The sequence below is a fragment of the Rhinolophus sinicus genome, chromosome 14 (assembly GCF_057876585.1).
Source record: "Rhinolophus sinicus isolate RSI-liver-muscle chromosome 14, RSI-T2T, whole genome shotgun sequence".
NCBI lineage: Eukaryota > Metazoa > Chordata > Mammalia > Chiroptera > Rhinolophidae > Rhinolophus > Rhinolophus sinicus.
Genome location: NC_142514.1, coordinates 160,509,458 through 160,650,103, shown reverse-complemented (window position 1 = coordinate 160,650,103; position 140,646 = coordinate 160,509,458). Strand labels below are relative to the sequence as shown.

The window sequence follows — 140,646 nt, the reverse complement described above, 5'->3', positions numbered from 1 at the left end:
AACAACAGAAATTTATTTCTTGCAGTTCTGGAGGCCTGAAAGTCCAAAATCAAGGTGCCAACAGATTTGGTGTCTAGTGAGGGCCCACTTCCTGATTTACAGACACCATTCTCTTGCTGTGTTCTCACATGGCAGAGCAGATGAGGGAGCTCTCTGGGGTCTCTTTAATAATGGGACAAATTCCACTCATGAGGGTTCCAACCTCATGACCTAATCACCTCTCAAAGGCTCCAGCCTCCAAACACCATCACACTGGAGATTGCTTCACCATATCAATTTGTGTAAAGAGCCTCCTAAGTTGGCTCCAGCTCCCTGTCACCAACAGAACCCAGTCCCATTCCAATCTGACTTCAACCAGAGATGCTCCATTTTTATGTCGAACCTGCTCTTGTTGAACTCAGCAAAGACCTTCATCTTATTAAGTGAATTCTCGGTTCTCTTCTTGACTTGATCTCTCAGCCCCCACTTCAGCTGACAATGACCATGTGTGTAGCCCCGATGGCTATTTCCCACAGTATTTTGGTGTTTATCATAATTACTATCTTCGTGTATATGGATCTTATCCATAAGTTCCCCCACCAGACTTCAAATTCCTTGTGGGCAAGAGTACCATTCACCTCTGTACGCTCAAGGCCTAGCACTTAACTGATGCTCAAATGCTCAATGAGCCGGACCTGGATTTTCATTGCCCTCTGTCACTCAACCTTAAGCAAGTCACTAGGATCTATGCCTCAGTTTCCACATCTGTCAGGTACCTGAAACAGTGTCTAATACTGTTCACCCAACATACTAATATACCTAACAAATACTTCTGAAGGAATGAATGAATGAGAATGAATGAATGAATATCCATTTCTATTTCTACCTGCTTACAGATTTTTTTGAAGATCAAGAAAGCCCACTAAAGAGTTAAGAGCTCTACAACAAGCATCAAGTGGTTTGTTTGTTTTTTTCTAAGAATATAGTAGACATGATCAAACGCATGCTACAGTGGCTATTACAATGGTCCAAAATGACCATTGGTCCCCATTGATCTTTGTTTCGGGTATTCAATTCTTGTGAATCAGGCATGAACTACATGACCAATAGTATGTTGTAGAAGTTACAGTGTGTGATATATGACATCAAAGGCTAGGTCAAAAAAATGCCTGTTTGCTTTCACTTTGGACTCTTGCGTTGCTCGTCTTGCAGGAAATAAGCAACCATGTCATGAGAATCCTCAGTTAGCCCTGTGGAGAGGCCTACACAAAGAAGAATTAAGACCTCCCACCAGCAGCCAACTTGCCAGCCACGTGGGTAAAGCATCTTAGAAGTAGCTCCTCCAGCCTCAGGCCAGCCTTTAGATGACAGCAGCCCCAGCTGACATCTTGCATGTTACCTCATGAGAGAGACTCTGTGACAGAACCAGCCACCTAAGCTGCTCCTGAATTCCTGACCCACAGAAACTATGGAAGATAATAAATGTTAATTGCTGTTTTAAGCCACTACATTCTGGTGTAATTCGTCATGCAGTAACATGATGCAACAACAAAACCCTGGAAATATCAAATGAATCGCATAGAGAGCTTAATACCCAGTAGTATATTTTACCTGTCATCACAGAGAATCTTCAGTGTAGGAGAGGTGACCCATGCCAGCAGTCAGATGCAGGAACCCCAGGAAGCCTCACAATGGGTACAACAGCAGGCAAAGGGCCCTGACTGAGCTAGGAGAATATGCTCTGAGTGCGTGCTTTCCCTCTGCCACCTCTCCCATATCTTTTCACCTCTCCACCACACCCCTATTGGGGAATAATATTTCCAAGAGAAGATAAGAGAAATAAAGGACTCAGTGCCAGCACCTGGGAACACTAAGCCAACCTTCTTGCATTGGCTACAGGGTTGAGAGAGTCTATATAGTGACTTAATGCAAATCAAGAAAAGGCACCCCTTCCTTCCTGCAGCTGCAGCCCACTCTGGGGCAGTAGAATGAAGAGCCAAGTGTGGCCTGGATGTCGCCCACTCTGACTCTCTTGGTTGTTACCCTTGTGCAGGACATAGAAAACATCTAGAGTGGTTATATTGATTGATGGATACCCGCCTCGCCCAGACGGAGCTGGGGAGTGATCTGCAGAGAGCTCCCAGACCCAGTGTCAGAACTTGGTGACGGGTAGAGGCAGGCCCTGCAAATACTAGAAGCAGAGTAAGCACAGAGCTTCAAAGCTCCTGGGCCTGTTCCAGACTTGTGAGCCGGGCTCAAAGGGACAGCCTTTATTTTTAGCGGGTAATCAGCTCTCATTTTGTTCCTCTCTGAGAAGCCCCACCCTTGTACAAATGGCCCATGTAATTAGCACCTCTCCAGCTCTAATTCCCCTCCTAACTGCCTGTAATTATCATCCAGCTGACCTTTGTTCCCTTAATTGCTGTTTGATTCCTGATCCCTATATTCCCACTTTACCTTCCCCCTTTCTCCTTCCTTCCACTTGAGGAGTTTTTGCATACAGTACAGTAGTTGATTTTTTTCATCCCAGGGAATCTTTGGAATACCCACTTCTCTGCTACTGGAAAAACCTCTTCTTGAAAACAACTCTCATTTGCAGAGTGCTGTTTTAAAGTACTTTCTCCTGCTTAGCCTTGCTGGCTTTCTAGAAATCAACTTCCAACCCTAAGAGAATGGGTTTTACTAGCCTCCTTTTACTAGGAAAGAAAGTTGCAGAAATACAGTAATGCAGGGACTTGCTTATGCAGCTAGTTAGTGGAGAGAGACCACACTCCTAGGCATTTGATATAGTGACCTTTTGTTTCCTGGCTTCTCCCAGCTGGAGAACTCAAACTTGGACTGTCTCCGTGATCGCAATTTCTGACCCATACTCTCTTAACACAAGGCATGAATCTCCAACTCATATTTTCTGAATTTGATGATTACTTTTACTTACTCCCTCCCCTGCCCCAAGATGCTGTATAGTAATAGTAATAGGTATCATTTCCTGACCACCTATCATGTATCAGATGCCATTTTAATGTCTTACAGGGAGTATCTCACTGTATCCTCCCCTCACCTTTATGAAGCATTATAATTTCCATTCCCTCTGCATACACAGTCTTTACTCCAGCTATTGTCCTTCCCATCTCCTGAAACATCACCTTTCTCATTCAAATGGCTCATGCCCATAGTAGGGATAGAGTCCCAGAGAGCAGTTTCCAGGCTCTTGACCTCACGTGGAAAGGAGCTGGCTCGGGTGGTAGATGGCCATCAGCTGTGACTGGTTGGCCATCAGCTGTAACCAGCTAGTCATTAGCCACTAATCCAACTACCGTGGCTACACTAGCAAGCATGGATTGCAGCTAGTAAGTGGGGTTAGCAAGCGCAGATGGCAGATTGCAGATCGTGTGGATCCTACTTCCTGTGTCTCACCTGGCCGCCAGTGAGACTGCGGTACAGGAAGACCCCTCTGTGGGGACTGAGCCCCAGAAAGCAGTTTCCAGGCTCTCGGCCTCACATAGACAGGTGCTGGCTCAGGTAGTAAATGGCCATCAATGTGATTGCATGGCCATCAGCTGTGGCTAGTTGGCCGTCAGCTGTAACCAGTGAGCCATTGGCCACTAATATAACTGCTGTGGCTAGGCTAGCAGAGGAGAGAAGAACGGGGGCTAGCAAGAAGGTGGTGGCTGGGCTGGCAAGCGTGGATGGCGGTTTGTGGACAGTGTGGATCCAGCCTCCAGTGAGAGTATAGTGCCGCCAGCGAGAATATAGTGGTATGACTCCCCTACCTATGGCTCCGTGGGTGTTCCTTTTTGGCCTCACCATACCCTGCGTTCTTATGTGGGGAGCAGGAGCTGAGTCCCTGCATTACACATGGCGCAGCGAGCAGGGCATGGTGCCAGCCACAGCTCTCCGAAGGGTGGTGGAGCAGTTTGTGCCTACAAACACTCGGTCTCAGGAAGCCCATGAGGAGCAGCGCTGGGAGCAGGAAGCAGGATCTGCCTGGGAGAAACATGACTCCTCGGGGAACTGGTGGTCCTCTTGAGACACTGATGGCACACCACCCTATTGGCCATAGCAGGCGTCACTGCTTTTTGGTAGTCCGCTGCTGCTGTAGGCTCCTCGAGTTGTGGACACCTTACACTGGGGCCACCACCCACTCGGACACCTGGCACAGCAAGCAAGATTCCAGCCAGGTAAGAATGATGTCGGATTCTGGGCAGGAGGACATGTGGACCCCACACAGTGTGTGGTGCCCGGTGGCACTGTTCTCAGGAGTTGGACCCTCATGGAGGGTTGGGAGGACATGGACAGTTCTCCAACCAGCATAGAAAAAGCTGTGTAGCTGCCGGAGAGCTGGACCCCCGTAGAGGGGTGGTGTGGGGACAGAGTTCCAGAGAACAGTTTCCAGACTCTTGGCCTCATGTAGAAAGGTGCTGGTTCGGTTATTAGATGGCCATCAGCTGTAATAAGATGGCCATCTGCTGTGGCTGGGTGACCATCAGCTGTTACCAGTTAGCGATTACCTGCTGATATAACAGCCATGGCTTCACTAGGGAGTTGTCGGTTGGTTGGCAGAGAAACGGATGGTGGATTGCGGATCATGTGGATCCTACTTCCTGTGTCTTGACCTGCCACCAGCGAGACTGGGGTGCAGGAAGACACCTCGTTGGGGTACTGGCAGATGTTTACTTCCTGTGTCTCCAACCCAGCCAACAGCGAAAATACAATGGTATGACTCCCCTATCTATGGCTCTGTTGTTGTTCCCTTTTGGCCTCACCATATCCTGCATTCTTATGCAGGGGGTGGGACGAGAGTCCCTGCATTACAGGTAGAAAGACCTGGACAGTTCTCTGACCAGCACATGAAAAGCCGTGTAGCTGCTAGAGATCTGGACCTCCTGTGGAGGGGTGGGAAGACATGGATGGTTCTCCAACCAGCATAGGCCGGAGAAAATGAAAGTTGTTGTGGCCATGTGTACTGGGAGGTGATTGTTGGGACAGCCCAGATGCGGGACTTGTAGTCCCAGGAGGAAACTCTTGCTGAGTCCTTGGTAGAGGATGTGGGTGAGGTCAAGGTCATCCCTCACCCCCAGGTTGGGGAGGACTTGGAGCCCTCGCCCTGCACAGAGGGCATGTGTTGTGGGAACGGTGCACATCTCTGGCAAATGACTGTGGGCTATGGGGAATTGCCTTCCATCCCTGATTTGATGGACTGCTTGACTGTTTGCTTGGGAATGTACTACCATGTAGAGGAACTGGCGGATGTTTGCTTCCTGTGTGTCGCCTGGCCACCAGTGAGACTGTAGTGCAGGAAGACCCCTTGCTGGGATACTGGAGGATGTTTACTTCCTGGGTCTCTACCGGCCACCGACGAGCATATGTAAGCAGCTTGGCTATGAGCCACCAGTGTGCCAGCATGGTACCCTGAGAAACCCTGGCTGTGCCCAGGAAATAGGTGGACATCAAGGGACACCCCCGGGACATTACCTGAACTGAACTGAAATTTTTCTCGCGAGCTGGGATCCTGGCACAGGACCCCTTGTGAAAGACGCTGGTTGCGTAGGGTGTGAGACGAGACCCTGGAGGGGTGGAGTGAAGGGATGGAGTCCCAGAGAGCAGTTTCCAGCTCTCGACCTCATGTGGAAAGGTGCTGGCTCAGGTAGTAGACGGCCATCAACTATGATTAGATGGCCATCAGCTGTAACCAGTGAACCATTAGCCACTAATATAACTACCATGGCTACGCTAGCAAGCGCGGATTGCGGCCAGTAAGTGGGGTTAGCAAGCTCAGATGGCAGATTGCGGATCGAGTGGATCCTACTTCCTGTGTTTCGCCTGGCCACCAGTGAGACTGGGGTGCAGGAAGATCCCTTGTTGGAGTACTGGCAGATGTTTGCTTTTTTGTCTCAACCAGCCGCCATCGAGAATATAGTTGTATGACTCCCCTATCTACGGCTCCGTTGTTGTGCCTTTTTGGCCTCAGCATATCCTGTGTTCTTGTGTGGGGATTGGGAGCTGAGACCCTGCATTACACCCATCAACACACAAATGTGACTTAGCATCTCTCCCCTTCAAAAAATAACCTTTTTTTGGTTCATATGCTCCTCCAGTCATCACCTATTTCTCTCCTCCCATTATAGGAGCATTTCACACACACACACACACACACACACACACGCACACACACACGCACCCACACACAAAAGTTTGTATTTTCTGTACCAATTCCTCCCCTCCATTTTCATGGAAGACATTCCAGTCAGACGTTTGTGCTTACCACAACTCTTCTCTAAGTCACCAGTGGCTTCCATGTGGCTAAAGCCAATGGCCAATTCTCATCTCTTATCTCGCTTGACTTATCAACAGAATTTAACACAGTTGATCTCTTTTTCCTTTTTGACGCACTCCCAGACTTCCAGGCTTCCAAGACACCACGCTCTCTTGCTTCTCCTCCTACTTCAGTGGTCACTCCTTCTCAATATCCTTTGCTGGGTCCTCTTCACCTCCATCACTTCTAAAGTGGCTCAGGGTTCAGTTCTCAGGCTTCTATCAACACTGACTCCCCAGGTCCCTGTGTTAAGAAGCCCAGTAGCAAGGAGCTAAGTGAGAGCAGCTCCTAAGAGTTGAGAGTGACTGCCAATCAATGGCCAGCAAGAAACCAGAGTCCTCAGTTCTATGGAAGCAAGGAAATTAATTCTACCAACAATCTGTGTGAGCTTAGAAGTGGATTAATCCCTAGTTGAGCCTCCAGATGAGAACACAGCTCAGCCAGCACCTTGATTGCAGCCTGTGAGACCCTGAGCAGAAACTCAGCTAAGCAATGCCTGAATCTGTAGATAATAAATGTGTATTTTTCTAGCCACCAGATTTGTGCTCATCTGTTTTGCAGCAGTAGATAACAAACATCTATTCTCCATCCCTTTTCATTTCTTGTTTTATTTTTCTCTATAATATCATCATCTGACATTTAATTTCTTTTACTTGTGTATTTGTTTATCATGTTTCTCCTCCACTAAAATGTATGATGAAAAAAGATCCACCACTGAATTTTCAGTCCCCGTAAAATGATTTCTCGTTCATAACAGAAATGTAATACATATTTAAAACCCAGTGAGTGCATGAATGAATGGTTTTGCATTTTAATAATAGCTACATTTTCTACATGTGCCACAGCCCAATGGTACACATACGATAAAGGACTAGATTTTTTTTTTTCTGATCTATCATAGACCAACTCTTGTAAAATGCAAATAAAATGAATTACTAGAAAAATGAAACAAAATGAAACCAATTTTTCAAATTATTATTACATTCAAAAGACATAAAATTACTCTGTCAGATTGCTATGAAAATTTCTAAATGCTTACTTTCAATTCCTGTACTTATCTCCTTGCAGACCTGTAATAGCCCTTGAACAGGCACCAGTCCAAGAAAAACATTGTGTCACTGCTGAGCTTTGCCCAGCTCTCTTCAAATCCTTTCACCTTCTCTATATGTTCTTCCTCCACACTTTGGTGTACTCTCCCTCCAATAGCCTGCACCAATAACTCCTGAGGTGGCCCTCCCTCAGGCTGCTGGAGCCCAGCTCCCCTTCATTATCCAGAATTTTGGAATGAAGCATAATCCAGAATTTTCCCATGGGATTAGACTTCAGCTATCTTCTTTGGAACTTTACCTGAAATTACATCCTTTCTTGGCTTCTTCCCCTTCCCTATCCACCTTCTTCCCATCTTTTCTTGCTTCTCCTGGAAGTACTTTATTAATAAATCACTTGTACATAGATCTCACCTCAGAGTCTGCCAGACCTATGGCAGGCACCAAATAATTGCATAATAATCAGATGAGATATATCCCTCATTGACCATTTATAGATAGTGAAACTAAGGTACCAGAGTGGAACAAATTTCAAAATTGTTTTATCATGTGTAGTTAACTTTAAAATATAACTTTAAAAGCGCAGACATAGTGAAAGATGCATAGATAATTAGCCAACTAGGAGTGGTCAGAAAAACAAATGAACTGCCCTTAAGAGAATCCATATTCTAGAATTGGTCGGGTAGCATTTGAAGGAACCAAATCAACAGTTGATATTACAAACATACACTAGAGGATTTGTTAATTAACATGAGGAAAATTAGAAATAATTTGTAACTGATGAAATGAGCGTTGATGAAGATTTGTGTTTAGGTAGGAGTATTATACAGGTTCCTCCATGCATTAATGTGATGGAAGAATTGGTAAAACTAGAACAATAATACCTTTGCAGCGGCACCATAGATCTAGAAATTTATTTACTCTTATGTAGCCGTACCTGAGGAAGTATTCTGTCACCTGAGCCAACTAGAAGATCCTGACATACAAACATCATCACATTTTCTCAGAGTGGCCCTTTCATAAGAGATGCTTGTTGGAGTCCACTAAGAGTGGCACATGTTTGCAGCTGAGTAGTTTTATGAGCCTGTGTCTTACCAGTAGAACTTTTGGAAGCCCATTCTCCTTTCATTTCATCCTGTCTCTGTCCCTTTCAGTTTGACAGTGTTTCTGCTGATATATTATTCTCAAAAACCCGTGTGTCTTCAGTATATATCACAAGGTTTCATGCTATTAGACTAGAGGGTCCTACATAGATATCTCCTGAATAATTCCATCTTTAGGGTCTGCAGCACTAGCCCAGAATAAAGACTACATTTTCCAGCCTCCTTTGTAAGTTTGTATGCCAAGGGAATAGGAACAGAATTAGTGTGTTTAACTTCTGGAAAATGTTCTTAAATGAAGGGAGACAAGTTTTTCTCCTTCCTGTTGATTGAGATGTTAGTTGTGATGGCTGGAGCAAGAGCAATTAATTTGAACTGTGAAATAAAAGTCACATGTTAAAGATGGTCGTGCAACATGATAGAATCAGTGTCCTTGATGAGTATCGAGCTGCTATACCAGTCCTGGGTTGTCTACCATTACATAAAAGAGAAATAAATTTTAATTTGTTTAGGCCATGTTTGGGGGAGGTTGTGTTCCCTAAATCAGGCCTGAGATCCCATAGCTAAGTGTGATTACAGACCTCCTGATTTCTCCACTCTCTTTTGCTACCTCCTGGGAATTCTAGGTGTTTGGTAATAATAGTTAGAAATATGGATGAGCTGGGCACTGGGAACATAGCATTTCCTTGAGATTAAGTCACGCTGGGCCTTTCCTCATGCTGGTTTAGAGGGAGAGGCAAACAACCAACCAATCAATAAGGTAATAGAATCCACATTTCCAAATCAAGTGTTCTTCCCACATTGCCAACCTACGTTGCCAACATAATATGAAGTCATCAGTCCAAAGGACTTATGAGTAAGTGACAGAACCTGATCAGAGCCTTGGTTTTCTGATTTTCAATCCCACGTTCTTTTCATCACACCAGGTGGCTGCAATGGCATCTGGGCCAAATCTGAGAATGTAGGATCCTCTTCTATCTTCTCCAAGGAGAGCGCAAAGATATAACTAACAGACTGGAAAGAAAGCAGGAAACCAAACATCACTGCCTGATACTGCCAGGGCAAAGATTGCATTCTATTGGTCTGGCTGTCCCCAAGGCCTCATACAGGACATAGCATATACCAGGAATTTGACATAGTATTATTGGGAGGGAAACAAAGAAGGGTTAAAAAGCTGAAATCAATGACCCAAACTGACTTGGGTCTATTGTCTGTCATAGCATACGGGTGGCAGCAATAGCTCTGATCAGACTCTAAGTGATACACTTTATGGGCAAGAAACCAAGGCTGAGTTTTAATAAAACATCCACATTGACATATTGACTTCCCTTGACCAGGCCCCTTGCTTTCAAGCTGTTCTCTCAAGCAAGGCAATTCATAGAGAGCACAGGTCATCTCTCCCTTCTGTCCCCTGATGACTATTTGACATGTTAGCCACAGAGACCTGGGTCATTAGGGTTAGTCTCTGCTGGGTCACACACAATATATACATACAATATGGCCGGTTGGCAGAGGGGAAAATAAACATTTTAAACATCAACAAATTTGCTGTCACCTGGCTGAGTCATTCTGCATTGATCTTGGTCAAGCTTTTTAATTCATTTGTGACTCAGTTTGCTTCATCTGCAGAAAGGGAAATTAACAGCATTTGCCTCATAGAGTTGTTGGGAAGATTTAATGAGTTAATATATGCAAACCACTTAGTACAGGGTCTGCCATGTAAGTGCTCAGTAAGTATTAGCTGCGATTGCCATCATCATCATCGTCATCATGCAGTCTGTTGAGTTTTATTTTTCAAAGGACAGATCAATTTCAAAGAGTCTTTCCCTCTGTGTGATTGTTCTCCATTACCTCTGAGCTCACCACATATTGGATGCCCAGACGCTTGACATGATGCAGGATTCTGCCCATTTAAAACTCTTACCTATCTTACTGAATTTCCAGAAATTCTAGTATTTTTATTTCAGACTACAGTTTACAAATTGCTTCTTCCAGCCAACTAACAAGTCCTTTAATTGTCAAGATGAGCTTTATTCTTCTGCCCCTCCTTTCACTGTACCTGTCCTAATTTTGTAACATCCTACCAAACTTTGCAAAATTTGTCGCCATGTTCTCTTACGCTCTTCTCCCATCGGCTTCTATGGGCTCTGTCTTCCTTCCAGCCCCTCCCTCACCACTTCCTTGGAGTTAATTTGTCCTTCAGGACTCAGCTCAAGCAGCACTTCTAGGAAAACTTTTCTCATCCTCTAAATCTGAGTTGGTGTAGCTGACACTGTAAGTTGCCCACCCAAAAGACATTCCCAACCTCTGTTCTTCCCAAAGTACCTCCCACTCTAAAGACTGAAAAGGCCAGATACTTGCTTTCCTGGCCTCTCGGTCAGCTGGAGTGGTCATATGCCTAACTCTGGCATATGAAATATACAGAGAAATGTGTTGGGGGTACTGTATGGGAAGATTTTTTTCTCTCTGCTCCAAGCAGAGAGCGAGCAAGGAGAATTGTCCTTTGCCCCTCTGGCTGCTCCATATCCTGACTTGGGAAATGATTGTGTCAGGATACCTGGATCTACAAGAACTAAAGAAGAATTGAGACTCAGACCCATGGACCCATAGGGCATGGAACTGCTGCTCAACCTTGGATCCATCCATCTACCTCCAGACCTCTTGTTAAATAAACAGCAAATGTCCTTTGATTTAAGCCACAATCAACTGGTTTTTCTATTACTTGCAGCAGAACATAACCTAACTGATACAGCCACCTACCTAATAATACATAGCAACACCTTATTTGTGGCCAGAGAAACCAGGTCAAGACATGTGATTTCCAGACCAAGTTGTATTTAACAAACCATGTTCCCTGAGATGGACTGCATCTGCTTGGAAGAGGAGGTCCTTGTTCTAATTTTCATAAAGTTGCCATATAGGCTAATGAAGACACAGTAAGCTCTCTACCTAGGTGCTCCTTTAATACCACCTTACATTTCTCATCATAGTACCTATCCCACACTATAATAGCTGATTTCTGTTCTGAATTCCCTGTAAGACTGAGTTCCCTGAAGACAAGAAACATTGATTTATCCTACACCCTTAAAGCCTAGCAAAGTCCCCGGCATGTGACAGAACTAACAATAAATATTTTGAACCTAATTTAAATTCAAGTGACAAATTAACCTTTGGTTGAACGTGGTCTTTATTTTTAATTTAGGAAATATGGTCCCCCAAAAGCATTAGAGCCCAGGGATGAACTATGGTGCGTCTGATCAGCTGAGTCTGTCCTGATGCCCAAAGAATGCGTTTTGCTGATAGCAGGAGCCTATGCTTCAAGCAAAAGCTTGACTCCAGGCCTCTCTCATAACATACCACTCTACTTTAATTTATTCAATAAAGATTTTCTGAGTACCTACTATATACTAGTTCCATGATTTCCTTCCCAAGTCCATCTGATTTTATACTTCCCACCCTACCCCTGGAGAAGGAATGATGTCTTTGACTTCGCTCAGACATCTTACAGAGAACCTACCCTGTAAACTTCTTATTTATGTGATTTTCCCCCCACCCCCACCAAGTGAATTTGAATATTCAAAGAAGCCAAAGAAAAAGAACAATATTAGCTTAAAGCAAAAGGTCAAAATTCAAACATCTATAGCGGCCAGACCTGAAATGCCAACAAATGTACTGCAGTGGGGAGTGACGGAGACTGGCTGGAGATTTCCCCATGCCCAGTCAAGTCCAGCCAATGATTGGTGGGTAGTAGAAGGCCCAGTGTGGCGAAATCTTCTAATCTTTGAAGAAAAGTCAAAACTCTAAATTTTTTGTGAACCTCTGCACCCCACCCCTCAATGTTAGGGGTTGACAATTAACTCAAACTTTTTTACAAATACCATATTGGTCAGGCAAAAGACATGTGTAGGCCAGATTCATCGGAAGGACACCATTTTGAGATTCTGACTCGATGAAATGAATGGCGGCCTTCTTTGAGATTCTATGGTTCCTACCTGGAGAAGGACTGGGGTAGAACGTGGGGAGAAACCATGGTATGGCAAAAAACAGCAAAGGTTTGCTTGAGGATATGGAAGGCAACTAGCTCTTGCTGAGCTCTGGAATCACTACGCTGGCCCCTCATATACGTAATCTAACTTTAATCTTCACATCTCCCTTAAGGTGAATGTAATCTCTCCGTTTGACAGATGTCTCAGTAAAGAAGCTAGGACTAGAACTCAGGTCTCCTGACTTCCAGTTTGGGCTCTTTCTAATGCATACCACTGACCCAGCAATTAATCTCCAGGCTAAATACTTCCCATTCCCACCTCTAGCCCTCCTTTTGTTCTCCTTCACGCTCCTCTAAACCTGTGTTAGGTGGTCCATCTCCATGAGTTTTATATTGAGATGCTACAGTCTCCTCATGCATGAAATGGGCATAATAGTAGTCCCTGCCCCATAGAGCTGTGCCTTATACATAGTAGGTACGCAATAAATATTAACTGCTTCTTTATTCCTATTATTTTATTCTCTCTCTCTCCCTCCCTCCCTCCCTCCCTCCCTCCCTCCCTCTCCCTTTCCTTCTTCCTCTCTCTCCCTCTCCCACTCCCTCTCCTTCCCTCTCAGATTAAGAGATTTTTTAAAAACATAGATAGCTCCCTGCCTCTGATTCCTTTCCTGGGAAAAGGTATACTTTCTGGGTCTTCCCCACATGGAAATTATTTATTGGTTATGGTTACCAAGATTCCCAACAGAAGGAGAAAGGGGAAGGAAGGGAGGGAGGGAGGGAGGGAGGGAGGGAGGAAGGAAGGAAGGAAGGAAGGAAGGAAGGAAGGAAGGAAGGAAGGAAGGAAGGAGAAAAGAGAAAGAAAATGTCCATTCCCAAAGCAGAATGTAGCTTCCAGGCGAGTGTCAAGCTCCTGTGCTCACACCTCTCTGTAACACCCTAGGGTGTTATGCTAGAGCCCAGAAATGACCCTGACAGCTCAATGAAAGGAAGCAGTAGCCATGTTTTAAAACTCTGGTATACCTTCCACTAAGGAAACCCGGTCTCATGCAATAAGACCCAATCTAAAAGAATAGTATCAAAAATGATACATTTTGCTTTGAGAAAGAATTCTACTACATGATTATTTTAAAATTCACCACGGGGTCCCCCTAGTGTATTTGGAATACAATTTTATTTATAAAATTTAATTAAAAATCATGGTTCTAGCACCAGGATGAATTGCTGAGATAAACTTTTTCACTTTGTGGGTAAGGGGAAATAAGGCCCAGAAAAGAGAAAGAACTAGCCCCCAGCTGTAGCAGAGTCAGAAATCGATTTTTTTGTTCTTGTCATTTGTCATTGTTGTTATACAGAAATTTAGCTAAAGCATTATATTATTAGGATAGGAGGAAATCTTACCTATCAGCTAACAATAAATGCAACAATAATAGCTTTTAGGGCTCACTCACCATCCCTAGGCATCTCGTGCTGGGAGCTGAAGAGACAGCTGTGAATAGTACAGGCACCCTGCCTTCTTTCATGGAGTGAACAGTCTGACTTCCTTTTACAGGCAAGCAAACCCAGCACGATGGATGACTTCCTCAAGGTCACTCAGCCCATTATCTGGGGACATCGGAAGTGGTACCCAGGTTTCCAACTTTCTAGTCTCAAGTTTTCTGCACTACATCATGTGTCTCTGAGGAGTCTAGGATGTATCTATTGCGTTAAGGAAGAAACAGAGGTGTCTCCTGCATACTCTCCAGTTCTATTAGGAATCAAAGAGCCCAGCATTAAAAGATCCACCTCATTGGGTTCAAACACTTTGCGATAAGGACACTGTTTAAGTAAAGGCTGTTGTCCTCATTCTGATCTCAGTTCCTAGGTCACCACCTCAGACAGAAATGACCCTTCACAATTCAATGGAAACCTTCCCTGCCCACCTCAGACAAATAGTTCCCCTTTCCCACTTCAAATCATCCATCATACGTGACTTTGCTTTATTCCTTTCTTAGTGTATCATTATGGGTATTGACATAGATATTCAGCTGTTTCTGTATTTATTTTGTTATGTACATGCCTGTGACCAGAATGCTCTCTACCTTGTTTACTCTTCTAGCTGATCACCTACACAGTGCCTGGCTCGTAACCAGTGTTCAGTAAACATTTGTAGGGTGAATGAATGAATGAATGAATGATGGTCCTTGACTTCAGCCATTGGTTTATACTGGCTGCTGTGACAGATTGTTTTTCAGTCACTGCGTTGCTTAGCAGTTGTGAGACCGTATCAAATCCAGAGTTTGGTGGAAATGTTTTCTTAGCAGAAATGTTCATTGCCTGTCAACCTTTCTGCTGAATCCCGCAATCTGTTTCCATTTCGATATGGTTGCAGTTTTTTTCTTGAGACTACATCTGTAGAATTGAGAAATGTTAGAGCAATTTTCATAACAGCAAGTTTCTTACCCCACTTTCACCAGTTTACATGATGTGACAGTGTTTATTGTGGAGGACACGTCCATTATGGCTCCAGAGTCATTTTCTTGGATGTCACCCACTCTGCTTTGTTTCTGCTTGTTACTCCAGCAGAATGATTCTCTCAGGAGAAAAACTAAGATTTTTACACTGTAAAACAGTTTTTGAAGGAAAGTCATTTTTTATGAGCTCTGCTAACTGCCAGACTGTTGAGTACATCCCATTTCTTTTTCAATACTTTGTCCCTTCCTTGGGGTAACAGCCTTGTGGGGACTATGTTGTATATCTCTTTGGATCCTGCAATCTTGGTGTAATCCCAACAGTTAGGGGATGTTTAATTCATGTCTGCAGAATACGAGGAAATAAACATATCTACCTATGTTACACCTGGTAAAAGATGGCAGCTGCCTATTCTAATCCCTGCAAGTTGGACTCAGCAAAGAAGTCTATTCATTGTGCCAGTACCAGGAAAATCAGCTGTCATATCAAAATTTCCCCCTTTTTATATTTCATGCTTTCACAAGATTGCTTAAAACTACTACTGTATGCAAAAATACATATACATATATATATATACATATATATATATATACACATATACATATATATATATATATATATATATATATATATATATATATACAACCTAAACCTTGGTTTAAACAGAAATCATGCTTTACATTAATAATTCTCAATAGGGGAAGACCTGCCCTCAGGGTTATGTTTTAGGAAATTGTGGGAACATTTTTGGTTATTACAATGATTTGAGAGAGCAATACTGGCATTTATCAGACAAGGGTCAGAGATGTTAGTTATCCTGAAATGTGTGGGACAGTCCTGACTAATGAAAAACTATTCATGCCCCACGTGACTTTCTAATGATACAAACCTTCTAGTGGTTTCTGGGAATAGGTTTCAACGATTGGAGGTGTGTGTGTGCAAATATTTAGCCCATAACAGTGAGGGAAAGAATTACATTAGCTGAAAGAATACATGTATTAGGTTAAGTAAGAGACATTTTGAAAGTATTTTAAAAATTGTATCAACCAATAACCACTAGAAGGTTTGGAAGATCAACGACCTGCTCAACTGGGCATTTTAGAAAGATCACGCTGACTATTACAGATGGACCAGAGGTGGGCAAGAGAAGATGACCAGTTACTAAACTCTTAGAATATTCCATAGGAGATATGACAGTGTCTGAAACTGGTACTAGAGTGTGATGGAAAGAAATAGCGGGTTTTGAAAAGCGTTTAGGAGGTGAATTCAATGGAACGTTGAGACTGATTAGAGGTGGGCGTGAGGCCGGCGGGAGGTAGTTGTCAAGAATGTTTTCTGGGTTTGGTCCTGAGCAACTGAATGGGGTACTGATCAATGAGATAGAGAGCAATAGAGATTGAGCCAGTTTGGCAGAGAAGGTGAATGCGTTCCTTAAGTGACCACATCTATCCTCACAGCAGTGTTTCAGATGAGAAAAATGATCCTCTGAGAAATTAAGTGATGTATTATGTATGGAGTCATGGTTAAGGAAATACAGATCACAATAGAAGTTCAGATCTCATGATTACAAAGTCCAAATTTTTTCTGTGCCCCATTTGCTGAAAAATGTTTCCTGTCTTCCAGAAAGTTATAAGCACTGGTGATTTGGGGTAGAAAAGCTGAAGCCATTTCTACAAATGGCCACCAAACTGGACTTTGAATGACAAGGATATGAGACTGGCCATTGCTCAATGCTACGAGACTTCAGAGGGTAGGGAGAACACAGCTAGCTGGAGTGATCAGGAATTGCTTCACCAAAACGCTGGCTCAAGAGATGAGTCATGAAGGAGGGGCAAAAATTTAATAAGTGATGAAATGATTGACATGGAAGGTGGTTTCATATAAAAGAAGAATATCAGTGGGAAGCAGTGGTTTTAGGCACAGACTCTGGAGCCAATTTAATCTGGATCCTAAATTGTATCTAACATTTTCTAGCCATGTGTCCTGGGACAAGTACTTCTCCAATGATTTCCTCCTCTGTAGAGTGGGAATAGCAGTAAGACTACCTAGAGGATGCTTTTGAGACGTAAATAAGATCATGCTTAGCCTTACTGTGGTCTGCCAGGCCCCATGGGCTACAAGACCAGCCGCCTGCCATCTCTTACATCTGCAATTCCTGGTCCAAGACACCAAGCACACTCTGGCTTCAACGCCTTCCACTTACCAGTCCTGCTGCATAGTTTTTCTTCAGTCCACCTTATCAAAGAGGTTTGTCTTCTCCACTCCCCTCTAAAATAGCACCCCCACTGTAACCTCCTTATCCTGTTTCACATTGCTTCAAAGCACATGTCATTTTCTGACAAATTATGCATCTGTTCATTTTTTATCTGCCTCTTTTCTCCAGAATATATGTTCCATGTAAGCTGAGATTTTCTTTTTGTTCAGTGACTAGAACAGGGACAGACACATGGTAGATACCCAATACATATTTTCTGGATGAATTCATGCTTGAAAAGCATTTTGTACAATTTCTAACGTATAGTAAATACTAAATCCATATTAATTTTCTTTCATTAGTCATAAGCCTACTCTTTTGATATTTATCTAGCCACACCAGATAATTTTTTTATATGTAGAATACATTATGTGTCCTTTGTATGAAGAACGTATTATTGTATGAAGTATATGCTACGTGACTGCAATCCTTGTCTTACAGAGTTTCTCTTCTAGCTTCAATTTGTCCTCCACATTATTGAGACAAATACAAGAAAAAGTCTAAACTTCATAATGGGGCATTACAAGGGTCCTTCATAATCTGGGCTCAAATTACCTCTGCACTTTCATTTCCTGCTATTTCTACCCATTCGTTATATACTCCAGCCCCACGAATCTACTCATCAATCCCCAGTATACCAGGTTTTTCCATGTATCTGTGTCGTATACATGCTATTGCCAGTAGTAAGAATGCTTTCCTTCTCATTTTTCTATATAGTGAACTTCTGTTTATCTTTCAAGACCCAGATCAAAGGTCCTTTACTCGGTGAAGCGTTCCTCAACTCTCCCATACAAAGTAATGCTTCCAGCTCTATATTTTTTTCATATTTTGAACATAGTCTACCAGAACATAAAGCACACTCTATTAGAATTATTTGTATGTGAATCTTGATTTTTCTAACTAAAATATGAACTCTCCAAAGGTAGGGACTATGTTCAAATCATCTTTTTACCACCAGTGACAGACAGATTAGTAGGGTTTCTTGGCTGGATGACCTGTTAAACCTTTGGTTATTCAGTGGGAATCAGCACAATATTACAATTCCTGCACTCGTGCTGTCATTTCCTGCTTCTATACCTGTGGCAGGCATCACTAGCTGATCAAGGCACTCTTTCTGGCTAAGCTCATACCAAATACCTCAGGCAGCCACTTCTAATCTCTCAGAGTTATCACTAAAGATGAAAGGTATCTGCCATTTCTTTGAGACCCTAGAACTTGGTAGATGCTCAATAAATGCTTGTTGAACAGATGCTGAGGTCAGAGCTATTTACAACAAGCAACAAACATCTTTTGTAAAAATATAGATTTGCCTTTTAGTATCACAAAAACATTTTTAATAATCAAGTATTCCCTAAATCACCCTTTTTTTTTTTTTTCCTGGTTGTATCCTTTATCTCAGATCACTACTGATTTATCCTCTCACTGGGCACTCTCACCCGCTCCCTCTTGTATCATCTTCTTGTTCCTTTTGAATGCACTTCTGAAGTAACCCAGGTCCATTTTATAGTTTCTTGTTCTTTTTTCTGCCCTAATATTTGTTCTTGCTTCTGCTTTACAATCCTAGCCATTCCCTCTCCCTAGTTTATGTTCTTGGTGACTCATTTAAAATTTTGCCTAAACGGATAAATGAACATTTATGCTTCTTAGAAAATGGTGTAGGATGGTGAGTGCATTTGCTCATTAAAGAATTTCTATCTATACAGATCCATTTTTCTAAATCTAGTGGCAATAACATCTAAAGCTGCCCATTTTTTCAGCTGTTTGTACAATTTTGACTTCTACCATTTTGTGTATAGGAGGACACAAATTACCTAAAAGGATTAGGAAAAGGAATGGAATGCCTAGTTAATTTGATAGTCTGGTAATCATAGGGAAAATTCTAAACACATTTTTGTTTTTAAAAAAATGTTTAAACTTTTAACAAAAATGCTTAACAATAACACATAGTTGCCTTAATTCAGTCTTAGAAGCTCAGATGAGTGAATACTTCCCAGGACCCTAAGTTATCATTCTGAGTATCAATGCCCCTTGACCAAGGATCCAGCAAGTTAGGAGATGAGTTAAGTGTGGACTGGCCCTAGATCCTGGCTTCTAAATGTCTTCCATCACTTAACATTATTTCTCACTAACTGATGTCACATAATTTTTGTGCCACCCAGCAGAGGAAAAAGCTCCCACAACTTGAAATTTCTAGAGTCTACTTTTTATTTTCATATCCATAATTATATTCTTGCTTTCATGAGTTTGATATTGGAGTTACTAAATATCAGTCCACGCACTCTCACCCACTCTTGTCCCCAAATCACAGTTGGTGTTCTTACCATCTACCTTCTTCCCAATCCAATCATGCTGCAGGTCCAGATTGGCACCTGTTTTTCTTGCTACAAACAGAGACGTTTATATGTGTATGCTGGCTATGCAATTAGCTTGCTACTGAAAAAGGAAGACAACCCAGAGTAATTTAAATTTAATTCTAGGGATTTTAGCACAGCTGATTATCTTGGGTGCTGTTCCTCACCTAAGATAATAGAGCAAAAAATCTAGACACATACAATCAAATCCAAGCCTTACCACAAACTAGGTGTATGACCTTGGACAAATCACCTTGATTTTCTTTGAGTCACTTCTCAAATGTGTAAAGTGAGGGGGTTGGATTAGATCACACTTAAGGCCCTTTCTTGCTAGCAGATTCTAAATCTGAACTGCTTTAGCCCTAATTTGGGGAACGATTTCTCATTGCCTCTTCCACTCCAGCACCATCTTCCAAGGCACCCTGTATAAAGACTGATCGTATTTCGTTGTTATTTTTTCCTTGCTTTAGTGTTATTAAGTGTGTGACTCACAGGGCTGGGTTCCAGCTGGGGGCTCAGAAGCTATCCATTTCTAAGGGGGGAACACTGAGACTCTAATGCAGAAAAATAAGGCGTTTCAGTTTGCCTCTCCAACTGGTTTCCTCCTCTATTGATTCCAATGGAACACACAACCAGGCAAAAAAAAATGAAAGACACTTTGAGCAAATAGGACCCTATTCTCAGACTCAGACCTCTCAGATAAATAAGGGCTTTTATCCCCTCAGGGAATCAAGTGATACAGTAGAAAACTCTTCTTTGGAAAAGTATCTAAATGGTATTTTTATGTTGTTTGCTATGGAGTGCATTTTGTAAATTCCCTCTTCTTTGTATTCTACCAATGAATTTGTGCCATTTTTGCCCTGAAGAAATCACTTTGCAATGGCTGTCTCCTAATCTTTGTTTGTAATAGGTTTATTTTCTAATTGTAATAATACATATTGTTGTGGAAAAGTTCAAAACAAATTTTAAAAGATTATCCAGTGTCACCACCAAGCATTTCAGTATATTTCATTTCAACTCTTCTCAAGATACATAATTATAACCCAGACATCAGCTGTTTCCTCTTCTTGTTTTTGAGTTTGCAATAGGTTACATAAAAGATTTTTGTGTTTGTCAGAACCATTTCAAGTAACAGAAAACTCAACTTAAACTGGTTTATGCAGAAAAATGAATTTATTGGATCAGGAAAATTTCAGGGTAAAAACATAAATGTCCCTCTGAATGAGGAAGAATAAATAACTGTGATGTAGCCATATAATGAAATACTATGCAGCAGAGAAAATGACTGAACTAAAACTGTACATTGGAACATAGACAATTTTCACAAATGTGTTGAAAAGCAAGTTGCAAAGCAATGCATGTACTACAATATCATTTGTATATATAATTGTTTAAGGATACATGCAAACATAGCTCAAGAATACATATACAAAGTAAAAGGGATTAGAATAAATGAACTCCAAGTTCAGGAGAGAGGAATAAGGCTGTGATCAGGAGGAAGTAAAAAGAATGCTTAAACCATGACGGTCGTGTTTTATTTCTGAGGTTGGATGATAAGGATCCAGGTTTTTGTTATACTAATTCTACACATTTTTGTAAATCTGAAAGATTTCATATCATTTTTAAGAAAACACACACACACACACACACACACACACACACTCTTCAAAAAAAAGGTCCAATAATAAATAAGTCCAGCATCTGGTACAGCTGTATCCCAGTGTCAGTGTGTCTCTGCTCTGTCTTCTTCTAGGTCAGCACTATGTATGGGCAGACTCTCCCCTTGAGGTGGCATAAGGAGCAGCAAAAGCTTTAGAGCTTTAGGTTGGTATCCTCACAATTCTGGCAGATAAGCTCACATTTAACTTTCAAAAACCCGGAGGAAAAGAGAGAGAGAGGGAGGGGGAGAGAGAGAGAACATTCCACTTTTCCAACAGTCCCAAGGAGAAATCCCCAATTCTATTCCATGGGATTACATGCCTGTCCCTGAATCTATGGCATTGAGAGGAAAGCATGTGAGATGCTCTCATTAGCCCAGTCTGGGTCATGTGCCCCACCCCTGAATTTGGTGTGTGTGTGGGGGTGGGGGGTGGAGGTCAATAATATCCAAAGCACATGGACTGGGAGGGAGAGACGGGTGGTTCCCCAGAGGAAAACCAAGGTGTTTTTAGCAGAAGAGCAAATAGATTCTGGGTAGACATAAACAATAGACGTCCACTCTAATTAGTAAAAGATTGTTAATTTACTGAAGATACCGTAAGGAACATGGAACAGAGGATGTACAACAAAAACCCTACAGCAAACAACCTGACAATACCACTTAAACATCTCACCAGAACCCTCTTCTCACTGTGCTGCCCCACCTCCCCTTTAGGTGCCCCATTTCTCTTTCTCCCCTCTTTTCCCACACAGCACCCTGACTTGCTGACTGCCCTCTCTCACTTATGACTACAAACTAGTATATTGCCTGTCTTCTGCTCAGCAAAGTAAAACACCTACAATCAATAGAATGCACCTCTTTAGAAAGCAGGAAAGTTTGGGGATTAAGCTTTATTGCTTAAATATACCTTTGGGGGTCTTACAATCATGCAAGCAATTTATCAAAGCAAAACTTCCAAATGTTTGCAAATGTTTAACCCAGAGAAACTTTAACACCAGCGGCTAAGATGATACGTTTTCTCGCCACTACTGCTTATAGGCTTGTTTAAAGAATGCTTGTTTTGTAGTTTTGTACTTTATGTTTGTGATTTCAATCCATTAATTATTCCACTAAAATCGTATTGTGTAATGGTTATTTAATATAACATTATATGAATGTATCATGATTTTGAAGCAGTCATCTATTGTCAGATATTTAGGATGTTTCCATTTGTTATCATATTATAAGCAATGCTGACATTAACATATGCTCATAACCGTTATGTTTTTCTCTGAGTGTTGCCTTAGGATCTATTCCTAGAATTGGAATTTCTTAGCTAATGGGGTGTGAACATTTTTATGGCTCTTGATAGAGTTTGCCAAATAGCTCTTCAGAAATACTAAAGCCACGTACCTTTCCCTAGCATTGTATGAGAATGGAATAAACTCATTCTTCTGAGCATTTCCCTCTGCGCCTTTAAATGCAGTACCTATTGAGCTCTGAGTAAACCATAGAGTCCAATTGCAAAGCAAGGATGGTGACATGGTGCTTCTCCCATTCTATTAAGTGTTATACCCTTCCAGAAAAAAGCAAAACATAGAGATAGTAATTATGCCCTCCCATGCTTTCTTTTTTCTTTCATTTCATCCACCCAGTTTCTCAACCCCAAAACTTATCAATCACTCTTGACTCCTCTCTTTTCCTCACTCCCCCCCCCCCATATTTAATCTTGAATCAACCCCAATGACTTCTACTTCCAGCCTATAACCTGAATTAATATGCTTCTCTTCATTGCCTTGGCTACCATAGTAAGTCAAACCACCATCAGCTCTAGCCTGGACTGTTAAGATCCTGACTGTTTTCTAAACTCTTGTCCAAGTAACAACCAAAGTGATCTTTTCAAGATGGAAAGTAATGAAGGCATCTCCCTGCTTAAAACCCTTGAGTAGCTTAGAATTACTGGATACCTCTCATTTCTTCAACCTTATCTGCACCACCTTCCCTTAAGGAACAAAGTCTCCGCTCCACTGTCTCCTTTCTGCTTCCAAAGCACTTTAAGTACATTAACATCATAGAGCTTTTCATTTCCCAGATCCATGTATGGCTGGTTCCTTCAGGTCGTTCCCATCTCAGCCCAGATATCCTCTCCACAGTGAGTCCTCCCTGGCCGTCCAGTCAAAAGTAGTTTCCCTCAATCCCTCTCACCTTTTCGTACCCTACTGCCAGAAGTGTTATTCTAAAGCATGCCTGAACAGGACGACTTACGGCTTGTGAAAGAAAGTACAGGTATCAAAAAAAAAAGAAAGAAAGAAAGTACAGGTATCTTAACGTGATTTTCAAGGCCCTCTATACTCTAATCCAACTTCCCAGTCTTTTTTTTTTTTCAAGGACTAATTCCCGTCTACCAACACACACATACACACGCACACACATCAGTTGCTCATCATTCCTAAATTTCTTCCATCCTCCTGGCCTCCATAACTTTGCTCAAGTGGTTCCCCTAGGATGAGTGTTCTCTACACACTAAAATACTTGTTTCTCCAGACGATTCTCAAACACAACCTTTTCCAAGACAATTTTGTTGTTTCTACAAGCCAAAATGAATCGCTTCCCTGTAACACAGAAATGACAAAGAGATTCCACTTTGATTGGTGACCTCTTCCTGAGGAAGATGAGAAGAATTCTGAGGTTTCATTCGGGCTATCAGAGAGGGCGGTCTTCTCTGATAGGTGATCAATTAGTCATACCTGTTAGGGGCTTAGGAGTAGGAGCTCCTGCTTTAGGCGTTGGCTTTGTAAAATATAATACTTCACCTTGGGCATGTTTCTTTCATGCTGTATATAACAGTTATTGATTCATATTCTTCCTTTGCCTTTGAATTGTCAGAAACTTAAATTTCATCTGTTAGGGCCTGGCGTAGTATGTGTCATGTGATACATGACCAAAATATTCTTATGAAATTTAATCTTCTCTATAATGACCTTCCAATATAGACCAAGGGAGACAATGGGGCTGGAAACCAAGTAATGACTGAAGAGCTGTAGGGAACGGGCTGAAATGAAAAACTATCCCCTGAGTTTTGGCTGATAAGATGATGCTGACCTGGAACTGTGGTTTTCTAGAAAGGGCAAAGAGTCTATCATCAGATGGATCTCAATCCAAATACCACTTCTTAGCTGCCTAATCTTTGGAAATCTGCATAATCTCTCTGGGCCTTCGTTTTCTTAATTGTGAAACGGGAACTCGAATACCTATTTCATAAGATGTTGTGAAGATTAATGAGAAAAAATATGTAAATCAACAAGCCTAGTGGGTGATGCTTCACCAGCCCCCAATAGATCTTGGGTGTCTCCCCTTCCCATTCACCAGGTGCACATTTGGTGGCTCTCTTGCCTCATGTGGAGATACCTGTGAAACTTCAGATGACTTGAAAGGAAACAAGCTGGCCAGATTCCCTGACAGAAAGAATTCCAGACACAACCCCAAATGACAATTCAGAGCCTAGACTTTCAGAGTCTAAATTTGGCAATAAAGCATTTAAGTTTTTCTTAGCTCACTTTCCATCCCATCAGGCGCCTTTTGTCTTGGCTCCTCCGCTTCTCTTTTCATAGAGTAAACAAGCTATTAAGCTACACCAGCACCTTCAATACCTCAAGGAATTTCCCCACTTGCCCCTAAGCAAGGCTCACCTGAGGCTCTGGCCAGCAAGGAAAGAAAGGAGATAGTAAAAACAGCACACATGTCAATCCATTTCCTGAAAGCTCACCTCTGGAGCTTACATGACCTGTGAAATAGTCACAATTCTGTGACACTTAACTTTCTGATCATAAGAATAAAGTCATTTTCAATCTCTATGTTAGACATCTAATTTAAAATACATACATACACACCCTTTTTCCCCCAAAATGTCTGTTCTTGAATTGAATGTTCTCACATCTCCCATGCCTCAAACACAGGCCCTCCCTCATCCCCACCATCCATGTGGTTTGCTCATGAGAGAAGCCAAGAGATTAGGAAACTCTTAGCACTGAGCAGCGTTATATAGCTAATGCTAATTCTCCAAACCTCATCCCCAATGGCTTGCTGGGTTACTGAAAAGTGAGGGCATAAAATATAAGTCACAGAAGGACCTTGGTGAGCCCTCACTTTGCAGATGGAAAACTGAGGCCTGAGAAGAAAAAGGTTTTCCTAAGGTTAGACAGCAAGGCATCAGCAAAATCGCCTCCTAATTCCACGCTTTTCTGTTTCACCATATGCAAAATCACACGGGCATAAATACACCCCTCATTTCACCATTACACCACTTCGGAAAGGCAAACAATTTGTTGATTACACATTACCAAGTAAATGTTTATTGAGCACTTGCTATGTACCTGTTGGTATATGTGCATTATATTATTTGGTTCTCACCAGAACCCCAGGTGGCTTAGTTATTATCTCCACCTTAGAAGGAAAAGCTGAAGGTTAGAAAAGGTACATAACTGGCCCAAGGTTGTACAGCTATAAGAGTGAAGTGGAATTTGAATTCCAGAAGTTTGATTTCAGAGGACTGATACTAATCTACTACTTGATCCTGTCTCATTATTAGGAGCCCTTCACTAGAGGCGTACCCTTCAGCACCTTCAGACATCTAGCAGAAACCAAAATGGTACAGTGGAAAATGCACAGTGCTGGAGGTCCAGGCCAGTGAGCAAGGGAAGCCAGTGCAGCTGGTGCATTGCCAAGAGATGCAGGGACGTGAGGGGCTCACCTAGGCTTGGTGCTGTTATCCTTGTGAGTCTTTGGAAGGACGCACCTATAGCATTGCCTTGCACCTGTTCTTTTGTCTGATCTACAAGAACAGATAGCTGAATAGCAGCAGCAGGGCCCAATCAATTCCAGGGCTTCCTTGGTCATCAAGAGTAGCTGCTGTGATTGTTCCCAGGGCAATGAAAACTGCGTGACCCAAGATGCTGAGGCATCCATTTTCTATGTTTCTCTATATTCTCCATAAGGACAGAAACATGTATCCCTCCACCCTCACGCCATCCTGCCGATGGACCCCAGCCTTGCTTCAAATCCATTTCCTCTGCTCCTCTTAAAAAAGAAAGAAGTGCTTTTGGATAATGCAGAGAGCAGGAATCCTGCTTTGGCCTTGAGAGTATAGACCAGTTTTGCTGGTTTAGCTGATTTAGTCACTGGTTGGGAGTCTGCAATCTCATTTCAGTCCTGTTATGGACTCCTCTCCCTGTCCTGTCACTTCTTCTCTTTGGGCCTCACCTTTCCCATTTGTTTAACGGTATGAACTCTACCGAAGCTGCATCTCAGGTAAACATGTCCAGCTGTCATGTTCTACATTCGTTGTGCTGGTGGGGTAGAGTTGAAATCACAAAGCAGAGGCACATATCCAGGCACTGTGCTGGTTATGAGGAAAGAAACAGTGGAGGAGCAGTGAAGAAGGCAGGGAGGGAGCAACCCTCAGGACAGGTGCTGAAGAGGAGAGGGTTCGCGGAGGGCCAAGAAGAGGGACAAGGGCTGGCTCCTCAGATCTTTGCTTTAGGGAAGGTACGCACAGGACTTCAGGGCCTGGATTTTTGCTCCACCAGTCCCCTAGTATCTTACATTCTGTTTGCTTGTTTTCCTCTGACCCGTCCTCAGAACCACCATGAACAGTTCTCTGTTGACAATGTTGGGAAGGATGAGCAGTGACTTTCAAAGCCTGCTTAACCAGAAAAGGTAGTTATGAATTCTGAAACACACACACACACACACCTTGTCATGTTTAATGGAGCTTTAATAAGAATAATATCTAAGAGCGCTGTAGTCTAAGATGACTTCTGTGAAACTCCCTAGAGAAATTGTGAGAGCAATTCCTGTCACGGGGATAAGGACGCAGGTGGACGCACAACATTAAGATTCAAAACTACCTAGACAAGCTAGAACACATGGCAAAAAAGAAAGATAGCAGAGACAAACATCAAGTCCAGCATTTGGGTCCAAAAACTAAATTTCTCCCCACCCCGAATCCTTGTACCAGGTTCTGGGAAACAGGCTGCAAGATATCCTATAGCCAGCAGTGCCACACACATGAACTTGGGCTGAGCTAATAGAGAAGAATGCTTGTATTTGGGAATCAGGCTGGCTCGAAAGTATTCTGGAGTGGAATCTTCATCTACCATCCAGGAGTCTCACACATGCAATTTCTGCAATATGCATTCATACATACTCTCCAAAGGAAGCCCAGAGTGTAGTAGAAAGGACTTCACAGGCCTAGATTCAAAGCCAGGTTCAGCTTACTATCTTTGAGAACTTGGGCAAGTTACAGCTGAGCCAGTATTTCTTGAGCTGTCCTCAAATATGCTTCTCTTGACTGGTTGTTGGAAGTACTAAAGATAATGTATGGTTACACTTCTCAGATTAGGTTGGCAAATTCCTAGGAGTATTTGGCAGTACACTTGGGAGTATGGGAGACCATGGCATAAACACTAGGCATCCTCCCAGCGTGTTTATTTTACTCAATGGCAAATTATTCACAACCAGTTTTTATACTAAGCCAGAGATCTATTATTGAGTAGAAAGAAAAATAGGTTGCCCGTTTTAAAGCTCAAAGTGATAAAGAACTTTCAAGACACAGACAGCGGCTGCATGGTCTATGCCCCTAGTTTCTTGGGAATACACATTCACTTTCTCTGTCTTCAGGGTACTTCAGCAGAAAATTTGAGAAGCTTTGGTGTACGCAAACTACCTAGCATGGATTCTAGCACATAGTAAGCGGTCAATAATTAGTAAATGTCATTATTTGGAATTTCTGGAATGTGATCGTCCCATTGGCTCCTGCACTAGTAAGACAACACATGCGTGTAGCGTCAGATCCAGTGAGGAATATCCTGTTTTAAGAGCTACACAATCACATTAGAATGTGTCTAGATGAAAGGGCGATGGCCAGGTTGATGAGAGGTCTGGAAATTCTATTATGTGAAAAACAGTTCTAGTAACTGGGGCTCTTTAACCTGGAGAAGAGACAACAAAAAAGATTCTTCCAATATCTGAGGAGCTGAGAAGTGGAAGACAGAGGAAACATTCTAAATAAGCAGACTATGACCAATCAAGGTGAAATAAACAAGGAACTGATTAAGCCTCTACAAAAGGAAACACTTTTTAACATTTGAGTACTCGGGTAGTGGGAAGCAAAGTACAGTGGTTAAGAGCGCAGTTTCTGGAACCAGACTCACGAGGTTGAAATCATGGCTACTTTAACCTGTAATAACGTTGTGAATTTGAGGCAAATTAGTTAACTCTTTGGCTGAGTTCCCTGGCCTATAAAATGGTGATAATGATACACACTTCAATCTTGTTATCAGCATTAACAAAAAAAGTATGTGAAGCACCTAGAACAATAGCTGATATATAGTAAGTGTTCAATACATTATTTCATACAGAAGTTGGCTAGAAATGTATATTTGGGAGTGCTATGGACTGAATATTTGTGGCCCCTTAGTTCCCAATGTACTGCTATGAAGAGGTGGAGTCTTTGAGTGGTAATTAGACTTAGATAAGATCCTGAGGATGGAACCCTCATGAATGAGATTAGTATCCTTATAAGAGTCACAACAGCGCTTGCATCCTGTCTTTCTTTTCCACTATGTGAGGACACAGCGAGATGACAGCCATCTGTGAACCAGAAAGTAGGCCCACACCAGACAGTGCATCTGCAAGTGTCTTGATCTAGGGTTTCTCAGCCTCCAGAACTGTGAGAAATAACTATTTGTTGTTTAAGCCACCCAATCTATGGTAATTTTGTTATAGCCGCCCAAGCATAGTGAAACGAGGAGACACCAGGATGCAGGGGATGCTCAAAGCTATGGATGTTTGTTATAAGACTGCCCAAAAAGAGAATGTGCAGGGAGAAGAGAAGAGAGTCAAAGCAAATTGAAGCCCTGCAATAGTACTTAGGAAGCATTCAGCGCAAATAGCCAAAAATCCAACTAACAGTGGCGTATCTTACTAATAAAGCCATTTAGTAATCTTGCATAATAAGAATCATGGAAGTAGATGATTCTGAAGTTAGTCCCGAGTTCAGTGATGTCAACTAAGATACAGGCTCTTTCTGTTTTCTGTTCTGCATTTTTTGCATGTTGACTATTTATCTTCATGCCTCAGGATGGCTGCCAAAGCCCAAGCCCCAGGCCCTCACTCAACCACGTTCAAGGCAGGAGTATAAAGTAGGGACAAGAGGTTTTCATCTTGTGAGATTCTGTCTTTCATATAAAAAACTTATTTTCAGAAGTCCTCCAACAGATTTGTCCTTATGTCTCGTTGGCTATATCTGGCTTCAAAGTGAGTCACTAGTGAAGGAAAATGGGACTACTTAGACCCTGCTTAGACTAACCATGATGTATGCCCCAGGTCTGAGGTAGGAGCCTACTTCCCTAAAATCAATAGATCTCTGTATAAGAGCTAAATAGAATTGGGAGGCAGTGACTGCTAAGTACTTGGTGTTACTTAGTAGTAATTACTTGGTGTTACAAGCCCTTCTGAGTGTTACTTAGGGTAACACCAATATTTAAAAGGTAAAAAGAAGGAAAAAAGACAGTGAAGGACATTGCGAAGGAAATACCATGGAAGATGAAGGAAGTGTCAAGGAAATGAAAAAAAGAAAGTTTCAAGGAGGTGAGAGAGGTTATCACAGTCAAATGTTTTAGTCTTTCGGTTGATAAGAACTGAAAGGTCCACTGAATTGGTGATTGACAAACCGAGCAAGAGCAGTTTCCATGGGGTGGTAGGAGCAGGAGCCAGAAGGACAGGTTGTAAGAAGTTGAATGAGGGAGGGACAACAGGAAAGGAGGTCAACAGGAGATGGAGATAACTCTTTCTCGTTGTCTAACTGTAAAGAAAGAGATAAATGGATAATTGCTGGAGGAGAACACAGGGTAAAGAGAGGGTTATTTTACTAAAGGAGAAACTTGCAGTGTATTTATCAGGGGAGATCAAACCAAAATAAAGAAATATATTAAAGAGTTAGGAAAGGGAGAAAGAAAAAAGATGGGGAAAAAAAAACATGTATTAAAGGATGGGGTCAAGAACACATGTAGAGGTCAACATAAAAAGAATGACCTTATTTCCACTGAGACATTATAATGAGAAGGGGTAGAAAAATTGGGGGGAGGCGGAAGGAAGTCAGGACAGGTATGGATACAGATAAAACTTACATTTTAGACTCATAAAAGGCACTCAGAAGGGCTTGTAACACCAACTGCATGGGAAAGGAAGTTGGGAGGGGAGATAGCTGAAAAGAGTTTTCTATACGCAGTTAACCTCAGAAAATCCAGCTGTTCCCAGCTCAGGACATGGAGAGAAGAAGAAAAAGGGCATATTTGCCCATCTTTCTTCGGAGAGTTGTATATCAGTCCCTTAGATTCTAAATGAAAATGGGCACCAGAGGTCCAGCCGGGCATATGGCGTAATTGTTTCTCCGGAAAAGGCCTCCATGCTCAGAAAAACATTTCCTCCCATCCAACATTAGGGGAGAGCCCAGCAGTCCTGCACTGCCCCTTAAGCCCTTGGCATTTCATCTAAGGGGAGCATTTGCAGCCTTCACCATTGACAAGTGTCCTAAGTGATGGCTTCATTATTTCTAGTAGGTCAGGTCTCATGAGTCTTCAATTAAGAGAAAGTTTTTCTTTCCATTACCAGACACATTTTAAGGAAAATGCTCAATCCATTGGAGACAGTAGTGGCTTATCTTCCTCAGAAGAGATGCCTTTGGCCCACTGTTCCTATAAAACAGCCATAACTCAGACAAAATACTTCATCAGGGACAGCATAACAAATTGTTAATGGGCTAGAATCAAAATGTAGTTGAAAACCAATTTTGTTCAGAATTATCCAATTTTTACATTTTGGCTTGTATGTCATTTAGGGTTAGTAGAGGGTACTACGCTGTAATGTTTTATTCCTTTGAAATACAGCTCTTATAGTGAATTAAAATGTGTGGGATTGTCTGAAGGACAGGGCCACAATGATAATAATCACTTTAGGATACATTTTATGACATATAAAATATTTTGCCTTACATTTCATCCTCCCAACACCCTGGGAGATAGGTGGTCACTGCTTCCCTTTCAAAGAGAAGCAAATGGAGATTCAGAGAGGTAAAAAGATTCTCCTGAAATCACAGAGCTAAGTATCAGAGAGAGGATTTGAACCCAGGTGTTCTTACTTATTTCTATTGGCTCACGTTTCCACATCTTCAAAAATGGGGGTGATCGTAATGGCTGCCTCATGAATAAAGATTATGTAAGATAAAGCCTTGAAGTCAGGCTCTTCGGTGGATTGTTGTTTGAGAAAATGTTGGAACAGGTCAAACAAAATTGTTGAGAAATTCTAGCAGGGCAACAGTAGGCTTCAGTGTAGGAAGGCACACAGGGCAAGATTCTTGACTGCAAAGGATATAAACTGACTCTGGCTAAGTGAAACAGCAAAGAAATATGTTGGCCAGGTATTGAGAGGCTCCGCGATGCAGTCAGAAGGCTGGAGATCCTGGTTCAGGGAAGGGCAGGAGCTATGGGAAGCTGAGTGGCCCCATTCACAGCCAAGGTCACATCCCAGACACACTCTGCTTAGACACTGGACACAGCCTCTGCCCCACCACCTCTGCCCTGCTGGATCCTAGACACCCTACTCAATCACCCAAGTACATTCTAAAGGAGTCAGTTGACTAGATGTACAATCTAGTGGGAGTATCTGGTTGCCCACCAGGTTTATGCACCAACTTCCAGAGGTGAAGAGAGAAAGTGTCTATTTAGCCTCTTCACCTCCACAGACTTACGTAGGACAAACTCCCCATATATGGAAAGGAGCTTCAGTTTCTGCACAGTAAACAGAATGGCAAATGCTCACTACAGGTGGTCTAACTAAATTATGTTCTTAATCTGACTGCCCTTTTCCTATGGAATTTTTCTAATACTTCCTCATCTATAACTGGTGGGCTCCTCAGACTGAGATATTTTCATGTCCTGATAGAATATTGTCATTTCCATGTCCATGCTCTCAGCAATTCTTCCTATTTCTGAGAATACCTCAAATTTGATCTGTGATTTTCTCCAACTCTCCAAATCCCAGAAATTTCCCTGATGAAAATGGTCCTCTCTAATCACCCAGGTCCCACTGTGTTCCCTTGAAAGCATGTCAGTCTAGTTCATAGAATTAATGACTTGACCACATATATTACCCGTTCATGAATCAACTGATGGACATGCTACTATGAAGAGAGGACCAGGATTCAGGCTCTGGTCTACCACCAACTTGATGTGCTTCTGTGAGCAAGTCGCTACTATTCTAAGCAGCTGCTTTGTAAATGAATGGCATAGATTAAAATCCACGGTTTACAACCTGGCTTTTCATTAGACTCACAAGGAAGAAACTCAAATATGAATTTCTAGAATCCCGCAAAAATCTTCTGAATAAAGATCTTCCAGGGTCAAGATTCCAGTCCAGAGATCTATAGGGATGTTTTGTTGTCTTTCTTTTCTTTTTTGTTTGTTTGTCTTGCTTTGTTTGGGGGGAGTTGTTTGTTTGTTTTTATTTAAGCTCACCAAGTTATTCTGATAATAAGTCAGGTTTGGGACCCCTGAACTTTAAGATTTCTTGTCTCTTTCAGCTTTAGGAAATGGTGACATAGTAGTCGTATGCAGCAGTTAGGGATTCCATCTCTGAAGTCAGAAAGAAGCAGGTTCTGGTTCTCACTCTCTAGCTCTGAAACTTGATCCAGTTACTCAACATCTCTAAGCCTCAGTTTCTCCATTTCAAAAATGAGGGTGATAAATGTACCTGCCTACTCCATGGGATTTTTGCAAGGATTGGGTGAGATAAGGCATTTGACCTCTGAGCCTAGGGTGACCCATGAACAATATTCAGTAATGGTAGCTGGATTATTATGATGACAGAGGGAGGACAGCTAAGGCATCGGCTGTGTTGGGGGAGGCTTGAGGAAAGCTGGTGGAAACATGACTTTCTTTCTTCTGTTTTTGTGCTTGATTTAACTGTGTAAAAATATAACTGATGAACTTAAAATGTTCAGGATGTTGGCGTTTTTCCCCTTTTTTTCTGGCTGCGACTTCTCAGAAGAGGCGTTCCCAAAGAGGAACATCTCGGCCACCCCAGCCAGTATCTGACTTGCTGCTGCGTCTTGGCTCAGGCCTGAATGTGGTCCATAGTAAGCTGTTTTGCCTTAGTGACTCAGCATAGTAGGCTCTTTTTCATTTCTCTCTCATTCCGCAGCCAAGAAACTCTCCCACCTATCTTTGCCGTATGCTACTGAAATTGCATTTTGTATCATCTACTGGGAGATAACATAGTTAAATTGATGCTGGGAACCTTATAAGGGTATAAACACTTTGCAGGATGGACGTCATAATAGCAAATTGAGGCTGAGTGCCAATAATAGATTTCTTGATTTTTTTTTTTTCCTTTGCACATTCTTCAGGGCTCTCCAAGGGGGACAGAAATGACATGGCAGTCCAGAAATAGTCCTGGGAATCAGACTGAGGTAGGAGTCTGAGCAGACAGAGAAACCAAATGCAGCCCACACCTTCCCAGCCCCAAATGTGTGCTGCCTGCACCCCCCCCCCCAAACTGAAGGTCCCTTTACTGTGGCCCATGGTTGGAGCAGTGGAAAGACAGCTTTGGTGTTGGACAGCTCTGGGTCTCGGTGTCCTCTGTCTTTTACCAGTCACATGACCTTGGGCAGGTTGTCTATGTTCTGAGCTCCCTCTTGCTCATCTTCATGAGTCTGCTGATGAAATGCGGTAGCATCGTAAACCTCTCTACCACACAGTAGGGTTCAGAATGTGTTTGATCATGTTGCGTTCTCTCTTTTCTCAAATATGTTGGTGGGATCAATCTATTTCAAATTGCAGCTTCCACAAAGGGGTGGTTCTAGATTGTTCCAACAGGAAAGACCCCAAGAAAGCCTTGGAATATGCTGTATAGTGTAAACAAAACACGCTCAGCTCAGAGTCCAACTCCAACTCTAGTCCTGTTTTGTGACTTACCATCTTCTTGTCCTTGAATATATTATTAAGCGTTTCTACATTTGCTGATGGCATCCTATGGGTCAGGTATTATACAGAATGCCTAATGTGCCTTATTTTACTTCATCTCATAGTAACCCTTATAGAGTAGAAATGACTGTCCTCGTGTTATAGAAAAGGGAACTAAAGGACAGAAACATTCAATAACTTGCCCAAGGTCACATCAGTAGAAGAGGTGAAGCTTGGATTTGAACCCAGTTCTTTGGCTCCCGAACCCTTCTTTCTAATCGTAATGATCCCTGACTTCTGCTTGCTCCTGACCTCATTTTCTTCTCCATCTGCAAAAGAGGGGATGATAATCCATGCCTACCCCTACCTTCCAGGGACTTCTAGAAAAAACATATAAAATCGTGGATTAAGGGAGCTTTATACACTAATAGGACAACTTAATGTAAAGAATTGAAGTCATCACAAAGGGTGTAACGGTCTCCTCGACCCTGTGAAAAAATTCCCATCTCCAAAGAAAATGAAGACTGTAAGGATGACTGTTCATGCTGTCCCCAGCAATGTGAGGCTGGGGACAAAGAGGCTTTGCAGCTACACGGTGGTATATTGAACAGGGTAGAGTACATACTGAATCTGTATTTATACTTGGGAAACCACGCTGTGCTTAAATTAGCACTTGAAGAATAAAAGCTTCTCTAAGGCTGCCCTTCTTAAGTAACAGAGGCTAACATTTCTAGAACCACAGACAACAGTATTCTGAAAGCAATAGCAAGATGTTTTGAATTCATCCTAAATCCTTACCCAGCAATCTGTAATCCATCCTAAATCAAACCTCTTTTCCAACATTTGTGGCCCAAGCAAGGTATAAATAAGAAAGACTGTCAGACATTTCTCTAGGATCTTTTGGTTTCTTTAACGGTGTGTTACTCAGAAGTCACAATATTTGTTGCAAAGTGGCCTAGAGTCATTTAATTCATCAGAGATGCCCATGGCACCATTGCGCTGGTAAAGGAATCCACTTTCCAAATTTATGAAAACCACAGAACTAACATCCAAGCTTTGTCTTGAGCTTTCCTCTAATTTATTAGGGTCACTTCTTCTGCTGTTCAATAACCCCAAAATTCCACCTGGCTGCCTCCTGGGGCTTTGCAGAGATCAGCATTTGCTCTGGGGCGTTCATCTTTATCCAGGATTTTTATCAGACACACATTCATGCATACTACACACACACACACACACACACACACACACACACACACACACAACATCCACATCACCAATTCCCATGGAAACCAAACAAGGGGGGAAAATTGAAAGGCAGTACAGAAACTACAGAAGAGCTCTCTGACCCTGCTGTCTAATTCACCTCAGATCTACAGCTCCGAGAACCCTCTTAGAATTCTGAAGGGCTATGAGCGTTCTATTACTGTCTAATTTATTGATGAAGGGTAATTTCTTTTTCTCTTCTTTTTTTTTAATTTTCACATTTTCTTTTTTATTTTTTTATTAGTTTCAAGTTTTATGATGTTATGTCTAACATAATGATTAGACATTTACACCTTCACAAAGTTATAACCGCCCCCCCAAGTCTGCTACCCCTCTGACGTCATACATAGTTATTACAATACCATTGACTATATTCCCTATGCTATACTTTACACCCCATGAATATATATATATATATATATATATATATATACACACACATATATATAATTATAATTATAGTTGACATTCAATATTTTATATTAGTTTGTATAAGGTGTACAGTGCAGTGGTTGGACATTTATATAATCTATGAAGTGATCCCTCATATGTCCAGTACCCATCTGACACCATACATAATCTTTACAACATTATTGATTATATTCCCCATACTGTGACATCCCTCTGACTATTTTGTGGCTACCAATTTGTACTTCCTAATCTCTTCATCTTTCTCAGACATCTAACAACCATCAGTTTGTTCTCTATATCTATGAGAGGTGATTTCTTTAAGTTGGCAATACAAAACCAAATTATTGAGCATCACAATGAGAAAATAATAGAGATGCTAATTTTAAAACAACCACACTGCCACTGGAGTGGACAGAAGCCATTTCTGACTTTTGATCCAAATGTCACCTTTGCCCAATAAAATGTTATGGATATGGGAAGCAAGAAGGACAGAGAATGAGAAAAATACGAACATTAAATATTTTCCTCACTCCTTGAATAGCTATAAATGGGGCTGAATAAATAAAATACATACATACAATAGAGAATTATGCAGCCTATAAAAAATAAGTTAGAGTTTTAAGTACTATTAGGGAAATGTGTCTAAGTTACATTGTTATGAAAAAGAATTGCAAAGTTACATTATTGTATTAATCCATTTAGGTAAAAATAATTATATGTAGAAAAAGTATGTCTTTACTATATTATCATTCATGTATAGAAAAAATTTTGGAAGAATGTAAACCAATAGATTTCCAGTGTTGTATCTGTCAAGTACGATTATGGAGAGTTTTTATTTTCTAAGTCATTCATTTCTGTAAAGTTTTTTTTTTTTAAGAGTGAGAAACTGCTATACTTACAGTCAGAAAATGTGACAAAGCTGAGCAAAATTATCTTTCTCTGTTTTATGGGGACTGATAACGTTGAGACTTTGGGGGACCCCTATAATGATATCTACAATAGCATGCCTTGAAGCCTTCATTTCCCTGGATGAGCAGATGTATCTGGATACCCAGACATGCCATATTCTAGCCAAGTCTCTTTTCTTCTATTTTTGAAAAACCAAAAAAACCACAGTGACTTATGTTCATCATTTCTGGTCCAATAGTAGCCAAGTGGGAGGGTGGCAGAATTCCAGGTTCTGATGGATGACAAGCCTTCAGTGGTCAAAATGTTAAAGATCTTTCTTCTTCTCCTCCTTTTGTGGGTTTTGTTCCCCTTTAGCACTGGCAAAATACATTTACAGAGTTGTTGTATTGACAGGTCATCTGTCATCAGTCTGTAACATTGCCAAGGACCAGTCTTCCTGTCTACTGTGGACTCTGGTCCGTTCTCAAAAGAGAATGGCATCTAGCATGCATGCAATATTTTGACTGAGAAGAGACATGAAAGGGGACTCTTGGTCTGAGGTTTCCCTTAACCCAATTTCTTGGCAGGATTTCTGATTAGAGAATGGGAGACCCTCTTGGACAGCCAAACAGAGATCATAGGTTTAAAATTTAACTACAAGTAGCCATAGTGAGTGTTAAATTTTTTTGTTGGGGACACATGCTTGGTAGGTATACAGAAATCACATGAACCCCCTTTCTTTAAGGACCACCTTATGTACTCTCATCCACCATGTTTGTTCTGCACGAGCCTCCTATAGCCTCCTAACCCCAGTTTCATCTGGGAGGAGCACTTGATTCACCAGGGCCAAACACACGTTTCTGGGAATTTGTGTTTGGAAATCAAATCCATCAATTTCATTTTTTGAGGCTAGAGCAGATAAGCTCCAAACCTGGGAGCTGTGGCACTGGTACAAGTCACAAGAATGTGCCAGTGGTGCAGCCACCATGGAAGACAGTTTGGTGGTTCCCCAAAGAATTGAACAGAATTATCATATGGTCCAGCAATTCTACTTCTGCTTATATACTCAAAAGAATTGAAAGCAGAGACATGAACAAGTATTTGTACACCAATGTTCATAGCAACTTTATTCACAATAGCCAAAAGGTAGAAATAACCCATATACCCACCAACAGATGAATGGATAAACAAATGTGGTATAAAAAGGAATGAAATTCTGATATAAGCTACAACATGGATGAACCTTGAAGCCATTATGCTGAGGGAAATAAAGCAGACATAAAAGGCTGAGTATGGTAGGATTCCACTAATATGAAGTATCTAGAGTAAATTTATACAGACAGAAAATAGAATCATGGTGGCCATAAAATAGAAGGGGTGAGGGAGGAATGAGGGGTTATTGTTTAATGGGCACAGACTTTCAGTTTGGGCAGATAAGAAAAGTTCTGGAGATGGATGGTGCAATGACTGCACAATAATGTGAAAGGACCCAATGCTACTGTACACCTAAAACTAGATAGTACACTCTATGTTATGTATATTTTACAATACAAAAGAAGAAGAAGGAGAAGGAGGAGAAGGGAGAAGAAGGAAAAAAAGAAGAAGAAAGAAGGAATGTGCCACAAGCTCTGGCCAATACTGAAATTCTAGAACTGTGGAGCTAGGGGGGCAGCTTTGAACAAAATTCATTCAATTTAATTCCACAGCTATTTCCTGAGTACTATGTACTATGTGTTAGGCCTGCTAGGAGGTTATTCAAAGGATTTAGGGATTAATGAGACCTATTCTAAGCCTCAAAAACTCACACTCTAGGAGGGTTTCAGAAAGTACAGAAACACAACACAAAGTGTGATAAAACCATAAATAAGGAACAAATATACCTTGGAGAACTGAGAATTCAAGGAAGACTGTTGCACACTTGACATTTGAGATAGGCTGTTGGGTATTGGTAACTGCTATAGACTAAACATTTGTGTCTCACCCCCGCCCTGGAAAGAAATGTATATGTTAAAACCTAATCTCCAAAGTGATGCTATTTCTAGGTGGGGCCTTTGGGAGATGAATATCGTAAGGGTGGGGCCCTGAGGAATCGGATTAGTGCCCTTGTAAAGAGACCTTGGAGAGCTCCCTTCCTCCTTTCCCCATGTGAGTCACAGCAAGGAGATGGCTGTCTGTTATCCAGGAAGCAGGATCTCATCAGATACTGAATCTGCTGGCCCCTTGATCTTGGACTTCCCAGCTTCCAAATCTATGAGAAATAAATTTCTGTCATTTATAAGCCAACCAGTCTATGGTATATTATTAGAGCAGCCAGAACAGAGTAAAACAGAGGCATTGGAACAGGAAGGGGGCATCCTAAACAGAAAAAATTGTAGGTTAAGCCTGGGAGCCAATTTAAGGAATAGCAAGTAGAGGATGGGATAAAAATAGGAGCAGAGAAGGTGACATTGACCATTTATTTGAGACTTACTATCTGCCAGAAACCACACAAAATATTTTCCCCATCTCATTTAATATTCACAGCACTCCTAGGTTATATTAGGTAATATTGTAGAGGATATTCCTGGTCACCTGTCCAACAGCCTTTATTCCCTCCTCCTTCTTTGCCATCAAGCCCTAATTTCATGTTGGGGTGTTCCCCCTGGACAGGCTTGTCTTGCTGGAAGGGCCTCTCCCAAGCTCTAGGAGATGAGTCTTCATTCCTCTAAGCCAGTGGTAGTAATTCCACTCCTGCTGGCACAGCTTGTTTGAGCTAAGGGCAAAATTCAATTTGACCAAAAAAAAAAAAAGAAAAAAAAGGCACAGATGTCTGCCAGAGGACTTGTGGAAAGACTTTATTCCCTGATTATAAAAAGAAAAACCTCACAAGGAAAAGCACTCCTCTTTCCGCTTTCGGGTATATCTATTTATGAATGTGAACCCCTGGGCTTGGTAGCCTTCTGGAAACCATAATCTTGTGACACTAAAGATGAAACTCACTGTCTAAAGATGATAGTAGAGAAAGATGAAGGGAAGCTGCTGACTTTAAGCCCCCGAGTTAACAAATCCTGCAACCACTTCCCTCCCTAGCTCTTATTTCAGAGAATACTTACAAAAAAAAAAAAAAATTACACCACTTAAAGTTGGGTCCTCCGTTAATAGCAGATAGGATGTTACCTGACTCTCCAAGTAGGTAAAAGATAACTTGCCGGTAAGTTAAAGGTTAAGGTGTACGACGCCAGGTTAGGAGAACACTTGGCCGTGGGGATGAGGTTAAAACAGTCCTTTGGAACCTCAAACATCTGGGTGAGGAACAGTGGGCCAATCAGAGGCGAAGGGGCAATTCTCTGGATGTGAGAGCAGCTCAGGAATGCAAAGCATCAGTCACACCTCTCTGTCTGCGGCCTGGGGGAGGGAAAGCAATGGTGTTTCTGTGATGACTCAGCCCTTCCCCTCAAAAACTCAAGGAAAGTCAAGTGTGCCCTTGCAGGCAACCTTCCCTCTGTCACGGCTGTGTTTTTATAGGGCAGTGCTTGGAAAATCTCGCTCTTCCTTTCCGCTTGACTTGTCCGGATGTCTCCCACCTCCTCGAAGCTCACAAGGTACGGGGGGCAGAATGTCATTTCTACCCCCTCCCTCTACCTCCCACACGTTTCCAGGCCTTTTTAGCAGCCTCCTCCAAATGGAGTGACCTCCCTCACCAGTATTTTTATCACGCATTGAAAGACGATTAAAAATGTCTGATGTAAAAATACAACTTGCCCTGCTGGGAGAGGTTAGAGGAAGGTTTCCACCAGAGTCGGCCAAAGGCTGCTGGGTAGAGCAGTGGACAGAGAGTCAGAGACACCTGGATTTGCATTCCAGCTTGGATACCAAGACCTGCATGACCTTGGGCAAGTCACCTAACTTCCCTGAAACTCAGTTTTATTGTTTGAAGAACGGGAGCAGTGTGACCTGCACTGCTTACCTCACCAGGCGAATGCCAGCATCCAAAAAACAAAACAACTAAACACAAACACAACCACTGTTCTCACCAGAGGATAAAGGCCTGAGGGGCTAGGACTCAAACAGGAATTTTCATTTGAAACAGAGGGAAAAAGTTCAGAGACAAGAATTTAGTACAGCCAAACTGTCTGGGTGGATCCCTAAAGGAACCTGGAAAAACAGAACTATATATATTCATTGGGGAAGAGGGAAGATTTAATTGGCTCAGTTTCTTCTCTGAGGCTTACCTATAGGCCTGGGCCTTTCCACACATTATCTTAATCCAACCTCCTGAAAGTCTTGTGAAATGGGCATTTTTCATCTTCATTTTATCAAAGAGAAAAAGCCACACCAAGAAATCAAAGGTACTGGTTGAAGGTAGATTCTGGCCTCCTCACAAGTTGGGTTGAGAGGGTTTGTTTCTGGAATCCTTAAAGGTTTCCTAAGTCCTTTGGGCTCCTTAAGAGGAATGAGCAGGAACAAACACCTTGAAAAGTAATCTTGCAGCATTGTGAGAATTTTCACGCCCTATTTTGGGCAGAGAGTCCTAGAAAGTACAACAGAAATCATACTGAAAGCGACTGAAATGTAGTGGTTGTTCCATAAATTGTGTTGACTAATGAATAAAAGAAACCTATATTACAATCCAAGCAACTTTCTAACTATCTAGATGGACAAGTTATTGAATCCGGCCTCATTTTTAACTAGAATGAGAGTTGACTTACGTCTCTCTCATACCATTAGGGGCCCACCCAGACAGTTTGGCTATACTAAATTCTTGTTTCTGAACTTTTCCCTCTGTCCAAAAAGGAAATTTCTGTTTCAGTCTTTTGTATATCTACTGGGGTCTGGATTATAACTGTAGGATGAGAACAACTGACTGATAAATGAGGGGAGGAGCAGAGCTAGACAGTATAGCAAACTGGTGATCAATAGATCTGTAATCCTCAGTCTTCTCATCTTTAAAATGGGAGATTGTGGTAGATCCATGTTTTTCCATTTTTTTTTCTTTTTAAGCAGCAGTTGAAAGCGTTTGCTACCTGAACTCTGACATGGAGCCCCAAACTATTATGTGAGTAAGTGTGCTGCACAGATTGAATGCACAGGGATGCAGTGCTCCCCCAGTGGGGCCATCCCCTCATCACCCTTCCTTCCTTCCTACCAAGGCCATTTGGCAAGACAGGGGACCCCCACAATCTCTGTGGGATCTCTCAAGCTTGACTTCTGTGCTAAGAAAAGAGACTACCTGGGTACATCCAATGAATTGTTCCAAGTGCTTTCCGTACCATAACTCTTTACCCTCACCACAATCCTATCGAATAGATACTGTTATTATTAACCCCTTTTACACGTGAAGAAACTCAGGCACAAAGAGCTTAATTAACATTGTCCAAGAATTAAGACTCCTAACGGAAAATGCCTCCTTCCATAATGGGAAGAGGTTTTAGATCTCCAGCGACATCTACTCTCCTGACCCAAGGAAAACTAAAATCAAGCTTAGATAGAACCTTGGATTCAAAGAAAACTCCCAGTCACAGATGAAATTCTATTTTCCAGAAAAGCTTTTCCACAATAGTTCTTTTTTTGAGAGCTGAGCAGAGTTGGTTGCATGGGTTTTGTATCTGAGTAGTGGAGGGAGATGTATAAAAAAAGTCACGATGTCACAGGCTCTGACAGCACCACATGTATCCGAGTTCCACTCTGTGACAATGGAACTACGTGTGCAAACAGAACCACTCTTTAGGCACTTTGGGTAGAAATGACTCTTCTGGTTGCTTTAATGAGTGTGGATTGTCAGAAGCCTGAACTGTACCCTTGCCTTAATGTGTGAGCTTACACAAATGAGTGTCTGTGGGCCTTGGAGAAGTGGTGAGAAAAGAAACAAAGCCATTGTCACACAAATAAACAGCCCAAGTTTCTCATAATGTTACAGCATTCTCAGAGACTTACTAAAAAAGACAGGTTTCAAGTATAAGGATTCTGTTCTCAGGAAGCAGTCCAGTGTCTTGCCATTATACTTTGCAGATGTCATTTGTGTGGTTGGAAATATGACTGCCTACTCATTCTGGTGTCACTGTTTGATTGCCATTACATGTCAAGCATTTATGCAAACCTTCACTGGACATGCACTGAGGCTCTTGGTAGTACTTTCCTAATCAAGAAATGTTCATTGAATGCCTGTTTGATGATAGATACAGTAAAAGTCCTTCCTTTCTTTTTTCTTTTACCCAAACAAAGAATATTTGTTGATTTCCTATTGCCTATCCACCATCAAAGTACTCATTCCATGCAGATTTGTTAGATGTCTACTACGTGCTAGATGTTGAATAAGAAACTGGAGACACACATGATTCAGACAGTGTCCCTTTCCTCTGATAACTCCCAGCACAGTGGCTTTGCTTTCTATGCATCCACTTGTCCATGCCATTTGACCCTTTGATTCTAGGCCAATAGCAGCCTTCAAGCAAAACTTTTAATAGCAATATCGGATCCTTGGAAAACCCTCCATGCATAAATACACACCTATAAAAATATGAACTTTAAGTGGAAATTAATATAACATTGGTCTTACCTACATCAGAGACTTAAAAGCATATTCACTCCATGAATGCTTGCCTCCATATTATAAAAGAACTAAAAAGTGGGGAATGGATTGATGTTGCTATGAAAACCCAAAACAGAGAAAAGAAAGGCCAGCTGACGTAATTCCCCCATCGGTATTCATGGTTAAATTGACCAGATTGCTGTAGCATAATTTTAGGGGTTTGCTGTTTAGGGTTTTGTCTGTATGTGTTCAGGGTGTGCAGTTCCAAGAACAACTGTGGCTCGACTTCAGAAGTATATATATTTATGTATTTTCATCATCTTCTTCTCTGTCACCATTAAATGTCAGTTTTCTTCCTTGAAGGCAATGGGGCCCACGTGATTTACTGAGCCCACAATTATTCATGCTTCTTGGTGCCCAAGCCAGACTTTTGCCAGCCCACACCCAAAGTGCCACACAGCCTGTTTCTGAGGTAGAAGATGGGGCTTATTGGGGTCAGCTTTGGCCAGTGTCTTTGAGTTTAAGCCACCAGGCTAAAAGGGCATCTGCTTACATTTTTGCAAGGGTTCCCCTGATATCAAGACCCACCATTCATCATTTCCAATTGTGGAAACTTGGCATTTGTTTCGGAAAATGCCAAATGTGTTTTCCTTGTGTATCTGCTGCCACATCAGTGATCTGTCCTTAGTTAGATCTTTTTGAAAAAAGGAAAGAAGCAAGCAAGAAAATCTCTCTGTCTCTTGCTCGCTGGGTCATCTTGGATGACAACTGTCTGAGCCTCAGTAAACTTAACAATGGAGGCATTCATACTCATTGAACAGAATTATTATGAAGATTAAATATAGTCCCTGATGTAGAGTTGATAACAATACTATTATGAATATGATTACTAGTGTTATTTATAGAGTGCTTGCAATGTGACATTTGGTAATAAATGCTATTTCTTCTTTAACTTGTCTGGACTATATTACCTCTCTAAAATTTACCTTTCTTATCTGTATAATAGGCCTAATAGTATTTTACACATTTGTTTTGAGGCACTGGTTCTCAAACTTGAGTATGCATCAGAATCTCCTGACAAGCTTGTTAAAACATTGATTGCTGGGCTCTACTGCCAGTATTTTTGGTTTAGTATTTACAGGCTAGACACTGAGAATTTGCAGTTTTAACAATTTCTAAATTGTTGTTGATACTAATGGTCCAGAGCCATACTTTGAGAAACTCTGCTCTAAGGACTAGATTTATTAAGCATTTATTGAACAAACATTTATTGCATACCTAGTGTGTGCTAGGAATTGTTCTAGATATCGAAGGAAACGCAGTGACAAGACAAAGTCCCTCTCTTCATGAAGTTTACATTCTAGCAAGGGAGATGGACAATAAGTAAACCTATAAGTAAACAATAACATTCAGAAATGTGAAGAAAAATAAAGCAGGGGAAGGGGGTAGTGAGTGACTGGGTTTCATTGAGAAAGACATTTCAGAAATAGCAGTCAGGGAAGGCATTTCTGAGGAGGTGATATTTGATTAAAAAATGATAGGAAGGAAAGAAGACATTTGATCTAGGAGAAGAACATTCCTGTAAGAAAAAAGCCAAATGCAAACATCCCGAGGAAGAAATAAATTTGAAGTTTTTCAAGGACAGTCAAATGGCTAGCGTAGCCAGAGCACTGTGAGTGAAGACAGGAGAATGAGGATATGGAATCAGACAGAAACAGGCAGTGGGGCAAAATCATGTAGAGCCTTGTAGGCCATCGTAAGCAGGTTGCACCTTATTTGAAGTTGATGGAAAGCACACATTAAGTAGATGAGTGACATGATCTGACTTAACAGTTTTCAAAGAGCACTCTGGCTTCCGGGCAGGACGGGAGTGAAAGCAGGTGTAGAGTTAGGAGATGGCTGATATTCTCCAGGAAGGATGAAGGGGCTTTGCCTAAGGTTAGAAGAGGTGCTGAGCACTGATCAGATTCATGTTACACTTTGTAAGTCAAACTGATGTAAATGATGTTGGATCTGCCGGCACTTTCTGGGTGTGGCCAGGATCCTGTCTCGTGAAGCCGAAGAGTGGACACACGGACCAGGGAGAGGCAAAAAGTTTTTAAAAGAGGATCGTTTCTTAGAGGCAGGAGAAGAGGCTGCAGCTCCTGAGCAGGAGGGGATACCCAAAACTGGGAAGCCCACTAGCTAAGGCAAAAGGCTTTTACTTTTATATTTTCCCCTGCCTGCTTGGGGAAGGGGGCTGGAGCCTTTTAATTGAATTCGTCTATCAGGTTTGTCCTGTTTGCCCATCCTGAAGGGATTAACAAACTAACACATTCCTATCTGTCAGATCTGCTCCTTTGTCCCGCCAGAAGGGATTTGAGATTATCTATTAACTTTAAGGGATATTCGCATGTCTCTGTCCTGGAGTGAAGGAGACATTCCAAGGCCTGGAGTTTCAGGATATGGCTGCTTTTTTGTTTATTCCACCAGGGACCTTCCTGTCTACCTAACGACATGCTAACTAACCTGTCTCAAAACAAACAGGATTTGCTATTGAGTTGGGGGTAAAGCAAGGGAAAGAGGGGAATCCAGAATGGCTCCTGAGATTGGAGCCTGATTTAGTAAAACAAGATCATCTGTGAGAAAGTATCTGGCACATAATAAGGGCTCAGTATTCATCTATGTATTTTAGAATTGGAATATTTTCAGTTTAAAAATTCTAATGCTACCACAAAGGGCCATGCAGCCTATACAGTGCACAGCTTATAGAGACTGTGAGGTGAATGAAGTTGCATGAAGTAGTTGCTCTGGAAAGTGCCAATTCTTTGTCAGTGCTGTTCCTTAGATTTTTCTACCTTTCTGCAACTAAATGCAACTCCAATAAACTGAGTTGAGTGTCCAGTGTGAAAGCCATTGTGCTAGGGACTGAGCGTGTGTCGTCCATTTGGGAAAAGTCTAGAACTCAGGGGCTTACCTTTGGAGGATGAGTTTGTACCAAGAAAAAAAGTCCTCATGTCATTGGTGATCAATATTGATGCTGGAGCCTTCTTTCTTGGCATTTCCTCCAAATTCCTTGCTCGAGGACTTCGGGCAAGTTGCACCCCTTGATTAGGGACATGGCATTAGAGTGTGGAGTGTGTGTGACATAAAACCTACTCAAGGAAAGCCAGCCTGGATGTCCACTCTGTCCCTGAGTGCAGCTGGCAAGCTTGTTGCTACACCAACAGAGACAGAAACGTGTGCATCCAGTGGGATCGATCATGTCTGGAATCGAGATCTCTCCAAATATCAAGAAAGAAATATGAGTCATTGGAATCCAGTTGTATTTTTTAAGAAGTTTATTCTCATTGTTTATAGCTTAGATCAGGGGTGTCCAAACTTTTTTCAATGTTTTTTACCAAAGGCATATGCGGTAAAACACACAAACAGCCGGGCCACTCCCTCGAGGTGAAGTACATATTGCCTCACCTGGTTTATTTAAGTAAACTAAATATATTTTTGGAATTTGCTGCAGGCCAATTAACAATGGATTGCAGACCGCAGTTGGCCCGCGGGCCACAGTTTTGACACCCCTGGCTTAGATGATTCAGTTTGTATTGTTCATGCACCAAAATTGTAAAGAAGTCCAAGCCTGTCACCGTCGGCTCTGTGACCTACCTTGCTCCCTGCGCCTGTGTTTGGCAGTTAGTCCCCGATGCCCAACATCCTCATGCATGTCTACGTCAGTTCCCCAATTCTCTCCTCCCTGGATTTACCCAGCTTCCCTTCCCTTGCTGCAGTCTGCAATTTATCAACATTCATCAACAGTTATCATTCAGAAAGTATTCATAGATCACACTATATGTGTTTCACAAAGCACCCACTCTGAGTACTGCTTTTGTGTGTAATAGTATTTATTGGGTACTTATAATTTGTCAGCCACTGTGCCAAGAGCTATCAGTATATTGTCTCATTTAATCCTCACAGCAATCCTGTGATTCTATTATCTCTGTATGCAAATGAGAAATTTCTGAAGAGGTGAAATAATGCCCAAGATCAACCAGGAAGCTTATAGCAGGGTGGGATGCAAACCCAAGACTTTCTGGTTCACAGCCGATGCTCTTAATTGCTGTCATGTTGCCTTTCAAGGCAGAAGAGAACTAGCGTTTCTGGAGCATCTATCATGTGATATCTTCTTTACAAATTCTATCTCATTTGATCCTCACAGCAACTCTTCAGGATAGATATCATTGTCAGCTAAAAGGAAACAAAAGTCTCAGAAAGGTTAAGAATAGTACACAAGACCCTCAGTGGCTGAGCTAGGACACCAAATCAGATTTCCTAGATGTCAATGTCCACGTGTTTTCCATAACACCAAAGAGCCCAACTTCATAGCTTCAGTGAGAAGCTGTGGTATCTGAAGGGTTCTTTGAAGGTCGTGTAGTATTTCAACAGGTGGAGATGGAGAAACAGCCTCTGGATGGAAAGAACAGCATGAACACACAGAGCTGCTAGGAGTGCACATGGGAACCACCAATGCTGTATTTCCCTTAGTGCTAAGCCAAGGAGAGGACATCCTGTTCTCTACATCTCTGTATACCTTGTCTTCCCTCCCCTTTTATTTGAAATCCTTCTGTGACTTTTCTTTGGACAAGGGCTTTCATGATCTGTTTCCTGCCTCCTCTTTCTTCTCGGAGTGTACTGTACTCACTCTGCAATGGCCTCACTGGCCTCTTTTCTAATCTTCACTTTTATCAGCTCTTTCACACTTTAGAGACTCCTGCATTTGCTCTGTATTCTACCAGTAACTTTTTTTTTTTACTTCATCTTCCCATGACAAAGATCAGTTCACATATCACCTCCTCAAAGAGGCCTTCTCTACCTCCATAGCTATTCTCATTATAACATTCTGCTTAAATATGTCTTAAATAAGTCCATGCATCCTTGAATGTTTTCAATTCAATAGAAAAAAATAAAGCACAGTGTTTGTTATAGACGTTTTTCCAAAATTGACTTGTCTACAGATAAATTAACCCTACCTAAGTACCAAAATCAGTACTTGGCTGAATTTTCAATTTCACAGCAGCTTCTTGACATGCAAATTTTGAAACAGAGAGCAATTTTGATAAAAATCAAATAACAAACCCCATTAAAATAAGGTGATTGTTGAGAGTTCAGGCTTTAAAAACTTGTTTTGATGGATTAGAAAGACAAAAGAACTATTTGCCCCTTAATCTAAATTTGATTTGTCCTACTGACCTGAAATCATAGCAAATAATCCCAGTGGTTTGGAACAACCCCCCCTCCCCCCGCCCCCGTGCTCCCATAATGACAGATTTCATACATCGCAATGAAATATTTTTAATAATTCACAATATTAATTTCTAAAATGGTAAATATTGATAGATAGAACCTACATCAACAGAAGTTCTTAGGGGGTCATCAATAATTTTTAAATGCAAGAAGATTCTGGAGCCCAAATATCTGTGAACTATTGAGTTACACAAACAAATAACTTCCGATTTTTGCTAAGCACATTTTTAGTTGGGTCTTTGTCACTTTTACATGAAAGAGTCTAGATAATTGAATTTTATCATAGAAAGATAATATTGCCTCAAGAAGTTGAGGAGTGCCCTATTGCCAATAGTAAGTTTTTTGTTTTTTGGTCTGAAAAAAATCTCTTCCCCTTCCTCCCATAATCTAAAATTTAGGAAAAAGCTTGCAGTAAATGACAGAACCCAGGGAATGGGTTAATCTTTGATTAACAATGAATTTAATTGTCTCTAGAAATTAAACTCAGAAATAGTAAAGAAAATGTCTTCAAATTTTTTAACTAAGTCTACGTTGGAAATATTACATCTTTTGTCTATAGTGATTTGCAAAGAACATATGTTTAAGTCTAATCACAATTATGAATCCATTATAAAAGACCAAGATATTTTTTGGTGTATTGACCTGGTGATGAAGGCAATTATAGATGGCTAAGAAGTGGCCAACTGAAAGGTCCTTGAGAAAGGGTGGGCCAGAGGTAGAGGAATAAGGTCACAAGTGGTGACCTGATTGGTTAATTACTAAGCCAAATTTGGACCTTATTATAAAAGCAACAGCAAGTCACTGACCTGTTTTTTTTTTAAATGACATGCGTTATGATCATGGAAGTCAAGGTGTTTCTCATAGCTAACATTTCTAAACTGGGTGAGAAAATCAGGGTAGGTCCCACAGAGGAAGTGACATTGAAGTTGATAACCAAAGGAGAGGAAGAACTAACTGGGAAGGAAGAGGATGACGTGTCCTAGGCAGGGAAAATGTAAGCGATTAGCATATTCAAGGAAGTGTACAAATCAGAAATGGCTGAAGCATAACTGTGGAGGTATGGGAAAATGATGTGACTAGAGAAGTAAGCGGTGTGTAGGCCATGGAAGACTTTGGAAGCAGGTTTCACAGTTTAGACTTAAGAATGAGAGCTTCAGAAATTCATTGATGGGGACTACCATAATAAAATTCATGTTTAAGAAAAGTCATTCTGGCTGTAATCTGGTAAAATGGATAATAGCCTCTGGTTATGGTCCTTATGGCAACAAATACATAGGTATTTCCGTGGGATATTTTATCTCTGCATAAACTTACATAACTGGAAAAAAGTCTTCTTTTGTCTGCTAATTTATTTTTCTTGGTTGGAAAACATGGAACATGGGATTAAAATAACAGGGGTCCCTCAAAACTTGCAAAGAAGGAAACAAGATTGCATGTGCTTAGAAGATTTAACTGTATAATCAGTACATACTAGATCAGAACAGAGATAGGTAAAGCTATCTAAAATTGAAATGACTCTGGCCAGAGCCAGCATTTGCCTAAATGCAAAAACATATCTAAAAAGAGAATTGACCATCCTTGTAACCCTAGGCAAAGGGAAATAAGCAAGGTAAATATTGGTGCTGTGATTCTAACCACCATCCAGGAGAGAGTCTTGCTCAGGGACTTTGGGTAATATGATACCATTGCAAAACCATTCCTATTGTGGAGACAAATGCGTGTTAGATTAATGGTGTCAATCCTGACTGACCAAGAGAATCACATATAGAGTTTTTAACAAAAAAACAAACAAACAAAAAAATACTGGAGGTGCCAAAAAAAAAAAAAAAAAGTATATACATGACTTTTGTTACCAGTATATATTGAGTATTACAATTTTAATACAAGTGTTTACAAGTATTTCCTTTCTTAAAATGTGTATATATTTTTTGGCACTCTCTGTACCATTGTCTGGCCCTGATCTTAGGTCTGAGATGGATCCCAAGAGTCTGAAAATGTTGTAAACTCCCTGGGTCCCAGAGACATAGCCAGGGTGCAGAACCACATGTCAGATATTCTTAGCCTGACATTGGAATCAACTTAATCTTTCTTATACTAATTCCATGCTCACTATACAATCTTCTGGTTATAATTTGGTTTCATGTGTAGGTCTTTGTTCAGAGAGAAAATATGCTGATTTTTGCCACACAAGTATTCCAGTTCAAATGATTATTACATTTCTTTTTGTGAATTGATAAACTGACATTGGCAATTTATACAGCAATCTTAATATATCTTATTAATATAAGAATGCCTTTGAGAGAATAATAGTTCTTTCTGGATAATGACAAATCAGGTGTCAGAGGATATAAGCCTTGAAGACCATCTAACTTCACCAAGATCATATCATCATTTGAGCCTTTGTAGGGATCGTCTCACAGGTGTTACTGGCTTTTCATTAACTTTACGCAAATGGTTTATTTCCCCCGCCCCTGAAATTATCAAATAACAATATTTTAAACTCAAGCATATATAGTAGTAGTTTAGAAGTAAGAATCCAGGTACTGGGACAGTGAACACATTCCTTAATGATTCCCCTGGTTGTACTTAAACTAAAAGCCCCACTTACTTTAAACATATTGTTTCTTCATCAAGGGAAAGTGTTCCCTGCAGTATAGTCTGCTGCTCCAGGCCAGAGGGAAAATATTAGAATTAAACATAGAAATAAATATAAAATATGCATCATAAACTTCACAGACCCAGGCACAGGTACTAAAAGAGGTCTTTATTTTATTAAAATATTAAATGACTATTCAATTGAATAAGTGGGATTAAAGCTGAGCTTCTGTAGGTATTGTTCTGGCTTTACAACAGAGTTGCTACCCTTTTTCAAATGTAAATTGAGGGTATCTTTTGTCATCAACAAAAGTTTCAAGGAACAATAGAGAATGGAAGAAATGTCATAAAAGCAAATAGAAGAAAGCACAGAGGTGGATAATTCAGCTGCAACATCCTTGAAAATGTGCCAGAAATCCTTATCTACTGAGGGAGCTGCAATGGAGAATGAAAAATCTCTTATCCCACAAAGGAGGGCTCCTTGTTTTTCTGTGGAGATGGCATTGGGCCAGAGTAGCCATCCAGAGGTAAATGAAAGAATAGAGTTTACTAGGAGGCCCAGGTGAAAACAGAGAGAGTTGTAAGTGAAAGGGAAGAAGACAATTGCTGGCTGTTTTCTATGGTCTCCTAACGAAGGACAGCACTGGATGCAGGCTGGGCGCCTGAGGGTCCCTGGGGCTTTGTAGGAGACACCCCCAGTAGATAAAAGAATAGCTGACACCTCTGCACTGGCTCAGATAGCAGTAGGAACCTGGGCCTCTTAACGTTCCAGCAATCCCTGCACACTTACCACATAGTCTAGGTCTAAGCTGAAAGGGTGTTCACCCTAAAGCCCCAATTTTTATGTGTCCCCAACTGAACCTGATATTAGAAATACAGAAGTGTGGTAAAGGAGAGGGCACAGCATTATTTGTTCAAATTGTATCTCTCTGGGAGGGCAATGAGGTAGTCAGTGAGTGGTTAAGCAAATAAGTGAGTGGATTTGGGAATTAGAAAACTCTGATTTTGTTAGTTCTGTCACTTATTCATTATGTGGTTTTGTACACATTACTTAACATCTCTGGACTTCTTTTACCTCACCTATTAAATCATATAATAATACCTTTTCCATGGGTTTTATGAATGTTAAGTAAGATGCCCTAATAAAATATTTATCCCAGTGTTTGGCAAAAAGTGTCTTAACCAGCAAATGAAGTCATATTAGGGCAAGATAACATTTTTGAACTGTTTATCCACTATTTTTCCCACTCCACTTCCATCTTCACTCCTCATTTTATTGACATGCACTCTGTGACCCTTTAGTCCTGACAGCTACACAGGAGTTACCCTTTGCCTAAAAGAAAAGTGTCAACATGGAACCAGGGGGAAAGAATGTGTAAACGTTTTCGGTTCTTGAGTTTCAAGTACTGTGATACCAGTGAAGTCAGAAAAGACTTATAAGAATAAGTGATCGTGTTTTACTTTCTCCGGACCAAGTAAAGATTCTAAGACTGAGAAGAGAGGACTATTGAGAGAGTTAGAACAGCATACGGAGAGATGGCTGACCTTGACCAAAGTCTCATCAGTCGACAGCCCAAAAGGGGCCACCAGCAGAGAGCTGGGTCCATGCCCTCATATGGTTCACTCTCATTCCCCTGTCCCATGTGCACACCTGACTTGAGCAGCTCTATTAGTTTTCTTCTCTTTATCTGGTGAGGATCACCCAAGGATGGCAGCCTGCCTGTCACCCAGTGATCACCCAATGACTGTCTGAAAACGATCCCCTTTTTTCCTCTAAGACTCTGTTCATTCATTCCCACTTTGTGAAACCCCTTCAGTGACCAGAACACTCATGAGCCCAGGTAACTTAAAAGACTGATGATGATTCAATAAGAAAAGCCCTCCATATCTAGCAAAGATGTTACTCGGGAGAGCCAAATGGAAATCTCCCACTGAGCCAGGACAGTGTGGCTCACCTGCACTTCCCACGTTACAACATCTGGTGCTATTCTAATCTGTACCCCAGACAAATTCTGACCACCCGCAATCCTTAATTTGATCTCAAAAAGCAAAATACGTAAATCTCAGTATTCTGTGATTACAGGGAACTCTGACTAGCTAAAAAAAAAAAAAGAGAAAAAAAATTGTGGTTCTACCTTCTGACCCCTTGAACCACACAGTTGAATGCAAAAAGGCCCATTTCCACAGTAACCAATTACTGTTCTAGGCCATGCCTGAAATGTCAATGATCCTTAGAGGAATCTTGAAGGTTACCTCCATTCCTTTACCTGGCAAGGTTCCTACAATGGCCTCTTCACACCTTGAAGTGACTGGAGAACTATCTGTAGAGTAAAAACAAAAAGAATCCATTGTCCCTAAATAAACCAGTTTTAAAAATTAGGCAGGGGAGGAACAGGGGCGAGCTTAAGAATTTTCTATGGAGACATGGATAATTTTCAAAATGTTTAACTTGCCCTTAAGAATTCAGGCAGCTGTGATACTTCTGGGATTTGCTACACATGAAACACTGGAAATGTGAGCAAACCAGAAAGAACAGGTAGATACTCAATGAAACAAAGCAAAGAGCAAGGTGTGAGTTTCCCATGCAGAATGTTGGGTAAAGAAAACATTTGTGAATAGTGCCTATGTGATGAGCAATCATCGTGGTAGTTTGGCTTGACTTCTATCTTACTTCCTTTGATGGGGCATTATAAAGAGAGTCCACAGGGACAATTACAGAGCAGGTGATATCTGAAGGCTTCCTAATTGCAGTCCAGTGTTGATGACACTAATGGAGCATAAGGAATATTAAAACCCTTATAACACATTGTGTATTAAAATCTTTACCCTTCCCTTTCCTTAGGCATTATCTTACCACACCGTACTGTACCATACCATACTGTATCATTCCCAACTTTTTTGCACTCTCTATTTTCAACTGATAATAAAAGAAATTTGAGCGGTATTTTAGAGAAAATAAGAGTGCAGATAACCAATAGAGTGTGAGTCAGGAAAGCAGGAACCATATCTCTCTTGTTCTCTGCTAAACCCATAGTGCTGAGCCCAGTGCTGGGTTCATATTGTATCCCTATTCATCATTTATTCAGTCAGTCAGTAAGTCACTCATTCCACAAGTATTTATTGAGCACCAACTACATGCCATATACTATTCCAAGAGCTTGATATACAACAGGGAACAGAATAGATAAAGTCCCTGCCCTCATTGAGTTTACATTCTGATTGAGTGACTCAAACAATAAAAAAATAAAAATATAAAATGTCAATCATTGATAAACACTTTAGAAAAATAAAGCAGAAAAATGTGATAGGAAATGTTGAGGGAGTGTAGGTAGTGAGGATAAGGTCCATATTGTTTGAGGTGGTCAGAGACCTCTCTGACAAAATGACATTTAACCAATGAACTGAAAGAGCCAGGGAATGAGTCATGTAGTTGTCTAAAGCAAGAGTGTCCAGGCAAAGGGACAGCAAATCCAAAAGTACTGAAGAGGGACTGTGCTTGACATGTTTAAAGAATAGTAAGGAGACCAGTGTAGTTGGAGGCAACTATAAGGTTGGAGCAGGTAGAACAGTTGAAAGATTGATGAAATAACCCAGGTCAGAGACAATAACAGCATGTTCCTGGGGAATGTGGGAGAGTGACAGGAAGTTATTAGATTCTGGTAATACTCATACTTCAAAAATAAAGAGCTGAGAGGATTTGCTGATGAATTGGACATGGGGTGTGAGAGAAACAGAGGAGTTAGGGATGGCATCTAACTAAAATTTGTATCCTGAAAGAGAGAACTTAGGATGGCACCTAAGTAAGATTTTTATCCTGAGCAACTAGAAAAGTAGAATTGCCATTTACAATGTGGGAAGACCCAGGGAGAAACAGAATTTGGAGGCAGAAGCAGGCATCTGTAGATCAGGTTGGGGCATGTGAAATTTGAGTTGCTTATTAGATGTCAAGTCGGCAGTAGGATATACAAATATAGTGTTAAATGAAGTGGTCTGAGATGCAAGCATAAATTTTATAGTCAATATAATATTAAAGGTATTTAAAGTCATGAGTAAACTGAAAAATTATTGTAAATTGAGAAAAACACCAAAAACTAAAACTGAGGACTAAGCCCCATAATTTAGAAGTCTCAGGGTTAAGAAACAATCAGAAAACTGAGACCAGGGAGGAGTGGTCACTGAGATAAGAAAACCAATAGAGAGGACTCCAATAATTATTTTTTGTTGAAAATGAATGAATGAATGAATGAATGGGGTCATGGGTTCTAGGGCAAATACCAAGTGTTGGTTATTCTAGCGTTCTTACTTCCACATGGTCTTAAAATGACAAGTATTATTATGAAGGCAAATAGTCTTAATGGTAATCTTTCAAAGAGGAACTGTCCTAGGAAACCCAGAGTCCCAGTTCTGGGCCTCAATCTCCCATCTGAGGCTATAAAGCACATCAGTTAAGAATGAAGGCACTGGACCAGACTATGAGAGGACACGTTCCAGCTCTATTGCTTACTAACTACATACTTCGACCAAGTTACTTAGCTTTGCTCTGCCTTGGTTTCATCATCTGTAAAATGAGGATTTGTTAGTCTCTATCTCAGAGGACTGTTGAGAAGGTTAAGTGTTAAGGCATATAAACTCTTTGAACAGCCGCTGGCTCTCAGAAAACACCCAAATAGCTATTATTAGTATGTGGCACATAATAGGTGATTAATGACTGATCCAAATTTGTCTTAAGCCAAGAATTCCCTTAAAAAAAAGAAGAAGAAACTAGGAAATAAAGTTATTGTGGGGCATTCCCAAGGCCATAACTTGGGCCCTTTAATTAATTAGATATTTATCTTTGCATTATGTACATACCCCCATCTTTTTAAAAAAATCTCTTATGCGTGCTAAGGAAAGTCCTTGTGTCTTAGCTTGTTCAGGCTGGTAGAACAGAATAGCATCGACTGGGTCGCTGATACACACAGAAATTTGTTTTTCACACATCTGGAGGCTGGGAAGTCTAAGATCAAGGCTCTGGCATATCTGGTTGTGGGCACAGAGCCAGTAGTGCAGTTTCCAGGCTCTCGGCCTCATGTGGAAAGGTGCTGGCTCAGGTAGTAAATGGCCATCAGCTGTGATTGGATGGCCATCAGCTGTGGCTAGTTGGCCGTCAGCTGTAACCAGAGAGCCATTGGCCACTAATATAACTGCTGTGGCTACGCTAGCAGCAAAAATGGGGGCTAGCAAGAAGGTGGTGGCTGAACTAGTGAGAGTGGATTGCAGTTAGTATGGCAGATTGCAACTGGCAAGTGAGGTTGGTTGACAGAGAAGCTGAAGGCAGGTTTTGGATAGTGTGGCTCCTGTTTCCTGTGTCTCCAACGCAGCCGCCAGGGATACTATAGTGATATGACTCCATCTATGGCTCCGGGGATGCTCCTTTTTGGCCTCACCATATCCTGCATTCTTATGTGGGGATCGGGACCAGAGACCCCGCATGACAGGGCTCCACCCTCATGAATTAATTACCCCCAAAGGCCCCACCTCCAAATACCATCACATTGGGGATTAGATTTCAAAACATGAATTATGGAAGGACACAAACATTCAGTCTATAGCACCTTGTTAGATTGAAACACCTCACTTTAAAAAGGTCCTTCTATGCTTTGTTAACATATTAAGGATTAGATGTTCCTAAGAATGCTTTTCTAACAAGAATCAGATTTTTTTTTTTTCCATTAGGGAAGAAAAGGAAAATGACTATTTTTTCTATGTAAAAGGAGGGAAGAGATTTGTATAGTAATATTAGTTTCTATATTGTTTTAATTCATTCTCATTGAGGGTTTAAGTTTTGTATTTCTACTTTGAATTGTTTTTCCTTGGAAAATCACTCTTTTCTACTTGTTCTGCTTCCTCATACTCTGGTGAAGGCAATTGAATTTGAACCCTAAATTCCTTCTTAGGTATGTGGTGCACAAAGAAAATTCAATACACAGTTGATCTCATCAAACAGATCAATCAATCAGAGGCTGACAATTTGCTTTCAAAGTGATTCTTTGCTTTTCAAAAGAAGGTCCCAATAGGATTTCCTTAAATAGTTTTCATCTGCAGGACTTTGCTACTATAATCAATTGTTGAGAACTTGATTCAGCATATAGTAAATACTTAAGGAATATCTATTTTTGTTGATGATTATGATCTGCCTGATACCATAGGTATTTGTGTATATATCTATCCCTCCCCTCAAGTCAGGATGGTAAATGGATTTTATTGCTTGTTCCAACTCAAATTGATTGGAAAAAGATGCCTAGAGCACTGAGTTTGACAGGATTTTGAGACCAAATCCAGGTTCAGACAAAAAGAGCGCCATGATCGATTAGAAATGTCTGATGTGGGAGTAAGAAGGGATAGTGGCCACACGTGTGCTTACCAACCTACACTAGCAGTAAATACCTTCAGGGAAAGATACTATGCATCTTTGAATCACTCAGAGAGCATAGCACAATTTATGTCTTGTGTAGACACAGTGCATATTCACTGAATGTAATTAAATGGAAGAATTTTCAACATTATTCGCAATAAATCAAGTGGCTTCCTTATATATATCTGGGGCTTTTGTTAACAACCAGCACATTTATTGAGCATCGATCAGTTGGAAGTTCCTCTACAAATGGATTATTAATTAAATCCCTTCCCTCCCAAAGTGTTCACATACTCACACACACAACACACACTCACACACACACACACCCCTACCCCTCAGTCATAAACCTATGATAACAGAGTTCTCGATTTTGCCTTGCTTTACCTGTAGGACATAGGTGCCTCTAGGACTATGCCTGTAGTTACCTACCCTAAGTTCATGATCACCCAATGAGCCTTTTTACCCACTCTATTTGCTAAAATCGTGATGATAAGCCAATAAAACACAAGTAAACAGATGTGGCCTAGAAGTTGTATAAATACCATGTCACACCACTGCCTTGAGTCTCCTAAATTAAAGGGTATTTACAGTCCTTTAATTAAATCATATCATAATCACTGAAAAAGTATGTAATCCAAAAGCTTTCTAATTATCAATAAAATAGTCACAAAATTAGGAGAATTTTGACTAACTATAATAGTGACGATAAAAATTTCAGATGATAAGGACATTCTGGCCTTTTAGCAGGAAGTTTCCTATCTTGGGTGACATGACTGAGCAATGCATAAAACTCTGGGGTAAGGTCAGTAAGCATGTGGGAAATCTTACAAGTAGTGCATTGCATGCTTTCTTTAATAATGTAAATGTTTTCTTAATTTCACCCAAACGTCACGGAACTGGTTAGCATGGAGGGGCTTCTGTAGGTCTGTAAATACTCTAAAATTCCAAGCAAAGTTTGGAAAGTGGGTGTAATTTTCTGAAAAGAAATTGCAGAAAAAATTCCAAAAGTAATTAAGAAAGTGTCCTACAGGGCCTTTACTTTGCAATTCATGACTTTCCTCTCCTCCATGTCCCATCTTCATTTATCTTAACTCCAGATACAATTTGTGAAAATGTTAGTTTTTTCCAAGATATATACTGTCCATGCCAAGGAGGAGAAGGTAACAAGGTCATATCTGGAATAGCAATTTTTTCATCACCCGTACTTAGCCAAAGGAAGTTCTCAGTAAGCATTTGGTGATGGAAGGAATGAACCATCTATTTATAAAAGCAGAGTCATTGAATTGTTAAGTACTAAGATTATTATAGGCCTTGAGTTAGAGTTTGATTTGGTGTCACTGTGTTCACAACTTGATTTTTTAAAGAGCTATAGATGAAGGAAGGCACTCATTCTAATTCTGAATTTAAATATTACAATAGATAGCAATTAACACAGACATCAAAGGAGTGGAGAAAATTTCATCATTAAGAGGATAAGGATGTTGTTATTATAACCAAAGAAAGATGATTAGATGCAAACCTATTATAGAAGCTGCTAATAAAATAAAGCTTCATAAAATGGTTAAATTACCTCCTTAATATTAAACAAATGATTTTACAGAGGTATCTTGCTGGAACTGAATATGAGGGTAAGTCATGGCACATCACCTCCACTGTTTCTTTATTTCATGACAAAGACAGAAAATAAACAGATAAATGTAATCACAATCACAGCAATTTTTATGGTGGTGCCTCACTTTCGAATACCTTTCACACATGTTCTCACTCCTTTATTAGATTTAAAGGCATATCAGGTCAGGTTCTAGGTGTTTATGATTCAAGCGTAGAACCCATTGGAATCTACAGTTATTTTACGGAAAAGATAACACACGTGGCTCCTCCAAATTTTAGGGTCAAGACCGTGCCTCTATAAGGAGGGGTATTTAACTTCTCACTGCATTTCATTCTCTTCCATAAACACACAGATTCCTGAGACAGAATTTTCATGTCTCGGTGTCATTCTTTAGCCCTAGAGGGCAAGTACTAAGGTTCTAAAATAGTTCCAATATATGTATATGGGAACAGCCTTTCATACATGGGAATTACCTGCAATCATACGATGTATTTAACTGGTCAAAGTTAGTATTAAACCTCAGCAAAAAGTACATAAGAAGAGCAAAATGGCTTACGAATGAGGTGACATCTCTGTTTAACAGCCAAGGACAGCTGAGCAAAATAATTTGAGATGGAAAGCAAAGCCTACCTTATCCAAATGAAGAGTGCCGGGGAACTCAAGTTGTCAGAATGCAATTATCCCTGTTGGAATTTGGGCAGGCCAGCATCTGACACTTCCAAGCAATGCCTTAGGCTTTTTAAATGAACATCAGGCTTCCAGATTGGATTTTACCTCAATTCAAGGTATAAAACCTACACTCTAAGAATAGAGAGTACAGAGATATTCATTAGTTCACGACTGTCAGGTTCAGAATTGCCCTCCTAGAGATCACTAGGTCTAAAGTTGTCACTTCACAGAAGGAAACTGAGGCCTAGAACACATCACACAATAAAGAAATGAGTTAGTAACTTTGATTCTTTGTGTTCCTTTTTGTGCCCCTGAGTCCACAGTTTCCTCAATTCAGTTTAATTCAACAACTATTTACTAGCTCCTGTGCTGTGCCAGACCCTTTGCTGGGGTCCTGGGAATTTATAGAGATGAAGGATGCTCAATAAATGATAACTATCACAAAGGCTTCTTTTCCCCACTCACCCTGTCTTCTTCCACAATAATAGAATTCCTAAATGTTAGCTGGTTACATAGATGTCCTGAATCAAGTCCACATTTCAGAGCATTTCTTATCCGTGTATCAAGTAGACTTGGTCATGTGACTAAGTGTTGGCCAATGGGTATAAGCAAAAGCAATGTGTCTAACTTCTCAGACTTTCACTGAAAGCAATAGCATATGCCCTTCTCCAACCATTTCTCCTTTTCTGATGGTGAAGGAGTAGCTATACTATACCCTGAGGCAACACTGAAAATGGGGACACATGTGGCAGAAGACAGACAGAAGACAGAAAGAACCGGGGTCCCTGAAACCATGCAATGTCATAGAGCCTAGGACTGCCTACTTGGACATTTACATGGAAGTCAAGTTCCAACACATTTAATCCACTATTGTTTGGATCTTGAGCCACTCACAGCCACAACTAATTCTAGTATACAGTAAGTCCTATGCGCTTTATACTTAGCTACGTGGTGTCCAATTTATAATGTTTTTGAATGCATTAATCTTGCCAGGGTGGAACTGGAATTTTAAAGGATATTGCATCCTTAAACTGAAATGCAACAAAGGAATCAATGGCGGGGGTTTTAGCCCTGTGGCAGACCATGAGACTGGCTTGTTTGGAAGGCACATTTCATCCACTCCACTGACAACCTGGTTCCATCCTCATAGTCAGCAGCAGTAGAAGCATTTCTATTTCAGTTAACAGTGGTTACCATTTACAGGATGCTCACTATCTGCCTAGCAATATAATACCCAATGAACACAATAAATTCTCACAAAACCCCACAAGGGTGATGATCCCACTATTACAGATGAGGAAACTGAGATCAAAGATGTCAAGTGACTTTGAAACAAAACAAGTGACTTGTCAATGGCAGAGCTTATCAAAATCTAAATCTCAGTCCAAAGCTCAAGCCCTTAATAATTGTACCTTAGTTCTTCCCACTAAGTGAGACCTGGTAAGAATGGGCTTGTACAGAGTTGATACAACCACAAGCATCCAGTAAATCAGTTCAGAAATGTTTGTTCCATCATTGTAACAAGCTATTCCAAACCTTAGTGGCTTACTTACAACAGCAGCCATATTACATCTGATGATTTTGGTAAGGTAAGAACTCAAGCAGGCTTGGCTAGGCCATTCTTTCACTCCACATGGCATTGACCAGGGTTGCTATTGGCCTTCAATTGGGGATGGTCTGTCTGGAGGTTCCAGGACAGTTTCACTCACATGCCCACTATCTTGGCAGGGCAAACTAGAAGGCTGGGCAACTCTGGGTTCTTCTGCCTCTCTGTGTCATTTCATGGCCTTTCTCATGGTCTCTCCAACCACACTGTTGTGCCTTCTGACTTGGTGGCCCAGGACTCCAAGAGCAAGTGTTCCAAGAGACAGGAAGATGGAGCTAAAAATCTCTGAAGGCCTGGACCTGGAAACCACCACAGTATCTCTTTTGTGATATTCTATTGGTCAATGTAGTCACATATACCACCTGGATTTCAGAGAGGAGCACATAGATCCCACCTCTTGATGGGAACTGTCAAAGAATTTGCAGTCATCTTCGATCAATCGCAATACTCAAACTACTGAAGGAAATTACATAGAAATAGGAAGGCAGATAATTTGGCAATTTGTAATGTACATTAGTTTCCTAGGGCTGCCATAAAAAAAAATACCACAGATTGGGTGGCTTTAACAGCAGAAATTTGTATTCTCACAGTTCTGGAGGCTGGAAGTCCAAGTTCAAGGTGCCAGAAGGCTTCGTTTCCTTTGAGGCCTCTCTGCTGGGCTTGCAAGTAGCCACCCTCTTGCTTTGTCCTTACATGGTCTTGGCCCTGTGCACACACGTCACACACATCCCTAGTGTCTCTCTTATAAGGACACCAGTTATATTGGGTTAGAGCCCCACCCTAACATCCTCATTTTAACTTAATCACCTCTTTAAAGACCCTATCTCCCAATATGGTTACATTCTAAGGTACTAAGGATTAGGACTTCCACATACGAATTTGGGGGAGATACAATTCAGCCCATAATAAATGAAAATCTAGTACCATCATATGAGTGGAAAAACTGAGGTCCAGAGAGAGAGTGATTAGCCAGGGTCAGACAATAGACTCAGCCATAGAGTCAGAGTGAGAGTTCTTTCCAGGGCAGTCCTTTTCCCAACACGTCAGATGATTCCAAGACTTATACCCTGGCTGACAGGATGCAGGAAACAGAGGCAGGGAAGACCAAGAAAGGCCCAGTGTGGGGGCCAGAGAGTTCTCCTTTTCTCTTGAAATGATAGGCTTTTCACAATTGTCTTCATTCCACATCATTGGTTTCACGGCCCTCTCAGCAGATCCAGGTCTCTGCCTTGCTCACTCCTATTCCCATGTCTTGGCTGACACTTCTGGCATTCGGGTCACTATTTAGATTCTGAATCACAGTAATATTGGAGAATATGATGTCCTTGTTTCTGCCTCAACATAGATCTGTCAAGACTCTGGGAACATCTCCTCCGTGCTTTGTAAACTCAGACCCATTCTGGGACTCTGAGTCATCGCATTAGTGCCCCCTAATTTGCAGTGTATACCCCATCTTTGATTTCTAGCTCGTGGATTTCAAGAATAACTTGCATCTTAGAAAGGAGTTTGCCTATGTTCTGTCTAGGCTTCCTTTAGGATGCAACTGCTACCTTCTAGGATGGAGGTTTGGGCAGGGGAGACTCCAGAAGTGGAGGCTCTAGAAGGGGAGGCTCCAGAATTTCACGGAACGTCATGCTATTGGTGTTTGATACTCCTCTTCCAATCTCACCTTGCATTCCAATCTAGGTTTCTGTGTTGTGTGAGGTTAGAAAACAAGTCTTCCCAGAGATAAAAGGAGAAGTTTAATTCCAAATCGTGTAGCAAAATTATATTAAGTTTCAATCATATACCAGCCACAGTATAGAGGATGGAGCAGGCAGTTAGTTAATTGAGACTGGCTTGTCACAATACTCTAACTGCAATAAAAGCAATAATGAATATATGAAGGGAGAGAGAAGGCAAGGAGAGGTAAACTTAGTCTATGATTAAAAGTATAAGCTTTGGAATCTGAAAATCCTGCATTTAAATTCCTACTCTACGACTTACATGCTGTTTGACTTTGGGAAAGTTAATTAACCTCTCCATGCCTTAGTTATAATTAGTCACATTATTCAGAGGATTAAACAGAAATATGTAGGAATGTTTTAAACACAGTGTCTGGCACAGAGTTAGTACCCAATGGATGGTAGCTATCATTTTAATCTGTCTCCCAGTGCAGCTACAAGAATTAAAAGACCTAGGCTCTTGATCTACCCCACCCCTCACTTATACTGTAAATCTGCTTTTCCTCCAATCTCCTCCACTCTATAAATGATTCCTTCAAACAAGCCATTACTCATGCCAGAACCCTTTCTCCTCCTCATTCCCCATGAACCAATCAATCACCTCTGAAATATATCTCACATCCACCCACTTTTCTAAGTCTAAGCCTCTGTCATCTCTCACCTGACCTGTAATAGACTCCTTCTGGAACTCCATACCTAGACTCTTCTAATCCAGTCTTCACAGGGCAGCCAAAGTAATCATTTTAAAATGTAAAGCTAATCATGTAACACCTTCAATTTAATGGTTTGCCAAAGCCCTGAGAATAAAAATCCAAAATGTTCTACAAGCCCTGTATGATCTAAGCTCTATGCTTATTTCTCCAGTCTCTATCTTAAACTCTTCCCTCTCTGTTTCACTATGTCCTGGTTGCATTGCCCTTTTTGTTATCATATACAGGTTAAAGGTTTTTCCCACTGGTGGTGATTTTAAAATACGTTATAAAATTCGTTGAGAACCCTCCATTTAATAGGCGAAGTCTAATTTTCTTCTCTTTGCATGTAGGCAGACTCAGTGACTCATTTTTAACACATAGAAGTAGCAAAAGAGAATCTATGTGACTTCTAAGGCTAGGTAATAAAAAGGATAGCTTCTGCCTGGCTCTCTATTTCTTGCTTGCTCTCTATTTCTTGAGATTATTGGCTCTGGGAGAAGCCAGCTGCCATTTTGTGAGGATATTCAGGCAGTCTGTTGAGAGGTCCTGGTCAGGAATCAAAGTCTCCCACCAACAAACAGCACCAACTTACTCTGTAGGTAAACGGCCTGGAAATGGACCTCCCAGTCTCCAACAAGTTTTCAGGTGACTGCAGCCCAGGTTTAAATCTTGACTGCAACGTCCTAAGAGACCTGCCCTGCCACACCCTTCCAATCCAGAACTGCCAAGCTAAGGTGATTGAGAATTCCCCACCCACAGAGAACATGGGTAGAATAAATGTTTATTTTAATTTTAAGCTACTAAGTTTTGGGGTGATTTGTTACACAGCACTAACTAAATAAAGCACCACCTCAGGAATTTCACAGAGGGCTTTTTCTCTTTGGAACCCTTTCTTCTTCTATTCCTCAGGCCAACCCTTATTTGGGATGCAGAACTGGGCAGGGTAGTTTGAAAGTAGGGATAGGGAATCGCATGTTATCTTGGTGGAGGGGGAGGCTGTTAGAGATAATAACATGCTTATGGGACCTCATATATTCTAAGAAGCTAAAGAGAACTCCCTCTTCTCCTACCTGCTTTTCTGAATTATTTACCATTTACAGCAGTCTGAGACCATTTAAAGCAGTGAACCCAGAGCAATCCCCACCATAGATTAGCTTATTGAAAAGACACAGAGCTAAAAATGAATTTTGACAGAAGACTAGAGTTCTCAGTTAACTCAGTATGACTGATATTTTCCAAGTCGTCACTGGGGGATTTTCAAAGTTTCTGGAAAGTGTGTATATTCCAATATCAAACAGACAAAACTGCGTGATTATCAACTCTTTGAGCTCCATAGTCTCCTGCTAGAAAATGATGGTGTTGACCAGAAAGACCCGAAAAATCCTTCCATCTCTGAGCTCCGGGGATCAGATGAAGATGCTGCGATCTCGTAGGCAAAGTCATGGACAATACTGTCCCATCAACTGAAAAAGAGAATGTTTTCCAGGATTGGTGCAGAGGAAGAAGTAACTTAGAGGGCGAGCCCTGCATATTATAACTGATTATTTACATTTCTTCACTGCACTGATGGACAATGGGCCATTTGGGGATGAAGAGGAAGCAAAAATGTGCTGTGTTACAGAAGCAGAGTCCTTGAGCCTGGGGGATGCTGATAAAGTTCATTATGTGCAGTGCAGGCCTCCTATAGGATTAATAAATGCCCATTTGAAAATGTTCTCAATGAAGGAAGAGGTAAGTTCCCTTTTGCCTCCTCATTTTCTGTCTCTCACTTATTTCCTGATCTAAACCCAGTGTTTACCCCTCCTTTTGTGACTAGTGGAATTTTGCCAATAGGAACACTGCTAACTGAGGGCTTTTAGAAAAGCTAGAGCCATTCTTCTGGCCTTCATTCCTTGCCAGAATCCTTCTACTCTTGTTTCCATAAGGCACTCTTGTCGCATCCTATTACTTCCACTACTTTTAGAATGATATCACCTCAGTGAGGTACCATCTTTTCTCTCCTTACAAAAGAAAACAGACCTAGTTTCTTTAACCTTTCAGCAGAAGCAAATTCCCCAAATCCCTCTGTCATTCTGGTTGCCTTCTGCTATGCTTTCTCTAGTTCCAAAATATCCTATTTATAGAAAGAAACCCAGAATGAGCTCAGGACTCATAATATGACCTAACCAATCCTCTTTACATGACTAGAATAATTTTCCCTGACTCCTTTGCAGTTTTGCAATGTGCCCAATATATTCCAAGCTGATTCTCTTTTCTTTTATTCCAATACTTATGAAATGACAAACATTCAAACTATGACCAGTGTTTTTGACAATAAGAGGTCAATGCCCACTGTGATCAGGAAGGTTTTAGAATTAATGGATGCAAGAGTTAGTTAGAGTTCATGGTTTCTGTAAGAGTAAGGCTAAAGTAACAGGTCTCTTCCTTGAATTATTTTTTGGTTATTTTGCATTCAATTCACTTCAGTTAACAAACAGATCAGCTAGTTTTCAATGAATGCAAATGATACTATTTGCTGAAGCAGCATGTGTAAACTGTGGTCCAACCCTATCATTTGGGAATTTGTTAAAAAGGCCAAATCTTGATACCTACCCTAGATTCAGATTCTGCTTTTTAACAAACTGCCCAGGAGATTCATGCATACATTTAAGTATCATAAATGTGCTTTAATTTAGCACCTGTGAAAGCTTCCCCACAGAAGATCTAGGCAGATTAGATCTCGAACATACCTTGTTAGATGCCACCACAATATAAACTCTACTAATTTTATTAGTTTTCACTTGCCTTTCCTTGATTCTAAGTTATGTGATTTTCTTATTTTATTCAATTCCTAATATGATCTTACATTTAGCTAAGTATAGTTCTCGCAAGCCCTGACCTGACATATTCTTGACCTGCCTTAATCTCCCATCAACTTTTCATATTCGCAACATCACTTCTCCCCTACTTGCCACCCATACTTCCTCTTATTCATCCCTTGTCTGCAAGATGGTTTAGAAAGAGTCATTCAGTTCTTCCTCAATATTCCATGTGGTCTTGCTTCAGCCTCATTATGGGGTTGTCTGGTTTCCCTGAAATCGAGTTAAGTCAGGTCCAGATCTTCTATCTTATACTTACTTGTCAGGCTCAGGAATGCACAGAGGTTATTGCAACTAAATCATCACTTTTCCAAGGTTTTCTTTTGCTTGCTTCTTTATGATGCTCTGATCGTTTCCTTTCTAACTAAACTAGGTTTGTAAATGGAAGATTCCTTAAGTTCTTTTTAAATATGAGCTCAACACCAGGTTCTTGGCAATCATTGCCTATTCTTGTTTTCAAAAAGCTTTCCAAATTGTGTGTCGTGATTCTTTGTCTCTCCTTCTATTGCCTGTGGAGAACCATTAGAGATCAGGAAGTGACTAAGAGAGCCAATCTTCCTTCCTACCTGGTCAGAATCACTCTTTATATCATAAACAGAACTCTTCTGCTATCTGCTTTTTTTTTACGCCTCCAAGACAGCAATTATGTCACCATCTGAAGCCTCTCTTGGACACTGTTCTTCATTCATTATAACAAGTGATCCTGAAGTAATGACCAGGAAAAGGCACTGTTAACATCTTGGCAATAATTAACCAAGCACTCTTCAATTATATCATCTTCACCTGACTCCCAAACTCTTATAGATTAGAACTTGGGTCTATTCAACTCTGAAAGTCTTTAGGGTAGGGAATTATTAATATATTAATATATGGGTACCCATATATTAACTATTAATATATGGATAACCAGCCCCTATCAAAGTACCTGGCACAAATTAAGCACTGAAGGGGAGGAAAGGAAGTAGGAGTAAGAGAGAAGGGAGAAAATAATCCAATGAGATTTCCAATGAGATTTGGAAAGAAAAGTTGGAAGGGAAAAAAACGGAAGTACTATCTCATCATCTCTACCTTGATATGGGGAAGGGAGTACACAAACTATTCTTTTTAATGTGACTTGCTGAATTTCCTTTTAGAAATAAAAAGAGTAATCTTTGTCTCAAGAGATATTCCAAGTGTCTCTTAATTTCCTAAGAAAAAGAAATCTTTCATTTCTGATTTCATAGACTACTGTTTTGTTAATTCTCTCCCACTAATTCTGACACTCTTCACATATCTACTTAATGATATTTTTGTGACTCTTAGTCTTTTTTAAATAATAGTTGACATACAATATTATATCAGTTTAAGGTGTACAACATAGTGATTCAACATCTATATACCTTGTGAAATAATCACCAGGACAATTTTAGTAACCTTATGTCACTGCGCAATGTTAAATTGACTATATTCCCAATGCTGTACATTACATCCCTGTGCTCTATTTATTTTATAACTGGATTGTGCCTCCTAGTCTTGATAGGCTCCTTCTTCTTACTTTTTGTACCCATCTTCATAAAGGCACAGGCAGCAGACAAGCTTTATAACTGTGGCTTTGGTAGAAAACTGCATGGAATATCGAACAATTTACCTAAAGGAATACAATACTCATGGTTTGGAAGCAAAAAGCCTTCCTTCTCAGTTGTATTAATATACTTTGCTTAAAATTTGGCTACATTATTAGGTCATAATCTTTAAGGAACAACATTTATTTACGGTTCAGTTTGAAATGTTCTTACTATTGCTAAAAATGAATAGGGTCAGGTGAACCTAGAAAAGTGTGATATTTGTATCAGAGCCAACTAAGGTTGTGTGGAGAAAATTAGATCGCCTCAGAAATAAGTGCTCCTGAGATTAAAATTGTGGCAGGTACAGAGTTTGGCATCTATCTTAACAAATGAAATGACTGCAACCTTTGCTTATATTAGACACCGGATTTCATCAGATGGAAAAAAAGAAAATATGTGAGTGGATGGAGATAAAAAGGTGAAGAGCTGATAATGCACCAAGAGAAGAGAATTCTCCCTCAGAGCACTGAGAAATCAAGAGAGGGGGGAAAATATGTCAAACACCATCTCCTCACTCCCCTCCCCAACTTTCTCTAGCAACTCTGGTTATATAGCAACTCTTGTCCCTTGTCTTGCTTGGTAAGTTGTAAGTGTTAGTAATGATTCCAAGAAAGAAGATCAACGGTCAAAAATATTCCTTGGGAAATATTTTTAGTACAATCATGTGTTGTCCAAATTATTTCAAATTAATCAATCATTTATGTTCTGAATCCCAAAGCACCCCAGCTGACAATTCAGGATGTCGCATTATACAATATGGCATTCATTTTCAGAATAAAGATCCATCAGAGAAATAACTGATCATCTTTACACAGACCACAAACTGCTGACAAAGAAGTCAGATAAGTCATCATATAGATGACAATGAGGAATAATTATGTTCATATAGTGATCATCTCCCAGTGTTATTTCAAGATTTCAGAGCTACACTAGCATCACTGAATAGGCAAGGGAACTTAATTATAGTATTACGAATTACGCTCAGGAAACCAGTTTTGTCCACAAAACCTGGACCCCAAGACCTCTGAGAATGGTATGTGCCAGCTGTCCCAGTCTTAGGGCAGCATCTGCTGGCTAATTCATGGATCAACAAAAAGTGGCATTTTGTGGACAATCTGAGTAGTCCTTTTAGTTGAAGAGAACTGTTGCGTTGGTGAGTGTGAGAGCATCTTACCTCCTATTAGGATGAGCTAATTCACGTTTCCAGGAGCCAGGCAAGTCTAGAACTTTCCCTAATAAAGTCCAGCAAGCATTTGTATACATGTACCTTGGCTGGAACCTAGAATAAACTGGGTTGGCTCTGGAAACATCTGTAGAGTGATATCAACTCAACACTGGACTGACTTATAGTAGTAATAACCCGGTACCAATGGGGATTCCAGTGAACAGACGTCCACATACAGAATTGGGAAGTAAAGCCTGTTTTCCATAAGAAAGACCTTTCTGGGATGGGTGGGGGAGGAGAGCAGGACATTGTAGCTGCCACTAAATGCTAATGTTCTAATCATCCTCTCTCATAACTGAGGTTTTTACACACAAGGAAGCACGAATGACATTTAAAGACAGCACTTTTGATTGGCATAAAGAAACTGGTACTTGAAAAGGACTGGGTGGTCTGAAACTTAAGCGCTATCCACCATATTCTGCAGCATCTATCTGCCTCACCCTTGCAGTCAATAGCGCCGCAGCGAGGGCCTGTGACGCGGTGGGTGGGCTCCTCTTCATGGGAACCCTGGGCAGAGTAAAATCATGGTGATGGTGCCAAAACAACGAAACCTGAAATGCGTCTGGGGACTTCCCAGGGCACTTGCGCTTCTCAGAGCGACCAGCATCTCCATAACAACTGGTTTACAGTCATCCTTGGTTTCTCTGCTCGTCTGTGCAGCAGCCGGCTGGGGGTAGGCAAAGGGCAGCTTCAGTGGAAAGATACCTTGGGTTAGAGCCTCCCTAGGCTGGGGAACATTGCCAATGGTCGACTTGTACCTTGTTGCCTGAGATTTCCCGAGTTCTACCCAGGTCTCTAGCAGAGAGCGGCTCGCCTCTCCCACCTCACCCGCGTTTACCTTTATGTTACACACGGGGGAGGGGGTGGGGTTAGAAGGGGGTGGGGAGGTGGTTTGTTTTCTCGTGCTTTTTTCTTCTCCTTGAAGTTCATCCTTTCCCTTCTAAGTTACTTTCCGCCAACACGTGACCTCTCCACTTCCTACCCTGCGCAGCCACTGGTGGTGAAGCGCGGGTGCTAACCGCGGGGTTTCCTGGGAGAGCCCCCTCCTGCTGCCAGCAATCCCAGCCCTGGCTCCTCCCGCGTGCGGCTCCAGTTTCCCGCGGCGCTCACCCCGGCACCCTGGCGACTTGGGAGCCCCCGGATGATGCGGAAGCGAGTCCAGGGAAGAAGAACTGAGCGGACGCGGAGCCCCGAGCCGCTGCGGTGGCACCCCTCCCTGCCTTTGCCGGCGGCTCTACACCCCGCCGCGCGCCATGCCGACCTAGCTGCGCACCGGGGCTGTTAACTCACATTTGAAAAAACCATAACCCATTAGAGCAAACGCAGTCATAACTTCATTCAACTCAGCTGCTCGAGAGCTCGGTTTACACAGGTTCCTGTGGGCAACTAGTGGCTCGCCCGGGTACCTCTCGCCTAGTCATCAGTCCCTAAGAGGGAAAGGGAAAGTCGCCAGCTGATGCGCGCTTCGACGCACGTAGGACAAGGACAAGTCACTCACCCACACACACATACACACACCCCGCCGCCTAGCCCCCCACCCCCACTTGATCATCACTCACGACCTCATCAGCTGGAGACCCTTAGTCATGATGGGGAAGGGGGAGGGGCACGAACTTTTCTAAGAAGTTTCCTTTTTACCAAGGGAGTCACAGTGAGTTGGTCACGTAAACAGCACGGATAGTCGTCGACGTTGCCGCCACCCCTTTCACCCCCTCCCCCTGCGCTTTTCTGGTATTATTATTAAAGCGGTAGGCTGCTGGCGCTGATAAGCAACAAGTTCCCTAGCGGTCTTCCCGCCCTAGCCAGACAAGGCGAAGGTTTTCTTACCTGGCGACAGAGAAATCTCCCGAGCCGAACTCAGCTTTGCCAGAGCCCCAGGTGTGACCTGAGCAGTGGGCAAGGGAAGCGGTGTGCAGGCTGAATTATTTTTATGAGGGTACCCTGAAACTCCTCACTTCCCCGGGAACTTTCTGTGCCAGGACCCAGTGACGGGCGGTTGGGAGGCAGCTCCTGGAACCACCCGCTATATAGCAGGGCAGTTGGGCTGGCATCGCTAACCTCGCTCATTCATAGAATCACGTAAGAACTCAAAAGGAAACGTGCCTCTCGGAGTGAGGGCGTTTGCGTAAATCTATAGGTTTTTCAACATCGATGCCAGTTGCTTTGTCTTCTGTAGTCGCCAAGGTGGTTGAGAGTTTAAGCTTGCGGATATTGCAAAGGGTTATTAGATTCATAAGTCACACCAAGTGGTGGGCGATCCACTGAGCAAAGCCGAACTTCTCACATGATGACTTCAAACAAGACACATTACCTTCCAGCATCTGTTGGGGAGACGGGATTTTAAGACACTTGAGTCTCCAGGACAGCAAAAGCACAATGGTGAGTAGCAATAAACCCTGCATTATAATTGAAAAATCTTGACATGTTGCTTAACAACGGGCATATCACAGCTCTTCCTAGCATTTCACACGCCAAAGAACAGCAGCTACTCAGGCCAGGAGAATCGGGTTTTTACATAGTGCAACTTTAATTGGAATCATTTGAGATTTAACACAGCAATGTGAAACTGCGTGGAACAAACTTGGAGCTGGAGAGGGGTGTGTGTGTGTGTGTTATATTGGCTGTTCAAGGCTGATGCTTCTCTCCCAGGCTTCCTGCACTCCATTCTTTGCCTCTATGTGTGTGGTGTATGAGAATATTCTATGATTTATGTATGGGCATGTAATTGACATTTGCAAGGGGGCTAATTTCCATCTAAAACAATAATGTTGTTAGTGGTTGAGGTTGGGATGGAGTGGGGGTAAGGGTGGGGTAGAGATTGGGAGTTTGGGTGCAAATGGGGGTGGGGTTGGTGGGAGAGAAATAAGTCAGAAGTGCATATCACCGGTGATGAAATGGGTGATCCTCTCATAGAAGAAAAGGGTCTCATCAACATGTGATCAACTAATAACAGGATGGCTTTGGCAAAGCTATCCGCACGTGACAAAACGCAAGGAAGTGGAAGAAACCGTCTAGAGCAATATCAAGTATCACTTTATTAGAGATTTTTTTTAGCTTTTTCTCCTGCTGCGCCGGGTGTGTAATCCGGGAGATCGGAGTCCATTCAGCACCTTGGACAGCGCCAACGAATTTGTCCGAGGTGGTGGTACTCCAGGTAGCCGTCTTGGTCCCGCAGTAAAGCCAGCCCCGTGTCGCCCTTAAGAAGCGTCTTTTCTGAGGTTCGACTCACACTGAGATCTGGGCAGAAGAGTCATATTTTGGAGCGGAGCGTTTGGAAGGCAAGCCCCAGTTTGGTCCCCTCATTGAGCTCGCTGAAGTTGGCTTCCTAGCGGTGTAGGCTGGAATAGACTCTTGGCAAGCTCCGGGTTGGTATACTGGGTTAACTTTGGGAAATGCAAGTGTTTATCTCCAGGATCTAGCCACCGGGGTGGTGTAAGCCGCAAAGAAGGTAAGCACCGGGGCGGGGACCCCAGAAACCCCAATTCTTGAGCTATTTTGATACTCGATCTTCCCGAGAGGACGCGTGGTGGAGGGGAGGAGGTAGAAGGAAAGCGTGAGTGGGGGTTGTTTCTTGGTATTTACCCAGTTTGAATTGCCCTAGGTGAGAACCTTGGGGTAAAGAGAGAGAAGGCAAAAAAAAAAAAAAAAAAAAAAAAAAAATGCTCAGCCTTCCTGCGGATATAATGAGTTTAGTTAACTTGGACCTGCAAATGTCTGATTCAAATGTAAGATTTATCTCTATCTCCCCTTCACCTCCCTCTTTTCCGGTCTCTTCTCTTGGCCGGTGTGTGTGTGTGTGTGTGTGTGTGTGTGTGTGTGTGTACAGTAGACTCATTACTAATTATGAAGCTTTTTTACACAACATTCGATTTCCTAAATTTTGACTTTGTACCATTTAGAATGAGGCGGTGGAGGTGGTGTGCGGTGAGGAAAGGGGAGGTGGAGGTTGGGGAGAGGATAGGAGATAACGCTAAATCTCCAACACAAAATGAATTAAGGTAATTTCAGCTCTTCTAGTGAGGATTCATTCTCTCTGTATCCCTCCCTCCCTTTCTCCCCTCCCTCCCTCCCTCCTTCCCGCCCCCCTTCTTCCACCCCGCCCCCTCCTCCTTCCTCCATCCCTTCCTCATTCTTTCTCTTCCCCTCGGTCGCCCTCACGCCTCGCTGGATGTTTCTTTCTGGGTGTTTTTTTTTTTTTTACCCCCTCCCTCCCGCCCGAGTTTCGGGCGCTGGCTTAGAAGGCTCCCGCTTTCTCAAGGGAAGGGGAGCCGCGGAGACCGCGCTCAGCTCCCCCGCCGGGCCGGATGCCTCATTGAGCCCAGGTCCGAGTCAGGCGGGGTAACGATGGGAAGGTGGGGGCTCTGCTTGGGAGGAGAAGGTCCTTTCCTGGCCAGGGAGCCGGCCGCGGGAGGGAGTCTGGGCGGCTGGAGGCGGTGGAGAAGAACACTCCGCGCGGCAGCTGGACAGAGCCACCAATCAGCTGGGCGCGCAGACCTCCCAGCCACCGCGAGTTTGCTCCGGGAGGCGCGGGTGGAGGGACCGCCGGCTAGCCTGGGGGCCGCCGCCGCCGCACGGGTGGGCCGGGGGGCGGGGGAGATCGAAGCTGCTTAGAGCCTCCCAGTCTTCCGTTCCACCTCCCCCGCCTCCGCCCCAAAGGGACCCGGAACGGCCAGAGCGCGCAGCAGCGTAGTCCTCCCGTCTCTGCTCTGGGAGCCTAGGGACTTGCGCGCCCCTGCACGGGGGCCACCATCCTCTCCACACTCTTTCAACCCTCAACCCACCCCCCTCCTGGACCCTTTGTTCCAGCCGCGGAGCCAAGCCCGAGGGCAGTTTTCGTCCCAGGGCTTGGGCGTTTTGGATTCCTCCTTCCGGGGTTCAGCCCTCCTTAATTAAGGGGCTAAGGCTTGGGGTGGAGGTGGGGGAGCGTGAGGGAAAAGCTATTTTCGAAACTCAAGACTCGACTGTTTTAGGGAGCGAAAGAAAGAATCCCAACTCTGCTCAGGTGGAAAAGATTCATAGGCAACGCAAGGATATTGTGGAGATTTAGAAGGAAAAAATAAAAAAAAACAGGCACTAAGATCAGATGACGGTGATAGGCTGCCTGGCACACAAAGGGAGCGTAGGGCAGGGTTTACGGAGCAAGCCTGCAGCGAATGGGGCACAGATTGTTCCGAGATCCAGTCGTTTTCTCAGTCAGATCTACGCGAAGGGAGGGAAGGGGAGGGGCAGGGAGGGGAACGAGGCGGGAGGGGCCGGGCTTGGAGGCGGGGGGATTTCTGATCAGTCTGATGCAATTCCAAGCGTGCTGCAAAGGAACTCCAAGGAGTCCGCATCACCATCGCCACCCACCCTTCCCAGATGGTGCTGTTTTAAATACGGATCTGCAGGGCTGAACGCAGAACAGGGAGATTTATTGCAAAATCCCGAGAAGGGGGGCACGGGGAATGGAGGGCAGAATTTAAAGGTGCAACGCTAGCTTTTCCCCAATAAGCGGCAACCGGTCGGTTTTTTTTTTTTTTCTTCCCGTCTGCCTGTCTCTGGATTCTAATTCACCAAGGAAGAGGTGTAAATATTGTGACATTTTGAGGCGGCTTGATGGATGAGAAAAAAATCATCTGTCACTCTAAATTGCAGAGTTCCCTCTCTCCGTGAGATGCCTTGCTAGCGAATACTCGCTGCTGCCTAATATAGTTGCTAGGGCTTCCAATGAATGCATCGTTAAGGGAATATTATCCTTTTAGTCGACTTGCCAATTTATCTGACAGTCGAACCGAGAAAATTGTAGATTTCGCGTCTCTGGGAAACACGGAGGGAAAATGCTTAACAGTAATTCTTTTAACCTTGAGATCTTGAACAACTTAAACAAACCACAAAAGGTCACGTCATCCTCTCACGCAGGCACACACACATCCTCGATTTGAGAGATGAAATGGTTTCTTCTAAAGTGTCCTGGGAATGAATGTCACTTTAAGAATGGTGCACCTGGTAGTCACCGTTTCTGTGTATTTACCTAGAGCTCCTCAGCCTGAAGGCAAGACATTTCCATTGTCCTGTTTGAAATCAGACTGAAGGTTAGAAGGTGATAAGAGGAGAGGGGAAGAAAGAGGGAGGGGGTAATTTTAACCTTAAAAAATTAACAGTAACCTAGCCTACTTTCGTACCCCGTGATCTTGCGTATTAGTATTTCTGTGTGTGAGATTTTAGTTTGGTCTAGCTCCCCCAATGGAATACATCAGTATTAATTCAGATGAAAATATATTCATCCTGCCTGTAGCTTTTTCAGTGTCATTGATAGTAAGACCTACAACACAGCAATTTTTAGAGGCTAGAAGAGAATGTCTGAAAGGGCTTTGCAAAGTGGGAAGCAGACATTCCGTAAGTGGGAGGTATCACTATGACATTCTCTTTGCATACAGCATTTTACTTTGTTTGAACCAGAGTACTAGTTATTTTTAAATATCATCTAATTTGTATAGTCCAGGCAGTACACCAGGATTTTAAAAACAAGTTTTTGTTGGCTTCTGAAAAATCATTGGTCAATTGCCTATCAATGTAAATTGGAAAGATGACTTTTAAAAGATCTAAAATCAACATACATAAGTTTCTTCATTCATTTGCCAGACTCTTTTCCTCTCAAATTTCTAATATAAATTCTTAATAAGAGAAGAAGCTAGTGAATTTAGTTTCTTTCCTTTTCCTGGCCTGTCCTCTAGGGGAAGCTTTAGTAAGAAACAACATCCCAAATCAGGCATTGTGAGAGGCAAGGGCCAGGATGACCACAAAATAGATAATCAACCACAGAAATAAAAATGAGAAAAAGTCAGCATTGAGCCATGACTTACAAAGGATTTTTATTTTTAATTCTGTGATTTGGGGACCAGGCTCCAACTTGCTCGAATAACATTCACTCTATCAAATTGCTTACAATCTGTCAGTTAAAATGATGTCTAACTGAACATATTTTTAATAAAATATACTTCTACCAAATGCCAGTGAAGCTAATCTTTGCTTTTAATTAGGACAAACTAATCCAACCATTTAAATGATTCTAACAAATATGAACTGATATCATCTGATTTTAAAATTCTGCTTAAACTAAATTTGTTCTGAAAAGCACCGACTTGCCAGAAAAATATCTATTTTTATAGATTTCCTTTCACTCTGTGGATAATTTAATGAGTTGCCTATTTTAATTTTACAACTGCTACCTCAAAAGTATCTCAAATTATCTTTGGCTGATCTGCTATTACTGTGTGTGTGTGTGTGTGTGTGTGTGTGTGTGTGCGCGCGTGCGCGCGCATGTTTGTCTCTGTTTTCTAGTGAATTTAACAGGCAGTGAGTCTCTTAAATTTACATGCCATAATCCATATAGAACAGAGAGTAGTACTTAATAAATAAAAATAAACATTAACATTAGTGAGAGCTTACCATTTATTGAATCCTGTACAAATGGAGAGGGGGTATGCCTTTAAAGCGAGAAAGATTAAGTTCTTAAACAATAAAAAGAAAAATTTCTCCCCCCTTTGGCTTAAGAGTGACTATAATTTTAAAAATATGAAATCTTTCTTCTTTTACTTTGGAAGTTAAAGCTACTGCTTTAACAAATGTTTCTCAAGAAAGATATATATGTTCCATAAAGACTAATACTCCAAAACTCCACAGTGCAAAGATCAAAATGTTCTTTCTCCCTACCTCCATATTTATTTGGCAATTTCTGGAGTGTTCGTTCTGAGTTTAAAAACAATCAGATGGACTTTTTCTCTCTCTCTTTTCTAACATTCTGAAGGAGTCTTATAAAGCATTCTGCTATAATGCAGACTTCATTTGTATTTCCTAGTAATAATAGTTCCTATGCATATAGTGTTTTGAAAACTGTTTACAAGTTTCCTTATTTGATCTCTTCAGCAATCATATAGGGCAGGAATCACCAGTCAACTTTTACAGATGAGGAAACAGGTTTGGAGCTGCCCAAGAACACATTGCCTGTAAGAGGTGAAGACTGACTCAAAATCTATTTCTTCAAATTTCAAGAGCTATGCTTGTTCCTCTCCAGACCATAATGTCTCAAACCCCACTCAGGCATCTAAGGGAGTTGTAGGCATTATTTTCTCCTATTTTGATTGCTTTAATTAAAAAAAAAAAAATCTACAAATAGTATCCAAAAAATCTACAAATAGTTTCCAAAAATTTGCAGTCCTAATGAAAAGTTTCTTCCTAAACCATTCTTTTACTCCCTCACACTTAGAGACTCAAAGAAGGCAGCAATCTTCCCATAGCTCACACATCATCTAAGGCACAGTCACTAATTCCACCTCCCCTCCCCCCAAAAAAAACACAGAATAGGAAGAGCCAAAACCAAGATGCACTTTACTTTTACTTGTGAGTCACAGAATCTGAGGGCTGGGAAGGTTTTCAGAGGTCACTTGACCCAGCCCATATCTGATGCATGAATTCATGCTGGCTTGTTTTCTTCAAACCCTCTGGAATTTCATCCCGGTCTTGGATGCCTGGAATCTTGCTTATCTTAGTAGATATTCTGATACTTACGGGGATCATGAACTTGACTGGCCATTTCCCACTTGGCCCAAGACGTATACTTTCTATAGACTCTAACATTCATAATTTTATTCTATGAGCATTGATTGACAACCTGTTATGTGGCAGGAACTGTGCTGGAGTCTGGAGATTCCGCAATGAGCAAGACAGAGTGGTACCTATCTTGGTGGAGCTTATAGCTTAGAGACATGGCTGGTCTTTTAATTTGCTCTGTTCCCCAGAAGAGGACAGACTTCTGGATTCTTACCTTTTTCAAGAGAACACAGGGAGCCCAATTAAAAGCCTGAGTTCAAATTTTACTCCGAACTAGTTGTCAGGAGCTGGAAAAAATCAATTAGTCCCTCTCAATCTCTATTTCCTCAAACGTAAAACAAGGAGGATGTTCTCAGGATAAACTCTAAATTCTATTTTAGTTCCAAGTTTGGATGATATGGTGGATAACTATTTTTTGGTGGAAAGTAGGGCCTAAGTCACCCTAACCTTTGATTTACAATTTTGGGTGCTGTCAATTTCTAACTTGTTCGTTAAGTACATTACGAAAAAAAATCAAACCAGCTTTTTTGAATCCAGCATAAAAAGAATCTAGATATTGAACCTATCGTTTTGTGAGATGATGACTCCAAAAGTCTTAATTGGTCCAATGATCTCAAACTTCTGCAGATTATTTTTTAAAGGGACAGGATGATGAGAGACTATCACGTACTTATTTTCTTAGTGCAAACAAAAGTTCTAATGTTTCAGGTAATTCAAAATCAAAGATATTATATCCTGAAATTGTTGGGGTCTTGTAAAATCAAAGATATATCGTGAAATCATCTGGGTCTCATGAATAATGTGTTATGTATGCTAGATAATAGATAATTAAATGGACCAACAAGGAGAAACATGAAAGGGAGCTGGTAGCCCAAGGATTGCAGAAGGTGTGTGGGCATTTTGACATCCAGGAAATGCTATAGATCTGTCCTTAGCTAACTCAGCCTGGTGGAGATAATTAAGAAAAAGTGTGGGTGTAGAAAGGCTGCAAGCCATTCCCTAGGATTGGCTAGATTGCTACAGTAGTTCAAAAACAATTGGCACAGCCACCCACACTGGACATGATTGCCCTTTGATGAGGCAGCTATTGACTTTTATAAAGATGCCATATTTAAAATAACTTCTGATGCACAAGGGATGACAGACATCATTCTTGGGTTTTATTTTAGACATATGGCAAAATATGTTTCAGAGTATTAATTTAAAAATTGAAGAAAAAAAAACCTTTAAAGTCTAGTTTCTAAAAAAGTCTAGCAACGTGTGACCTCTGAATTTAACAGTTCAGTCTGAAGCTAGGAGAAACATATGGCCTATATGAGACATTTTGATCAGTTGTGAGCACTTTCTGGAGTACCAGAGAAGATAGAAAATACTTAGCTAAATTTTAATCTCTGAGTAAACATTAAGTGCACTCAAAAATCTGACACTGGGAAAGGGAAATCCAATCAATTGCCCTAAAAGACAGAAGAGAATGCTCTGACATCCTTATGCCCAGAGTGCATGTTACGATGATTATGGCATCTAGAAATTCCTTCAGGACACGCTAAATCCCATACTCATCAGAACCAGAAGGAGTTGGAACTGATTTATCTTATCTCCTGCTTCAAGGAAAATGTCAACTACCTACTGTCCGTAGGTCATAAGGTGACTGTGGAAAGAAATACCCAAATTGGGCGATTGTAGCAAGGCTCCAGAAATATCTCAAGTCTTTGGAATAGGACATTGCAGTGTGAGTGAATAGAAAAGAGAGAGGGAACATGAAGAAAACTGACCTAAGAAATAGAAAGGGGAACGGAAATAGGTTCATATTTATGCAGGGGTTTTGAATAAAAGAGTCCTTCCTGTGAGTATTCCTCAAAGGCCATTTGTCCGTTGAGAATGATCTCTACTGTCCATGCGCATTATTGTTCTGGTTACTTTGGTAGAAAACAATGGTTTCCTCTGCTTTGACCTTCCTCCTCCCCTAAGGGCTTCTTTCTCCCCAACAACTTTCATAATGAGTGGTTAAGAATGGCCTTGTTATGTTTTCTCCTTGGGGTATGTTGGGTTAACATGAGCTTTGTAAACACTTTGGTGCCATGGGCTCCACTCTTTTGGCAGTCTGGTCATTTAGAAATAATATTTCTAAATGAATAAGGTGAAGAAAGTATAAGGTTACAGAAGAAGCCAATTACATTGAAATACAGGTATAAAAAAACCAGTATATTCTGTGATATAGTCATTTAGTGCTTTTTTTAATGCACTAAAGATGATCTAGCAGTGAGGTAAATTCTGTAATTGTGAAGTAGTGATAAGCATCAATGCATTTTGAGATATCTGGAACAACTGACATGTGACATGAAGGGAAGTTGTCTGATTTCTATGGGTGACAAAATTTGCAAATACTACTCTGTAGCATTTCCCAAACATATTTAACAACAGTGCACTTGGGTGGGGGTACTTACTAACATAGCATAGATTCAGAAATGTTAATTTAGTCGCTTGCTCCCTTTCAATATTAGCCATGGAGATTTCCTTCTGAGCAAAAGAAAATTGGCATTTGAAAAAAATTTAAAATTCACTTTTGCCATTAAACAAGTTGTCAAGCAGAGAAAGAATCAACTGAGGAGGTGGCTAGAGTGTACCAGATATGTTTGTATTGCGTGACCTTGCTGTTACTCTCAAGTTTATCCTTAAAACCACCAGAACTGCCTCACATCCCTAGAAATCCATCACTCCCTTGAAAAAGAGAAAAAGTTCAGACTCTAGTCATTACCTTGGTGAGCATTGACTTAGGTACCCGATGTGACTTCACTAATCTCAACAGACTATAAAGACTTCATTTTTGTCATTACTATACTATGTAAAACTATATACAAGTTGTAATGAGACGGATAACATTTATTTTGCATTTGTCCAGCACTAAGTTTTTCGGGGTTTTTTTGTTTTGCATTTGACATATATTATTTAACCCTCAAAGCAACTCGCTGAAATAGGTCATATTCTAATTGTATAAATAAGGAAACCGGAGCTCAGAGTTTAAGTAATTTACCCCAATATACATAATGAATTTTAATTGGAAATGTTAAAATTAAAACTGAAAGTTTTCCGATTCCAAAATCCATTATTAAATGTCTCCCTCTGTAATAGCGACCACTCAGATTTGATTTGGGTCTCTCATTTTTAGGTTTGAGCATATATTTTGTTAACAGATCTTCACCACAACCCTCTGAGATGGCTGAGAATCTCAAAATTAGTGGCCATAAATGCTGTCTTAGAATTATATTGCATATTTGCTAACTAATGAAAGACTTTCAAACCACGAATTGTCACTTATCCTTTTTAAAGCCCTGTTTTCATAATCACAAAATGAAGACAGTGACAATACTTAAAACATTTTGTGAGAATCAAATAAATTAACAATAAAATCTAACTTTATTGAATTCACTGTGGTAAGCATTCTACATTTTCATGGTTAGTGGAATCCTCACAACAATCTTTCTAAGCAGAGATTATTATTATTCCTGTTTTAAAGGTAAACAAACTGAGGCATCAGTTAATTAATTGTCCTAAATTAGCAGAGCCAGTAAGTAGCAAAGCTTGATTCTGAACCAGGTCTGTCCAATTGCAAAGTCCTATCTTTTAATCAGTAAACTAATCTGTAAAACAGCGTCTTCGTTGTTATTATTATAATTGTTTTCATGTTTAAAATGCTAGCAGGAAAGAGAATTGTCCAGACATAAGTATATAGTCACTGAAGAGAAAGATTAGTCTCTGGAACTCTTCACCTGCACATTCTTCCTTCCACTTACTTTATTTAGTTTATCAACCCAATGGATGATGTCTAACTCCTTTCTTAACTTATTTTGGGTGGTTCCAAGTTGGTTGACTTCTGAGAGTTATTGAGTAAGAAACATTATAAATTGTTTAGATTAACATTTAGTGTGTTTAGAAACCCTTTCATGAATTTGCCTTTTCGAATGGTTACTGGCTATATAGCGCTGCAGATGCTGTGATGAGGAACGCCCTCTCCGAAAATACAGTGGGTGAAAAACCTCCAAAGCTAATATGTTGTTTACAGACACAGAGAAGGAGAGGATGGACACGCACCATCCTAAACATAATTACAAGGCTTACAGTCCCTGTTGGGGACTAAAATGTTTATTGGATTTCCTTGTGCAATTCAATGTTCTTCCTCTGAAGACTCCACTCTAAACTTGGAACTTCTCTGGAAATAGCATCTCATTTGGGAGAATGCCAAGAATTGGTGTCTGGGTCCTTTGTATCTTTGCACCAACTCAGCTCAGAATACCAGCTCTAGAAACTAAGCTGGGAGATAGTATGGGTAAGGGAGTTACACATCTACTTGTCATCTTCCTGATACATTTTCTCCATCTTCCTTCTGGAAAGCAACTTCTAGAAAGATGTAGTTTTAAACAAGGGATTGTATGCATACTGGTAAGTCTTAGATAGCACAAGTCAGTGGTCTTTGCAGAACTGCCAAAGTCATGAAAGGAATCAAAGATGGGGGGGGGGGGTCTACGTGGAGACCTCATCCCGCCTCTACTCTGATTTTGGCAGGAAGGATGGCCTGAATTCAGTGTATTTGCTATGTCCCAGAAACCAACCCAGCAGAAAATAATATTCTTAAAGGACATTTTGGTGCATGAAACTGTCTATCTAAGACCTTGTCACTGGTACCTATGTAATATGTATAAGAGTATGAATCCTTACCTTGGCTTGAGACTAACTTTAGGGTAAATAATTACATAAGCTCCAAGTTTAGTTTACCAGATGATATGCAGTTCCTGAAAGGAGTCCAAGTTTAGATGGAAAAAGTACCTTAAAGAGGATCTAGCTCATAGGTTCCCCTAGTGTATGGAAATCACCTGCATCGTTTGTTTTTCCTGAGCTAAGGTCTGAATATACTGTCACATTTGACAACCACAGCTTATAGCCCACTGCCTTCATTTTTATTGACTGATTGGGCAACATAGTAGTGAAAACCTCTCAACTTATTCAACAAACTTGTCTATGGAACTTATAGTACCCATGTGAATAAGCTAGTGAAGTGACTTGCCCAGGTCACATGGCCAGAAAGTGATAGTTTAAACTAGGACTCAAATTCTCTTGACTACTGTTAACTACCATATAGGCCTTAAAACCATATCATATGACAATGATATTTCTTCTATTTTCCATTAATCAAAACAAAAAAATAATGGACAGTCTGTGCAAGATTTTAATTACCTTGATTTTCAAAATAAAATGTTTTTATTTAACAGATTAATTAATGAAATATAAACATAATTAACAAAATGTTAATAGCATACTAATAAACATTAATTTCAAAATGGTAGGACAAAACTAGTTATATTTTAAACTTCTTTAAAACTCTATAGTTAATTATGATTTTTGATACACTAAAACAAGATGAATTGAAACTTCAAGTTTTAACTAATTCCTATATTATTCCCTGTGTTTCCAGTTACTTCATTTGATTCTAGATTCTTACCTGAGGTTTAACAACAGCTTGATTTAAATTTCAGTAAAAAAATCTTATGGCTTCCTCCCCCTCCCCTTAGGAAAACAAAGCAAAACAAAACATTGTATTTAATTCCCTAGAAATAACAAGAAATAATGGGGAATTCTAAAATTAATTGTATTTGTTAAAGTCCCTAGTCTTAAAAATATTAGGAAATGTTTACTAATTTAAACTTTATATTTTTTAACCCACATCATTGTCCCAAAAATACTCTTTAAGTCTGTTTCTTTGTTCTTCATATGACATCCAGACACATAATTCTACTTTTATGATTAATTTCTATTATTAAATACTGTTCTGAAGTTGTGCTCTTAGAAACATCAAATAATTGAAGGGTAAATTAGATACTTTATAAATTCTTCCTAGGAATGGAGGGCAAAACCATATAAATGAATAACAACGTGAATTCCCAAAAACAATAACAAAAAATAATATTAGAAAAAAATAGTCAAGAATATGTGAAACTTCTGCATATTTTTGGAGATAAATTAACATCATGTAGGTTAGCATGATTCTCTTTTATGGAATTGAACTTATTTTTGCTCAATTTAATTAGTTTTTGTGTGCAGATAAAATGGAAGGCAATAGAAATTTGGCTTGCAAAGTAGTTCTAAGCATCCACAGTGCAGTTGTAATGCCTTAAGAATATGTTTATTATGTGAGAATGAGAGCTCAAGTTAGCATTCAGTATAGACAAGGCAATGAGCAATGCAAGTTAACTTCAGTTATGTTTCCTGGGAACACTTTTTAAAATTAAAAAGGTCAGATATATGTGACTTTTTTAAAAATAGAAAAGTCAGAATATATGATAGTATTGCCTCATTCTCCCCAAGGCCTCTAGGAAAATATGCCTATGAAATAAAAGATACTCAGTACTAAATTGCATTTGGGGGAGGCATGGCATTTGGTAATAAAGAAAATTTGGGGTCTTAATTTTTATAATTCAGCAAGAAGGCTGTCTTGAGGAAAGCTGACTATGATCTGAATTGCATCCAGAAATATATTTAATGTGTATGATAGATTCAATATCTGATTTCAAAAATTTGTTATCTAGCCATATACACCCCTACTTCACACACATTGCCCCCTCTCCCAGGTCATGACTACTGTTTAAGCAGAGAAAAACAATGAATTTCCCTGACCACATATGTAGCCATGACTACAAAAAAAAAGTCAGTTAAGGGGTCTTGCAATTTAAACGCATGTGCTCTCCCCCATTTATTTACCATTCTACCCCATCTCTCTGTTCTCAACTTTTATGAAACTTTGTATTTGTCCTATCCATCTGCATCAACATTACCCTGTCTTAGGTCCCACTAGACTTACCACTCTTTGGTGCCCAGCACTGGTAGACTAAGGCTTCAGAAGTGCCTACTTACAGCCAGCACTCTTAGTAGTCTTCTTTAGGTCACAGAGTCCCTCGACAATTTCTCAAAATGATATTATGAAGGGGGAGTAAATGTTCTCCTCTCCTACTCAGTTTCCTTTCAGAGTACTGCTTTAATTCCAGGTCTGGCCTAATTTCTTCTTGGAACCACCCGATGGATTTTGCAGTTGACACTGACTGCCCTAAACAGACAACCATGAGTAACAGAAATGGTATTTCTGCTGATCCTATGCTTTTCAGCTAGGCTATAGAGAAGTAGAAGGCTCGGAATATTTGGTCACATTGGATTGTGAGGTCATAATGGAGGTATACCTGACAGGTGAAATAATCAGGTAAACTTAATTGTAGGTATCCTGCAGCTTAGCCTCATCCTCTTATATGGACTTCAACTTAGTTTTACTGTATTCTAATTAGGTTTTGTGTGCAGATGAAGTGAAAAGAAATGGTTCAATTTAGGAAAAAGAAGTTAAAACTTTAAAAGTAGTGTGGTGTTTCATAGACCTTACCTTGTGTGGGAAATTACATCAAAATAAACACTCAAGTCTAAGAAAGCATGATCCCAATTTCACCGTGATAGGCCCATGACTTTGGATATTAAGTGAAATACAGAAAAATCACTTGTTCTTAAGCAATTTTATTGAGAGGAAAAGAAATAAAATTAAATGTCCTAATCAAAATCTGTTTCTTTTGAAAAATACTTCCTCTAAAAACTAAGGGTAGAATATATAACTGACACGAAGGCTCGTTTTTTTATGAAAAAAAAAACACAACCACTTCTGTCTCCAGGTTACAAGGGAAGAATTTGTCAATCTGATTGAATCTTCCCTTTAGTTTTTCCCAACAGCTGTATTCAGATAATTCATGACTCCCATGTTTCCTAAGCCCTGGATAATTTCACACACATGTCTAGTTTTGGGCTCCATATTTTCAGAAGAATATGGAGATCTTGGAGGAGGTCCAGGGTAGACCAAGGGAAATGATTAATGGATTGGAAGTTGGAGTTTATGAAGAAAGGTTGTGAGATCTGATATCTCACTATGAGAAACGTCTGAGTGGTGACTTAATAACACAAGAGGTTAGTAAGCAGCTGTTCTCCATCTTCACTAAGGTTGGATGAAATGAAATAAGATATAAATTACAACAAGAACAAAAAATGTGTTACAAGTGGGAACTTCCAAGCACTAGAATTGCTGGATTTTTATAAAGGTCTTAGAAAAAGGATGAGTAGTCTGCTTCCCTGGTCTGCAATGATAGGCCTATGAGGAGGGAGGAAGATGAGATAATTGTTTAAGATCTCCTCTGGATCTACCATTTTATAAGTCGACCTAATCAAATTGAGAAAAGTTATTTGCCTAAACTTTGTCTCATTTCCTCTCTACCACTCCCTCTACCCCAAACCCTTATCCTTTGTCAACTTCTGTAAAACACTGCTAACCAAGTGTAGCTAGAGCACTGATCAACCATGGTGGGTCCTCCCAGCTCTCCTGCTTCTCTGGCTTTGGGAACCAGTTTCCTGTCCATCATTACTACCCCCAGGCCACGAGGGGCATGCTGATGGACATCTTTCTACACATCAAACCTGTGGCAAGGCAAAACAAAACAAAACAAAACAAAACAAAACAAAACAAAACAAAATGCCTACCTTTAACTGATTCATAAGGGACCCAAATGGATTAAAAGGCAAATCTTATGTTCTAGAATTTGAGCACCTGAAGCGCTAAAAGGTATTTTATTCATCTGCCTGTATCATATTCCATAAAGCAGTGTCTGGCAGTAGGTGCTCAGCAAGTTTTCATCATTTGAATGAATGTAACTACGAATTTAGTAAAGTGAAGGTAAGCTGCCATTGAGAAAGTCAAGCGTTTCCGATGTTCCCAAGTGAATCTGTATGCTAAGGAAATCTAAAGCCTGATCTTGGCTGCCACACATATGCTATGGAAGATTTTATTCCCACCATGCCTGTGCTATCTAGAGAACTTAGACAAGGGAGGCAGTGGCACATCCTGCCCAGGTATTTTTGTCAAGAAGACCATTAAAGATAGGCACTGTGTAGATTCAGAATCACATAAAAATAGGCCACATTCTTAGTGCGATTCTTTAATATGACTTCGGGAAGTTCAGTGATTATTTTTTCCTAAATTATCTTTTTGTGTACATTTCTAACGTTCCCCGTGAAGAATACAAAATTTAGCAGAAGAAAATCTCTCACCGCAATCATCACACAGCCTACATAGCTGGGTCTCAAAAATATGGTAATCTGCTCTTTATAATCTGATTCAATGTCCTGAAACCCTTTGGTTTAAACTTGCTAAGTCTTCTCATGGCTTTTCTCCCAGGAAAACCAACAAATGCCACAGTCAGCTACCATTGTCAGCTCTAACTTTTGTCCTGAATCTGCAATCACATCCCTTTGACCATGCTTATAGAAATGTTACAATGAGTAAACCAGTTTATTCTTTATTATTAGTTGTTAAATGTTCTCAGGGAAAATCTGGTAATGGGGAGGGTTACAAGTTGATGACTTTCATGTGTTTGGGGGTTAGTCCCAGTTGTTTCATAATGAGTTTTGGTCTGTTTGTCTTGATCCAACTAAATATTATTCCCAGATGGGATCAGTTTTTGACCTTCTTGTTCTACTCTCCTAATCTTGGCCCTTCTAACATTTTCTTACTGTGGTTCCTTTCTTTTGTCTGCCACTAATGGCCATACCTGCTTACATAATTCCTGTAACAGGTGTTGACTAATTTAGACACATTTGCGTATGGCATAGCACTATCCTTATGGTTCATGAAAAGCTTACAGGGAAGGAGTACATCTCATACCGTGTTTCCCCGAAAATAAGTCCGGTTCTTATATTAATTTTTGCTCCAAAAGACGTATTAGGGCGCATTTTCTGATTTTTTCATGTACAACAACACACATTTATTCAAATACAGTCATGTCATCTTCTTCTGGAGCATTGTCATAACGTACTAAATGCGTCCATCTGGCTGACGATCTTAACTGGGGCTTATTTTCAGGGTAGGTCTTATTAGGTCTTACAGGGGAAACACAGTATTATGGTACTATCTAATGAATAGGGACATTATTTTTCCCTTGAGATTTTTCTCCAGATGGGTCTTACTCAATAATTTGGAGGATTGTGGGTGACATAGTGCAATGCTGGACTGGACTGGGCCTTGGACATCATCCAGCATGAATTTTAAAACACCTTTGCCACTCTGCTCAGCAGGAGAGTTTTCTGTTTACTTATTATTTTCCCTATGCTAATTACTTCAATTGTCAGTAATTTCCAGGTAAATTCACTTGATTCTAGGCACTTTTTTTTTTAATTTATTGGGGTGACAATTGTTAGTAAAATTACATAGATTTCAGGTGTACAATTCTGTATTACATCATCTATAAATCCCATTGTGTGTTCACCACCCAGAGTCAGATCTCCTTCCATCACCATATATTTGATCCCCCTTACCCTCATCTCCCACCCCCCACCCCTTCACCCTCTGGTAACCACTAAACTATTGTCTGTAGACACTTTTTTTTTAAAGGAAGACTGAAGGCAGAAGTAACTAGGAAACGTAAATAAACATGATTAAACATAAAACAGTTTATATTGACACTATAAAATAGCTTATAGTGATACTAGAACTGACTGAGCCAATTAAAATTATTAATAGAAAAAACATGTCAGTGTCAAATCTGAGCCTACTGCCCCTGTTCCCACGTGGGTAATGAGGATAAGTTTATATTTCCTGACAAGAAGAGATGGGAATTTACATTTCTTCCTGACCTTTGTCCTTCTAGAACATTGGATTAGCATAGTATTAGACCACAACCAAAAATAAATAAAGGTTTTGACTAATTCAAAATTAATTGTTTAAGCCCCACAACAGTGAAATAAGTAGCATTTTCCTTTCCTCAGTATCACTCTTGATCGCAATAGGAAAATAATTTTGTAAAAATTTTGGTCTCAGATCTCTGACACTAACTCTATATGCTACCTGAATTAAATTTAAAATATTATTTAGAATTCTATGCAAGGCACTGACACAACTTTATTTCATCTTGGCTTCATTATTTTTGAATGTAAGATGTACTTTTACGGCAAGTACGAAAGGGTTTTAAGTCTGGTCTTTTATTGTTTTGGTAACACTATAATAATCACAAATCAGAAAGTTTGAAAGTTGCTCAGAGATGTCAAGAGGTCTGATTCGTCAGAGAGTTCATCTAAATTGGCATATGATCTTTTTTTGTTTCTAAATATTCCTGCTATTTCTTAATCGTCTGTCTTCTCCTCAGTAAAACTGCAGCACACACTGGAAAGGAAGGATACGAACATTTATTTGTATGTCAAGGGAGAGTAGAAATAAGAAGATTGGCCACAGACACAATCAGTCTGGGAAGTGAGAACACTTCTTCCTTCGGCAGAAATGCTGATCTGGCAATGTGAATTTATTAGGTAGAAGATTCGCCATCATTTCTAACTGAGCAGCACTGAAAAGATTGCTGATTCTTGATGTTCACTTGCTAGGTATTTTTCAGGAAGGAAGTAAATTACAAGTGAGCTTAAAAACCTGGAGAAATAACTCATTTTTAAGCAAATTTAAAGTTAGAAAGTAAGCATTGGTTTGAAGTTACCGTAAAGTTATTAAAAAAAAAGTTCAGGGTAGGGCTTCTCTGGTATTTTATAAAGTAATACAAGTATTTTTTTAATTAGCCTCTTAAATTGTTTGGCAATATTAAAAGAAATGGTGTCTATATTCAGCCTACACTCCTGGGACTCAATACAGAGGTTCTTTGAGGTGGCCAAGCCCAGCTTCATGCCCTCTGTCCTTTATTGCTTCTGGCTAGCCCACATATTTCACATACATTCAATATTCCACAATAAACTTCACCATCTGTGCAGTAGGGTAGTTTGTATTGGTCATGTGTTCTGTCAAGTTGACAGAGGTGCAAAGCTAAATGTGTGACACTCTAAGAATATGCATATATTTGAATAATTTGACTATTCAGTCAAATGATTTGCAAATTTGTTCTGAATGATCACACATTCTGATAACACTTCCAAGGAACAGATAGCTAGGCTTATTTGGGGTAGGGGTGTGGGGAGTCAGGGGTGTTTCTAACTGGAGTTCCTGAGTTCATTGAAATCTCTGGCACTTAGCTGTGTGAACTTGGGCACATTATTTCATGGCACTGAACTGTGGGTTCTTCATTTATAAAATGAGAATAATTTCTGTCACTGGTCTTTAGAAGATCTGAAACAGCTAATAGAAGTGAACTCATTTCGTTAACTGTAAACCCTTAGGTACACTGAACTGAGTATATAATAATATTATATACTCAGTTCAACAGCACATTCTTGATAACCACAGGAGGGTCCAGGAAAGGAAACTGTTTATAAATCTTTCCCTTTCCCCAAATTAATGTGGAGTGTTTAGGGAAATTCTTACAGCAATGAGTCTTAGCAATCATTAGGTCAAACCTCTTTGAAATGACAGAAAAATGCACATACACATAAAACTGCCTACCAAAATTTTGGGGGATAGAAGATTCCTCTGACACCAATTTATGCATCCCTTACGAAAGTGTTTCTTAATGCATGCTCTTAGATCTTTTTTGCCTCCGAATTGCTCGAGGTGCTTGTTAAATGCTAATCACTGGACGCTGCCCCATCCCTACTAAATCACCATTTCAGAAGGAGAAGTCTGCATTTTTAACAGACACCCAGGTAATTTCTATGCTTGGAGCAGATCCAGGGACTCCAAGTTATGTATTGTCTTGTTCCTTATTCTAAAATTTAAGGTCTGTCCTACGAATCGGTTGAACTAATGGGAAGAAAATTCAGCTTTAATGCAGGAATCTAGGTAGACGGTTGACAGGGTTTGTCCAATGGCAAATTGAAAATGGTCCTCTGGACTCTAGCCACTTAAGTTCTCTCCAAGGGTCTTGGCTACCGGCAAATATGAACCGGAAAGACTGTTTGCTCTTCTGCTGGGGGGAGGGGCGCGAGGGGGAGGATCAACTGAGCTAACTGTCAGCCCACCCACCCACCGAGGTTAAAACAGAAGGCTTTTCATTTATCTTTGCTACCCAGGTTCATTATTAAAAGGGTCGGTTTCTGTGTGTAAGTTTGCTAGGGAGGGAAGTGAAAACATCTGCAAAACCATGCAATGCCTGGAACGGAACTCTTCTAATAAAAGATGTATCATTTTAAATGCGCTGAATTTTGATTCTGGTAATTCGTGCACTAGAGTGTCTATTTCGAGGCAGCGGAGGTATCATATGACAGCGCACGTCAAGGCACCGTGGAGCCCTCTCGTGGACTCCCACCCACTTTCCCATTCACCGCCGAGAGGGCTGCTCGCGCTGCCGCTCCCCCCGCGGAGAGCTAGCATGAAATCTCCCAGCCTCTGCCGAGATCAAATGGAGCTCCTCGCTCAGGGGGTGCGAGTATTACCTCCGCCATGCAATTTCCACTATCAATAATTTAACTTATTTGCTGCAGAACAGGAGTACCGACCGGGCACCAAAGACTCGCCCCCACCCCTCTTCTTTTTAACCAAAGGGAACGTGGTGGGGGAAAAAGAGTCTGGGAGTTTTGGGGTCGAAGTCTTCCCCGGAGCAGCTGCCTTGATGTTTACTTTGACAAGTAGTGACTGAAAAAGGTGGGTTTCTTTTCTGTCTCTTTACGTTTTTCTCTGGTCGTCTAGAAAGCGTGTGGCTTTGGTGAGGTCTGTCATTGCCTCGGCTTGCTGGCTGGAGCAAGTAACTTGGTGTAACGTTATCTGGGGGCGTTCATTAATAAAGAATGCGGTTATTATCTCGATTGAATTCCTATTAGGCAAACTCCGGAGAGGTCAGTGCACGAACTCTGGTTAAGCCGGCGTGTTTAAGGGCAGCGGAGTAAACCAATAGCCTTCCTGTTCCGTGCGATTTCATTGTGTACTCGCGCGTGCAAGCTCCGTGGTGCGGGAAGGTGTGTCTGTGGCCGGGGAAACGCACACCCTCTCCCACAGAACTTGGGCGCTGGGATGGAGCAGGGGGAGTTGCAAGCAAGGGTAGTAAAATCCTCGAGGCTTCGGATTCGCACTCGCTCCCTCCCGCCGCAGCGCACTGAGCTGAGGTTTCCGTGGAGGGCGCGGGACGTGGGGTTCCCTGGGGCGGGTGTTAGGTCGTTCCTAGAAGCGGCGGGCGCTGAGTGTGTGTCCTGCCGAGGTGCCACGGGCGGACGTAGGATTCACGGAGCTACGTCGTGGGGCCCCGGGGACAGACGGCGCGGGGCGCGTAGGCCCGGGGAGTCCCGGGAGTCCCGGGGGCTGAGCTGGGGCACGAAAAAGGCGCGGCGTTCCCTTTAAGCGGCCGCCCCGCACCGGTATCAGTGGCGCGGGGGAACAGGGAGAGGGGGGCTGGGGGCGGTGCCGTTTGACCAATCCTAGCTCAACCGAAGAGGTAAATAATGTCTGACCCGAGCTCCAGGCGCAGGCTGGAGCTCCCAGTCGCCGCCGCCGCCGCCGCGCCCGGGCGCACCCGCCCGCTTGCTGTCCCGCGCACCCCGTCGCACCGCGGGATCCCGGGCGGGGCAGAGGAGCCCGCCCGGCTCGCCGCCCACCTCCTCCTAGCGAAGCTTTGATGAGACACTGGAACTGCAGCTGCCACCGCTGCTGTGGGGCCGACGGCAAGGGGCTCCGCGACGGGGACCTGGGCTGGGCTCAGGGGCCAGGAGCCGGACAACGATGTGACTCCGCTGCCGGGGACCCGTGAGCTTTGTGTGGACCCCGAGGTAGGCGAGCACCAGGCGTGGGGCTTGGCGCGGGAGCCGCGGGTTCGCTAGGGAAAGTTGGCTGGGGGGAGCCGAAGTTGTGGGAAGAGGCCAGACGCCTTCTTTCCTCCCCTCCAGGAGAGGGGGAATATAGAGTTGCTCCTGCGGAGCTTTCTTTTCCATCCCACGACCCAGAGGCGCAGCCAGGACCTCTGAGGAAGAGGGATCCGGGAAACCCTGATGTGGGAGAGAGAAAGCTAGGGAGACGCGCAACTGCGCGATGGTAGCGAAGACGGCGCCCCGGGGATCCCACAAAACCCTTCCCCAGCAGAGGACGGGTCTTGAGATAGATTTAGGGCGCCAGCTGTCGGGGGCCCTGACTGAGGTGACGGTCACGGGGCTAGGATGGGAATCTTTCCCGTGGGCTGGGCGGTCCCCGAGCAGGATTTGGGGGTCCCCTTGCTCCCTCAGCCCGCATTCCCGTCCCCGGGGCTCCATCCGGGCGGCGCTCGATCACCTGCTGCTTAGAAGTTGAAACCAAAGAGGACCGATACAGGTCCGATGCCAATGTATCTTGGAAAACTTGAGACAGCCCTGCAGCTTGGACCTGAAAGGGCCTGCGGGACTCCAGGGCTGGCTGTGCCCACACCTCTCCCCACCTCGCTCGCCTCCCTAGGGGCACCTGCCTTGGAAGTAAAAGTTTTGACTTTCGGGGGCTGGGTGGGATGTGTGGGGGGGATGTCCAGACTCCGGTGGGTCTCTGGGGGTGCAGAGCCGGGAAGAAGGAATGGGTGAGTGAACTGCACCTAGAAAGAAATAGCCGAGGATGGGGGTGCTTTATGTCCGACAATCAGAAAAAATGAACTGCAGAACTGAGGCACCCCCAGGGGAGAAAAGCCCTGCGGCCACTGGGATAAACTAAAGCCTCAGTCGGAGGATGCTGTGTTTGTGTGTGGCGGAGGGGGCTAGGGGGCAGGCAGGAGGAGGGGGCAGGGAGAGCGGTGCTAGGGAAGGTAGAGGGTGCCCTCTGCCGGCCAAGCTGCCCAGAGCCGCTGCTGGGGGCGGGAGACTGGGGGTGGGGAAGTGGTAAGGGATGGCTTTGCGGGATCCCTTCCGGAGCTGGTAGGAGGGACTTGTTGAATGATGCTTTCTGACTCCCGATGAATTTTGATTCGTCGTGCCTCTTTGGCTCCAACGCAAAAAGTTTTCCTCGCTTGTGGAGCTTTGACAGTCTACGATTGGTGGTGTGTTAGGGCTTCCTGGATCTTATTTTAGGGTACTCCTTGTATCTTACACTTACTTAACTCCTCAATGCCAGCAGTAACCAGTGAACATTTTCAGACAAGAATGCAGGAATGTTTTTGGCCAGAAGCAAAGAAAAGCATATTTTTGAGTTTTTATTAATTCTTCTAGTACACTTATCTTTTAAAGTAAAGCAATATATATAATTGGGAACTTTGGTTTTTAACTGCATATAAAATGTGTTATGTTATTAAATGAAACCGTCAAACTGGACCAACTTCTTGGAAGATATTTCCTCTCCTTTATTTTCATATATATATATGTATATATATGTATATATATATATTCTTTTATTTATTGAGGTATAATTAGAGATTCAATTGGTCTAAACATAGGAGCCTTCAGTGTTTACCTCATGCAACATTATCATTTTTCGGTTGGAGGTTTCAGAGATTATGGACCATAGTGCTTCAAGTTATTACACATAATAGATCACATTGCACTTAGAAATTACACGAAAAGTTTTGGCTGAGGGAACAGCACCCCTTTAAAATAATCACTTAACTCCCATTCCCTGATTTTGCAAATACCTTGCTTAAGACTTTTCTAAGTTAACCTCTAGTCTGGCACCAGAGGTAAGAAAAAAAAAAAAAGAGACACTTGTTGAAATGCAACCATAACCTTTACTGGAATTTAAAACATGTTGGTCACCATTACTGGAATTCCAGGGCCATAAAGTCGTTGTCTTTTTTTCTTCTCCTTTATTTTGCAAAATGTGATAAATGTTGGTAAATATAGACTGGTAATAAGTATTATGACAGAATGTTATGTACGTAGAGCTATTTTAAGTTCTTACAAAATGTTTCCTATTTATAAATGATATAAGCAGAAAGAAATGATTTCCAGATAAACAAGACTTACGTACATGTTTTGAAGCATTAGAACATTGCAGACAACTTAGACATCACATTTTTTTTTAAAGCAAAATAACAGTAATTTTTTTTAGAGCAAAATAACTGGCGGATTTTCGTAATTTTTCACATACCTTTGGAGCCTTTCATAGCCCATTCAGAGCTGAATTAGTAACTGTAAATCTTGTTTATGTTAAAGTGATATTTAAGGTGTATAGTAGGTCAACATTTGAGTATCCAGGAAAATAAAGCACTTAGGAAATCTGTTTTAGGATGTTCTTTCAATAAGTGTAACTTACTTGCAAATAAAAGAAACCAAGGATGTGATTATTTGCCTAAAATGCAATGATCACCTCAAATGATTTCGTTTATACTGGGTGAGTTAATTGCCTAACTCTCATAAAGGCCAAAGAGGTTCGAGGTGGTGCCAGAGTACTATTGGTTCCTTTTCATTCATGGGAGGTGGGGGGTGGGGCTAGGCAATGGGCAACCTGTAGATAATGCAATTTTCTAAAAATCCTGGCTCAAAGTCCTTGGGTTTCCTGTTTATAGGGCAGCGTTAGAATGTAAATAATTGTCTTTCTCCTGGAATCTTTAATAAGAGTCCCGGCTTTTCAATAGTCACAATGCAGGTGATTGATGATCTCATTTCTTTCCAACATAAATATCTCTAGTTTGTAGCTCAGCTCACACTGCAAGCTGAGCACGCCCACCTGACAGTATAGCAAAGAGCTTGTTTACATGTTTTTTTTACATTTGTCTTTAAATCCTTCTGTAAATACCTGCCCCGCCCTGCCCCTCCCCCTACATACACACCTCTATATCCAGGTAGTGAATGTAACAGCCAACAGCGTTATCTGCATCATATACTTAATCTTCTACTAAGGCTTCAAGAATACTGAAGATGTACACAATGTAAAGGTCATATACAAGTAGTTCATTAACATTCTAAGATTTAGGAAGTTGGTCTCAGAGAAGAACAAGTTTAGACTTCCTGAATAAAAACAGCATGGAGAGTAGTGTATGATAGCTAACCTCTGGGTATCTTCTTAAATGAAAAGCTCTCTCATTTCAGATGTTCGTAATACTGAACTTATTGTAATGGTTAAAACATCACTTCAACTTGCATCTCCCCATATGGAAGATTTTAGTTTGCATGAGGTGGCTACCCTAGCCCAATACAAGTGAATATATCCCTTTAATAGGATAATTGCTAACTTGTCTCAACTTGTTTTCAAATGATTGTTATGGAGCACTCAGTTTCCACTAATTGCAAAATTGCTGCTTAATTGAAGGACTCGCAGCAATCTAGTGCAGCCATTCAGCCACTGGCAGGCTCTGTGATCTCAAGCTGTGAATTGCATTTTAAAGAGGAAAGGAAGAGAGAAATCCAGGGAATTTTAGGTTTCAGTACTGGCCGGTTGTGGAGGAAGAAATCATTTGAACAAGAATCACATAGGTTGTGTTGCGATAAATTTTCTTTATTAGGATGAATAACATGCCCAGATGGGCTTCAAAAGTGAATGAGCAAACTTACCGATTACATTCTGTGTCCATTTACTCTGTTTAGTATGAAGTAATGTTAAGCAATAAATGATGTTGCCAAATGAAATCCGTATGTCATTTGTATGTGGGGTTTAACCTTAGGAGGAGGGCTTTGGTATTTTTAAAGTTAGACATATGTGTTCTCAAAGTTCCCTTAAAATTCCTCTTAAGACATAAAATTGTTTAATCCTAAATAATTTTATACTGAAACATGTCTCTGGCTTTCCAGAATATTTATACTAAAGCCTTAGAAAAGTCATGGACCCAATTATTAAAAATACGGAATCATTGATGACAGACATGAAACAAGGGATCTCACTAATGCATTGACTTGGAAAAACCTTTGTTAGGTGAGGGAGTGGCAAATGAGTGTTCTTTAAGTGAAACAGGAAGGTATTCTCGTTTCTGTAGAAAAATATGATTATCTGGTCAGATAAGAAGTATGGATGCTTTCATTTAAATGTAAGTACTCAAATTCAAGTACAAACTCTGGGACACTTATGCTCTTGGTCTAACAAATCTGACCAAATATACTAGGTGCTAAAAAGTGACCCATTGCCCTGATGTCTCATTTATACACTGCCTAAAGTTTGAGGATGGGTTCCATTAGAGGAATTGGGGGGCTGGGTGTGAGACAGGAGAGTGATTCGGGGAGGAGCAAAGTAAATTTACAAACTTCAGTGACAGCCAAAATAAAGTAAAAGTTTATTAAAGTTTATTTTTGAAGAGTCCAGAGAGTAACAAATGTTATACAGTTTTCCCCAAACGTTCATTTGAAAGAACTTTCATTGGCTGTCATGGTGTAATGTCCTGATTTTGAAAGCTCGCAGAACCTAGTAGCTCTTAAATGTGCTTTCATCTTGGTTCCTTTGGTCTGACAGAAGCTTTATGACAACCTTCTGTGTTTTTGACATGCCTCTGTTTTTGGAGGGAGGAGAGCAGGCAAAGGAAGATTCCTTATTCTAAGACAATATAACTAGGAAATGTAAAATTATACGATAAAAAAAAATCACTTAACTTCAAATTGGCTTCTTCAAATAAAACTAGAAGGCTACCTGTCATTTAATTACAACTATTATGTATAAAATTAAGGTATTTATAATGGAAATACAAAAAAACTGAACAGGCAGTCTCAAGTAATTGAAGCAATTTATCAAAAGTTGAAGTAATAGTGCCACCTAGAGAACAAAGTCTCCAGCTTTAGCCGCCAAATGGCTTATTTGCCATGAGTCCTTTTCCAAGGCTACAGTTACTAAGATTTCCTTGCCACCCATTCAGATTTGATGTGTATAGGGGGGCGGGGAGGTTAGTACACACATTTGGGATTCTAGATGAGATTTTAAAACAGGCAGGTCCACAACTTAATACCTACACTAAGTCCTTTTAGCGTTTTAATATAGTAGCCAAATGTAGAATAGCCTGCCAGGAATTAGGACTGGTCTCCTTTTTAACAGCTATTATTTTTAAGGATGTGTACTGAAGCATTGAACACAAAGATTCTGATTTTATTACTGACTACAAGCAATTCAGTGCACTTTCCGAAATACAATAATGCCAAATAACTTAAGTAGAGAGACCTTAAGAATTTCTTTGATCTATTGATCTAATTTTAAGTTTAATGATTTGAGAAGATTTAAGAATAAAATAAAGGGTCATATATGTAGCAGGACTTTAAACACCAAAAAAAGAAAAGAAAAAGAAAGTACAAGAAGAAGGAAATTTTAAGAATTATCTTAACCTTAGAATAAAGATATACATCTGAGCCAGCACAAAAAATAGTAATGGAACCAGGAAGCAATAGATACAAATTAGCTTAAAATTCTTCAATGAAAAAATTTACATTTAATTCATTTTTGCATGTTCCCACAATTGCATCCAAAACAGTGCTGGTAGCCGAGGAGGCACTTTGACAAATATCGTTGAATGAACAAATAGAGTGATTAATAGTTGCTTCAGATCCTGACTAGCAATGTAGACAATAAAGAAACTTTATAATTATAGAAAACTGTTTATCTGTTTTGCTGACAGAAAGACAGAAATTGGAGGAAATACATGTAATACTTTCTTTTTTCTAGTACCTATTATAAATGGCCTTTAATTGGCTTAGTTCTAAAATTTCTTATGCACAATTTGGTTCACTCATAAAATTACTTGGAACATATGAAATGTTAAAGTTGATTTAGACAGTAGCAACTGTAAACTTACTGGTGGATTTTCGTTTAAATATTTCCAAACTTTCGGATGCCAGTGGAGATGCCAGTTATCATGCTTCAGGGAATAGAAAACAGTGTATGTTAAGTTTGTGCCAATTTCTCGTAAGAACATAACCAAAGAAAGTCATCACATTGTCTGTACTTTGTGTCAGCCATAGAAGTAATCAAGTGCAGAAACTTGATTGTTCAGGGGAAAAAACATTCTAAAAAAAGAGGAGAAACGGGTGGGTGAGGGGGGAGAGAGAGAGAAAGAGAAGAAAACTCATGGAATAAAATTTTTGCCACATGGGATTTAGTCTAATCAGTCCTGGTTTTGGAGCTGCTACCATCAGCATTTGCTGCCTTTTTTCTTTCTTTCTTTCTTTTTTTTTTTGGATGCTTTCTTTCTGCCTGGTGTGCTTTTGAAAACTGAAACTATGCCCAAATTGAAACAAGTTTCTGTCTTTTCACATGTTCATTTATTTCTTGAATCATGGGGAGTGTTTTTAAACACAGATAACTTTCTTTTACATCGTGTAGAACGTGAAGGTTGAGAAATTTGCTTCATCCTCCTGGAAGAGATGCTTGGCGGAGCCCCAGGCCACATTCCTAGACCAAACTGTGGAAGGTGTTCTCTCTTATGCAACATGGGAAACTCCATCCAGCATTAACATGTTGGTTGATAATGTATCTGAAGGCACAGATGATATGCTTATCATATTGAAACCTAAAGCCAGCAGACATTCTGTTGAACGATAAAATCTGGATCATATTTTACATTTACTTAAATGTAATTCAATGATTAGTTCAAAATCAATTGTATAAATAGAGGAGAGAATAGGGAATTGGGACAAGGATTTGGGGGATGACTTAACAGAGTATGGAAAAGAAACCTAAATATTTTAAATAACTGCAGGGTCAGTGTGAGCCAGGGGTGTGACGAGGGCCAATAAACATAGCTATTGCAGTTTTGGTCTATCCCAGTAGAAGCATAATACTCAAATGGGGATGCTAATAATTCTCTTCCACTTTTTAAATAGATTATTGTAGAGTATTATCTTCAGATCAAGGACTTGAAATAGGTTGCTTTAGGTACGTCATTGACAATTGGTCTACACTGATGTCGTTATGCGTAAGGGATTTGAAACCACTGCATGTGAGGAATAGTTAAGGAGACTTGGAATGGTTGACTTGAGACAAGCAAACAGGCTGAAGTGGCGTATGGTCCTTTGCCTACCTTAGTCACTCCAATCACATGATGGTAGCTACCTGGCATGCTGGGTGTAGAATTCTGAAGCTGTCCAGGCTCAATGAGAAAGAACGTTCTAACTGATGGTTAATGCCTCCCGTGGCAGCATATGTGGTATGTTTGTGGCATCCTTATTGAGAGGACAGCCTTCATAGATGTGAAGCACTGGCGTACGGAGAAGGGAGTAGGTTTGCTGTGTGTGTCCCGTGAGAGGAAATCTAGAACCAGTGATATATATTTAGGTACTGTGTGTAGTATCTAGAAGAGCTTTTTGTTCCCTTTAACTAAGCAAATGCTGAATACTTTACTGCCTGCAAAGCATTTTATTAAGGGGATTTATAATCTAACAAAGAAAAAAAAGAGGCTTCTTTGGCATATGGTCAGTTTCTTATTATAGATGCTGAAGCAGAGGCTGAAACTCTTTTTAGAAAGATTGCATACTAACCTGGGAGGTTGGACTGAGGTATCCTCTGCAGTACTGTTGTGTTCCTAGGTTTTCCAAATATATCAATCGTATCATAAGTATGGTCCTTATTTTTAGTTCACATATAATCCTAAGGGTGACGATTATATGTCTGTCTGTGAATCTTCTACCTGAGATATGTGCAGCGTCATCACTTGAGTCTCAGAAACCCTTCCCATGTCTTTGCAAAGTACAGTACTTTACTTTTTCTATACTTACATATGGATTCTCAAAAGTAGCTATTTTTCTTTGGGATTGGACAGAATGGAATGTTTAAGAAAAGAATCGTGATCAGATTCAGATGCCCGGATTGCTTACGAAATTAACTTTTGACACTGTATTTTTAAGAGAGTTCAGCAGCTGAACTAAAAAAACAAAAACAAACCCCCAAAACTTTGCAAAATTCATCTTCTTTTCTGGGAACCATAAAATCCTCAGATATTAGAATTTTCCGAAGAGTTTCTCTTTTTAAATGTAAACTGTCAAAGAAATTGACACCTATCCCAACCTCATCAGGCTTCAACATGGATAGAGTTACTTTTTTTTTATAACTTATTTATAACTTTGCTCTTCTCTAGCACAGTTGGAGATTAACCAACATGGAGATGTCATTAAAATGCAAGTTTAGACCATAGGACGCACAGCCCACTCTAAGTACTCATGAATATTTATTCTCTATGATCTCTCATAACCACTTTCATGTATTCAGATTGACATGAGTCAACAAAGCAGTTTACAGTTTACATCCCCTTTAGGACGTGATACATTTTGTAGTTTATGTTGCTGCATGTATATTTTCTCCTGTTTCAAAGCTTTTCTTCAAAAGAAGGAAAGGTGTTATACACAGGAAATGATTCTTTTATTCATTAATTCACCAAGAGTTAATTGAGTGCCCAGTGGGTGCCAGGCACTGGACTAGCTGGAGTGTCTTTTCCCTATGTGGATCCATCTGTCTTCAGGTGCTAAGGAACTCCATTGATTCTCCCGCATAAGACTTTTTTTTTTTTTTTTTTTTTTTAATCTATTCATATACTTAATTCGGAAGAGGCCTGGTCTAGAAAAAAAATCTGTTAAACATATCCTCTGAGTTGTTTTTGAACTTTCAACCCATACTATGGACTGTAACATTTTGGAGGAACTTATTTTTCTTTCTAGAGATTGATCTTTTTTATCCCCCTGATTTTCAGATACTAATTTGTATTCAAATTAAGACAGCAGAAATGCTTGTTAGGTATTGTCTTAAACATTTTGCTATTTGAGGATATTTCATGAGGAACTCGTATGATAATGTCTAGAAGCCACAGTAAAAGGAGAACTTCTGGACCAAAGATGCTGTTCATTTCCACTGCTTTTCTGATGGATTTTTTCCTTACATACGAGGACATATTTGGGCCTCTTAGTATTCAGGAGTCTGTCTTCCATTTGACAGTGTTTATAAATGCTGTGTGTCCCTCCCGCCCCCCAAAGAAATGTAAATTGTGAGACTGCTTCCATTTATTAGAAGCTGGTTTCATGATTATGCTGAGTAAGGAAAAGAAGACAGAAAAATCAGTATAGTGAATAAATACTATCTTGCCTTTAAACATTAGTCAAAACATGTTTATATTTTGTAATGATGGTTTTTTAGAGTTTACTAAAAGTCACATTTCAATCCATTGGGTCTCCTTTCATTGTGAACTCAGGAGGTGTTCTACTCAAATATGTGGTATAAATTAGACTCTGTATGTGGTATTCATGAATCGTGTAAATATGTCAGTGTAACTCGAGCAGTTTGGCATCATCAACTCAGAAATGTTTAACCTCTTAATACACAACAAGGAAGCAGATTTTCAGAGTTCTTTGTGAATCTCAGAAAAATCACAGGACACAGGAAGTGGCCATAGGTCCCACTTTCCTTCTAATACCAAACCTATAGCCATGCTCCTAGCCTCTTTCATCCTGAGTAGGGCAATCAGAATAACTGGTAAATAAATAGTGCCAGAAACCATTCCGTTCTTCGTTCCTTGAGACAAATTCAGAGGGATACACACAACCTTCCAATTTATGGTATAAATACAAATAAGTAAATTGTGGGACCGTTTATTTTCTCCGAACAAAATCTTATATGGAACCCCAATAGTTAAGATGAAAATAAGCAGTGCTGTTCTAGTTGAATTACACATGGGAGCATTAGGTCCAATCCCCGCGACCCAATTTTGACCCTTGCAAGAGGCCCCTTGATATTCTGGAAAACTCAGTTGGAAAACTGTTGTTCTAAATCAAAGTCAACAAGTAGAGACCCCAAAGTCCTGTCTTCCTTCCTTCCCCATGATAATGACAGACCTCCTGCCCATTCCTGTGCTCATTCTCGGGCTCATTCTCGGGCTCATTGTAACCTGATCAAGTACATACTTCCATGTGAAATGTTTCCCACTGCATAATTTTTAGAAATAATAATGTATAATGGTTGAGAAGCAATGCAGGATGACCTTATCATAAACACTTTATTTTTTTTATTATTTCTTAATTAAAGTTTATTGGGGTGACAAGGGTTAGTAAAGGTACATAGGTTTCAAGTGTACAATTGTGTAATACATCACCTACATGTCACATTGTATGTTCACAACCCAGAGTCGGTTCTCCTTCCATCACCATATATTTGATCCTGTTTACCCTCATCAAACATTTTATTAATCGGTAAAATTTATCATCATTAGTAAAATTGATTTTAAAATGCTTTCCTAAATTGGTAATATGTTTTTCTGGTTTTCATGTTTGTGACAATGACTGTCTTAACACATGGAAGCATCTATTATTCCAGAGCCTCTGATTATTCCTCAAAGTCCATCTCCTGGAAAAATCTAGGGGAACTCTTTCCATCGCTGTCCGAAGCAGTATCAGAGGTTATAAAGTCTTGCTCTGGTGAAGTGCCGCAGTAGGCATTGGTACTGAAACCAAAATTCAGTTGGTCATCACTAATATTCGTACGTGATTTTATTGGCCAAAGTCATGTGTAGATAAGATTGCACATTTCAGTAATAATCTTGTCCAAAGATGTAGTATTCCATACATTAAAAAAATGCATCCACATGTCTCATTCCATTTGACCCTACCAATTACCTTTGACAAAGATTGGGCAACTGAAGCTCAGAGTAGCTAAATAACTTGATCCAAGATGCACAGCTATAGGACCAGAGCCCAATGACTTCTCCTAACCCAACTCTTACCATTAGTATGGCTGTCTACAACCATAACCTGCAGTATTCCAGTAAGGAACCATATGTCACCCTTGACGCATTGCTGTGAGTGCCTGGCACAGGTGCAGGCCAATGTTGTCACCCTAGCCTAGTGTCCACTTTCTCTCTAGAGCTGAGACTGGCAACCTTCGTGGGCCAAGGAAGAAAATTACAATGGGAAGATAAAAAATTTTTATTCTAACGAGTTTTTGAAATTTAATTTCCTTTTTTTAAAGAAAAAATACTCTTGAAAAGTAGGGGAAATATATCATTTTTGATGTCATGTTCCTTGAGCTTCACAGTTATAATTTTGCTTAAAGCTGAGGATGTTGGTAAGTGAAATATTGGAGAATATAACATAGAACTGGAACTTTTTTTAAAAAAAAGTATAAATATCGGGTCCTAATTCCTAAGATTCAAAGATTTGGGATGGGGCCTGGGCATATGATACGTTTAGAAACTTCTACAAGTGGTGCAGGTGTGCAGGAAAGTTTGAATTGCTGCCCTAGAAACCAAATAAATTGAATATCCTGTGACTTAGAGAGACTTATCATTTACTTTATTGTCCAAATACTTGGATTAGAGCCTGGTTAGGCGGGATTTGCAGCCTTGTAAATAATCAGAAGTTCAGAGGCTTTGAGAGGGAAGGCTGCTGAAGACATTCTTCTGATTTAAAAGATATTTCCTAATCAGAAACTTCCATGTGAGAGCAAAAGGCCTGGGACAACATCCCTGGGCCCGAGGAGCAAGTTGGATTCCAGGTCCACCACTTAACTAGGTCTGTCACCTTGTACAAATTATTTCAAATCTCTGTGCCTCAATGTCTTAAAGGGGTAGTGGTAGGGATTAAGTGTGCTAAGACATGTAAAGAAATGCTTAGACCAGTGCTTGGCATAGTAAATGCTTAACGAATTTGAGCCACTGTTGTTATTGGCCCTTTCCAACCTTAAAAGAGTACCTTTTATGATTTATTGTCAAGACAATTAGAAACTTTATCAGCATGATTCATGCTTAAATTTGCTTTACTTTGTACCAAAGCTGACAAGACCCAAACTGTTTTGTTATAATCCTTGGAGTCTAATTTATTTATTTATGACTCTCTCCTCCTTTCATCCATCTAAATTCTCATTCGTCAAGACCCAGTTTTAATTCTACTTCCTGTAAAAAGACTCCTGTCTGGAGTAAACCTGACCTATATGAATTCCTACGTCGTTGATGGCCTATATCTCACAACTTAGTAATTAAGTATATAAGCAATTGTACAACTGTTAAATCATTATTACATGCCTTCTCTGTGTCAGGTTCTATGTTAGCAGTGTAGATGTGATGTTCTAGTCTAGAATATGTTTCTAGACTATCATACTTGGGATAGTCTTTGACTTTAAAGAACTATTTGTAAATAGAAACTTCATGAGGCAGCCCAGGCCTGGTACCTGCATTCCTGGGCCTGATGATTAAGTTTCATTCCAGGCCCACCACCTAGTAGCTCTGTGGCCTAGGGCAAGTTACTTAAACTCTCTATGTCTAGAATAATATTATGGGAATCCTTTTCCCCCATCCTGTGTTTCTACAAGGGAACTTGCTTCCTAAAAGGGAACACTCTTAGGGGAGCATTCTGGGCCCTTCTCTTATCCCCATTATTTGCTCCTTTCCATAAGAAGAGGAGTAATCTGACTGGTGAGACTGACTAGATTTGTCATCTACTGGACTGTACGACATGTAAACCAAAGCAACAAACCACTGTGCTGAAATTGAGCCCATTTCTCTCTTGCTCTATGGGATTTATAGCTTCTTGGTACTCGACCTATTATGCAGAAAGCAGTAAAACCAGGGCTGGCTTCTTGCAGGCCATGCCAAGATCTCTGCTCTCTCAGTTCCCATTTTTCTGCCTCCAGCTGTGTGGGTCCCAGGGCCTTGGTTCAAGATGGTGGGCAACAGGTCCCATCATGTTTTCTAACACAGCTTTGCTAACATGAGGCTGACCTGTGTTATGATTCCCATTTGGCAACTTGTTACTACTCTGATCTCAATTCAGAATCTTGAGGGGAGGAGGCATGATTACCCTGAATACATACCAGTAGGAAGTTGAATAAATAGTCATTTTTTTTTAAAAGTTGAATGAGATATGGTCTTTGCCCCAAAGAAACTATCTTATAAGTTGGCTTTCCCCCCCTTGTATTTTAGTTTTAACTCTACAATTAAAATTTTAAACACGTTGACAGCAAAAATAGTCTCCTACATTATTTTAGTCCCCGTAGCACATAGCCAACTAATGACACATACATAGTAGGTGGCGCCATAGTTACTTGCTAAAGGACATAATTCAGCATGGCCTTCTCTCATGGAAAAGTTACAGATTTCAGCGTTGTCATATTCAGCTAGGAAAGCACTTGGAATGGGAAATCAGTGCTTGGTAAGTATCCATAAATGAGCTTTTTGGTTTCCACTCTGTGTACCCCCAAATCGCACTGACATTGAACTCTTCATGGGTACTTTGTCCTGCTTTATGGATTGTAGGTGCAAAGAGGTTAGCAGATCAAGTAATATAATCTTTTACTCTGCAAAATATGATCTATAGTGAACAAAATCCTAAGCCAACAGACTCCTCTCACCTTCCCCGGTCCCCCCTTTTCATTCCCTCTTTTGGGAATGCATGTACTCCTTGAATTATAATTGTCAGTTTATGTGTCTAATCCACAACCCATTCCCCCTCTCAACAGTGAAATCCCCAAAGGCAGGGATTCTGTCTCATTCATTTTAGTATCTCAGGTATCTGTGCTCAGGGAGTATCTGTTAAATGAACAAAAAGTTAAAAGGTAAAGTTTAGGAGAAGGCTAAATTACAGTCATCCTAAGCTCTAAATTTGACAAGTTGACATCCAAATGAAAGGCTTGCATAGATAACCCAACCACAGAGGGATGGGCAACGTTTATAGCTCTGAGAGAAGCAGCAAAAATGGAGCTTTGAAAACATCTGGGGAGGGGGGTGGTTTCTCTCATGGAATAAACAGGAACTACACCTGAGTTTTCTTCACATGAGGGAATGACAGAAACACAGCTGATTATGACCTTCAGTTTCACCACCAGAGCTCTACTGATGAGACATGAGCTTGTATCCCTGACCCTGACATACAGCTTGGAAGTGTCAGCTCATTGTCTCTGTGTTCCTGTAAACAGTTTTTTAAAGGACTGTTTTTGATCTTGTGACCTTCTAACTAAATGATTAACCATGTAAAATTCAGTCATTTAAAGAACCCATTAAGAGTTACCAAATTAATTATTCTTGCTTTATGTGAAGCAACCTTAAAACTGATGTTCCTAAAGCAAAGTGCATCTACACTTGGTAAGTTCTTTTGCTGAATGAATAAATGAATCATTAACTAGAATACATAATGTGTTATTTTTACTCAGAAGTAGTTTAAGCCTCTTATGCAAGGACGAGACTCTGACTTTAAATAATACAGGATAGTAAGCCTCCTAGTGAAATTTTTGTAAAGAAACATGATCTGCTGTGAAACATGAAGCTGGAGGTGAGAGGATGTTGTATTTGTCCCAGAATGGCATTGGAGCATCTCAGCCTAAAGTCAAGGTTCGCGATTTTTAGAGGGGGGTCCCAGAGTGCATTGCACCATTTGGACTACTTAGACCCAGCTGGAACCAGACACCTTGCCCAAGCACCTTCCTTAATCAAAATAGAAAGGAGTTCTTTGTTTTCTTTTTTTGAGTTCCAGATAGCATTCTGATATTTCCTAACTAGTCATCTAGATAGCGGTACTGAGTTAGGCCACCGCCAGTGAACTTCCTCCTGTGGTTGTCTCCCACCTCTTGGAATGTTTCACTTCAGGAAGATGAGGAAAGCCACCCTTGCTTTTTCATGATGAGTTTAACTTCGCAATGCAGCTTTGACCATCTATTTAATAGGAGATCTGCTTTCCAGATGACTGTACATATGGAGATGAGAAGGGTTTTTTCCCCCCTTTTAAAGAATGGTGTTTCATTCCATTTCTAAATTTGGGGTAAAAGGTCCTCTAGGAGCATTTTCAGAAGTGTTTGAAGTTTGCATCTGATTTTGGAGGAAAGTTGGAGCCTACCTGTGTGTGACAGGTACATGTCTCCAACAACTATACTGATTACAAGGAATCACGGCCATCCTTTTGGATCATTTATTTGACATGGATCTTGTATTTATAGTCAAGTCTGTATCCTTGAAGTTTGCTCCCATACATGTCTAATTTTCCCCTGTTAAGCTTACAAAATTCTCAGTATAGTCAGTTGCAGATGATCACATATGGAGTCATTTAACCACATGTCCTTTTCAAACCTTTGTCAGCCTGCCCTTGTTTTCTGTTTATATTTAGGTTCCATCTTGTGGAAGTTTCCTTTCCTTCCCACCATCTCAGTGTCTCAGAATTGTGGGAATGAGTCTCATTCTCCTCCTGTATTTCGCCGTGGTCACCCCTCAGGCTGGTGTTCTGTTTCACAACACTTTGTAGCGTTATCCTTTACAGTTTACAGAGCCCCTTTTCAAGTGTCAGTGACCCTTGGCAAGATGCTGTGAGACAGGGCGAGAGCTCTTACCCTCCTTAGATCACAGAGCTGAGGCAGCCGTGTCCTTGGGTTGTTTCACCCGTGAAGGAGCACCCATGAATTGGCCCAATTTGTAGGTAAAAAAAAATAAAAAGCTGATTATCAGCCATTTCAGAGGGTCAGCTTAGTAGTAAGTGGGAAAGGCAGGAGCAGAACTCAGGTCTTCAACCCCTAGCCCCAGGGACTGTCCTCTGTACCCAGCTGTCCTACCTTGTACCAGTTTCTTCCATGGAAATGTCCCAGAAATTGAGATGGCATCCATCAGATTGTAGCCACCACTAGGACACAGTAAAGGAACTGGTGTAAATCTCTTGGATCACACTGCATCAGAGCAGTGTGGGAGAGGCTTTGGGACCAAAAGCGAAGCCACTACATTAAACATTTTTAAAAATTTGATTATTTTTTATTTAATTTTTGATAGTTAATTTATTTACATGATTCAAAAATCAAACTAGTAGTAAAAAGTCTACATTGAGAAGTCTTGCCCCACCTGTAACTTGCCCACCCTTGTTTCCCTACCCAACACACACCATCTGTACATCATTTGTATGAGTGTCATGTGGATCCTTTATAGTGTGTTTTATGGAAATACAAGTAAATATGAATACATATTATTTTTCACCATTTTTAAACAAAAGGTATGTCATACATACACTGTTCTGCACCTTTCTGTTATCACTTACCAGTATATTTAAAAGAGCTTCCCATTTCAGGATATGGGGAACTAGCTTGTTATTTACAGTTGCATGGATTCTATTGTAAGTATGTACTATAGTTTATCTACTTTCTTGTAGCGGCACTTGGGCTATTTCTAATATTTTTGCTATTATATATCTTGTTGAAATTAATAACTATGTGTATAATTTTGTACATGTGCATCTATCTGTATCTGTACCTTTATTCTCAGAAGTGGAATTGCTGTATCAGCAGGAAAATTCATTTATAATTTTAGTAGATATTGCATAACTGCCCTGCAAAGGGCTTGAACTGTTGATACTCCCACCATCAGTGTATGAGAATGCCCGTTTCTGTACAGCCTCACCAACAGAGTGCATGTCAATCTGAAAGATGAGAAATGGAAGGTGAACGTCTGAGTGACATCTCAGCCTCTTACCTTGCCCCTAGTTTGCAGTGGGAGCACTGCATATTTCCAGGAGCTGGTGTCGGCATCAGTTCCAATGGAAATAATGCCCCACCGTGGCCATGGGCTTACGCCAGCTCTAGTGACAAACATGGAATGGACCCACGTTGCCGCTTGCAGAATTTCCTGCCATGGAAAGTTGAGCATGCATTCATTATTCACCTAACTAGCAATGCTAGAGCTGAAGAGCACCACATGTTTATTGGAACTGAAAAGAAAATTGTGCACTGTGTGCCAGGCTTTCAGTGCTTGTTCCCCAGCTGTTAACATTATTTCCAGGGACTGAGGTCAAGCGATATATCCCAAATCACAGAGGAAGACTTGCTAAGCTTGGAACTTCCATACCCAGGGGGATGCTCTTTTAAGGAATGATTTTGCACTTTCCCCAAGATATGTAGTGAAATAATTAGTACTCTGTAGGATAAATTAAAACTGCCAGGGTACACTGTCAACAATGAACTATGATGCAATATTGACAGACTTCTCCCTTAAAGTTGCCAGTTTCCTGCATTATACAAATTGGGCATCCTGTAAAAACATGATTTATAGCCTAGATAACATCTCCACATTTTGAAAAGCGTGTATTCCAGGTCATCCTCACATGACGTCTTACCATTCTCATTGAAAATTGATTCTCATTTTTCTCTGAAGACATGATGCTCTGTTTAGTAAGAAGTTCCCTTTAGTTTCACTATATAGAAAAGTGTGGTAAATGGACCCTGGCAGAGTGGTTCTTCAATCCAAATGGACGTTCTTCTTTTTCATAGAATTTTTGACAGGGCCACTTTAAAGAGGAAAGCCACTCCTCTTCCCGTATGTGGACTAGTTGCACTTGGGGAGTTGTGTGGATGACTGTACCTGGCCTACACAAGAAATAATTCCTGGGCATAAGGCTGGACTGCCGGAAGCTAGCTGACACATACACATTTTCTATTGTTAATACCTGTGAAGGCTTTCACAACAGGCATTTCCAGTTTTGTTCCCAGGCTCCTTGCAGTTCTTTCTCTAGAAGTCTGCTCCCTTCCAAGGGCTCACTATGGCCAGGAACAAGGTGTTCTGTGTTTTGTGCCATCATCATCGAACCTGCCACACAGTTATTGTTATTGTTATTGTTAAACATCAGGATGTCAGTCCAGGTATATGTTTTGCATCAACTCAGGCTGTGGGGTCCATTTTCCCTTTACCGTTCATGCTGAGGGCCTCTGGGTACCAGTTTGGTGGCAGAGAACGCAAGTGAGGTCTCCATCCCATGACCCTTGTTCCGTTGGCTGTTTTGATGCTATTTCTTGTTGGCACAGTCTGTGAGAATTTGCTTCTCTGTCCACGCTGGACCATGTGTTCTGTCTTAGTGGTCCTGACTAGTTAGCTGAACTACTCCTTGAGAATACATTTGAGATTGTCTTGCGTACCTTTCTTTTACTCACATCTCAGACCCTCATCTCTATTCAGGAATAATAACAGGACAAATGGGATGGGTTACAAGTGGAGTGGCTTACAGTACCAGGCCTCCAGACTTTGAGGGGATTAGGTTGGGATACTAAAAAGAAAAAAATTATGTCAGTTGGGTCTTGGTTGAAATCATTCTTACTCAAGTGGAGTTGACAAGGAGTATTTGGCAGTTGTGGGTTACTGGTCTGAACTGCGTATGGTTCTGTTCCAGTGGCCGAAGACATCTTCTGGAGTGGGGGGAATGTTCTGACATTTCAAACAAATTACCTTCACGCAGAGTTTTGACACTGTGCCCTATTAAGGATGTTTGTATGGTTGGTACCTTGAGGGAATAATTTAATATTGGGAAGAGGGTAGTGAAAAAACATTAGGGTTATATTCAACTTCTGTGGAATTAGTGTGTAAACAAACTGCTTATCAGGAATGATCATATGGGGCTTTGCTTAAACAAACAAAAAATTGGTGAAGGTCTGCAGGATATCTTTGCCAAGTAGACCTCCCTCAAAATACAAGACACCACACCCACATCTGACCCCATGTGGAAAGATGCATGCGAGCCAGCTCTGATTCAAATCCCATGTCCACCACATGCTGGGTGTGTGATCTTAGGCAATTTACCAAACCTCTCTGAGCCTCAGCCATCAGTAAACTGAATGATTAGATTATTGTATTTACCTCATAGCTAATAAATGTTAGCTATTATTTTTAGTACAAAGAATAGTTTGATATTGCTTATTTATCCAGCTTCCCAGCGTATCTTCCTACCTCTACTCGCCCCCCTTCCATACCACCACCACTACCAATCCTGTACTTATTTATAGGTACTATGTAGAAATCCAGCCCTCATTCCATTGCTTAGGCTAAATATATTAGTGTTTGAGTTTGCGTGTCTTCTGTAGGAATCAATGTTTAGTGAAAACTGATGGAGGTAAACAGATGTTCTCACAGCCCTGATATTCATGGAACTACAGAATTGAATGTTTTCATATAGGAGTATGCTATTGGTTAAGTACTGTGGATATTTTCTGACCAGCCATATAGATGGATCTTTCGTCATCTGAAATGTTAATATTTTCCTTGTTTTTTATAGTAGCTCTGGAGCACGGCCAGTTTCTTGAATAGGGTCCACATGGTTCATTTTACACTGGGCCGGGGAACTGGGCTACTTGTGCTATTCAGATGAACACTGACACTTAGAATCATTGGGGGCTGCGGTAGGGGAGTGAGCAGGGGAGCATATTCAATTATTTTTGCTCCTGCATTAAGCTACAAATAATGAACACTTCCCTGTGCTTTACCGTAAGTAATTAAAAGAAATTATAGAGTTAGGTACAAAAATAACCCGGAGGATAACTGGATGTGTGGAACCACCAGTTTTCTGTATGTGTGCAGAAGGCTAATCCTCGTTAATGCTCAGAACATTGAGTTTCTACAGAAAGTGTTGCATGTCCACACACGTTTTGGCATCTACTCACACGTTTCTGTATGGTATGACTATGCATCCCAGAAGAAGGGCTGTGGTGTGTGCGTTTGCCCTTCAGTGGAATTGAACAAACTGATTCCTGAAAATGGTCTCATCAAGGTGAGCAACTGAGAGCTAATTGCCTTCTCTTGCTAATTTTATCTTTCCCCTAGGATTTCTTGATAGTAGTTTTAAATGGAATGCTGTTCTTCTGTCTCTAGAAGCAACTCATCTTTCCAGTTTCTTCTACCCCACCTATTTTCACCTCTCTTTTGCTTTCTTAAATTTCATGTTCTGTGGACTTCGCAGAATAGGGTCAAAACAAATCTAAAGAGGTCTCTTCATGAGGTGAGAATCATCTGTCCCATTCTCATTTCAGCTCTTCTGAAATAATGATGCTGAACCTACCTCTAATTATGTACAGATATTCTTTCTATAATGGAAATTGCTCAGGTAACTAATTAACCACAGGAACACATTGGCTATGGAAAATTTCAAGAGCACTGTCTGTGGGAAAACTGAGAAAGGCATGCCTTTACCACAATTCTGGGGTCCATTAAGAACGTATTTGTGTGGTGGCAGTGTCTCGTGGGTGTCAGCCCACAGTTGTCAAAATTCCCATAGCATCTCAAGGCAGGAACGTGGAGTGTCCAGAAACATCCTAAAAGCAACCTATTGGTTTAGTTCTGAAGAAAAAGACTGAAATAGGGCAGACTAGTCTTAACTTTCATTGTTTTCTTTTCTTTTTTAATTGTGTTTGTTCTGGCATGTTCCCAATCTCCACATTATAGCAAACTTCTTTTCTTAAAGGGGATTCCCTTTATCCTTTGGTCTCAGAGAGTTACTCTGTGTTCTCCCTTTAGGGACAAAGCATGCCGTTGCGTCAGCCTTGCATTTCTTTTTTTATACAAAGCTCGCTTATTCCTGGATCCAGGAACCTTCGAGACGGTGCTCTGCTATGCTTTCACAACATCCCCTGTTAGTAGGTGCGCCTTGTCTGTAATTTGGAGGAGGCAATCCCTTAGCTGTGTAGACATCGGTGCTCAAGGTGGAACCCAATAATACTTGGGATACCTGCCTGGGAAAATAGGATTCTGTGTCATCCCAGCCCTACCCATTTGCAAATAATTTAACAGCAACACCAAGAGTGTTTCCCAGTAGGAGTCATTTGCTTCTGTACTGGTGAGCTTGGTGACTTCTTGGTGTTTGACAACTAGTTGTCTTTGCAGTCCTTTGTAAAAAGCCAGTCTCCAGTTCTGTTTAAGGAACGACCCCATCAACTCCCTCATAATGTTGTTCAACTCTGAAATGTTTATACTTTTATTTGGAAATTTTGCTTTTTTTTTCTTTTTTCTTTTTCTTTTACCATTTTGGGTACTTCAATCTTGAAGTAAATGATCCCAAATGTTGGAACCCAACTGAGACATTGGGTTGCCTGCTGAATGCCTCATTCACGTAGAGACAGGCTATGGGGTTGGATAGGGGATTTGGATGCTTGATTCTTACACAAATGTATTTTAGGGTTTTGTGGTCATTGCTGCTGCTGCTGCTGTTTTATTTTGTGACTTTTATTTATTTACTTATTTATTTCATCGTACTTGATAGGAGATAGATGAATCTTTCTTAGGACATGTCTAGAAAGAAGAAATCTCCATTGAGTAGATAAATCAGTTCTCCTTGCCTGTCTTTATTTCACCATTTCTGGACAAAAAGAACTCTGTAAGGATCAGAGACATCTGGCTGAAAGTAACATTAATGTGCCAGGAAATCTACCACCAGCTGTAGCTAGTCATGTCATTTCCAGTATGACTCTGATTGAGTGAGTGATGTTAGGCTGTGTAATTAATTGATCAGGGAGGCCGATATGTTTGCACTTACTTTGTAGCATTGAAATAACATTAGGGATTGAGTGGAAGTCCAGATTTAAATTGGTAGTACTCTATAAATTCTCATTCAACCAACCATGTTTATAGGTACCCTGCCCTTTGTGGTATAAACACAATAGTGGAAAAGCCAATTGACATAGAGGAAAAATAGATTTTACTTGCTACGATTCAAAAGCAAAAATATTTTCCTACATAATAAATATCCCAATTAAACAAGTTCAACCAAGGAGGAAAGATGACAGGCAAGCCCATGGCATGTTCAGAATGTACCACAATACTTAAGCTGACGTTAACCCTTTCATTTCCTTTCTCTTCCTCTTTTATGTAGGCCGGTGCCTCTCAACCTTAGTTAAGTCTATGAGTCACCTTGAAGTATGTGAATCTTGTAGAAATGCAGATTATGATTTGGTGGATGAGGTGGAGGAATGGAAGCTGAGATTCTGCATTTCTCATAAGCTCCTAGGTGATGATAATGCTGGTGGCCAATGGGTCACACTTTGAGAAGCAGGTTTCATTTAATTTTAGTGCATGGAAGTTTATCCCATACCTACATTTCCTGAAACTTATTTCAGACCCCATAAGTGTCTCCATTTGTTGTAGTATTTTTAGTAACAGATTTGAATTAATACACTTAATTTATAAATGTAAAACTAAAAAAAAAAGTACCTGAAGTTTGAGACTTTCTGTTGCGTAAAATGAATTTCTTAGTTGAAATTTTTCTATAAATTCAAAGTCTGTATGTTTAAATGCAATTTAAATGCCTGTCTTACGATGATATTAGTATCTCCCTACTTTCTATTTCTAGAGTCATTGTCCCTTTATAGGAAATTTCCCCTCTTGACTTCACAGTAGTTGTAGAGATCAATACCTATCATTAAAGGTGATGTATATTTGATAATTTTTCCAGGTCTTTCCTTACAGAGTGGGTGACTGAAATGTCATGGAACCAGGTAGATAGTAATCTTCCTAATTAACGTGATTGTCTACCATGTAGGGGAATTTGATAAATAATACATGTTTTTTTGTAATTTAGTAGTTAGAACATTGTTAAAGCTGAACTTTAGTTCATTATAACAAGTCCCACCTGAAATTCTAAAGGAAACAGAATCCTAGTCAAAGAGGTTAGGCTTTTTAATTGAATGTTAACTGCAAAATTATAATCTACAAAATTAGTAGTTCTAATCTAATTTTATTATATATATGAATATATATATATAGAATGTTAACTGTAAAATTATCTACAAAATTAGTAGTTCTAAAATATATTTTAAAAGACATTTTTAGACAGACTACTCATTTGATATGCAAGTGACTCGTGTATTCTTGATGCTAAGGTTAGCATCAAGAATACTAAAGACTACCATAGTATTACTGTAGACTAGAGCCGTGCGCCGTTTGGGCAGTGTTTGCTCTGAAGAAGAGGTGAAGGCAGGAGTCAGGATATGGATGGGACTGCCAGCTCTGGGGGGCTCTAGCTTTCAGGGATTCTTCCTCAGTAACAGGAGAACAGTATGTTTCCTGGGGAGGTAGTGAGGGAAGCACTTAGAGACCTTTGGAGGCTGGCAGCTACGCCTAGGATTGGAATGCCAGATGGGGTGTTCTCTGCTCAAACCTGGTCCTTGTGCCAGGCATTTTCTATCCCTTATTCCAAAATTCATTCCATCATTATAGTTCACTTTAACCATCCCTATCCTATTAGGGAATATGGCCTAGTTTTACTCTTGGGTAGGGTCGGTAGGTCTCCCATAGAAAAATCCTTACTTTTTCAGGGATGGGGTGGGGAATACAGGAGGTTAATAGAGGACTAGAGCTATAGCACTTTCTATTAAAGATGTATATAAATTTATCAAATTATTTATTCAGGGAAATATCCTTTTTTTCCCCCCATGATAGTTACATGTATGTATCACTCGGGGTCTGAACTAAGAACCAGCAATTTCTCTGGCACTGTTTAGCGAGACTGAATAATGCCTGCAAGTGTCACTCAACACCACAGGCATATTAGGGGATCCAAGAGTCCTCTGCTATGAAGGACTGTGTTTTGTAGGAAGTGTAATTGGGTACTCTTGGACATAAATTACATTATGGTTAAAAACTACACTTTTAAAGGCACTTCCTTCAAAGCTTTGGAGCATCTGCATTATCAGATATCATTTACTAAAATATTCATTAGTTTCAATTGGTCAGTCATTCAGGTAAGTAGATGAGCATCTGTAATGATCATTAGCTTTCTTCTCCCCATTTTGTTTATGGATTCCAACTACCAATTATTTTCTTTGAGGAATGCGAAGTGTTGTTTTTTTGTTTTTCTTTGTCTGCTTAGCTGAGCAATATATAGGAAGATAATACAGACATAATGCAGAAGGATGGAAGAAACTAGTGCCTGGAGTTAAAGGCCTAGTTTTCCTTTGGAATTCAAGGTTCTGACCTTATTCTATCAGGGAATCCACAACAAGTAGATGAGTTGATTAAAAACTCTGGTCCTTTTTCCTCCTATACGAAACAGGGATAATTAGTTACCTACACCTCTAGGGTCCTATGAGTCTTAATTACTTAATATTTGCAAAGTGTTTGGAGATCTTTGAATTAAAAGTGCTGAGCGGTGGAATCCAAGTTCAGTGTAATTATAAGTGGAATGAGAGTTTATATTCCTGCCCTCTCACATCCCTCCATGCTGTCCTTTCGGCCAACACAGACATGGTTACCACTCAGCCCAGTTCACTTCTCTCTAACCCTTTTTCTTTTTGCAACTCACGTCAGCCTAAAAATGAATGAATGAATGAATGAACGAATGAACGAACGGATTGATTAAGTTAAAAGATAAATCCAAGACCTCAACCTCAACCCCAACCCCACATTTAAGTAACTACTTAGCATTCATTTTTAAAGTTCAGTAGCCACTAAGAATAAAATTGATGACTTAATTTGTCTCTTCCAGTCATTCTTTTGGGTCCTCCTACACATGGTGATAAACTGGGCTTCTTGAAGCATTCCCCTGCTCAGAAACTCTCATCCGCTCTTCCGTGCCTGTAAGGCTGGTCTAAACTCTTTAGCGTCACTCTCAGAGCCTTCCAAAATCTGACAATCATTCACTCTTGTTTTTCACTGTTCCCATGCCAGAACTCTTTTCTCCAGAAATGTACTCCATGCTTTCCCACCTCCATGCTTTTAACGAAGCTGTCATCCATCCACTGGTGTCTTTTCTGGATATGTTTAAATCCTTTCTATCTTCTGCAATCTTCTTCACAAAGCATTCTTCATTCTCTAACGGGAAGTAACCTCTTTCTCTTTATAGAATTTTATCTATATTTTTCCTGGGTCATTTGTACCTTTATATTTTAGTTACTTACATATATGTTCCACTTCCCTCCTGGACTATAGACTTGAAAGTAGATTCCACGTCTGATGAATGAACAAACAAAAGTAAGGCTATTGTATGCATGTAGTGAAAGTGGACACAAAGATCGTATTGATTTGCAAGGTTTCATTAAGGTGGTCTTTTAGTAGGTTTGCATCATGTATGTTAGGAATTAAACATCAATTGGTAATGTCTTCAACATTACCATTATCCTTATTGCTTATAGAACTGCTTAGAATGAGCAGTTATATCTTTACATTGTGTTTTCATTGATTACATGCTCGACAAAACCAAAGGGCCTGGGAACAAACAGAACTTTTCATTTTTTTCCCTGTATGTCTGAACTAGCCATACTATTGTTTACTTTCCCTTCTTAGAGTTTGCCATGGAAACTTCACTCTAACATGCCTAATTTTTGCAAAACTTCCTTTTAGAGGAAGATTGTGTTGTCTAAAGTTCCATTCACTGAAGTAATCAAGCCTTAAAGTGGAAGGGTCTTAGAGGTCATAATTAATCGAGTACTACAAAGTATACAACTGAAAGCAACGAAGGAACAAGACAAACAGAGAAACAAAAACTCATAGTCACAGACAACAGTTTAGTGGTTACCAGAGGGTAAGTGGGGGGGGGGTAGAAGAGGGAAAAGGGGAACAAATATTATATATGGTGATGGAAGGAGAACTGACTCTGGGTGGTAAACACGCAATGCAGTATATAGATGATGTATTACAGAATTGTACACTTGAAACCTATATAATTTTACTAACCAAGTCACCCCAATAAATTTAATAAATAAATAAAAAGATATTGAAATATACTTAAAAGGTGCCGCCCTCAGAAAGTTGGGCCCCGGGATGCACACAACTGCAGAAAACTGTGTCTGTATTGTATAAACCCCTTCTTTGACCCCTTCTTCTGTGTAGCATAGCAGCCACTCTCTTCCCTGCAGTTGAATATTCTAAAACTGGCAGCATGACCTACTGGTAAAAAGCTAAGACAAGAAGACAGATGACCTATTAGCTTTGTGGTATCTGAAAGGTTACTTAACATCTCTGAACCGTAATTGCTTCATCTGTGTAATAGGGGTAATAATACCTGTCCTGTCTCCTTGTAACAACCAAATTAGATGATGTGTTTGAATGTTCTATAGTCTTTTAGACAAATGCAAGTTATGACTACAGCAGGAAAGCATGCTGTCCTGGATATTCATCTGGCTGAATGTTTAAGACTTGTGAGTCATGTTTAAAACCAATCTTTATTCCTACTTTGTTGATTTCCTTTTTAGCCCGATATACTATATTTAATTTTTTGAGAGTGGGACTAAAAAAAAAAAAAACCTTAGAGATGTGATTGAGTTGATCGTAATTATACACTGTTGTAAGCCTTAGAGCAGAATTAGACAGCCCCAATGAATTTATTATGTATAAACAGATGTAGACTGACGATCTCCTTAGCAATACGGGGCAGTGTCTTTCTCTTTTGTGTAATGAAGACTTATCTGAAGGACTAAAACATAAGAATTGTCATGGAAGCTCTTAAACTTCTATGATTTCCTCATACGGTATATAAAATGATGGAAAAGTTTAACCAAAAAAGAAAGTTAAAAGACTGAAAATTCCAAATTTTACTGTTATGAGTATTACTGAGTGCTGTCCAACTCTTCTGTTGATCTGTTAGAGCTACACAAGAAGTAATAGGGGCAGTTAGTATGTTGTAGGGTTATGCTTTTTCATTATTTAAGTAAAGTTTTATTGTATTAGAGAAACTCAAGAGATTGCTCGTGGCTGATAATTGCCATCCATCAAATTTCTTAGAGCTTATAATTTGGGTTTAGCATAACCTGCACTTGATCTAATCATTTCAGCGAGTTCACTGATGCTTTCCAAATGACCTCATGAAATTATGTTAGTGCTGTCTTTTCTCATGGTTTAATAAACTCATCAGTAAGTTTTTACCGAGTACTATTACATTTTTCTCGGTTAAGCATTATGGGGGGGGGGGGGGTCAGACATCCATTCCCTCCGAAAGCTTATCATTCAACTGAAGGCTGACCATAATTCGCCAATACAGTAACAATTAAGGAGTGGGGAATGAGCACTAAAGGAGACGTAAGGTTGAATTTTCAAGGAGAAGGAAGGTAGTGTTGGAATAATTAGAGAAGGTGTGCATATATGATTTGGTGCTTGAACTGGGTCATGAAGGTTAAGCAAGATTTGGTTAGATAGAAAGGAGTTTGCCAGGAGACTGGAACAAGGCACTTGCAGGCAATTATGTGTGTGGGACTCCAAGGACTTTGGCCTGATCAGAGCAGAGGTGATGAAGCATTGAGTAAGATGGAAAGTTAACTACATAGGGTGAGGCCAGATTTTGAATACCAGATAAAAGTTTTTGTGTAAGAGAATGCTAAAATGAGAGTGGTTAGTCAGGCAGCGGTCATTAGAGTTGAATGGAACATTCAGGATGTCAGGTAGATCAGGGGGACATTGTAGTCACCCAATGAGATGGTGAGGGCTGAGCTAAGAAAATGGCAGTGGGATGGACACGAGAAATGCTTTCAAGGAAAAATGAGCAGGACCTCTCTCCACTGACTGGATTTGAAAACTATAGAAGAAATGTATCATCAAACTTGATTCCAAGATTTGTAGCCTGTGGCCTGGGTGGTCCAAAGGATCAAGAAACCATTGTCAGCAACAGAAAAGTTAGGAAGTAACATGGGACCTATAATAAGTATTGAGTTTGTTGGATTCACTTGACGTCAAGGCCTTGTCAGTGAGTAGGCAGTTAGCATTGTAGAAGCATCACTCACAGGGCAGGGCTAGGAGGGAGGTTCAGCTTTCCCAACAGGTGATGAATTACTGAATCCATGCAGAAGCTCTGCTTTGAGGGGTGCGTGCCTGTGTTAGGCTTCAGGATAAAAGCCAAGTAATAGTTACTCAGACGCCATTTGTCCCTCTGAAATATTTGCTTGTGGAACTGATGAGAAAATGATGTATAGAGTGCTAACTACTTTCCTAACCAAAAAGTTATTCATTAAAAGATTAATGAGACCAGTGAAAGGCAGAATAAACTTCAAGTCAAGTATTAAAAAAGGTGTCGTTAAAAGACTCATTACTGTGGTAGTGATGATAAAACAATTTTTGAATTCTGTAGTTTAAGATGTCTCAGTACCTCGGGCCATTTTAAGCAGTTAGTATGGGCACTTGGTAAATACTTGTTAAACTTACTCTGCTTCATTAATTCTAAGATGCACATTTTTCATATTTTTAACGTCTCTGAAATTTGGTTGTGTCTTACAGTTAATGTCATTTTATTCTTGCTGGCTATGCAGCAGCCATAGTATAGTTGTCATTGCCTTAACCAATTTATTTCGCTTAAAATTTTTTTACACATGCACAAAATTACCGTATTTTGCTATGTATAATGTGCTCTTTTTTTGCCACAATTTGTGAGGGAAAAATAAGGATGTGCATTATACACAGGTAGTACTAATTCTGTATCTATATAAATATTTTTAATTATTTTATTTGTGCTTATGAGTTAAGAGTATAACTGTAAACTAAACAGACTCAGAGATACAGAGAAAAAACTGATGGCTGCTAGATGGGAGGGGGGTTGGGGATGGGGGAGAAGGTGAAGGGATTAGAAAGTGCAAATTAGTAGCCATAATATAGTCATGGGGATATGAAATACAGTATTAGGAATATAAACAATAATGTTGTAAATATTACGTAGGGTGCCCGATGGGTACTGGACTTATCTATCAGGGGCATCACTTCGTGGACTGTGTAGATATATACCTGACCAATATGCTATACATCTGAAGCTGAAGTAGAATAATACTGAATGTCAGCTATAATTAAATATATATCTCCACAGGATGCGGAGTACAACATAGGGAATATAGTCAATGATATTATAATAGCTGCCCTGTTTCCCTGAAAATAAGACCTAGCCGGACAATCAGCTCTAATGCGTCTTTTGGAGCAAAAATTAATATGAGACCTGGCCTTATTTTACAATAATATAAGACCGGATCTTATATAATATGTATAATGTAATATAATATAATAATATGATATAATACTGGGTCTTATATGAGTTTTTGCTCCAAAAGACACATTAGAGCTGATTGTCCTGCTAGGTCTTATTTTCGGGGAAACACGGTGTATACAATGTTAGAGGGGTAGTAGATTGGGGGGGTTTATCACTTTGTGAGGGGTGTAAATGTCTATTACATTGCTTTGTACACCTGAAACTAATAAAAAAAAAGTGTAACTCTAGAAATCAACAATATCCATATGCAAAATAATACCTTGGAATATGATAATCGGTTTTGTTGAACTTAAAACGAACTTGCAATGACTAAGAGTTCTTGGCCTTCTATGATGCATAAATATTGTAGCTTTGTTACCGGTACATAAAATTTCTTATACCTTGTATCTGTTCTTGTGTTTTGTAATTATTTGTTACATAAAATTTCTTGTACTATAATATGTTAAAAAATAAATGCTAAAATCCCTTTATAATACCAAAAAACAAGTACCTAAATGTAAAAAAATAAAAATTTGAATTACAAAATGAAAACGAAAGGTTTTTTCCCTAAAAGTTTGGGCCAAAAATGTGGGTGTGCATTATACACAGCAAAGTACAGTACATATTATAAATGTGTCCAAATAAGTCTAAAAGAAATCTTTTCAGAAAGTATACAATAACAGTTGTAAGTGATAAAGTAAACAGCAGTTTAATTGGCTGCGTTACTTTATTTCTTAGTGGTACATAAAATGGTGTGTTTTATAATGATGGTATCTAAGATTTAATAAAATGTGGTATTAAAAGATAGCTGATCACAGCAAATCTCTACCAGTGTGATGTAGATGGCTAGAGTAAAATAGTCTAAATTTGCATTCTTTCATTGACCTACTTTTGAGGTGTCCCTTGGGTTGTTTTAATTTGGACTGGGAACATTAGGAGAGCGGATTTTCATTCAATGGTGTAAGTACTGCCTGCCAGGAATAGAAACCTCCTTGGAGGATCCATTTCTTTGATGGTACAGAATCCAGAACTTTCACAAAAGTCCAGGAATTAGCAGAATGGCTATCTGTGTTTTATTCAAACCAGGGTGCCTTTCCTAATTTCAGACAAGTGTGCACTACCGTGTTTCCCCAAAAATAAGACCTAGCTGGACAATCAGCTCTAATGCATCTTTTGGAGCAAAAAATAATATAAGACCAGGTCTTATTTTACTATAATATAAGACTGGGTCTATAATATAATATAATATAATACAATACAATACAATACAATACAATACAATACAATACAATATATAATATAATATAAAATACTGGGTCTTACATTAATTTTTGCTCCAAAAGACGCATTACAGCTGATTGTCCGGCTAGGTCTTATTTTCGGGGAAACACAATACAAGCAGTTCTGAGCATGCTTGCTCTTCATGCAAAGTGAGATTGAATCTACCAGGAAATTTGTTGGTGTTTGGGGATGATAATAAGGTCTCTCAGTGGTAGAAAATATGACCTCTTGTAAAAGTAAAGAACAGAAACATTTGGCTCTCAATACTATAGTTTTCAGCCATTTCTGCAGTATGACATATAGATTGGAGGTAGGTTGCCTTCCCATTCAGGGACACTTCATGGACAGAAAGATATTCCCTTTTTCTACTGATTGGCGCAGTGTGTGTGCTCCAACTATTCCATGTGTGTGTCTTTCAGTAAGTCCATTGCTCCAGAACTGAAAGTAGGAATAAAGTTAGAGTATCGGGGCTGGGGTGGGTGGGGGATGCTTCTCTTACTGCGAAGGGACACGATGCTTCGGGTAAGTGATTCTGAAGTCCTTCACCATCTGCCGGTAACCTTGGGTTGGTCTATAGGTATGTTTTCATTTTGCTTTTTCATTCTAATTGGCTTCCCAGAGCATGCTTGTAGATGCTGAGCCAAATTTAGAGTATAGCAACCCTCTGGCAAACAGGAAAAGATTAATTTTGTGGTGTGCTGTTAAGGGACTTCCCAGGAAACTTCAAAAGCACAGAAAGAAGCACTGGCTGACTATTCCAAAACGTGCAAAATGCCACTCAACTTTTTAAAGGTACGATAAACTCAGAGCTCACACACATACTCACGGGACACTATTTCCAATAAAAAGAAGCTGAGCTGTCTTAGATGGGTCTGTATATGAGCCAAAAAAAGCCAAGGGATGAGGGGCTCAGAGAGTTATGGAGATAAATGTGGATCCCCATCTGGGAGGCATTTAAAATTGACTTCGGTGCCTTTTTAATGCTGACTTTTCCAGTTTTCTCCTAAGTAGACACATTGTTTTCATGATATCAGCCCCAGGCATAGACACATCATTAAAATCAATGTGTAGAAAATGATTTCTGTTTGGAAATAAGCAAAACATTTTCAGTTACGACCACCCAAGTGTAGTAGGAAAATATTGGAGCTGGGATTGGGAGCCCCACATTCTCATATAAACTTTCTTCATGACACGAAGTCCTCGATGGCCTTTGGTTTCCTTATCTGTAAAACAGGATGGCTCGATCTTCTCTGCTTTACTAAATTATCTCCCTGGGAGAAAAATGTCAATGTAAAGCTTCCTTATAGCTCCCTGACTTCTGTTTTACTGTGCTATTCATGCCTGGATATCACATGGCTAGAAAGGCCCACTAAGACCTGCCAGGCCACTGCTGTTCCTGTCACACATTCCTGCAATAGGACCAGATTGCTAACTTGAAAAAAAAAATTACTATTACACTTATAGTTGTTGCTTAGTAACATTTCTGATTTTGTGTTGCTTGTGACAGTCTGAGCACAGATCATTAAAAATTTAACTTACAAAGCTGCTGAAGTGAGAGGAAGGAGGGGAACTTGAAGCCTCAGTTTTTTTCACTTACCTAGATGCCATCTAATCAGGTTTCTATGCTAAATCTCGGAGAAAACACTGCATGCCTCTGGTTTATATAAAACCACATATGAACACTACTGACATTAACTTGTGTCTGGTGCAGCTGGAATTTATCACCAGTACATAAAAAAACCTTGACCCTGCAGAATGGCCTGGATTACAATCAGAGGGGCTGCATGGTAGCCCTGCAAAAAAAAAAAAAAAAAAGCCCTAACCGGTTTTATGTCCTGTTTCTGCTTTCTTCCCACAGTTCCACCAGGTGAGAAGAGTGATGACCATCCTTTTCCTTACTATGGTTATTTCATACTTCGGTTGCATGAAGGCTGCCCCCATGAAAGAAGCAAACATCCGAGGACAAGGCAGCTTGGCCTACCCAGGTGTGCGGACCCATGGGACTCTGGAGAGCATGAATGGGCCCAAGGCAGGTCCCAGAGGCCTGACATCATCATTGGCTGACACTTTTGAACATGTGATAGAAGAGCTGTTGGATGAGGACCAGAAAGTTCGGCCCCATGAAGAAAACAATAAGGACGCGGACTTGTACACTTCCCGGGTGATGCTCAGCAGTCAAGTGCCTTTGGAGCCGCCTCTTCTCTTTCTGCTGGAGGAATACAAAAATTACCTGGATGCTGCAAACATGTCTATGAGGGTCCGGCGCCACTCTGACCCCGCCCGTCGTGGGGAGCTGAGCGTGTGCGACAGCATTAGCGAGTGGGTAACAGCAGCAGATAAAAAGACTGCAGTGGACATGTCGGGCGGGACGGTCACGGTCCTTGAAAAAGTCCCTGTATCGAAAGGCCAACTGAAGCAGTACTTCTACGAGACCAAGTGCAATCCCATGGGTTACACAAAGGAGGGCTGCCGGGGCATAGACAAGAGGCATTGGAACTCGCAATGCCGAACTACCCAGTCGTATGTGCGGGCCCTTACCATGGATAGCAAAAAGAGAATTGGCTGGCGATTCATAAGGATAGACACTTCCTGTGTATGTACATTGACCATTAAAAGGGGCAGATAGTGGATTTATGTTGTATAGATTATATTGAGACAAAAATTATCTATTTGTATATATACATAACAGGGTAAATTATTCAGTTAAGAAAAATAATTTTATGAACTGCATGTATAAATGAAGTTTATACAGTACAGTGGTTCTACAATCTATTTATTGGACATATCCATGACCAGAAGGGAAACAGTCATTTTTGCGCACAACTTTAAAAAGTTTGCATTACATTCCTCGATAATGTTGTGGTTTTTTGCCGTTGCCAAGAATTGAAAACGTAAAAAAGTCTAAAAAAATAATAATAAATTGCATGCTGCTTTAATTGTGAATTGATAATAAACTGTCCTCTTTCAGAAAACAGACAAAAAAAAAAAACTAACAAAAATTTGAACCAAAACATTCCGTTTACATTTTAGACAGTAAGTATCTTCGTTCTTGTTAGTACTATATCTGTTTTACTGCTTTTAAAACTTCTGATAGTGTTGGAATTAAAACAATGTCAAGGTGCTGTTGTCATCGCTTTACTGGCTTAGGGGATGGGGATGGGAGGGGTATATTTTTGTTTGTTTTGTGTTTTTTTTGTTTGTTAGTTTTGTTTTTTGTTTTTGTTTTATTTTTAGTTCCCACTGGGAGTAGGGATGGGGAAAGAATTTCTTCAATATATATTCTGGTTGATAAAAGATTCATTTGTATGCTGTAAATTTGTTTGCAATATCAATCAGATGACGAAAGTGAATAAAAATTTAGGCAACTGAATGAAGTGCTCACTCCACTTCCCATGATGCACCTCCTAGGCTCTCACTCACCCTTTGGGCCTTGGTCAGAGAAAGCTTCTTGTGTTGGAAAGACCTACATTTACGAGTACATTCTTTCCCCCCCTCCTCCTTTGGTCCCCTCTTTGTTTTGTTTTCTCTTAAGGAAGAAAAATCAGTTCTGGGCTCTGAAATATTTTACCACTGCTGTGAACTAGTGAACAAATTTTATCATATCATGGCACTCATATAAGCATGGAGAACAGTGATTTCTTTCTTTTAGAAGAGAAAATAAACAACCAAAAAATAATTCAAAAATACAAGATTTTTTTTATAAGGGGTAAACAATTTGGTTAAATCATTGTAAGGCTTGAAAGGAAAATCATGGTAAGACTTCAAAATGTCTTGCAAGCAAAAGGTGGTGTTCTGTATGGACCTAGAAATGCCTAGATCAGAACAGGAGTCCACACTGCCAGTGAAATGAGACTGAACAGCCATATGGAGGCTGTGTGGAGGTGACATATCATTTCCGGGCAATGCCAGAGGAATTTCTGAGTGGCCATCCTGAGGTCTAGGTGGAGGTGGGGCATGGTACTTGAGACACTCCAAAAGGGAGGCCTCTGAAGGATCCTTCAGAGGTGGCTCCGGAATGACATGTGTCAAGTTCTTTGGACCTCACGCTTTAAGTGCCTACATTATCTAACTGTGCTAAGAGGTTCTCGCTGGAGGACCACACTCAAGCCGACTTAACACCTTCTACCCCTAGATAATTTTGTGTAAAGCTAGATTATCCTGGAGCGGGTTCTGAACCAAATATGGCACTGTGATCATGAGATTGATGCGATGAGATATAAGATATTTGCTACCTGAATACTTACTGCTTTGAAATTAGACTTGAGGAAACCAGGGTTTTGTCTTTTAAGATCTTTCGGTAAGGGCAAAGGGAGGGGAACAGGAAAAGGCCCCAAAACTCAGGTTGGATGATCAAGGCTACCGATAGAAAATCTCATGCAGAGACATGATGTGGAAAGGTGTCCCGGGACACCAACAGCTTGACGGTGCCTTGCTCAGTGGAGTAGGCCAGGACTGAGCTGACAAAGTTTTGCTCCCCAGTGAAGACCACAGCAAACTTCTGCCCATCCAGTCTATTCATGGAGAGAGTCACTGCCTTACCTCTACCATCTTAGGTTAGAAGAAGTCAAATTGGGAGTCTGGAATAGTAATCCTGGGCAAAATGGACCCCTGTAAAAATTAGTGCTAAGCCTATTCACTCATTAATAAGCCCACTGTCCAAATCTTCAAGCATCCCAGACCAGTGTCCTTAACTATCAGAAAGCCTCAAGAAATTGCTGTGTCTTGGTAGGGTGAGGAATAAGCAAAAGAGGGTGTCTACCATCACCCAGGGGATGATGACACTATCAGCAAATAGTTTCTCTTTGTTCAGTCTTTCATTTAGAGCGAGCCTATCTTTTACAGTACGATCTGAATACATGTCATTAAAAGAAGGGATTTATGTAGCATAGGTTTGTTTTGTGCTGTTTGAAAATACTGTCTTTGTAATTATTTTTAACATGTAATGAATACTTGGAATATCTGCTGTATGTTAACTCTTAAGCTTTGTTTTGAGGGACAACGTTATTAAAAAAAAAAAAAAAAAAAAAAAGTCCCCATCACGATCTCAAAGCACTGCAAAGGCCAGATCTGTTAAATGGTTGAGTAGGAGACATTCAGCAATTGCGTGGTCAGTGGCTCTCTCTTATCCAATAAGATGCATCACAGTCACACGCTTGGTGGTTTACATTGACCTAAGACTTTTTTTGTTTAAATCTTCTCTGTTGCTGTTCATTTTTGTTCTGTTTTGTTTTGTTGTTTTGTTTTGTTTTTTAAAGTCTTGCTGTGGTCTCTGTGGCAGAAGTGTTTCATGCATGGCAGCAGGCCTGTTGCTTTTTTATGGTGACTCCCATTGAAAATGTAAGTAAATGTCTGTGGCCTTGTTCTCTCTATGGTAAAGATATTATTCACCATGTAAAACAAACAAAAAAATATTTATTGTATTTTAGTATATTTATATAATTATGTTATTGAAAAAAATTGGCATTAAAACTTAACCGCATCAGAAGCCTATTGTAAATACAAGTTCTATTTAAGTGTACTAATTAACATATAATATATGTTTTAAATATAGAATTTTTAATGTTTTTAAATATATTTTCAAAGTACATAAAATCTGGGGGTTCTGGGTTTTTTTCTCTTCACTGTAAAACAAACATGAAAACGTGTTTTATTATAAATACGTGTGTTCCTTGCTTTAAGACCAACCTGACTAGTTTTAGTAATTGCAAGCCCTCCAGAGAGGACGCTTATTTCAAAGCATGGGAGGCCAATCCTGCCGTCTGAGCTTCCAAGAAGCTCTAGGATTGGACCTGTCTTCCACAGTGGAAGATGGGAGTGTCATTTTCTAGGACACTTGAAAATTTCCCCCTTTGAAGTGATATACTTTGATCAAGTACCAAACTGTGTATCCTAGCAACATCAAGATCCAGGACTGGCTGGCTCTATTTGATTATAAAATAACTGTTAAAAAAATCAAAGTTGGTTTACTTACGGATAATGAGAATAAATTGGCCCAAATTTAGAAAGTCAATGACTGAAAAAAGATATAGAAATTCAATAGTTAGAGGCAGGTCATGTACCCTCGGTTTGGAGATGGTGCCATTTGCATTATGTATTTGTATCCATTGCACTGATTTAATTTTTGTATGTGGAGCCGCACAGATTTAATATCACAGTACCCACAATCTAACAGATTGCTAGGATTTCTAAAAAGATTTGCCTCTGTGATGGCTGCCAAGCCTCTGGTAATTTAGTTAAAGTGTTTAAAGTTATCACTAAATCTTAGGGAAATAAATGGAAGGATTTTAAATTAGAGAAAAAGCTATTAAGGAAAAAAAGCATCTGTTCCTACTCTTCCGACTCCCCATTTGAACACTGTCAACCCATCCCAGAACGTGGTGAACTATATCTGTGCAATGTATCATTTCTATTTCAAACATACACACATGGTTTCCTCTTGTATTGTCTTATAAATAAGGATCAAGGAAGTCATAACAAACATTGACTTGTGTTGTGTACATGGAAGAGCAGATCGAATGAGATGTATTACTCGATCATAATCTGTCCAGTAAGTTTTCATAGTACTCTAAACTCTAAGAGAAACCCTTGACTACCAACCAGTAAAGGCATGAGCCCAGCCATGGAATTAGGACTCTGGTAAACTTCAGGTTTAGCCAATTTTCAGTCGAGGAAGACTGAAATATTTTTGAAAGGGTTGAATAAAAAGAAATGAGAATAAAATGCAACATTCAAATTATTTGAAGTTAAAGGAGTTTGGTAAATATGACAACATTTTCATTAGAAGATGAGGTCAGAGAAACAAACAAAAAATGGAGGCATCTACTAAATTAACCAACTTGAAGTTAATGGGAATAGCCAGCTTATACTGTCTTCACTGGGTACAAGCTGTGAAACGTGTTTAATCATGAAGATGCCTGGAAATAACCCAGATCATTACTTTGAGCTATTATTTTTCACCATATTGATAAGCCTGTGTGATCATTAGCAGTATCTGAAGTTTTCTTTTTATTAGGTGCATAAATTCTATCAATAGTATCACAGTTCTAAGTGAGAATCTGAACTAAATCTTAGACGGGATCAGTGTTAAATTATCCCTTATTCATTGAAGTGGTTAGTAAATGGGATAAAGTGTCAAACACCTTATGAACTGCAACCAAGCCTGGCCTCAGTTCAGCCAGCATTCAGCAGCATTAGGGCTTAAGCCTAAAGTCAAACGTATGTCTTCTCCATATTCTCACATCAAGCCTGCTCTATAAGTCAGTTTGAGTAGAAATGGCTGCATTTTGGTAAGCCATTGTTAAGTAAAGAATGTTAATAATTGAAATAAGAAACAATATATACATAAATGTAGGTAGATAAAGGATTTAGTCTAGAAAGAGTCACCTGTGGATTTGATCCAACCTCAAAATGTTGAACAGTAAAATTAGTGATGGAAACTGGGCCTTTCTTTTTTTTAAGCTATAGGTTGTTTTAACTTGTTTTAAAGGTTGATTGGTTGGTTGATTGCTTTGTTGGTTTGGAGGGAGGGAGAGTTGGGAATCTGACTCTTGGTGGTGGTGGTTATTGGTGGTTGGTTCTGTGAATCCCCACCTAACAGCCAGACTCAGTGACTAGAGTAGATGCAGCCACTCCAAATCAGCCACTATTTACGTACATTCTAACTAAGAAGTGACCTACCTGCACCTCTATCCCAAGTCTTTTGAGTATCTTCATCCATTTCCTCAATTCTAGCCACCATTTTAGTTTTCTTTTGCAGAAAGAAAAGGCATCCTTATTTTTTGATGGGAGTAGAGGCAGTAAATTGCCTGAGGAATACGTTTAAATATTAACAGAAAAATCTTACCCATTATATTCCTCATTAAGAACAAGAGCCATTGATGTGACAGTCTGAAGGATTTCCATTGGCATTTACTGCAACTTCTCTAATGACTTACTAGGTACAAAACACTAGATCAGGATCACCCCAACCTAACATTTGCTTGTGTGAATAACAACAATCCTGTGTGCTTGGTAATGTCAGTAGCATGGAATTGTAAAATCTGGTCGTCCAATTAATTAAATCTTACCCCTTCACACATACACCAAATAAACAAGACCTTTGCATTCATTATATATTTACGTGTGAGTTGCTAATTTTTTTGTTTTATCTGACAAAGCAAAAGTACTTTTCCTTCGGAAAAATAAACCCTTCTGTCCTAAAATACCTCACACGAAACACGGTAGCTAATGACAGGGCATGTCTTAAGCCTGTAAACAACCAGAAAATGTTGTTCGAGAGACAGAGATTGAGGTGTATGTTTTACATTTAGAAAGAGCCTAAGGATGCTTCTGCAGCACTGCCCTTTGGTATTGTATTCTGTTCAGAGGGCGCCTTAGAAACCAGGAGCTGCTCTGTGTAGAATGGCTGAACCCAGGGGAAATACTTTTGTCTGGCTGAAGTGCTCACATTTTGGAAAAATCCATATCAAGTACTGCAGGACACATTCCAATTTATTTAGTCAAGCTACATTCTCCATTGAGCCCTAATATTTAAAAAAAAAAAAAAGTTTCTAACCTGGGATTTAGTGTATGTGGAGCAGGGAGGAAAAAAACACACACACAAAAACACAAAACAAAATAGAAATCCTCTAAACAACAGAGACCTCCAAAAGATCCCAAACAGTGTTTACTTGGAGAAAGCAGTGCCCATACCTTCTCCTCTAACTAGACTAAAGCAGTGGCTGTCCAGGTGTGCCCCAACCCTCTGCAGCAGCATCTCCAGGAACCTGTTAGAAATGCAAGCTCTCAGGCCCTGCCCTAGATGTGCTGAATCATGCGCTGGGGGAGGGGCCCCCACAATCCGTTTTTAAATGAGTGGATTCTCATGCCCACTCAAGTTTGAGGATCACCTGACTAGGAGGAGGAGACAATCAGCCTGCCACGTGTTCTTCCAGATAACAGGAAGATAGCCCAAGAAATTGGAAATGTGAGTTCTGATCCTAGTCAAACCTCTACCTCTTTCCACCACCCTGAAAAACCTTCAAACCATCTAGATTTTCATTTCCTAAAATACACAAGAGCAATTGTTGCTCCCCCGGGCGGGGCAGAGCAGTGCCCAGTGTTGGGCGAGTACATTGATGACTGAAAGTCCAGCCTGCAAATGTGTGTGGGAAAGATCAGGGTTGTTTATAGTCAACAGTTTTTCTTTTTTTCTTTCCTGTCAAAGCTACAGCCGTAGTGGATTCAGGGCCCAGAGCTTGTAGTCGTTTGTAACACATTTGGAACGACTGTGAGAAATGAGAAGCAACACGCAGCAAATTAATAAGGAAAAGATTATTCCATCTGGGGATCTGGGCTCTGCACCTGCCAACACAGCCCTCTGTGAAACCGCTATATTGGTCACAAATTAAATAAACTTCCTGAATTAATCAGCTATTAAGGGCCAGCTGAGGAGTCCTAGGTTCACCCCTCCAGAATGACCACATTGAAAATACAGAGGGCTTCTCCAGTTTTTGTGGCAAACCTTTTCTTGACTGTAGGAACTGGTTCCTGGAAAGGAGGACAGGAGAATAATCTATTCCCACCCCCATCCCATCGCTGTGTGCTTGTGTATGTCTGTGTGTTCACATTCTTGCACATTTGAGACACTGCAAACCGCATTTGAAGATTTTCTGTTTATGGGCTGGGGTGCAGGGTGTCCAAATATATGACCCATCTCTTAGGCAATATGAAAACCTGCACTCTGACAAGCCTACCTTACTTCCAAGCTAGGAGTCCTGGTAGTTCAGTCATTAAGTAGGTTAGCCAAGCCATTTCTGGCCTTGGACTCAAGACCTCTTGAACTAGCTGGTCTTGGAGGTAAGTTTCAGCTGTAAGAGTCCATCATTTTCTTGCTTCATCGTTTGTGGTAAGAGATTAAAGAGGCTTCTCAAGCACTTAAAGGCTGTGGAACATTCTGAGAATTCACTGTTCATCTCCTGCCTCCCTCCATCATTGATGCTCTTGTTACTGAACACTTGTCACAAGATTAAAATGAGGCACTTGGTCAGCCTGGGAGTGGGGGCAGGTGGGGGCAGGACATGCCCTAAGGAAGGTTTTTGCTTCATATGTAACTATTAAAACATTACCAACCATTTGACATTCAGGCAGGAGATGTCTTGGGGAAGGTACCCAAATGTTCTTCAAGGTGCAACCTTTTTCTGCCTGGCTCTAAACTTATTTTCAAAGCCAGAAAATATTTGCCTATGTTTTATGTCAGTCCATATTACATGGTGCCTGGCAAAGGGAGATCCAGTATGTTGCTGAGTCGCAGAGTCAGGAAACCCTGACTGCGGGATTTGCATCCTGTAGAGTCACTGTTTATAGAAAACAATGTCTGAAACAAAAAGGGCTTGTGTCTCACTTCCTTTGGGTTTACAGCATCACCAAGGACACACAGCTCTCAGCATATTTCACTGTTGTCCCCAGCACTCTAGATATATCCTCTTTCTTGAAACACTGACCTTGAAGACAAAGGTATCCCATGAGAAGTCATGGCAACACCTCATCCAATAGCATAGTACTTCAGAGCAAACCTTTAGGGAGCTTTGGCCAGCTTGGGAGACAGACCTCACTGGCAAAGCAGGGTCTGGAATTCCTCATTGACTTATTGCTGGCCCAGATTCTTCTGGGCCTGAATCTCTGAGAAACCTATATTTTCTCTCTAGTACAATCCACTTCTGCTCTCTGTCCATGCCCATCTTCCCTTCCTGGTGACTTCAGGACTCTGTTTCCTTTGGGATCCAACTTCTCACCTCACAGAGAGCCATGTAATGCGTTAATTCAGAGTATAGATTCTGAAGCTTCACTGCCAGAATCTAAATCCCACCTCTGCTACTAGAGCTGTGTGTCTGGGGGAAAGTTACTTAACTTCTCTGTGCCCCAATTTCCCCACTTATAAAAGACAGGTAAAAATATTACCACTTACCTCATAGGATTCTGTGAGAATCAAATTAATACACATACATAAAGCACTGAGAGAAGTGGTGGGTTCATGGAAAAGTCTCAAAAAAAAAAAAATGTTTACAACTTACTCTCTGCTAACAGAGCTAAGCTAGGCTTACCTAATGCAGATATCAGAGACTCTAATATTCTCTGACTCTTAGAGGGGATCCTATTTCATATGTTTCATTAGCATCGAGGGCCACTTTGTCTTTTCTGAAAGATTCAAAGAGGCAACTATTGTTTATCCGCTAGCAGTACTCCTTAGCAGTTAAGATGTGGCCACTCCACAAACTTAGGCAAATGGAGGAGATACACTATAGGCATTTTTCTAGCCTGTATAGTCCAAATGAAGCCCATTATCCTTAAGTGTCCATCCCAGCTGAATGGAAACAACTGAAGCCAGGGTGAAATGGATGAACTCACATAGTTTGAAAGAGAAACAAAGAACCTAGTCACATTTCTAAAAATAGCCATGGCCTGTCAGGAAGGTCCTACCTCACCTTTCAGCTGCATGTCATCCAGCCCCGTTACATAGTAATAATGACTAGTGCTTACTATAAGCAGGCACCTTACTCCTCACAACAATCCATAGACTAGCTGGCAGTATTAGTACTCCCATTTTAGAGATGAGAAAACTAAGGCACAGAGTTCAATTAGGTTGCCAAAGGTCCAGTACTAGTGAATAGCAAAGTAGGAACTAGAATCCATTTTGGATGTGAAGCCACTTTGTTAACCACTCTGAAACAGTGTAAAGGGTATTGGAAAAATACGAAAACAAAAGAAAAGGAAAATAGCTACATGTCTGAGAAGATCTGAGCTTCCACTGAAAAGAAGAACACTAGTGGCACTTACAGTTTCTAGCTTTCAAGAGAACACTGGCTTGCCCTTTTAAGGCTCATGTTGCATGGAGGCCCTTCAAAACTGGACACAATACTGCCTAGGGCTGAACAATCTGAAGGCTGGGTTGCTAAAGCTCTGTGCCAGCTGTTTCCAATACCTGGAAATGGGGCAGCTGTAACCCCTTTAACCTCTTAGGTGATCAGAAGGGCTTCCTATGAGTTGCTAGAATTGGGTAGACAGGGCATTCTGGAACCACTTCCCAAATTCAGGAATGCTCATTCCTCCCTATGTCAAAAATGAATGAGGTTATTTTGTGTTTTGGATTGGGGGAGAGAAAGGACAGTGGCCCAGGCCCTGTTGGGTTTGCAATTGTCTGGGATACCAGCATCAGCAGAGGGGCAGCACGCACGCGATCTTTCCCCCACTCTTTTGTGTGTGGCGGACATCACCTGTCCCACCTGGCTGGGGATTAACCAGCCAGGACCCCAGAAGTCCTCACTGAGCTTAGTTTCAGCCTCAGAATCCTCAAGGATATGCTCTGTGTAGTCACTGCCAATTGAATAGAACTGACCCAAAAGATGAACTCAGTGTGCTCTCCTGGTCTCAGTTTCTCAAGAGCAGATCCCACAGGTGGTGGGCTAAATCAAGCAGCAAAGTCAAGATGCTGAGGACTGGATGTCCCCCTTAAATCGGAGCAGAATTTCAGTGTGAAAGTGTAAAGGATAATCTACAGACATGTACACAGAGCATGCCATCTGTGGGTTTCAGACAGACGATCCGTGTGCGAGAAGCCCAGTAAAGGGTGATTACTCTAGGAATTTGTTGAACACAAGGAAAAGAGTTTGGCAGTAGGCAATAGTATTACATCCCTATTTTGTACCAGATGCCATGCTAGATGTTTTACATGCTATCTAAAATACATGTCAACCATGAGATGAGTGTAATTTTGGAGACAAGGAAACTGACAACACACAGCCTAAATAGCTTGCCCCAAGGTCACACAGTTAATAAATGATAGTCACATTTGAAGCCATAGCTATATAATCCCAAAGCACCAATCTTTTTTTTTTTTCAAATCAATGTTTTTTTATTTGCTTAAATTGTTCAAATGCTACCTAAAATCCTTAGCATATGTACTACGGCCTCTATGTTAATAATTGCGGGGACAAAATCCCAGAGAGCAGTTTCCAGGCTCTTGGCCTCAAGTGGAAACGTGCTGGCTTGGGTAGTAGATGACTGTCATCTGTGGCTAGTTGACCATCAGCTGTAACCAGTTAGCCAATTAGCCACTGATATAACTGCCAGGAGTCAAGTCAGAGAGTCCGTTGGTTGGCAGGCAGAAAAGCGGACAGCAGATTGCAGGTCATGGGACTCCAGCCTCCAGTGAGACCATAGTGGTATGACTCCCCTACCTATGGCTCTATGGGTGTTCCTTTTTGGCCTCACCATGTCCTGTGTTCTTATGTGGGGAGGGGGACTAGAGGCCCTGCAGGGCGACTCACACGACAAATGGCGGAGCGAGCAGGGTCTCCCGCACGACAATAATCTCTTGACATTCTTAGTAAAACCCTATATTTTCTGGCATTTTTCTTTTTTTTCCTCCCAGCTTTACTGAAATACAATTGATGTAAACATTGTGTAAATTCAAGGTGTACAACATGTTGATTTGATACATATTGCAAAATGATTACCACCATAATGTTAGTTAACATTTGCATCATGTCACATAATTACTATTTCTTTTAGGATCTACTCCCTTAGTAACTTTCAAGTATACAATACAGTATTATTAATTCATCATGCTGTATATTAGATCCCCAAAACTTATTCATCTTGGAGCTGGCAGTTTGTACTCAGACCAATATCTCCCCATTCCCCCCACCGCCCCTGCCCCAGCCCTTGGTAACCACCATTCCAGTCTGTTTCTATGAGTTCAGCTTTTTCAGATTCCACATATAAGTGATATCACACAGTATTTGTTTTTCTGTCTGACTTATCTCACTTAGAATCATATTTTCCAGATCCATCCATGTTGTTGCAAACACCAAGGCCCCTAATCCTAACCACCAGACCAGTGGCTCTCAGTCTTGATGTATACATATGACTCACTCAGGTAACTTAAAACAAAAAACAAAAACCAAAAAACTATGACCAGCCCAATCCCAGCTGAGTTAAATCAGAATCTCTGGGAATGGGGCCCAGGCATCTGTATATTTTAAAGCTTCCCAGGGGTCCTGTTGACCAGAGAGAGTAGAACCACTGTCCTAGATTTTTCTTCTTCGAGGTAAGCACAAGTCAGAGATAGCAGAGAATTCTGCTCATGAGAGGCAGGGTTCTATCCTGGTGGCCAGGACTTGGGCATGGAATTCTAATGCCTGGGGATTAACCAGCCAGAACCCTAGTCCTAGAGGAAACCCAAAGCAAGTAGGAGCCTCACCACAGAAGCAAGAAAAACAATTCTAGACACTAAAATCAGCATTCAGAGTCAGAATGGGATGACCAGAAAGCTCAATCTAACACCGAATTCCGAACCAGGATTTTCAAATTCCTTTATATTCCCTGTAATCAGGAATAGGACAGGCGCCACCTGCTACTGGAGGGCTCAGATGAGGAACAGGTGTCCCAGTGGTGCAAAGAACAGAGTTCCAGGGGCAAGCAAGCAGGCAGGTCATCACTGGTCCTACCTCTAAGCAGTGTCCTCCGAGCCAGGGACCTGCTTCCACATATCATTTCACTAACGCTGGGCTTATTCTGCTGGACTCCAAAGGACCTTACGAAGTTCAGCAAAGAGAAGAAAAACAGGTAATCTGCATTGTTTGGAATGTTTTCTCTGTTTTCAGAAGTAACCATTAGGTTAACATTGGCTTTGTCTTCTGCTTCTGATATTTTTATCTCTCCCACACCCCACCTCACACCGCCAAGCGCTCAGTGCCGATTGACACTTAGTAGGGAAAAACCATCTCTAGTCCCACTGCCCCTTCCTGGAGGCTTGTTTTAGCAGCAAGGCAGGACATGCCCAGCTTAGCCAGGCCACGGGGCTGGTCGAAGTGGGCAAATGCTCTGTGTCAGCGGGCACCAGGGTGCAAATGCCCCAGGTCAGCTGGTGAGAGGGTAAGTGGGCCTGGCTTCTTCCCTGTGTTTTCCAAACAGGAATCTGAGTCCCAGTAATCACTAGCCTGTGGGACCAGAGGCTATTTTGTGCCTTCCTTTATCCAACGGAAAGTTAGAGGTGGTGTCATCTGAAACTGCCAAGGAGCCTCCAGTTTCACCCTTATCTAGGACATGTCCCTAGGGGAAATGGAAGCAGCATCAAGGAGACCAAAAGGCGGGGGTCAGAACTTCCCTTTGTTTTTCTTTCTGTGTCATTTCTTTTCATATGTTCCTTCCATTTTTAGATCAGGTCTTCCATCTCGCCTGGACTCTCACGGCAGCCTTCTGTGGGCTCACTACCTCCAATCTATTACCCTCACCTCAATCTATCCTCCTAGCAAAAGGATAGCAGAATCTATCATGATAGCAGAATGATGTCCCTGAAGGTTCAATGGAAACAATAAACGTGAAAATGCTTTGTAGCACATTATACAAATAGCAACACCCACCTGCACACAAACTTATTGACTTGGCAGTTAATAGGGACGCACGCCTTACTCCCTGGTGCGGGCACAAGGATAAAGTCCAGTGCTACAGGACGTGGACAGACTGAAAGGAATGTTTTTAGGGTAATGAGGGTATGAGTTGCAACATACAGCATGGGCACCTTCAAACAGGTCCTCAAGAAGGCATTCAAGGTGGCCTTGTCTGCTCTGCAATTGTGTCATTGTAATCCTGACGGGGAGTGTACGATGGAGACCTAATTATGCACATTTCTCAGAACTAAGCCTAAGAAAGGCTAGGTGATTTGCTAAACATCATTCAGTGAGTACATAACAGAACCAGAATATAAATTCAGAGGACACGTGCTTTCTAAAGTGCCGCCTTGATGTAGATAATGGATGGAGGGATGGGTGGATAGGTGGGTGAATGGATGGATGGATGGAACATATAATTTCCCTCCATTTAACACGTTGAGGGGCTCTCCATTGCTGACAGTGCATAAATCAGTGAGACTGGCATTTATGACTTTCTAGGATGTGGTTTTAGATTATTTTCCTACTTTATTGCCCAGATAACTCCCAACCCTCCATACTCTACACTCCCACCTTACCTCTCTCTACTCCCAAATATACCTGAACTCATCCTCTGTGCCTTTGTTCACTTCCTATTTCCCTCTCTGATTTTAAAAACTCCCCCCAACCTTAACCCACAGAGAAGGACTGTAAGATAAAAAACAGGGTGCCCTATTAAATTTGAATTTCAGATAAACAACAAGTAATTGTTTAATATAAGTAGGTCCCAAAACTGCATGGGACATACTCAAATTAAAAAATTATTTGTGTTTATTTAAATTCAAATTTAACTTGGTGTCTTGTAATTTTATTGGATAAATCTGGCAACCTACCCATAAGATGTTGCCCCATATGCAACCTCTGGTTTTACTCTGCCCATCTCAAAGTGGGATGTGGCACTTCTTTGTATTTTACATACAGAATTCACTTTTACTGAATCATTGGTGAATAATGTGTATTTTACTACAAGATTCTTAGTAACTATGGAATATGGGGTTTATATGCCATAATACCTAATATTTTATCTAAAATTTCATTTTATTAAAAATGGTTTCATGAGCCTCTGTTCTTGGTCAAAAAGACACCAAGTGTTCTATTGACTTCTTTCCTACATAGCATTTAGCCCTGCTCCCCGCTCCCATTCTCTATTATGTAGAGAAGCTACTATCTTCCAAACCCAGACTCTGGCCCACGGCTGTTTTGCATATCATGGTGGACTTATCAAAGCAAATTTAATTAAGCAGGACTCTCCATTCAAAGGAATATAAGACAAAAAATGTTCCTGCATGTTATAGAACTTTCAAAGCTCAATCCCATGAAGCCTTCAGGATTTTCCCAGGAAAAAGTAATTGCTCTCTTCCCAGGCAGTAGTCATTTGTATAGGTGACTGAGCCCCTTGCTTTACCCTACACTCTTCTAGGGCAGTGAACACATTCATTCATCTAAGCACCCACCTCAGTCCATCTAGCCACATGCCAAAAAGCACTCAACATGTGTCTATTAAATGGAACTACACAGTATAACAATACATTTTAAGTGCAGTTAGGCCTAAGTGATGACAAAAAAGTTAGCAGCAGTACAAGGAATGGATTCTAGTAGTCAGAGAAAGCTCCTGAATAGTCCAATCAAGTGATTATCCATCTTAGTTGCATGTTAGCCATCTGCGGGAATTTTTTATAATAAAGAACCATTATGTCCAGATACCCTTCCTGAGCAAGTGAATCAGAATCTTCAGGGGTGGCTCTAGGGCATCGATACTGTTTTCAAAGTTCCCAGATGGAACTTCCCAGGGAACTGGGCAGGCAAGGTTGACAACTATGGATGGCTGCTCAAGATTTGGACCGATATTCTTCTCTGGGTCTAACCCATCACAGAGGACAGAGAATAGGATAACATGAGGAAGAGTTAAGGGCTTCTTTTTGTTTTGCCCTTTGTATGTGTTTTACGCAGTGCTTTCACACACATGTGGACACGTTTGTACATGTCATAACCACAATATAGTCTAGCCATGAGCCTTTGCCACACGTTCACTTTGAGAGTATGAGGAACAAAGATGGCTACAGAAGTGCTATGCAAAGATGCGGTCTTGGTTTGGGCTGGATTGGGCATTCCTTTACCAGTTCCCAATTCCACTTTCACTCTTTTGGGTTCTGGTTTCACCAACAAGCCAATAACTGTGATGCATTTTGGATGAGAAAGGATGAAAAACTTGCAAAAGCCCAGCTTTCCACATCTCCACCCCCTACCCACACCAACCTAAACTGGCCATCCAGAGGAAAACCAAGGGAATGGCTTCCTCCTGGTTTAGAGACAGTCCACTGGAAGCTCTTCCAGCCATCGTGAAGCCGAATGCCTTTCAGTGTATGTGACTGTAAAGGGTGGATTGTTGAAATGGAGACGTTGTAAAAAATAAGATTGAGCATGTGCATAGACAAAATGAATTGG

General features: G+C 40.7%; 1 protein-coding gene across 6 annotated transcripts; it reads left to right on the top strand.

The window, feature by feature from the left end:
* Positions 1-71,229: 71,229 nt before the first annotated feature.
* Positions 71,230-127,763, top strand: BDNF (brain derived neurotrophic factor). 6 transcript variants are annotated; one of them, XM_088791706.1, is made up of 2 exons: positions 71,230-71,839; positions 124,593-127,763. In XM_088791706.1, the coding sequence occupies exons 1-2, from the start codon at positions 71,837-71,839 to the stop codon at positions 125,358-125,360; spliced, it is 771 nt and encodes a 256-aa protein (XP_088647832.1). In that variant the 5' UTR covers positions 71,230-71,836; the 3' UTR covers positions 125,361-127,763. The 6 variants fall into 6 exon arrangements, with proteins under 6 accessions (XP_088647832.1, XP_088647831.1, XP_088647829.1 ...); XM_088791705.1 differs by lacking the exon at positions 71,230-71,839 and adding an exon at positions 72,357-72,825; XM_088791703.1 differs by lacking the exon at positions 71,230-71,839 and adding an exon at positions 72,357-72,908.
* The last annotated feature ends 12,883 nt before the right edge of the window (positions 127,764-140,646 follow it).

Bases quoted from the DNA above. Each gene is read 5' to 3' on its own strand.
- BDNF (XM_088791702.1), top strand. From the start codon at position 123,506: ATGCCACTCAACTTTTTAAAG. The intron at 123,527-124,592 runs GTACGATAAACT...TTCTTCCCACAG, and splicing joins TGCCACTCAACTTTTTAAAG to TTCCACCAGGTGAGAAGAGT.